Source organism: Camelina sativa, chromosome 2 (assembly GCF_030686135.1).
Source record: "Camelina sativa cultivar CO46 ecotype springtype chromosome 2, ASM3068613v1".
Classification (NCBI taxonomy): domain Eukaryota; kingdom Viridiplantae; phylum Streptophyta; class Magnoliopsida; order Brassicales; family Brassicaceae; genus Camelina; species Camelina sativa.
Window position 1 is genome coordinate 23527772 of NC_141881.1, and position 124258 is coordinate 23652029.

The following is a 124258-nucleotide window of genomic DNA, read 5'->3' on the forward strand; positions in this document are numbered from 1 at the left end:
ACAGCTAACTTAACAAATCCATATCAACCCTTGAGCTTTTTTATTATTATTTTATTTTATAGAGACTTCTCAAGAAAGAAACAACCCTGAAATAATATTTAGGGAATAAACAAGAAAAAGCCTTCGAATATTCATTCATGCAGCAGCACACACAATAATATTAACTTCCAACAAAATGATTTGATTTATAATCTTTATCTCTCAAAGTAACATCTTAATTTCAATATTAATCTCAAAGAATAACCTCTTAAATTTGAAAACCAACTGCACAAAGGCAATTAGAGTAGTACACAAGCAAAATATAACAAAACAAAGCAACATTTTTAGTCAATAACTTGTCACACACACACTCACACACTCAATCATCAGTGAGTCTACTCAAGGCTTGGAGGATTCATAACTGTGGGTGCATAACTCATACTCATTTCTAAACTCCTAGTTTATATTTTGAGGTGGAATATGAAAAGGGGCCGAGAGCTTACCAATTTTACTAAAGATGGGGTTGAAACCACCCAGATCGACCAATGAGATTCCATCCACATCCCAGATGAAAACAGTGTTAGAGTGCATGCCAGGAAAGGAAGAAGCAGGGACACAGAAAGGGAAGAAGCAGGGACACAGAAAGGTTCAGACTTTGAGATGAAAATGCAGAGATCTCCAATGTCTTTAGTGTAAACCGCGTTCCCTTCTTCGTCAAGCTTGAAAACCAATACATCTTTTGTTTTCATTTTGGCAATACCGTCGACAATCTCAGCACTCTTCTGGTACCACTTAACCAAGAAAGTTTCACCAGTGGATTCTGACTCCACAAAGTGTTAGCTTGTGCAGTACGAAACCAGAATCTCTCGTTTCGTCTCTATCAGCTCGGAAAGGTTTTGATAACGCAGCTTCTGAAGCATGGGTTTGCGCTTGTGTTTACGGACATGTCGTCTTTCTTCGAATACATTACACGGGAGGAGGAAAACAGGGGTTTTCGATCTTGATGTTGTGCCACTTGAAGTTACTTTGACTTAGAGAGGGTTTGTAAAAGCTGAGTTGAGGTCCAAAGAACTTGACAGCCACAATACAGTCTTTATCCTCTGGAGAGAAGACCTGGACATTGACACGTTTGTAATGATTTGGGTTTGGCAATGAGGCAGAGTAACAAGATAAGGCAAGGGAATACGTTTGGGATCTGTATCCGATGCAACAGGGTTTAGATCGTCTTGGAGTCGCAGAACTTCGTCTTCCCTATTGAATGTTGCTATCCAGCCATGAGATGCTCCGATAGTCCGATGGTTACCATCTCATCGTTAACACCATCGTTCACCAACTCCAGAGGCACCTTCTTTTCCAAACTAGTGCTTGTAAATTCATTAGCGTAGCTAATAATGAGTCTTCCGAGATCCCCTCCACAATGAGTACCGCCGACGATGGAACAAGGTGGGGTTTGAAGCAAGGAAGTTGAGAAGCTATTAGACAGAATAAGAGAGGATCTTATCAGCGCAGGTTTCCCAAGGCGGAGCCTCGAGAGCCCAGTGAGAAGCAGAGGCATGAGATAGCTAGGAATACGTTTTTGGAAATGATCTCCGGCAAAAGAAAACCCTAATGGCCTTGCTCACCAAGTTTTGGTATGACACAAATTTTATATATTCTTTCGTATTTGGATTTGACGAGTTTATTTGTGTAGTGGAGAATAAGGAAACAAATTTTGGTAAGAAAATTTGACAGCAAACGGAAATTGGTATGTGAAATATAATGTTTGATTGATGTGTTTGTCAATTTGCGTATAAAAAAAAAAAAAAGAGTAAAAATTTGGTTTATACTTTGTAGAAGTCACTTTTTAAACCGAAAAAAAATGAAGAGGAGCGGAGTTAAGCGTCAATTTCTAAACCGAGTGACATTTCATTACGGTAATGGGACAAGTTAATACGACGCTCATTCTCTCTTTAATTTAAACCAGCCTGCGACTACGACTAACCGAACCGAAATGAGCCAAAATTATTCAGTTATTGGTTGAACGAAATAGTTCGGTTAAAGTTGTGTATTGATTATAAGTGATTTCATTTTGATTTTAATCGGTATATTTTGGTATGGTCTGGATATTAAAAAAAACAATTACATGAGAAACCAATCGGTTCGACACGAACCGAACCAAAATGCCCGGGTAACTGAACCTAAATTGATGCATTATCTATGTTGAGAATCCTTTGATTTTGAAGGTTTCTTGAAGCTTTTGCAAGAAATGTTTGATCATTTGCCTTTTGCAAGAAATGTTTGATCACTCGCGGAATCAATGTTTTTCGTTGTGTTTAACTTTGAAAAACAAGAACTGAAAGTAAAAAACCTACAAAACACACTGTCGTTGGTCTTTCTGATCTAAATGACGAGTCTTCCGAGATCTGCTCCGAGAGCATCAGCGCCGATGATGATCTTATCAACGCAGGCTTCCGAAGGGGTAGCCTTGAGAGCCGGATGAGAAACAGAGGCATGAATAGAAAGTTCTAAATGTAAAGCAATTAACAAAACCCTAATTAAAGAGTTGGTAATCTTCTCCACCTTAAACCCTACATTAGTAGTAAAGAGGAATGGTCTTGCCTCTCAAGTTTTTTTTTCATCTCCATATTAATTAATTGTGATATTTTTCGAGGTTTTATTTTTATTTTTTAAAGACTCAAGTATCATTAGCTTCCCTTTTCCTTTTTATCTTTAATGCTAATTAACAAAAATCTTAATTAAAGGGTCCGTAAATACGTTTTTAATGATCATGAAAAAATGTGGTATGACCTCTGTACCACCATGGTGCGTTTAAGGGCAAAGAGAGACGATAGATAGCGCGTTATGTGTCTACTTTAGTATTTTTGATAATAGCAATGTCTTTTTGTTTTGCAAGATCTTATGTTTCTGCTTCTTAATATATTTTTTTAGTTTCCTCGTCTGGTTTGTTTTAAAATCTTTAAAAATGTTTCCGATGTGTATTCTACTACAGTAAAACCTCTATAAATTAATACTCTATAAATTAATAAACACTATAAATTAATAAATTTTGTTGGTTCCAAGTGGGGCCAGTGTAAAAATTAACAAAATTCGATATAATAAAATAATAATTTTTTTGAAATTCCCATGTAAAATATGGTCCCAATAATATTATAAATTAATAATCATGTAAATTTATATATAGTGATATAATAATGTATATTTCTCCTAAAGCTCATTTCTATAATAATGTATTTTCAAACTATAATTATATCTCTAAAATATTCTATAACATGTCATAAAAATAGTTAAATTTTTTAAGTTTTCAATTTTTATATATGCATCATTTACAATTTGATAATTTGGCAGACTCTTAAAATAGGAAAATTGATACTATTCATAAATTTGAATTTATGTATGTCATGTGTATAAGTCAATTTGTCTATAGTATTTGTAATTAATTGTCAATAATGTTTTCGAAATATTACAAGTTCAATTCCTAAACCATAAAATTTACAACATTCAAAAATCTAATCTTATTTTGCTAAAATTGTCTCAATTCATAATTTTTAAAAATTTAAACAATTAAAAATATATCTATAAATTAATAATTATTATTTTATAGTGTAAATTAATAATTAATAATTTATAGATAAATTAATATCACTATAAATTAATAAAATGTCTTGGTCCCAACATTATTAATTTATAGAGGTTTTACTGTAATATTAATTGAGAAGTACAAATATGAAACTAACCTTAAAATGTGTAAAAATTACATTCAATTGCCATTAGAAAAATTAATTAAGTTTAATTAACTAATTTAAATAAATATAATTAATTAAAAATAAAAAAACACTCACAGATCAAATATTAAAAAATCTAAAAAAATATATTTTCTCTCTCTAATAAATTATAGACGAAATTACTAATTATTTTTTAAAAAATTATATAAACCAATCAGAATTTTAAAAACTAAAATTTTATATCCAAGTATACAATACAATTATTTTTAATAACTATATTCAAAGATTTTGTTAAGATTTCAAATTATGATTCTCCTATCATCTTTATTTTATTTTATTTACAATTTTTTTGGAAGTTTCATATAATACTTATAATTAATAAAATGCATATTTTTTTCTGCATATGTTGTGATTTGAATTTTTTAAAACGGAGATATAATACTCAATGTATGAAAATGTGTGTTTAATTTCCACATTGGCAGGTTGGTAAAACTAAATTTATATAGATGATAAATTAATAATTTTTATTTGCTCACAATTATAATATCAAAATTACTATTTTATATTTCACAAAACAATGATGCAAATACAACAAACAAACAATATAAAACTGTAATAATACGTCAAAAAATAAAATACTATAATATTTTAAAATAATTAGTATTCAAATAGACTAATAGATTTACATAACAATTAAAAATAAATATTATCTCAAAAAAAATAATTTTTTTAAAAAACAAATAATTTTTATTATTATATTATATTTTTTTTAAATGTTGACGTGCTTTAAGCACGGGATATATCCTAGTTTTACTAGATTAAGACCCGTGATAGAGCACGAGTGGTTGAAATTCATTTTATTTATTGTAATTTTTATATGAAATATAATTTATGTAATTGTTTTTTAAACAAAATTTGGATGAAAGATTATGCAATAAAATCATATGACTTGAAAAAGACACTTATTTTGTAAGTTTTATAACACTGGTAAATTTTATTTTATACAAAATTTTGTATATTTTCTATTTTAAAATAAAATTTTAATATATTGTATTAGTTTATGTACTTGAAGTTATTTCAACAATGTATATTCTATCTCATGACTTGAATGTCATTATAAGACATAATTTTGTGAATTTGATTTTTAAAAAGCGAGTTATTATATTATGAGTAATTTAATATATTTTTATACTTTTTGTTTTAATATACTTGGTTTTTTGAAATTATTTCATATTATAGTGACATATTATTGACATTGCTATAACAAACCAATTTAGAGTGTTTATAGTTTCTAACTTTAATATCAAGTTTTAATATTTTCAAAATATTTCAAAATAAATTATGTAAAGTTTATTATATTATATAAAATTATAAAATTCAACAAAAAAGTATAAAATTGAATTCAAATACTCAATTTTTGACCCGTTACTCAGTAAAATTTTTAATTCAATAGATATTATTTTTAAAGAATAATATTAACAAAATTTGAATATTTTATAGATTGAATCATTTATATTTGTTTTTAAAAATTCAACTTATGCTATACCCGGAAAAAAACTATTTTTAATTATAATACATAATATGATAATTTATTTTTTTCACAAATAGACTCATATATATAAATGTGAGGTGAAGTATTATGGTAATTAATAAATTAATATGTTAAGTTAGATATCAAAGGATTTTATTTGATGAATAATTTAATAAAGGAAATTAATATGATAAGTTAGATGATATCAAATGATTTTTTAGAATATTCTCTTTAAGATTTTTGGAAACAATAAATTCAGACTATACAAATAATATAAAACTTAATTTATAACCTACTTGTAACCAACTTATTAAAAACTATATAGTCTACAAAACAATGTTGGGTACTTCCATTTTATTATATAGGAGATTAAATTTGTACTCTAAAAACAAAAAAGCCTCATGATCGAATTAATACAATTAAAAAATTTCCGATATTCAATCATGGAGCAACAAAATATTTTTTTTATCTTTGTTAAAAGTGTCAACAAAATTATGATCTCAATTTCGATGTAACAAAGGAACAAATGCAGTATCATCTCAAAAAGAATTACTCTTAAACGAGAACAACAAGACAACTGCACGAAGGTTTTCCTAGGCATGAGCAGAACCTCAGACTCAGACGGAGAGACATGAATTAAGATGTTCTTATAGTTATAGAAAAGCATGAAAACCGCAAAAATAAAACCCTAATGGCCTTCTTGCTCACCAAGTTTTGGTTTGAGACAAGTTTTTTATATTTGGTTTGTGTAGTTGGAATACGGAACAAATTAATCATGCTAAGAAAATTTGACAGCAAACCGTTATAGAGAAACAAACTGGATTGTCTAAATAAATCTAATATTAATATAAGCACTGATAATTGGGAATGAAGGTATCCATCTCAATTATTTTATTTAAAATAATCACATCCATCTACAAGTATTGTTCACATCTATCGGAGCTGGAACAGTTTATAAAACCAAAACATGACAGCACTTCGATGAGAAAACTAAAGGCAAAAGACGTAAAAGACAAGTGGGCCTTGTGGGAGTAAGGGCATCCAAGCTTGCTCAATCTAGTAAAGGGGCTTGGAGATAGAGGGTTTTCTGGAGAAAAAGATAGAAGAATCATATGAGGATGAAGTAAAGGAATTACAACTCAACATCCCCTAAGCAGAAGCAGAAACAGAATGCTTATTTGAAGCCACATGTACTAAGAAAATGGATCGCTTATTACAGTTACAATGATTATCATTTATGAGGAGAATGAGTTTTATGTGATTTCATTTCTAAGTCCAAGGTCCAGTTTTGTTTGTTTCTACTATGTTTTCTTTGCACATTTAATTTTTATATATATATATAATAAATTATTTGATACAAAGATAAAAAGCTTTGAATGAAAAGTTTGCTACGAGTGTCTCCATGATTCAGAAAAGCAGTAGCGGATCTCGATGTTGCTTACACAAATCTAATTATTGGTCAAGATTCTTGTTTTTTAACCTTTTGATGATTCCGATAGAGATTGACTGTCTCTTCAACCGCATATTTTGACAGCTACAAATAACATGCTAGATGTAAAAATAAATAAAATATTTATTTGGAATGCCAAAACTATTGTAGAGAAAATGATGACTCGTCACACTGCTAACTTTTCAAAATATATTTTGGATTCAACTAATTCAGGTTATATCCAAAAACTATTAATATAGGATACAATTTTTTTTTTGTAAGAATATTTTAAAAGCTATGATCCTTTCTTAACTATTGGTAAAATACCCTATCTATTTTTATAAGTTTCAATGGTGTACCGAGTCTGGGTGTACCGTACCCTAAATTTGGTTAGAAACTTGAAATCTACTTATTATAAATTTGAAATCTACACAAAAGTTTTAAGAATTTGTAATATACCTTATAATTTATTTTTAGTGACACTTATCCTTAACTATATATATTGATATTTTAGCCCAAACTTATACTATTTGTTTTTTTTCAGAAAAAAGTCCAAATTAATGCTTGCTTGTATTTACGTCTCCCATGTAAAGAATGCCATCATTAAAACCCACAACGATTCTAATTAATTTTGCCGTTGTGTGTCTAGTTAAAATTCATATGTTGTAACCTTGAAGTAAAACAAACGAGGATCACATAATTTAAACCCTTTACACACATTTGGACTTTAGTAGATGTGGACTTCATTGTAAAAAATAAACTGACTAATTAAAATGGTTATTGCATGTGGCATGTAGGGTAAATATTGTAGCCACATGTACTGATTCATTTCTGAGGAGGATTTTTATGGTGATTTTCATTTATAATGCCGCAAATAAAATGTAGAGAAAATCGGCAAGTCAGAGTAATAAAGATATTACGTAGTAGGATCCGATGCTCTTATTCATTCCATTATCGGACCCGACCCCTATTCTTCAAAAGAAAAATAGGCACTTAACTAAGCCCATTATCCAATTTTGTTAGTTACAATTTTATTTATGTTGGCGATTCACATTTATTGGTCTAACATCTTATTTTTTTATGTATTAATGATAATTAATTTTTTTGATGAACATCCAGTTTGACATTAGCCAAAAATGATTCTGGTTTTTAATCGGTGATCAAAGTTTTAGTAAGAAAACGTACTATAGGCCAATCAATTACAATTAGCCTTGGTGGAAGAAATAAAAGGGGTTTAGAATTAGAAAATTATTAAATGAAAAGTTTGGGAAGTTACGTTGAGAGAAAAAAAAACGAAAAGAAGTTTGGGAACGTTAGTGAGATTCATCCACATAAATAATGGTATTAGTTATTGATCATTGTATCATCTATATATATATATATATAGTACTAAAATAGATAAATGAAAACTAATTTATAGGACATTAAGTTGAAGACTGGGATCATATTATTCTGTATGAGTGAACAAATTTTTGGATAGATACAGATATTATATATATAATAAAACTATTAAGTTCATAGAGTTTTTTTGTTTTTTTGACTTTTAGTCCATTTTATACAAAAGTGATGTTGAGAAACACGTATCATGCAGATTACTTATGTCCCATTGACATTTAAAAGTAACTAACATTTTGTGTGTTTACTACAGATTAATTTTATGTTGTTATTGGGTACATAAAAGTTAATAGCTCTCTTGTATTCAAAACAATTTTACTTGGCTATAAAGTTCAATATATGGTTTTCCACCAAAAAAAGGGTTCGGTATATGGTATATTATTTATTAACTGTGGAACATGATATCATAACATATTTTTCAAAAAACTGTGGAAAATTTGTTATAGTCAAAATTTATGGTCAAATTTTGTATTTTTCACCTTTTAATGATTCTCATAGAATTTACTGCATCTGCAATAACAGATTTTACAGCTATATACTATGACAGCTTTATCATGTACACCATGCTATAGTTATTGCAGATGGCGATTAAGTTATTAACTACGTACGGCATGTTTTGATATACATGAATCTATAATGGCGATTAAGTTATTAACTATATCATAATTCTAATTATTTTTATGTGTAATCCTATATTTGTCAAGAACCAATAAAAACATGGTAGAGTATATATATACTATATGAACGAAACTATGTTAGAAAAAATAAATATCGTTTACTCTCAACTACAGACATGCATGTTATAAACATATAATATGTCTATAAATATTTTCGATAAAGGATATACACCACATATATTCTTAAGCATGGAGTTTATTTTCAGGATATAAAACCGTACCAATTTTATATAATAGAAAATGTGGAAGATGGCTCTGATTGGTAACCACATTTAAAAGAGGCGGTTAAAACTTTTATAGCGGTTGTAAAAGAGATTGTTAAAAAGAAAGCGGTTTAAGTTAGCGGATGGAAAAGATGGTAGAGTAAAAGAAAGCGGTTGAGTATTTAGCTTGATTGGTAACATTACAGCGGTTGAATAGTATAAGTTATAATAAATTTTTAAACAATTAAATTAATTTAATTAAAAATAAAAAATAAATGAAATGATAAATTATTATCTAATTCATAATATAAAATATCAATATATTTAAATGATATTAACTAAATGATCAAATGTGATATTAATGAAATTATCAAATGTATATTTTAAAATCTTACTATTCAAATCATAATCTTAAATTACTAATTTTTTTGGCTTACTAACCTTTTCCTAAAAACATTAAAAAGAATAACAACACATATTAAATCAAGATTATGATTTGAATAGTGAATAAAGGAACAAAAACTATGCAATATTTTGCCAAAAAAATAAAATGAACCATGCAACCTCTTTATAAATGTCAAACGCTGGTTTTTGTTAGTGATTAGGATTAGTGTTTGCAACCACCAAAAATAGGTTCTAACCACCATCTTCAATCGCTTTCTCCAACCTTGATATCCAACCGCCTTCTCCAAAAGACTTGTTGATTGGTGGTTATTACAGCAGTTCGTTTGCAAACAATGCGTTTGGGTGCTTCCAATCAAAGCCGATATGTCTTTGGACATGAGTCACATGTTTGCTCTCTACACATTTGCTGACGACAAATGTTGTATTTCTCTTTCATTATTACATTTATATAATTTACATCTTGGGTGAGATACATCTTGGTTGCAAATTATTAATAGACTAGATTTTGTATCCAAAATGAATATAAATAGGTGGCTAGCTAAGTACAACGTACATGAATAAAGAAAGCCATGATGACCCGGGTCACATCTAACTATGGCCACTTGACCAGAAAATATTAAAGACAGTGTAAGGTTTGACATAGCGTGCCCACCAAGTTATGTATATATTATATATAGTTATGCAATCTATCGATCTTTTACACTCACTCTCTCTTTCTCTCGATCACACGCAGTGGCGGATCCAAGACAATATTTGGTATGAGGCACTTAAATAATATAATTAATAATAATATTTTTTGTTTATGTTAAAATATATATTTTGCATTTTTGAATATATTTTAATATCTGAACTATGAAGTGCAAAAAATGAGCCAAATTTTTCAAAAGTATTGTTTATATTGGTTTATGATTATGCTTAATTAGATACATACTTAATTTATTAATTAGAAAATACACAATTACAAACTTATAATTCATTATAAAACATAAATATTTGTTATATATTTAAAATCATTTATCTTATCATATCACACAAAATTTAAAACCTAAAAATAATAAATTAACTACAAAAGAGATAATATTTTTTAATAGTTCATTACTTATATTTCAAAAAATTAAGATATATGTCTAATTGGTAATAAAAGAAATGTGAATAAAGTGAAAATAGAAATAATTGTATATAGTTTTATTAAAGAAAAAATGGAATAAGAAAATGTCATAGGTAAACAAAAGCCTCCAACAAATATAAAACTGACCTCTTATACCTAAAATTTATTATTGGGAACAATTACCAACTGAGTTAAAGATTCTAATGACAAAATGTTAATAGCAGAACTTTAGAAAGGAGTATAGGGCACGTGCCCCACCTCTTTATAATGTAGATCCGCCCCTGATCACACGTATATTCTCTCTCTTCAAAAAAAGTTTTCAAGAAGTTTAACATTGAGGAGCGTCTCATCCCGGTTCTCTTCTCGCGGGCTTACCTCCGGCTCCGGCTCCGGCAATGGAGACGACAAAAACAGAGGACGAGGGCCCTTTGCTCTAAGAACAAAGAACTTGAAAATATAAGAACACCTCTCTTATTATTGATTTAGAAAACTCTCTCAAAAACTAAATCTCTCTCTCAAGTCTTATGGAACACCTCTCCATAGACTCCTATATTTATAGGTTTTAACTTTTCCTAAACCTATTAGAATTAACATATTACAACTTATTTATCTTAGGAACTTTTTCTTTTTCCTATTCTATCTCTTTTGGCAACTTCCTAAGAGATAGCTTCTTCCACAAGTTGGAATTATCCAACATTCTCCCCCTTAATTCCAACTTGAACTCTGGGTGCTTCAATCTCTTGTACTCCGATCAGATTCCTCATTTCTCTGAACTTGATTCTCGCTAGTGGCTTAGTAAGGATGTCTGCCTTCTGTGCCTCACCAGGAACATGCTCCACTTCTATCTGATCATTCTCCACACTCTCACGAATGAAATGGTACTTTGTGAGTATGTGCTTACTCCTTCCATGAAACACTGGATTCTTACTTAGAGATATGGCTGACTTGTTGTCAATCCTTAGTAAGATCTTCTCATCTAGACTAAGTATTTCTCTTAGCAACTCTTTCAACCATATGGCTTGCTTTGCTGCTTCTGTCGCTGCCATAAACTCAGCTTCAGATGATGACATCGCCACTGTGTGTTGTTTTTGTGAAGTCCAAGTGATTAATGATGAACCAAGATAGAACACATGACCTCCAGTACATCTTCCATCATCGATATCAGCTTTGTAACTACTGTCGCTGTATCCAACAACCTTACTCAACCCATCTCGCTTGTAGAACAAGCCAAAGTTGGTGGTTCCTTTCACATACCTTAACAAGTGTTTGAGAGCTTATCCGTGTACCACTCTTGGACTCTGCATATACCGGCTTAAGACTCCTACAGCAAAAATCAAATCGGGTCGTGTGTGAAGCAGATACCTTAAACACCCAATCGTTCTTCTATATCTTGTGGCATCAATTTCAGGTTGTTTCTCAACCTTTGATATCTCCATACCAGGCTCCAATGGTATGTGCGCTGAGTTACACGAATCCATCTTAGTATCAATAAGAATACCTTGAGCATAACCTTCTTGTTTTATTCTTATCCCATCTACTCCTTGTACTACTTCAATACCAAGATAATATGTCAACTTGCCGAGATCTGACATCTCAAACTCTCTTGACATATCCCTTTTGAACTGATCAATGACTCTTTGTGAAGTTCCTGTCACAAACAAGTCATCAACATAGATTGCCACTACCAGTCTTTCTTTCTTGTCACTCTTGAGATACACAGTAGGCTCCTTTATGCATCTTTTAAAGTTCATCTTCTTCAGAACATGATCAAGCTTCACGTTCCAAGCTCTAGGAGCTTAACGTAGACCATACAACGCCATATGTAGTCTAAACACTCGATCCTCTTGTCCTCTTTTAACAAAGCCTTCGGGTTGGCTCACATAAACCAGCTCGTTTAAGTCACCATTCAAGAATGCGGTTTTCACATCAAGGTGATGAATCTCCCATCCCTTTGAAGCTGCGATAGCAATGAGTAGTCGAATAGTTTCAATTTGTGCTACAGGTGCAAATGCTTCTTCAAAGTCTACTCCTTGTTGTTGTACATAACCTTTTGCTACAAGTCTCGCTTTGAACTTGTTCAATGATCCATCCGCTTTCTTTTTGATTTTATACACCCACTTCAATCCTATTGGTTTGACACCATTCGGCTTCTCAACTAGCTCCCAGGTTTTATTTCTAGCAATAGACTCCAGCTCAGCCTTCATCACTTTAACCCATTCTTGTAAACTTAATGCTTCAGAAACAGACTCTGGTTCACCATCTATGGTAAGTAGAAGTCACTCACTCTCTATTTCAGCTAGTAGAACATAATCATTGAGGTATCGAGGTTTGTTGATAACACGTCCATATCTTGTGACAGCTTGCTGATTTTCACCTACTTGATCCACATTTTGTTCATCTTCTATCTCTTCTTCTTGGTTTGCAGGTTCTTGATCCAGTTCATGATGCTCGACATTATCATCCTGATTGTTCTCATCTTCGTTTCCTTCTTCTACAAACCCATTATGAGATAGTTTAAACCTTCCTGGTTCTCCATTGGTTTGGTTTTCTGCAGTCGACCAATCCCAAACTTTTGTCTCATCAAACACAACATCTCTGCTTACAAACACCTTTCTTGTAACTGGATCATATAGCCTATAAGCTTTCGAACCCGGTTCTGTCCCTAAATTGATCAAAGTTCTCGACCTGTCATCCAACTTCTTAAGATGTGGTCCAATGATCTTAGCATAAGCAACACAGCCAAACACTCGTAGATGCTCGATGTTAGGCTTTCTCGTCGTGAAACTTTCATATGGAGTCTGACCTGCTAAAGCTTTGGTAGGAACTCGATTAATCAGATATGTTGAATGACGTACGGCCTCTCCCCATAGTTCATTCGGCAGTCTCATAGCCTTAAGCAAACTTCTTGTCACCTCCATTAATGTGCAGTTTCTTCTTTCAACTACACCATTCTGTTGAGGAGTATATGGTGCAGTTAAATGTCTAGTGACTCCACTTCCTTCACAGAACTGGTTAAACTCAAGAGAGGTAAACTCTCCTCCCCTATCGGTGCGAAAGGTTTTGATAGACAGTCCAGTCTGCTTCTCAATTCCTTCTTTAAACCTTTTAAACCGATCGAAAGCCTCGCTTTTCTCCTTCAATAGCATTGTCCACATATATCTCGAAAAATCATCAAGAAGGACAAAGACATATCGATTGTTAGCTGGTGTTGGTGGAGAGATCGGTCCACACAAATCATCGTGAATCAGCTCCAAAGCTTGAGCTGCTCGAAAAGATGTTGCAGTAGGAAACACATCTCTGGTCTGTTTTCCGACTAAACACGCAGTGCACACATTCTTCTCATGAACAGATTGTGGCACTCCAACAACCATACCTTGTCTTACCATGTTTTTCATTACTCCGAAGCTTACATGTCACAGCCGTGCATGCCATGTTAGAGTAGTGTCGTTATCTTGGATATAAAGACACTTAGGATACTCAACCTCCATTGGTGTCTTGTACAAGTGGTTTGATGATCTCGTGACTCTTACCAACAACCGCCCAGCAGGATCGCTTAAAGTTAACATGTTTCCCTTCATGTTCACTTCACATCCAAATTCAGTCGCTTGTCCTAAACTGATAATGTTGTGCTTCAGGTCCGAAATGTAGTAAATCTCCTTGAGTGATCGCCTCTCACCCGTTTTTCCCACAAATACAATCGATCCCTTCCCAACAATGTTAACAAACGAGCCATCACCAAGCTTGACCTTCCCTCTGATGCTCGTGTCTAGGCTTGAGAAGAATTCTTTGTTTCCCGTCATGTGGTTGCTAGCACCATTGTCAAGATACCATATACTTTCATTGTTAGTATCATAGTTCTTGGGAAACACCTTATCCTCATTCAAGAACACCACCTCATGAACGTAAAGTGCATCAGCTTCATGAGTTTCATTCAGATTTGTCTCTTGATGTGCAACTTCTTTCGCTTGACATGAGGATGCGTAGTGACCTGGTTTATCACATCTCCAACAAATTATTTTAGATAGATCTTTCTTCTGATTTTGATTCTGGTTTTGATTCTGGTTTTGTTCTTGATCTGTAGTGTCTCCTCCACGATTCTGGCCATTGAACCTTCCTCGTCCCCTGCCTCTGCCAGAACTATCTCCACTGTAGTTACCACGACCAAAACCACCTCGACCATATCCACCACGACCATATCCTCCTCGACTGCTTCCTCTTCGACCATAACCTCCTCTGTTATAGCCTCCTCTGTTTCTTTGATATCCACCATAGTTTCCTTGATTGTTTGAATTTGAAAACATAAGTTTTGCTTGGTCTTCACTCCGGGTCTCCTCCCCTACACGTTTTTCATAGGCTTTTATTCTACCAACTATGTCTCCAAATCCGGTTTTTAAGTCTAAGACTTGTTCCAACGATGCAACGATATGAATGTATTTGTGTCTTGGAAGTCCTTGTAAGAACTTCTTTACCAACTTTGATTCGTCAATGATCTCTCCCAAAGAAGCTGACTGCAATGCTAGGCCTGAGATCTTGCCAGCAAAATCATCAACAGAGTCGGTATCGTTCATCGTTACCCGATCAAGATCTGCAAGTAGGGTTTGAAGTATCGCTTCCTTCCCACGTTCCGCACCTTGGTGACGTGCTCGTATGGCTTCCCATAGGGTTTTAGCCGAACCTTGATCTCCAACTTGCAGGATGAGTGACTCGGGGATGGATTGAAACAGAAGAGCAGTCGCCACGTCGTTCATCTTCTGATCGGTGGATCCAGGATCAATAGTCTCCCACACCTCGCTAACTCGAAGCGTGACTCTCATACGTATCGACCAAACTGTATAGTTTATCGAAGTTAACATCGGACATTGGATGGACGGTGATCCAAGGTCCTTGGTTCGTGGCGGTGGATTTGATTCGTCCCCCATACTTGGTTATGAACAACTTCTCCTTCACAACCTTTGATCGGAGCTACAACCTTAGCTCTGATACCAAATCTAAGAACAAAGAAATTGAAAATATAAGAACACCACTCTTATTATTGATTTAGAAAACTCTCTCAAAAACTAAATCTCTCTCTCAAGTCTTATGGAACACCTCTCTATAGACTCCTATGTTTATAGGTTTTAACTTTCCTAAACCTATTAAAATTAACATATTACAACTTATTAATCTTAGGAACTTTTCCTTTTTCCTATTCTATCTCTTTTGGCAACTTCCTAGGAGATAGCTTCTTCCATAAGTTGGAATTATCCAGCATTTGCAACCCAGGACCAACCATGGCCTCAACCACCACCATCAGTGGAGAGCCCTCCAGAACCAACAAAACTCGAGAAGGAGATTGAAAAAATGAAGATCCGTATTGACGACTTAAACAATATCGACATTGGTCTTTCTGAGAAGATCACCAAACTGGACGAGCAGATGATGATGAGGCTCAAAGAGATTTGCAAGAAAAGATTATCTCGTTGATGGGGAAAAAGGAAGACAATGAGATGGAACTCACCAAAGCTAATGATCTGCTCGCCATACTCACGGCAAACCAGGACTAATGCGGTGAAAATTTTAATCTATTTGCTGATGTCAGTTCTCTTAACAAAAAAAAATTTAAGATTATGTTAACCCTTTAAGTTCCACTATGTCAGTTCTCATGGAACCATTATCATCTATCTATGCTTTGTAATCTTGTTAACCCTTTAAATTTCTCTTTGATTCTCCTCTTTTGAGACTTTAAATTTTAATGCAAAACTTGTTTGACAAAAAAGAAAATAAAAAATAAAAAAATTATGTTAGTAATGATAACAAAAAATATAGAACCTACAACTCAAACTATAAGCCCTAAAACCAATATATCCTTAAAACAAATTCTTGTAATGATAATTTTATATCCATTATGTTAAAATAATGATTAAAAAGAAAAAATTAAGAAGTATCGGAAAGCAATAATAATTCTGACAAAAGAAAATATAATAAAGTATATAATTTTAATGAATTTGGTCTAATCGGGTTGGTTTTGTTAATTTGAATGGATTGGTTCCGGTTCGATTTATATGTTGGATTTTAAAAATGATGAAAACCAAAGCGGTTTACAACAACTCGGTTTTCTTTTGGTTTAAAATTTCGGTTATGTTTTTTTTTTCCTTTTCCCAATCTTACAAGACTTCCCTCGAGCTTCAAAATGGACTCACTGCATCGGTTCATAAAGGCCATCAATTTTTACAATAAACATTTCTTTCCTTTTTGCTTTGTAACCGACGCAGTAAGTCCATGTAACGGCCCAAAAATGGCATCATGTTTGTCAAAACATGGGATCCCAAATATTAACCAATCTTGAATGTGCAAACGATTCAACAATTTTTACGGTAAAAGGGTGAAAAAAAAAAATGAAAAAAGAGGTGACTAACTAATAGATACAATCTACTCCATGCAGATTGCAGAGACGAGTACACTCTACATAGACGACTAATCGACTATAACCATTACATAATACGTACTATGATCAAAAATTTTACCCACATTAACAAAATGAATTATCATATTATTTCTATTATTTAATGGTAATTATATATCCCCTATATTCTCGTATAGAGAAATATTTTGTTGAAAATGCTAATGTGTCGTCGTCATAACGATTTAGAGATTTAATTACAATTTAGCATCTCAAGATAAACATATTTACAAAAATAAGTCTTTTGATTTATTAAATGTGCCACTAAAATATAAGGAAATCTTTATTTCATTATTATTTACATAAATGTGTGTCGTTATAATATATAAGGTAATGTTTTTTTCTATTAGTTTTTAAAATGAAAGACTACATCAACTATTAATATATATATAGTTAATAATTTAATTATCATTTTCATAACATATTTAATGATTTAAAGTAAATTACATTTCATAAACTATTAAAAAACTTATTTATCTATTTAACTTTTTGAAATACAAAACTTATTCTCCGATTTTAAAAATCCTCTATATATTAATAGAGAAGCATTTTGTTTAAAATGCTGATGTGTCATCGCCAGAGCGATTTAGAGTTTTAATTACAATTAAGCATCTCAAGATAAATATATTTACAAAAATAAGTCTTTTGATTTATTAAATATGCCATTAAAATATATAAAGAAATCTTTATTTCATTATTATTTACATAAATGTGTGTCATTAGAATATATAAGGTAATGTTTCTTTCTATTTGTTTTTAAAAATGAAAGACTTCATCAACTATTAATATATATACTATTAATAGCTCCCATGTCGTGAATCCAAGGGCGTCCCATAATAGCGTTATAAGCCGAAGCACAATCTACTACTAAAAATTTAGTGTGTTTGTTAACTCCCTCTGCAAACACTGGAAGCGTCACTTCGCCAATACTATGCTTGACCTCACCGCTGAACCCAACTAATGGAATAGATTTTTGTGTCAGTCCTCCTTCATCGAGACCCAACTCCTTATATGCTTGCATATAAAGGATGTTAGTTGAGCTTCCATTGTTGATTAATATCCTTTTCATCAAACAGTTAGCCACAGTCAGTTGTATGACTAAAGCAACGTGATGCAGGGTTGGTACACTACTCTCATCAGTCGTAAAAGTTATGGTGTATGACGGTGTATCGCCTTTCGTAGCGTGTCCTCTACTTTGAGAATTCTTGACAGCTCTAGTGTTTCTTTTCGCAGCTGAGTGAGTTATGCCACTTATCTCTCATCCTCCAAATATAACATTGATGACTCGATCATGTTTTGGAGGCAAAACTGTGGCGTTTTCAATTGCTATTTGCTTGTTTCTCTCGCCATCGATGCGATTGTGGGTTCTATCTGACAAGTATTCCCTCAAGTGACCTTTTTTAAGCAGCTCATTCACTTCCATCTTCAATGAGATGCAATCTTCTGTTTTGTGGCCGTGATAGTCGTGGAACTCACACCACTTCGAGGTGTCACGCCTATTGTCAAGTGCTTTCATCTTTGGAGGCCATCTCACGGTTCCACCCATCTCTTTCAATACACCGACTAAATGTGTATGAGAGATTGAGAGGTTACTAATATCTGGCCATGTTATCGATTTAGGCCTCCTTTCGTCAGCTTTGCTCAATGATCGATGCGTGTTCCTTCTTTCACTCATGGTGTTTTCGTCACGAGGTCTTTGGTAAGGTTTATCATCCCTACTTGTTCTTTCGTTTCTCACTACACGAGAATCAGATCGTGGTGAACATCGCTGGCGATAAGCCGAGTCTTCCTCCCACTTTATTTGCGCCCACGCACGTGAGAGCACGTCTTCCATTGTTCTGCACTGGTACTTCGTAAGTTCCTTGTACAAGTCACCGTCTGGAAGCAAGCCTCTTTTAAATGCGGAGATGGCGGTTGACGTGTTGCAACTGGGTATCGATACTTTTTCCTTGTTGAAGCGTCCCACATAGACACGCAACGACTCGTCTCTCTTTTGTTGTACCTCGTAAAGGTCATCCGCTATCTTCTCCAGGTTCCTGCTGCTTGCGAATTGCTCAACGAAGAGATCTGTCAACGATGCAAACGAGCTGATCGAGCCGTTTGGCAGGTTGATAAACCTTTGAAGTGATGCACCTGTTAGGCTTGAGCCAAAACCTTTGCACATAGCAGCTTCCCTGCACTCTTTTTGGATGGCTGTCGTGAACATTCGTTGTTTGTATTGTGCTATGTGGTCATCCAGGTCGGATGTTCCATCATACATCTTCATTGTTGGTAATGTGAATTTTCTCGGCATCTCCATGAGTGCAATTTCATCAGAAAAAAGTGTATCAACATACGAGTGTAAGTTGCTTTTTCGGATTGGTGGAGCCACTCCTGGCAGTCGTCCGATCATGGTTTCTACTGCACCCAAACGTTTTGTAAGCATAGCTTCCAAGTAAGCGGCTTCTGCTGACATGGTGTGTGGTTCATGTTCGACTCCTGTAACGGGCGGTGCGTTAACAGTTCATTGTCGATCGGTGTTTTCCGCTTCTCCAAGGTTCTCACAGGTTTGCCTTATACTAGGGTCTTCTCCATTATTCTACACCCGTGGAGTTTCTAGTCGTCCATCTTCAGTCGCGGACGTCGTCCGAGTAGTTCTAGGAGTTGTGTTGAGATCTTGCATCCGATTCACTTGCACGCCATGAAATCTAGAGCTTGCTTCGGTAAAAACTCTCCCTGCTGTCACCAGTGAAGCGTTCTCCTCCCGTAGTCTAGCGTTATCGGCCTCGATTTGCGTCAGCTTCTGCACCGTCTCGTTCATTTTGGCAGTCAGGGCTTCCAGTTGAGCGGCGACAGTCGCTTCGACATTGGTCGTGTCACTTCCGTTTCCCATCATCTCACATAGATTACTTTGCCCCTCCTTCTAGCGCTAATTGTTTGGGCAAAACTAATCGATTCGTTTAAAGACTACGGAAACAAAAAACAGATGTTGAATAGTTGCTTTTATTAATCAAAGTCTCGAGCTCAAATACAAGAATTCAAGGTACAGCGAATCAATCTATAAACCCTAGCTGCGTTCTAGAGTCGAGTCGTGTGTCTTGTGTTTTTGGTCTCTTGCTTTGTTCTCGATCCTGTCTCTCGTAGAGGCCGCTCTCCTTATATAGAGATTCCTTTACCCTAATCCCTTAGGACTTGTCTTGGGCTTGCCGACTCTATGCATGATAGGGTCGGTCGCGGGACTCTTGGCCCATTAGTAAAGTCGGTCGCTAGACTCTTGGTCCCTTAACAGATCTAGTCACGTGAATTTTGGTCCATCGACGAAGTCAGTCGCGAGATTCTCGGTCCATCGACGAAGTTAGTCACGAGATTCTCGGTCTCGTGACAGAGTCAGTCACGAGATTCTCGGTCTCTTGACAGAGTGAGTCACGAGATTCTCGGTTCATTGAACCAATCAAGAAGATTTTCCTTTTATAAGATAAACTCTTATTTACGCTGATTTTATCCAGCAAAATATGCATTGACTAAATAAATTATATTTATTTATTTATGATGATAAAATTATGCCCAACAGACCTCAATAAATTATGAATCCAATAATCCTTAAACTTTAAAATATTTTAGAATATTTGTTACAAATGTCTAAATTAACTAATAACACCAAAATTTTGATCAAGTTTTGAAAATCACAATTGAATAACAGAAATGAAAACAATCTGAATGTCTACAACTCGACCAAATACAATAACTAATAACACACCCCTTCTGTTTATTTATAAAAAAAAATATTCGAAGCATGAGTTATTTTTCAAAAAGAAAGAAAAAAGTAAAAACAAAAAAAAAACCTTAAATAAAGAACAAAAGAAATATGGATAAAAAAAAAAAGAGATGGAGTTAGAGATACTTCAAAATCCAAAGCTGATTTCTGATTGGCTAATCCCAACATCTCACTCTCTATCTATATCCCATCTCTGATTCTCCCACCTATCTTCTCATCCACAAGACACTAACATAAAAGTCAAAGTCCCTGAGACCCAATATTTTCACCAAACAGCAAAAGCAGAAGAAGAAGAACAACACTAAGCAAAAGAGAAAGCTCAAGCCGAGAGAGAGAGACAATGGCATCAACATTCACGAGCTCAAGCAGTGTTCTGACCCCAACAACATTCCTTGGCCAGACTAAAGGCTCAAGCTTTAACCCTCTTCGTGATGTTGTCTCTCTCGGATCTCCCAAATACACTATGGTATGTTTACTTTTGGTCTTAATCTCATCATATGAAAAGGTTTCATCTTTCTTTTTGGGTTTGTGTCTGACTTTTTCATGTAAATGTTTATGTGAAGGGAAATGATCTTTGGTACGGACCAGACAGAGTTAAGTACTTAGGACCCTTCTCCGTCCAAACTCCATCTTACCTCACCGGAGAATTCCCCGGCGATTACGGTTGGGACACCGCTGGTTTATCTGCAGACCCTGAGGCCTTTGCCAAAAACAGAGCTCTTGAGGTTAGTCTCTAAATCTCGCTCACTCAATACAAAGAGACACATTGATGAAAGAGTAAATCACTAATCATCATTTTGCAGGTGATCCATGGGAGATGGGCAATGTTGGGAGCTTTTGGTTGCATAACCCCTGAAGTTCTTCAAAAGTGGGTACGTGTGGACTTCAAAGAACCAGTCTGGTTCAAGGCCGGTTCACAGATCTTCTCTGAAGGTGGCTTGGACTACTTAGGCAACCCAAACCTAGTCCATGCTCAGAGCATTTTAGCCGTCCTTGGCTTCCAAGTCATCCTTATGGGCTTGGTTGAAGGTTTCCGCATCAACGGTCTTGATGGTGTTGGTGAAGGCAACGACTTGTACCCCGGTGGCCAATACTTTGACCCGTTGGGTCTTGCTGATGATCCAGTTACTTTTGCTGAGCTCAAGGTGAAAGAGATCAAGAATGGAAGATTGGCTATGTTCTCAATGTTTGGCTTCTTTGTTCAAGCCATTGTTACGGGAAAAGGTCCTTTGGAGAATCTCCTTGACCATCTTGACAACCCTGTAGCTAACAATGCTTGGGCTTTCGCAACTAAGTTTGCACCTGGAGCTTAAATTTTAAGTCTTGATGTGATTCTTGTAATGATATGAACATAACCTTTCTTGTTCCTCTCAAATTACAAATCTCTATCTGCTATGCACAATAGTAGTGGAAAATTACATGTCTCGCAGCTAAATCTACATTGCTCTCAATCTAACATTTTGAATCCGACATACTAATAGTCTAATACAAAGCTAACTGGAAGATTCCACACACACTAATAAACAACCCTAGCCTCTTTTTCCCCACCATTTCCGGTGACGACCTTTATCACCATCTACTCTATGGAGTCTTGCTTTGGTATCTCTTAATCTAGCTTTGTAATCTTTCTTCCATGTCTCAAATCTTTGCTTCAGTCTCCTAAATTCATCTTCTGGATGTTGCTGTTGCTGCCCGTTTGGAGTTGCCTGCGGTCCAACTCCAAGCTTCACCTCCACAATAGCTCTTGCATCTTCATCGAAATTGAGTCTCCTTTGATCAAACTCTCTTGCCAGATGATTAACAGCGTTCAAACTTCCGTTAAGCTCTCTGATTCTGAGCTCAGGAGTGTTTCCGTTAGTGAACTTAGTAGTGGGAGTTCTTATTCCCGGAGTTCCAGTAGACATTGTGTCCTCTGATTCATAACCAAAAGGTGATATTGATGTGTCTTGGCGTCCTCCTGCTTGACCAGTGATGCTCTCTGTAGCTAGACTCTTTCTAGCTGCGGCAAGACTCATCTGCAAAAAGACATGATGCAAAACTAGAACATTTCAGAAAACTTTGGTGTGTTGAGTGTTTGAATGGACTTTCATAACCAGTTAAACATTAGACCTGCAATGACGACATTTGCTTTTGCCATGTGTCCTCCATTGACTTCATCTTTACTTCATACTCTGACCATCTCTCCTCAAATTGCCTCAACTGCTCTCTCAATGCTGTGTTTTCTTCTTCCTTCTGCGCTAAAGCTGCTTCAGATTTCAAAACTCGCTTTTGGAGATCAGACATAGTCGTTGGTTGCACTTGGAACTGCTCCAGAGGAATATCCTAAACCGCAAACGAGAGAAAGTTATAGCGTAGTAATATATAATTCAGAAGTGAACAACCTTCCTGTTGATAGCAAGTAGCTATACCTTGTCTTCTGAAATCCTCCTGCCCGCTTTTTTCTTTGATTTCGTCGTCACATTGAGTAATTCTTTCTGTCTTTGCATACTATTAAAACTTTTGCGAGCCAACCATCCACGAACCACTGCAACAGAGAAAAATGATAATGAGCCTTAAAAACACTATCCAAATTTGAGAACCAAATACTTTAGTATACCAAAGAAGATAGTGTGGCTTTACCAGATTGCAAGTGTATGACTGCAGTCAACTCATCTGTGCTTGCTTCAGAAACAGAATCCGCATGGATTTTTGCTTCAGCGTCAAACATTCTTCGGGCATTTTCACCTCGTACGTATGACTGAAGTACCAATGCTACAGCCCTCATATTTTGGAAGTATTCACGAGTCAAGTGACCACGGAAATGCTTTTGTAAGCCCACTATGCCTTGAAGAACTTTTTTCCTCCTATCTTCAAAGATACCAATCTAAAAACATTTGAAGATGAGTGCGTAAGAAAGAAATGTATCAACAAGATCAGGAAACAGCCTCTATATATCTGAGTGAAGAAGAATCACTTACTTGCCCAGTTCGAAGGTAGAATTTTGTATAACCAACTTGATACATTTTAGGATGAACGTTATATTGTTTAAGAACAGCGATTGATACGCTCAGAGGATCCTCAGAGACATTTTTGTCTGACAATAAGAACCCATATCTTCCTGCAAACTCTTGATGTGTCAAACGAGTAGGATATCCAGATCTTGATATTCTAACGACTTCCAACACGCCACAACATCTAAGCTGTTGTAAGACGAGATCCTCTTCATAAACTCTGGGACGCTGCTTCGAATTCGGCTTTATGCATCGAATGAAGTGAGGACTTGTGTTCTCTAACGTGTTCATCAACTTGAAAAGTTGACCCTGTACGAGATAATTAAACATGAGAGTGCGTCGAGGTAGATCACAGTTGAACAAATCTGCAGGATTTTTTATGCTTCTTTACCTTGAACTTTGTTCCAACAGTTTGGTTCGTGGAGTCCGATAACATGAGTGGCTTCTGAGATTTGTCACGCATTTTGGTAGAAAACAATTTCAACAACTGGCAGTCGCATGATGATAAAAGATTGATAAGATCAGCAGGCAACGGATCCCTGTTCTTCTCCAAAAACCCATTTGTATCATAGAGAACCTGTAAACAAAATCGCAATTCACATAAATAAACCATAAATACAAGAAAAGCTACACACACAGAGATCCATATAAACTTTTTCAGCATACATAGTCTGGTTTTTGGACTAAGGACAACAACTGACCTCTCCGGCATAATGATTAACTCTGAAGGCTCGACCTCTCTCTCCTTTGAAGCAAGAGTTGGTCTTCAAGTGTTGCTTGAGCTTGTTGGCAAAGGTCAAATCAGATGCTTTTGGAAAATTCGATTCCTCGTCTAGTAGAGACAACAAACCAATGGGTTTCTACACAAGCAAACATATTCAAAAGATTACTTTAAAGAACATGACAAAAATAATCTTCTCAATTAGATCTAATCAATTAATTACCTTCTCAATTAGATCTAAGCACTCTTGATTGTCAACAAACTCGACCTTAGTCCAATCAATTCCATCCTCTTCATATTCCTGACCAGAGAAAATTATACTTTAATGGAGCAGTAACGCAGAAACTACACAATATAGTATTTAGAGGAAAATAAAAATTCACCTCTTGTTCAAGTTTAAATAAATGCCGGTTGAAGTGTTGTTGCAATCTCTCATTTGCATAGTTTATACAGAATTGTTCGAAGCTATTATTCTGAAACAAAAGAGAAACAGATCATCATTGCAAGATTCAAAAAGAATAGAGAGAGATAATAAAATCTAGGGCATGTATGAGTACTACAAACCTTAAATGATTCAAAACCATATATATCAAGGATGCTTATAGATCTTCCCGTACGTGATTTACCGACTTCAAGTGCAATGTTTATTTGCTCAACAAGCCAGCCGAAGAGGTTTGCATAAATAAATTTTGCTATTCCATCCCTCATGTCAGTTGCCTGAAGGTAAAAACAGTACAGCAACTCAAACATCACCTAATGATCGATGTGTATGAAAACAAGAATGATGGAAACGTTACCTGCCGCAGCGTCAGTTTTTTGGCAATGCAATCCGTACCAGCTTGTAGTTTACGGGTAGACAAAACCACCATAAGCTCTTCTGAATTGCAGCCCATTAACATTGCAGCATTGGTAACAGCTGTAAGAAATAACAGCCAAATGATAAGCAAGTAGCAAGTATCACCAAGTTGCATTTTTTAATGAATTAAGACAGTAGATTGTACCTTCATCTGCTACCACCTCCACATGACTTTCATTGTCAGTAACTCGGAACGATACATTCCCTAGCCATAACACTGCAGCAAGCAATGCAAATGCACGCTCTTGATGCTCTTTAGGGATTTGAACAATGTCAAATGCTTCCTGCAGAAATATAGATGCGGTTGTGAGGAAAATAGAGAAAAAAAAAAAAACAAAATCAGATAATGCGAACGGCAAGCACTGTAGATGAAAAAACAAAGTACCAGTAGTTTGTGAAATTTCTGAGCATCATCAACACCGTCAATGGTCAAGCAATCACTCTGGCTCAGGTAGGTATACTCACTTGCGGTTTTAAGCTTCAGTCTCTCTACACATAAAACCATAGAAATAGTTGTTTAGCCAAAATAGATACTACTCAGTAGTTTATGCTAGTCAAATAATATAGATGGCGGTATTGAATCTTGGAAACTTCAGTATGAAATGTTACCTTTTAGAATCGGCGAAGCACCTGCACACAACTCATAAAATATATGGTAGGATCGTTCGCCATTGAACAGCTGAACCACTCTTGACTGGTCAAAGGAGATTACCAATTAGTTACCAAATGGCTAAGTAGTGAAAGTCTGATGAAAAAGCTTGTCAATGGAAAGAAAATTACCTTCTCTAGCAGAACTATGGGCAATCAGCAAGAGTAGTTATGCAAAACATGGGAAGAAGACAATAGAAACCAGTGAGTTCCAAATCTAAAAAATATGACAAACAACCATATTAATACTCAAAATCATACTCACAAGTTTCAAGTTTGGCTCCACATATCTTTCCCATTGCACTAAAATGAATTTCAGTGAGCTTACCCTGTGCCAGTTAAAATATAGTATTAAATTAAAATAGACTAACTTCTAAATCCACAAATATGGTGGTCAAGCAGATCAATTAACACAATTCTAATAACTTGACAGAACAGGGAAGGGAAAAAATCGGACAACAAAAACTTGTGCAAACAACTCACAAATCGACTAGAGTTAGCATTTCTTGATGTTTTGGCATTCCCAAAAGCTTCGAGTATGCAGGTTGTCTTTAGAATTTCATACTCTACTCCACAGCTACCTCCACCAAGAGCTGCCAAGTACTGCATTGCAAATTTTGCAGTCTCAGTTTTCCCAGCTCCACTTTCTCCACTACAGAACCATAATAATCAATTTGTATCAGTGATCACAGATCAATCTGTAAAAAAAGCATTCAGAAGTCTACAAAATTCAGAAGGCAACGACTCGTACCTTATAATAATAGACTGATTCTTCTCTTCTGCATGTAGAAAAATTCAAAATGTAAGTGCCAGATACTCACTTGAACACCAATTAGGACCTCCCGAATCATGTAAATACGAAAAAGTGTGAATATAAATTTGTCCCCTCACCTCTCATCATTTCATCATAAGCTGCATCAGCCACAGCATAAACATGAGGAGCATCCACAGCCTTCTTCTGATAAGCTGAGATGAAATCATTTCCGTAAATCTCGACATTCTTGAAGGGGTTCACTGCAATCAGTACTGGCCCTGCTTTACTCTATAGAAAATAAGAAGAATGAAAGTTAGTTAAGACCAAGGCAAAAGAAAGGTGACAAACTATTCAGAAGAGTTCAAAAAAGTTTCAGTAAACTCACATAGATCACATCTTGTGAATATCTGACACGAAGGTTATAAAGAACTGATGGTTCATTTAAATAACTAAGCTGTATAAGGTCTTCAACACCTTCCAAAATATCTGGGTTTGCAGGAAAAAGCTCTTCAGTAGACACTTTCACAACCTTTAATAACACAACATCAAAGAAACCTGACAGTGAGACCACAGACACTCTTCAATATCACAGATGGAGAGTACAACATTCTAAAGAAAACTTACATTTGCAGTGGACAACATAACAAGTGACGAATCAGCGGAAGTAGACTGTATCTTCCCCAGTTGCCACTGCCCATTAGCAACCCGACACCAAACTCGAAGCTTCTGCAATACAATACAAACACAGTAACCACAAGTTCCCAAAAGAATCACCCTTTCTGTAATCAAAGAAGATAAAAAGCCGAACTCTAGATCTTAATTCTTCATAAGTAGAAAACTAAACACAACTGTAAAACCTCCAAGCATGTGATCTACCAAGTACAAACATATATATTCCTTCCACAAAAACACTCCCAGATCAGACTTTTTTTGCACAAAGTTCAAACTCTCACTGCTCAATCACCACTAATAGATTCATTCCTGATCTCAATTTCACCATCAATAATTCAACTTCACTAGAAAACAAAAGGAAAACAAAAGAGTTACCTTCTTAATGAAGTACTCAACGTTATTGTTCCACTCAGGTTTATGCTCCTCCGTGTTCTCCACAGGAACAGTACTAACCTTCACACCTACCTCGTCTTCCTTCTCAGCTACATAAGGAGACTCTGACTTAAGACCAGTCCTCCTCATCTTCTTGCTTCCAAAACTATTCCTCTTAACTCCCAAATCCTTCTCTTTCCTCTTCCCACCTTCCTCTTTCCTTTCCGAATCAGTTTCCGCCGCAGAAGCAGCAACACTCCCGTTCTGATCTTCCACGACACTAGAAACATTAAACTTGGCAGGAAGCGAACGACGAGCAGAAGGAAGACGCGCTCTTGAATTAGGACGAGAAGGAAGCGCTGGTGGCATATCTTTAGGAAGACGATCACACTCATCTTTTTGACGAAGAGACTCAAGCATCTCCTCTAACGAGCTTTTCGCTAGTGTGTTCGGCGATGCCGATAACATCATTTTTTCTTCTCTTCAATCACAAACCTCAAAATTGAATCCAAAGTTGAAACCTTTCCAAAAATCAGAAATCTCCTTGTTGTGGTTGAGTGTCTTAATTGACAAGCATTTTTCACGAAATCCAAGCTTCCATAAACCCTAATTTCTCAATCTCAAATCACACGCCTCGTTAACCATGCATACTTCCCTCGAAACCAGAGCAGAGCTTCTTGGGACCAAACAATAAAAAACCTAAAAAAATAACCAAAAAAAAAAAAAAAAATCAGAAATTCAGCGAAGAATCTCTCAACATTTTTGTAAACTCAACCTCATTTCTCCAATTCTCATTTATGGATTTGAAAAAGAACAAAAAAATTGAAAATTTCGAATGAAGAAAAACTCTGACTTTAATGGGGAAATCAACAAAACCTGATCTTTACACAAACCCAGAAACGAATTGAAAAGAAAAAGAAAAACAAAAGAGAGAGAGAGAGAGAGAGAGAGAGAGAGAGAGAGAGAGAGAGAGAGAGAGAGAGAGAGAGCGAAACTTACGAGGTCAATGGAAGAGACAAAAGACAGAGAGAGAGACTCTTCTCTCTTTCTCTCTCTTTTTAGGTTAGTTTTTTTGTTAGAGGAGAGAAACAGATTTTGGTTACCTGAGAAACAAAATTTTTAAACCCTAAGATTTGCTTGTTTCTGAGAAGAAGAAAAATTGAGGATTTGTTTTGTTTTCTCCAAAAGGATGCAACTTTTTTGGGGAAGAAGAAGAAGATAAAAAAAGAGTAATGAAATGAATAAAAATCTCCTCTGTTCTTCTCCTCTTTCTCTTCGACCAACAACAACAACAAACAAAAAAATTCAAATTTTTTTGTCTTTTTTTTTTCTTCTTTAATTTGTTCAGACAAAAAAGGGTCCGAATCTGAATTATATTAATGTCTCAAAATTTTCAAAATTTAATTACATACTCCTATTGTAATATAACGTTGCTATCATTTGCATCATTAACATTTATTTGGATGTGCCCCTGTGTATTGAAAAAATTTACAATTAAGGTACTGAATCCTTTTAAAAAGAAACATTAAAATCCACTTTATCATAAATTGTAGAAATGTTAAAAATTACAAAACAAGATAAATGTTCACATCTAATATTAAAATCACTTTATAATATTATTTCTTTTTACGATTTAGTAGAAATTTTGAAATGTAGAAATGTTATCATTTCATTTTTAGTTATTCTAATCATTATCAAAGAACATCAACTATTTTTTTTCCTTATTTTGTTTTTTTGTTTAAAGAAACTAACATTTAGATAGCTATTTTAGTTTTAATTTATTTTGCAGTTAGTAAAAAAAAAAAAAACCATTCATTTCTCTTTTGTTTTCATTGTTCCTCTATAGGTTGATCAGTTGATGATATAGATAGACAAACCAATCTACCCAATAATGAACTAAGAGGTGGGTTGTTGTTAAGAAAACGATTAACTTAATTTAAAACAGTAATCAACTAATTATATAATGACCGGAAAAAAAATGTATCGTGGTTCTTGTGTTGGCTTAATCTATTTTATTTTTAGGTCAAAAAAAAAAAAATTCTATTTTATTTTCCGAATACTAATCTCCTGATTTTGCTCAAAATAATCAAAATAATCATGAGCTTTATGTTAATATGTGTCTCCACTTACTTTGTATTATATTCTAAAAGCCGTTATTATATCTTTTAATTTAATTTTTTTGTCAACAAAGCTCAAACAAACTAGCTCCAAGGTTATTTAAAATTTGAAGAAAAACAAATACACTAATTTTAGTGAACATGAATAGACGTTTGTTGCCGTAATATTAAAATAGATCCACACAAATGGACAAAAGTCAGAAGTATTTATGTTTTTTTTTTTTTGGAGTAGTTGTGTAGAACGTGACACGTTGGAGGAGGGAAGAATGGTCGTAAAGGCTTCGGTTGATCAGAACCTGACGATCATATCATACCACTCAATTCAAGGCGCTCACGTTAGCAAACTCTACAAGTGATGAAGTCTCAAACTCCAACTACCCACCCTTTCGATTCCTCTCCACAAACTTACTTACCCGTTTCTTGGTAGTATAGCCAGTAGGGTTTGGACAATGATATTCGTTATCCGTCTTCTATCTGTTGTTAACTTGTTATCCAATTCGTATTTTGTCTCTAAAAGGGATTAATATAAAGACTTTTATTATTAATGAATAAGAATCGGATATTAACGGATATATATTATTTCGGTATCATTTTTCCAAATCAAACATAGATATTGAAACTTTTATTCATATTTTATACTTCGATATTTCGCAATATCAATTTTAAAATAGAAATAAAGATACAGGTTTATGCACGCCCGAAAAACTTGTTGCTATGTGAAAATCCATCAGTCTCACTATATTTACCAATCTTGCGTCGAAATATAACGGCTCCATCATTCTTTACTTCGACGACGACCGAATAAAGACCGTATAAATCTCAAAATTCAACAGTAGAAATATATAATACTATATAAATCTATGAAACGGCCTGATACACGAATTTTTCACATTGTGTTTTTTTTGTTCCTTAAGTAAACGTGGCTTCCGCTAATCTAGCAAATAAAAAGAGCACTTAATTAGCCAAAAAACGTAAGAACGAGTCAACAATCCGGCTGAACAAATAAGGTGTCGCAGTCTTTTTCCCTTTGGAGCTTAAAAATGTTAAGAACCATCAATAACAGTAACACATTAATTAATGATTCAGACAATTATTTTTTCATTAACTGGTCTGGTCACCCTTTTAATTTGATCATGCCAAGAATTGTTTGTTTTAATGTGCTTGACATTTAAAACCAAACTATAGTAGGAGTGGTAGTAATGATTTTCCTTTAACAGAAAAAGGCAGTGCCAAATTAATTTTGTAACGACAGAATTTTAAAACATTTATAGCTTCTAATTTAGATACTATATTTTTATGGAAAAATGCATTGTGGAACTGTGAAATACATGATCCGGAAACAAATTAGAATGTTGATACTTATGGTCATCACACAATAACAACACCATATAGCTAGTCGGAGCATATTTTAAGTATTCTGATCAATTTTATCTAGACGTACTTTTAATTGCAAGTGACATAATTTTGATCGTTGTTATATTTTAACCAGACAACTTCAAGTCAAAATATAGTTACCAAAAGAAAAGATACGTCTAGTTGAAAATCACTTTAGGACCTACATCCACGTACGTGTAGGATGCTAACTAGCTACACTAAGACTATTTGATTTTTTTATAAATTTCTTGTAAATGATTAGTTATCCAAAAGTTCAACATTTCATGTATCACAAACTTTTATTCCGCTTGGTGAGTCTACTCACTCTAATCAAACACATATGTAGACTATAGTATAGTTGATTGTTAATACACTATATAAGTGAAAATTAACAATGATTAGTTCACGTCAACACTCGCCGATCTCCATGTAGTGTACAAACCAATATAGCTCCAAGTCCAACTAGTAATATAAAATTATCTCGGCGCATGTAATAATTATATACACACACCGTAAGTATATTGTAATAAGATCATTTTCCCTTTAGAAACACAGTTAACGTTAAACACACACACACACAAACAAAAACAAAAAACCCCTGCAAATTCATAATAACAGAAAAAGAACAATTGAAAGTATAATTTTCACGTAAGTCTGATTATTGGGGCTGAGAGAAAAATACAGAAGAAAAAACATACTCTTCTGTTTTACAATATTGACGTAATTATATGAGTCTGTTAATCTGTCCACATAAATCAATTTATGTATTATGTCAAATTTATTTCAGATCAAATGTATATAGACGTGTTTAAAAAGTGAATTATTGAAATACTAGACTACTACTATTATGATAGTTTTCTTTTGTTCTGAGTTAAAGTAGACCACTTTAGATATTTGCGGTCCAATTCATAAATGATATGATGAGATGTGTTCGCTTAAGGTACGTAATTAATAATTTACATAATACTCGTGATTTTCAATGTGGCATGTTACATGATGATGTACTAATAGTATTTTCGTAGTCGAAACACATTAAATCTAAGGCTGGTGTATGCATTTAATAGTTATCGATTTATACCAGCATCAACAACCTTCATATAAACGGGCAATTGGGTTACCACCACTTCACTTAACTTATTGTTTTTTTGTACATGATAACTGTTCTCATTTGCATTTTTTTTTTTCAAAAATTTCTTACTCCGAAAATTTATAAACCACAACATGTGTTACCAACTCTCGATGGCAACAAGTCGATATATATACATCTTTTTATAATTGCATTTTCGATATTTTATGCGAGACAAGTCAAAGTTTAAATCCTTTAACTAAAAAAGGTCAACTTTAAAAATTTCTGTATCAACTTCTACCCCACTAAAAATCTATGTAATCCTATATATTTACTTTAGGGATTGGTTAGACTTAAGGGCCATAGATAATACAAAATTATTAGCGAAAATAAAACTGTTTTTATCTTCTAACATTGTAAGATTTCTCTGGTTCTAACCTTCTAACTATAGACAGTATTTTACTTTTTGCTCATTCTCCTTAATAAATCTAGAAATGCGATGCGACGAGTTAATTGCCTAGCATCATTGAGCATGATGGAGAGAAGGTGTGAGAGCAATACCTTAATTTATTAATTTTTCTGACATGTGCACAAGGGAATGTCCTCATTTACACTCATGTCTACCCCAATCTTTTTGTCCTAAAGTATCTGACATTCTTCTTCTTTTTTCTTTCTCACAAAACAACTGCTTCTTTATTCTTGTTTTGTTGTCGTTGTGTGCTTGTGTTCGAAGTATGAGGGGACGTAACTCCTCTAATTATTAAGTACTTTTGTTTTTAAACAAAGTCTTGATTGTTTGTTTGTATTTGTAATTTTTTATAGTTATGTCCATTGACAAAAATGGTTGGTTCAATAATTTCAATCCTATATATATCAGATCAGATCAGACAGTGATTTACTACAAAATTCATATGACTGATCGATTGCATTGTTTATTGTGATAAGAGTTTCCTCTAAGTATAGATTAGAAAACAGAGTGTAATTGAACTCTATATGTTAGTAACGCAAGATTTAAGAAATTACTAGTGTGTATCCGTACATGTACAACACTTCAGACAGATTCGAGTTCGTCAGGTACGTAATACTATATTATTCGCCTACCATGGTCTTCAACGTATTTCTCGAGAGTGGCTGAGTGGGTATACAAATAAATATATCCCCCAAACTTTGAAACATATATATAATTAATCTATATGAATGATTTAGTATCGAATGATACTTCTATTTGTTGTAACGTCACACTTTTTATTGCTTTAATAAATTTTACCAAACGCAAAACCCCAAATTGCCCACTATTTTATGTTCCTTGCTATATTTCCCCTTACAGCTCGATCCCATGCATAATTCACAATACAAAAGTTACAGGACAAGCGAATAATTGGTTCGTGCATCAATGCATGTATAGTTAAATTGAAGTATGTATGAACATTAAAACATGTAAATATGAATTGACGTCTTAAAATTTGATCTACTATGTTTTAACAAATAATAAATAAAATTGATTTACTATGCTAAAACACCAAGCGACCAAAAATGTTTGAGACGATAAGAAATGTTTCTAAGAAGCAGATCAATAATTTCAAAGAATGAATACATTCCAATGTAAGATCATGTTCTCAAAGGAAACTCTGAATTAAGTTATACGCATCATATGCTCATTATATAATTGGTGTATCTATAATTATGATCACATGCTACATGTGAGTTCAAGATTATAACGTTGTTTCTATAGTAGCTATCTTGACAAAAAAAAAAAAAAAAGAAGGTAATATCGTTTGATCTTTAGATCAAATGAATCACAATTATTGAAACTTTATGAGTCGAAGCGACGTTTGAATCAGGAACAAACATGTAATTGTTATGTATACTCCACTTATATAAAATTAAAAGATTGGATAAGTCTTCTCCCAAATCCATGCATATCTATCTTAAAAACAAAATTGTCCCCACGAATTGGTGTCGACCACAACTTTTGATTTTAATACTTATGATATGAGTGTGATATGGCTACAAAAGTATAAACCTAAAGTGGGCCAAAGTGTCTTTTTGATTTATAAAATTGGTTTTGTTGGAAAGTTTGGTAAAATCAGCTAAATATAAGATGACAATTGTGTTTATTATTATTATGCTTTTAAAACTTCACACTACTCACTAGCTAGCCCACTCATTGCGCGATGTGATTATTAACTACAAATCGTAAAGTTTAATATCTATACGCGTTTTGTAAATGCTAGTTAGTTGTTTGTTTGGTAATTTAATGAGCTTGTAAACTTAATAATCAAGCTTTAACCTTATAATCAAGGTTAATATGTAATTATGATGCAAGCTTTCTCGAGTACTGATGGCATAACACGTTATTGGTTGGTGCGTATGGAGTTGATCCGATCCACTATATACAAGTTTGGTCTACAAGATTTGAAACTACATGCTTCTGTTGGGTACGTACGAAGAACTGCTGTTGAGTATTATTATTATTACTTCCTAATTCCTACTATACCACCAATTTGGTTATTTTGGATCACTAGTTACTTTTGTTGTAAGAAAAAGAAGAAAAAAAAGAAAGTGAGAGCAGAGGGATTAATAGTATAATGGGCCTGTTGGATCAAAAGATTAAGCCCATTAGTAAATATCACCGTAAGCGAAAATTAGAAAAGACTGAAGAGACGAGAGAGGACCGTTAAACGACGACGGAGGCTTATCTGGGAGCGGGAGAGCGCCATGAATCTGAGTGTGAACCGATGCATCACCGGTGGTTTCGTCGGTGGATTCACCAGCTGTAGACTCAATCATGGTGGTGGTGAGTTTTTTTTTTTTTTTTTTTAAAGTTAAGATTCAATCAAAACTTAAAAGGAGGGTAGAGTAATCTGGATTTTTATAATTTGGGAATTTGATTGAAGATGATGTATCGTTCTTCGTTGTTTGTATCAGTGTTGGAAATTTTTGTGTGTTATGAATTCGGATGGTGATGAGAGTATGAATAATCACACAAGTCTTGTTGTCATTTCAGCTACCACATGTTATGTTATCTTCTTCTTCTTCGCCATTCTTCGTATTCTTAGTATTATATTTGCAATTCGACTAAGACTAGTTTGTTTAAATCAGTAATTTTGAGCTATTGGGTCATTATTGACTTTGTTTTCCCTGTGGACTACAGAGAAAAAGTGGGTTCGTGCTGCCAAGAAGAACTATGAGCTTCAGAGAGAGAGAAGTTTACTGTCTGATGCCGTTTCTTTACAGAAGAAAGAGAGCAAAAGTATTAAACTTGCGATGCTTACTAGTGGTTTAGGAGGTAATGTGTAATCTCTTAATCTTTGATCATTAATAGTAGTTTAGTAGAAAGCACTTTTAATGATGCTGGTATTGAATCATTTGATGATGATGAGCACCTTAATTTTTGTCTTGGTTTTTCAGTGGCAAACTTGGTAACTCTTAGCTCAGCTAAAGCCGCCGACTTGCAGATGATTGTCTTGGTAAGGTGTTATCACAGATTGTGATCTTTTCAGATTGTTTTCATACTTCTGTGATCTCTTCATTGGTTTCTGTTAGTGGAGGCTAGTTCAATTATGTTCCTCATCTTAACCTGAATAGTTTATTGAGAATATCTAAAGTAGTGTTTTTATTAAGTCTTCACCTTGGACTTTGTTTACGGGTTAGACTTCAGTAACTTTGTTTGGAACGAATTTGTGCCTATGCTTTTTCTGCCTTGAGAAACTTCTACTTTCGACCATTATCTATATGCTATTTGCTTGTAGAATCAGAAACTAATTTCCCCTTAAGACAGGATCAAGCCACTTCCCTTTACATCTTGGCTGAAGGAAGCCTTGGAGACTCGGTTGGAAACTTCTTGTATTCAGCTAACCAACAGGCTAACGAAGCTGTTCAAGATCAGCTATCAGCTCTCAGTGTAACAAGGTTTGTTCCTCGGGTTCTCTCTCAATGCACGCGTTTCTGAGATTTTGACCATTGGGTTCTCTGGCTCTTCTACTAATTTATCCCTTTTTGTAGTTTGGCAGTAATATTTGGGGCAGGCCTTGTGACAAGTTTGTCTCCATGTACACTCAGTGTTCTGCCTTTGACACTTGGTTACATTGGTATGATAACTATCTCAAGATTATTGCATTTCTCACACAGTTTATTTTAAATTCTTAGTTTGATGTTCTAGTTCTTTACTCACCTGTCCTTCATATGGCTGTGACTTATAGGTGCATTTGGGTCTGGGAAAAGCAGGGGTCAGGTTAGTCACTCTTCAGATCAGATTTCTAGATTAAAGCTGTCGCGTTAGGAGTTTACTTATTGGATCATTGTCTTTCCCGTATAACAAAATGTAGAAGAAGTTAAAGTCGAGTTCTTTTAAACAAAACAATGCTCCCTCAGTCCCAACTCAAATGCATCACGTTTTTATTTACAATTATAGTAGTCTTGAGTGACCTTCAGTTCTCCATGTATTTAGGTTATTGGAGATACAGTTGCTTTCGCACTGGGATTAGCAACTACCTTAGCACTTCTTGGGATAGTAGCTTCTTTCGCCGGAAAAGCCTATGGACAAATAGGACAAGGATTACCTGTAGCTGCATCCGGTCTGGCTATTGTAATGGGTCTTAATCTCCTTGAGGTAATTTTGTTACAGTAACTTTCCTTTTTCGTATTGCATCAATTAGAATGGCCATGTCTAACAATATGTATCTCCTCTCTTCTTACAGATAATTGAACTTCAGCTTCCATCTTTCTTTAACAACTTTGATCCTCGTGCTGCAGCAGCAAACTTCCCATCTAGTAAACCTCCTTAGATATCATACCATCCAATACTTTTTTTTCGGCGGTTTCTTATACTTTGGAAACAAAATGTTCTGTTAGGTGTACAAGCGTATCTAGCTGGTCTCACATTTGCACTTGCTGCCTCACCTTGTAGTACTCCAGTTCTAGCCACCCTTCTTGGCTACGTGGCTACTTCCAGGGTAACTCCGTTTTTTCTACTTCCATTTAAAATCTTATTACCTCAAGCATGAATATGAGAGAGCTACTTAAATTTTCAGCTTTGTTGCAAACGTTTAAGGAAACGGTTCAAATTTAGCAAAATGGATAATAATATAATGGTTGTGTTAAAACAGGATCCATTCATTGGTGGAAGCTTACTCTTAACCTATACAACAGGTTACGTTGCTCCACTCATCGTCGCTGCTTCTTTTGCCGGAGCTTTACAGGTAGTTTATCTTTATTCACCAAATAGTAAAACGCAACTTTCTTAGTTAATTTTATTATAGTAATATGATGTTACTCTTATCTTGAATTGCTTCAGAGCTTACTTTCGTTGCGAAAGGTCTCTGCATGGATCAATCCCATAAGGTAATATTAAAGTAAAGGCATCGTACAGCTATAAATGAATCATAGTCCTAATTCACTAAATTTGGTTCCATTTTTCTATATGTTGTTGCTACAGTGGTTCTCTTCTACTTGGAGGAGGTTTGTATACTTTCTTAGATAGGCTATTTCCTGCTGCTACCATGGTCATGTAAGTATTTTACATATATATAAAAAAAAACATTAAGTATATAAAGTATTGTGTATAATGTAATATTACAATGATTAGAAAAACAATAGATTCGATCACTACACTAGTCACTACTGTTCACATTTCATTTTCGACGCCAAGATACATTAACAATCACATAAATAACACATCTTTTGCATTATTTTTGAAAATTTTGTTCCCTCGACGAAAATCATAAACCCCTAAAAAAGCAAGTCAAGTCAACTTTTGCGACTGTACCGTACCGTCATTTTCTCCTTCACCGACGACAGCTAAACCAAAAAAAAAAAAAAAAAAAAAAAAAAGAGAAAATTTACAAACGAGTCCCTCCATTTACCATTTCGTTGTATTTAGCCAAAGATTCTAGTCTTTGCAATCTCATCTCTTCGTTAAACTTCTTGATAAACGCTTCAACACGCCGATTCAGCTCCTCCTGCCCCGGCGACGGCTCACGTTTCAACAACACCGTCTTCTCCTCATTCACGTCGTTTAAATTATCGGACTTGGTCATCTTCTCCTTCTTCTTCTTCTTCTTATTCTCCTCCTCTGGTGAGCTTTGTTTTGGCGCGTGACCTCTTTCTTGCCACGTGTCGGATTTAGTCAGGTGCTTCGTTAACGGCGTCGAACGTCCTTCCGTTATCTTCTTCCACGTCGTCTCCAGCGTGTCTTCCCTCTTCAGTGGCTTTGTCACTCCCAACGCCGCTGCTGACTTTTTATTCCCACCTGCAGAAAATATATTAATTTACGATTTTGCCCTCACCCGGATTTCGAACCGGAACTTAAAACCCAAAATTCAAAAATTATACCTTCAGAACCAGATTTAATCGGTTTTTGCTGGTTAAATCTCGGCGGTTTTCTCGTACTATGCTTCGGAATCGAAACCTCCGACGGCGAAACATTCTTTGGTTTTACCTTCTCCGGCTCCGGTTCCGGGGAGTCACTACTCGGTTTTGACATCTCCGTATGCTGAATCTCACGAACGACTTCTGGAAACTTCAGATTATCTTCTCCAACCGTCTGATTAACCGGGGCATCATCATCGGTTTTCTCAACAAATCCGGTATAACCAGAAACAACATGATCAACCACGTTTAAATAACCGGTATCGATATCAGAACTAGAAGGTAGTACCTGAACCGGTACCAGTACCACCGGCGTCACAACTTCCAAAATCTCATCTACGGAGGAGGAGGATGATTTATAATGAGTGAGCTTAGAAGTAGCGACGATGGAAACGATGATACAGTTGATAACTAAGTAAAGGTACGGTGGTTTCAAGAGGAAGACAGTGTTATCGTATACGATCGGAAAAGAAGAAACCACGAAATGCGAAACTGGAGGAACCGTGAAAATCACCGCCGCCGCGATGGATAAAACGCCGGCGATTACGACGGTGGCGGTAGATTTAAAGAAAGAGGTAAGGAGAAGAAGAGGCATTGAATTGAATTTGGCTTTGGGAATTTCAAAATTGTGTGTTTACTGTTTAGTTCGGTGGTTTGGTTCTTATCTACAAAACAAAAGTAAAATAAAGCTTTGTGAGAGATGTGTATTTATATAGAGGATTTAAAAAATGTGGTCAGTGTTGTATGGGCCTTTTAAAACAGAATCATACATGGGCCCATTATGGTGATGGAGGCTTTACATATGAGTGACACGTGGTGTGTTTGGGGTTTTGATGCTTCTGTTCTAAGTTTGATGTGTATAATGTAATAAAATAATAAATGAAGCTTGCCTAACATTTGCAACAATATATTTTTTGATGACAATATTTTATGAATTGAGAGATACGAGAATCTACCACGTACGTTACCAAGTCGTACCGTTGATTTTTGGATTTATATTTTCTAATGCAAGGATATTGGCTTTTTAATTATTTCGAAGTGTTTACAAGAATTTATATGGTTTTGAATGATTTCATTTAATATTATTAAATTTCTTTGTTTAACCCTCAAATCATTCAACTTGTTTAAGTTACAATCATTGTGTTAGGAAAAGAAACAAATAAAAAAGATGTAGTAGTTACTGTTGAGCTAGGATTTGTAGGTAGTGTAGGCCAATTTTTCATTGACATTGTAAAAATTGATAGTTGAAAAATCAGAGTGAGAATGCGAATTATGATGTATGTGAATAATGCTTTAGATAAGGACATGCGCAAATCTTAAATGAAAATAATTGAGCTGGATGCATATATAGACGTAAACATCATTCTCAAATTCCAAACGTTCAATTTTGTTTGCAATATCAGTGCTTATATTAATAGTAGATTTTGATTTGACAATTCAAACTCTCATGATAGATATGTATCGCGTTACGGGTCAAGAAGCACAACAAAACTCTACCGACCATTTTGGATTTTTGTGATATCGTCTATTCTTTTTAGTTCTTATGCATAAAATATTGGCTTTATCCTCTATATGGTGTAGAACTTTTTAACTTCAAACTTCTGCCCTAAGGTCGGTACAAGCCCGACATGGTATTTCTCTTTTAATAACCAAATAAGTAAGGTTAAAGTCCACCGTGGTTTCATGTGTTGTATAGTTTATGTTTGTACTAGCAATTGACCCGCACTACGCGCGGGAGTTAAATGAAGGTATATTTTAGATTTTTTTGTGTATATTAATTTTTGATTATGTAAATTCATGTTTTTGTATTTGATTTGGGTGTTTATGTTGTTTGTTGGATATTTTTTTAAAAAACTATTCATGTTCGATTAGAAAATAATTCTCTTTGCACTTGTTTGATTAGAGTGTTTTTAGATTGGTTTTGTAGATTATTTTTTTGTTTAACAGATCAATTGGTGGCAACTTGTCCTGTGGTAAGGTTGTTAAAGGGTGGGGACCAGGGTTCGAGGAACGCCTGGCGCACCGATAACCTACTGTGGATTTGGATGAATAGTTCCATTTGCCCAGTGAGAGGTAAGGATCGATGCCCTGCATGACCAGCTTCGGACCTATAGGGGCAAGCTAGCGGGAGGCTAGTGGGGTCAACGGGACGGGTTGTTACATAAAAATCGAACTATTCATCCAAATCCACAGTAGTTTATTGGTGCACCAGACGTTTCTTGAATCCTGGTCTCCACTCTTTAACAACCTTCCCACAAGACAAGTTGCCACCAATTGACTTGACCTACTGTGGATTTGGATGAATAGTTTCATTTGCCTAGTGAGGGGTTAGGATCGATGTCCTGCAGGGCCAGCTTCGGGTCTATGGGGACAAGCTAGCGGTGGGCTAGTGGGGTCAACGGGACGGGTTGCCACAATCACAACAACTTTTTTGAAAAGACCATCATCATCATCATAATCTTCGCGTTTGCCACCGAGTTGAAAAATTGACTGAATAAACATCAATATACAGTAAAACCTCTATAAATTAATAATGTTGGGACCAACAGTGTACTAATTTATAGTGATATTAATATTATTTATTTTATAGTGTAAATTAATAATTATTAATTTTTAGATATATTTTTTAATTGTTTAAATTTTTAAAAATTATGAATTGAGACAGTTTTAGCAAAATATAAGATTAGACTTTCCAATGTATCAATTTAGAATTGAATTTATGATATTTAGAAAACATTACTACAATAAATTACAAATAATCTATAAAAATATCAAGATGAAAATGATGCATATGTAGAAATTGAAATTTTTTTAAAAAAAAACTTTGCTATTTTTATGACATGTTATAGAGTATAATCTATCATTATAATTTAAAAATATAACATAACAAATTTTTTTATAGATATGAGCTCTATGAGAAAATTCAAAATTCTAAAAAGTACATATACGAACATATATATTTGTAAATTTACATGATTATTAATTTACGATATTATTGAGACCATATTTTACATGAGAATTTTAAAAAAGTATTATCTTATTATCTTATCAAATTTTGTTATCTTATTATCTTATCAAATTTTGTTATCTTATCAGACTTGGGAACATCAAAATTTTTAAGTTACAATATTCATTAATTTATAGAGTATTAATTATTAGAGGTTTTACTGTATAATAGTAAACCTATTTTTGAGGGTCTGATAGATCATATTTCTAATCCAATGGTTGAGATTAGTTTTATTTATTGTCAAAAATTGACTAAACCAAAAGATGTGACTTTTCAGTTGCAACCTTTTTGTTCACGTTCTTTTGTGAATCATCATGTCGTTTTATGTGTTCTCCCATATCTACGATACCAACCTATGCAATTTTTGCCCTCTCGCATCCATGGCTTATATATATAATACAAATTAATTCGGTATGGTTTGGGGTGGAATTTGATTATCTGGTTTTGTTAGATACTAAACGCCGTGTTTTAAACGTTACTGGTCTACAGTGGAATTTGCTTTCTCAACTTTCAACATTTTGCACGAAAACACATAGTAAGGAACCATCTCATATCAATTACAATAACACCAGTTAGTAATCCGGTTTAAATCACAATACCTTTAAGTCTACAAAATCAAAACTAAAAGAGTAGTTAATCTCACATCCAGGCCAGTCAATTTATACGAAACAAAACCCTACAAGAAACCATTTCTTAATGATCCCTTCACTACTACTCTACTACCCTTGCGAACCGGTGACTGTTTCTGAGCAAGCTCTGTTACCTGCAACATAATCTGTGTAGGAATGGCCATTGACCCCTGCTTCTTTGGACCTCCCTGCAAAAACACGACTATTCACTGATTGAGTCTAACACCAAATATAATTATACATTAACTTGACTCTGTTTTATATTTAAAAAATCATCTCGGTAAGTGCTAACCATCTTGTTTGACGGAGTTTGAGAAAAGCATGCTCTTCGTAAATTTCGCCATTTGTCCTATCATGAGAGACATGTGTAGTGTTAGCGAACAAAATAAACATGAGGACTAATAATATTGAGTAGAGGCAGTTTATGTTGAACCAACCTTGAGATCCACAGGGGTACGGTACACGAATGATGAAAATGAAACCTTTTATCTCAGACCATTTCCCTACTCCATATTTCGTCACACCTTCGACAAGTTTTTTTAACTTCAGTGACAGTCCAAGCTCGATGATGCTTCCTTCTCATTGCACTGTGTGGAAGATCAACGCGATTATTTTCGTCTGAGCTATCTCCAGATGAGTCTAAGTTCTCTGACTCCATGTAGTCTTGATCCACCTCATTGAAAATCGGTTTTAAATGGTCCTTGCTGCTGTGATAACCAAAATAGAAAAAGCAGTGAGCAACTGTGTCATACCAGAAATCCAAGTAATTCGGCATATAAAATTGCAAATTGAGAATGAGAATGAGACCATTTTCCTCAAAGTTTAATGAAAACTTTCAAAAGATAAAATTGCAAAAATATGGATTATGTATCGAAAAAGTTGTATCCACTATAATAGAAATGGTTAAGTCATATAGAATGACTAAGTGATCTTACTTCTTTCTTGAAAGGTCCTGAAGCAGATTTGACACCTGAAACTCGGTTCACATCATTGTTCCACTGAGAGAGATTTGAATTCAGGTTACTCTTGTTTGGAGTAGCTTTCACCTCCCATGACTTGGAATGAAATTCCTATAAAATGTTCAGGTAAACTACATTATCCTTAATTACATTGACATCTGCTAGCACAGTAAAAGATAAATTCTTCTTTATTCTTTTTCCAGTGTGTAACAATAGAAATTGATCATCTAGAACGGGCCAGATATATGGAAAGATTTTCATAGCTCATATGAAAAGGAATGGGGTCAATTAAGATATTGAAGGGCATGAGCAACAGAGACATACCCCAAGTGTCATTATGTTTGATTGTTTTCCCTTGGACGGCTTCTTTTTACATGAGAAACATAGGAAACCTGAATTCTAGAACCAGCAAGGGATACCATCCCGGTAACAACAACTCTCCCTCCTGAAGAAACAACTTGAATAGAGCTCTGATCTTTTGAAGGGATCATTGACTCATCACTTTGCTTTTTTCATTGGGTTTTGAAAATTTTTCAATGTATCTTCTAGTTTCTAATAAAAGAAAAATAGAGTTGAAACGATGGAGACATATGCTCACTAATAAAGTGATTAGAAAAGATGGAGAATATGTACTAACTTACAATTCAAAGTTGAAACGATGTTTCAGACCAAGAACTGAGGTGTCGCACCCGCAAACGAAATTAGAAGTTCCATCAAGAGGATAAACAATCCAAGTTTTTTTTGTCACACCGAATGCAGCAGCAGTTTTTTCTCCAATAAGCTAATTCCATAGCCAAACTCTCATGATAAGGCGGAGCTAACAAAAGGGGAATTCAACAAAAAAAGGAATAATAAATCACCTTGTGGTTGGGAAAAGCTGCTTGAGATGATTAAAGACGAATCTTCAAATCCTTATCGGTCTCCGTCACCAAATCCGCCTAAAAACAACAATTTCATGAACCAATGAAGATTAATTTAAAACAAAATTGACACTCAATGATTAGAAGTAGTCATTCCAACTATGTATGATTTGTATGAGATGAAAGAAAGATGCAAACTTGCAAAAAAGTTATAAGAGCAGAGAGAAAAAATTAGAAAAAAAACCTGGCCTTTGTGTTCAACATGTTTGGTCTTGTAAAACCCTTTACGAATGACCTGCAGAATGAAACAAAATAAGACAAATTAAATCATGATTACGCAGAAGATCGACCAAAACCCAAGGAGATCGATTAAGAGAGAGAGACCTGTCCAGCTTTTTCAATAGCATCAATGGCGGCAGCTAAGAACTGATCTAGAGAATCACATAAAATCAATGTCGTCCAACAAAACGCAAATGGAAAAACACTACAGAGGAATTAAAAAGAAAGGTGAATTAAAAGAAGTTACCTGAGATTTGAAGAACCGAGAAGCCCTCACGGCTCATCGCTGATATTGGTTTTCGCAAATTAATGTCGATCCTTTGATGAAACTCGCGAATTGGAATACTGATTCAATCCGCTGATTTCAACAACAACATTCGGTTCCGACGACACACATAGATTATTTACTCATTCCCCATGCCTGGATAATCAAAGAAGATCAAAGAAGGAGGGGAGAAACCGATGAAGATGGAGCGTCGTCTTTGACAGTGCGGAGGAGAGGCATTAATAGGTTTAGTCGATAGGATTGGAAAAATGGTTTGGGCCTGAAAACTTTGGGCTAAGGAAATCCGAAAATCCATCAAAATATTTAAGAAAAGTGGATGAGGTGGCTGCACCAGAAGAGAGGAAAATGTAACTTTATATATAGATTAGATATTTAGATCAAGACCATCGACGTGTAAAAGAAAACAAAAATACAAAGAAAATAGTAATAACAAATGAAATGTACAACTTCATTTGAAGATTTAACTTTGCTATCAAGCGAGGATTTATCACCGTTGCATATTGCGTCTTGAAGATTTGTTTTTTTTTTTTTGACGATCTATTGCGTCTTGAAGATTTTATAGTTTACAATTTACATTAAACATTTATCAAGATTTTAGAATATCATAAAAGTACTTACGGTATACGGATTGCTTGCATAATAAAAAACTCATTGTAACGCTTATCTAGAATTGAATTGGTTCACGAATTCTTTCTAATAAAACATCTTAGCTTGTAACCGAAAAAGGTAAACAAAGGTTAGCGGCGAGTGGGAGGTACTACACAAAAATTGTGGTGGAGGATGAGCTTTTAAGCCATTTGACTAAAGAGCCCGACAATGAGCCAAACTCAAACCTTTATAAAGGCTAAATCAGCCGTCCATACCATAACAAGAAACAAGTTCAATATCAACACGTCGCCTTTATTGATCTTACCAATAAAGGTTGATTAATTTGTTTTCTTGTCTTAAAGGCTTTTCGAACCGTTTCTTTGTTTTGCTTAATTCCAAAAAATTGGTATGTCACAACTTACAAACTTCATGTTCCAAAGCAATGACTATATTATATATATGGTTTGGCTTAACTAATTTATATTGTGAATGTAACGTTTATATGCATGTGTGGGTTTTTTTTTCGGTTCAAACATTAAAAATACTAATTAGTTATAGAAAAAAAAAGTGAACAGTGAACACACACGAAATATGGTGAAAACGGAAAAAATAAACACTTCTTGCGTTTACAAACAGTCCCAAAATAAAGCTATGTTTATTTTCGAAACTGATTTATTTCTTAAACACAAAGGATATGACTAAAACAATCGAAAAATGTTATGTAATACATCTACAAATAAGTGGATAGATTTTGGGCATTAACACATTTAGAAACATCAAATATATAAACTCCGTCTAGATAATACGTATATATAAACTATTATTTGTTTATAAAATTTTATAAGAAATATTGACGAAATTTTGAAACTGTTACCAAAAACAAAAATAGATAAAACACAAAAAAGCAGTATGTGGTGTAGAACAATCCAGGATTTGTGGCGGTCACACCCATAATGACATTCAACATCACATGGATAAATCTCATTTTTTTCTTTCTTTTCAAGAATTACATCTATTAATCTTTCAGCAATCGAGTAAAAATCATAAATCAAATCCCGGCTGCTACAACATACAGTTCCAAAGAAAGAAACAACAAAAAAAAAAAAATGTTTAACAGAGAAACTGTCCAGGGATGATTGTATATATATATTCTTTTGGTTCTTCAAATTTAGAACAAAGATGCATGAAAAGGCAAATTCAGAATAGTCTCTCTCTCTTGATCAATGTTTTGTGAACATTCCATCCATCAAGGAAGAGAAATCAAAGTCTTTGCCTGATTGAGAAGATGGTGTGGTGTTTGTTGGTTGTGCCGCGGATGATGACTGAGGTTTACCGGTTGAGTTTGGGGTCGAACCGTTCACCGGATTAGCTTGTCCCATTGTGTAGAAGCTGCATCAGTAATAAACAACCAAAAGATCATGTGAGAGTTGGGTTAAGCAGTTTTGATAATCTATCACAAGGTGTCACAAATTGAACTTGACACAGTGGATTCATGAAAACAAGAAAGCACTCTTTCCCCAGTCGGGGCATGTTAATATAAGATTTGATTTAGTATAGTATAATCAGATGTGACACACAAATGGAATGAAAGGATACTGTTTCACAATTTGATGTTTTCAAACGAAACAGACAGAGAGATTCAGTATTGTGTACACACCTGGAAGACGGGTATTGTAGAGTGTTTTCTTGCGGTTGCGCAGGTCTCATGTTCATGTTTGCGTTCATGTTCATGTTCATGTTCTAAAGTTAAGGCGAGATAACAGAGAAGCAAGAAATGGTGAGTATTTTGCAAGAACTTGGTCAATGGTAATATAGAACTTGCTAAAAAAAGGCAAATGGGAGATCTTACTTGCATAAGTTTCTGGAGATCAGCTTGACCACCTGCTGGGTTAGTCATTCCGGGGATCTGGTATCCACCAGTGTTTGACCAATTTGCAGAAGCTAAGTTAAGAGCATTAGCAACAGCTTGTTGATTCACGCCGTTTGGAGTGCCTCCTGCTGCTTTTGCTGCAGCCATGTACAGGGCTTGCTGCTGAGCAAGCATAGCAACCTGTTGCTGATGCATGGCAAAAGGCGACACTATATTTGTCTGCAACAAATGGAACACACAGAGTTATATCACTTGACTTTGGTCTGGAATTCCAAATGTCCATCGTTGAAGGAATCTTAGTAAGTGAGAAAAGAGACAAATCAAAGAATCTGTGTTGAAAGAATCAGTCGATATCTTAGTAACTTGTAAGTTACATAACCATACAAAAAAATAGAAACTTGGAAGCTGATTATCAGTAGGAAGGTAGGTAGACCCAACAAAGACGTAATTAAGTAAATGTGAGGAGAGTATATAATTGACTAAGTATCTACCTTCTCAAATAGGCTCATGATATCGCCTTTCACATCTTTCTGTGGTTGGGCTGTCAAATTAGGTGTGTCTTTAAACAAATCCTCAATCCCAGTAGCTGGAGCTGGAGGAGAACTGCTCTCATCCGGCTTCGTTGTGACAACTTTCTCTGCTGTTTGACCACTTCCAGCGGCTACAATTATAAGGTTCAGAAATTAATATATTTATTACTCCAAAGCATTTTCTAGAGAAGAACGAACAATGTTAATTATGCACATGCTAGAGAGATACATACACTGAAAGCCAGCCCATGAATTATCATCGGCAGGAGTTGCCTCTGAGGTATTTGTAGTCGAATCATCCATTGATAGCATGTTGAAGAGATCAGTAGCAAAATCCACCTTTGGAGGATCTGATGCTGGTGCAACATTTACTGCTTGTTTCTTTGTCTCCACTGGAGCGGCTGCAGACTCTATTTTCTGCTGTGGCATAACCTGTTATTTTTTAGCATCATTTATCAGAAAAATCAGGCTTTGTATACTGTTAAAAAGTGGCAATAAAAGATTGTAAGGCCCTAAAAACAAAGCGAGTTAAATAATGATCTAACAGCTTCATATGCATTGCTTCATATGCATTGACAAATATAATGATCTCAAAGCTGATATCCTAAGATTATTAAATAAGATCAAGGAATACGAATTGTAATTAAAGGTATGGCTGTCTATACATATCAACAGCGATGTATGTTTGGTACCTGACCGGGTCCTTGGGGAGGTACGGGAAGATTTATCCTCGTTGCAGCAACATTATTTCTTGTTCTAGATACTGGAATAGTTTTCCTCTCCTCAAACAAATTTACAGGACTACTACTGTGCCCATGCTCATATCCAGGCCCACTTCTCTCCACAGATTTCCGCCGTTCCTGCTCGACTCTAGGGGGTGATCTAGCCTTTTCCCCTCTAGAAACCCATCTCTTCTCTTCATACCTAGAAAGGTCATATGTCACAAGAATGATTTCGGCGTCCATATGAATAGCAAGATAGACAATTCAATAAGGTAGAACTAACTGAAACGTTTGTACAATGAAAAGAGAGATACATACTTTGCCCGTATGAAATTCTCAATTCCAACTCTATCATAGTTTGGGGGCAGCTCTGCTTCCCAGTAACTATTTGCTTTCTCATTTCCCATTGCTGCATGCAAGTAAAAGATTATACACTTTACATGGCGTAACCAACCCATGAATTAGCCATAGAGCATCAAGTTTGAAAGACACTTACACTGTATAAATGCAACCTGCTCGGGGAGCCATGTGTCTAGAGTGGCAGATCGAACCTGTACCCATCAGCACACTCAGATGTTTTGGTAGAGAAGAGAGGTAGCTTGTGCTGCTAATGCTAAGGTTAACATCTAATTGACAAGAAGGACCCTTCTCATACAAAAGTCAGAGGGTGAAACCTAATCATGTAATTTTGCACAGAACTGCTTATGTTCGTGTGTAAACTGGATAGACGACAGTGATAGCACAAGAAGGTGAGGAGATTTAATGCATTCATGTCAAAAAATTTCAGCTCTTGTGATGGAAAATTCAAGATGAAAATGTAAATATAAAACCCCAGTAGAAAACCAAATTGAAAATTTGAGCCAAATGGAATGAGTTATTCATCATACTAGTATCTGAGCTTTCATATAATAACACAGTATCAAGAAAACAAATGTAGAAAGGAAACTGAGAAACTACCTTCGATATGTGTACCCCGAGACTCCTGTGAATCCCAGAACATTGCATGCAGATAAAGATACCTAAGTTAACACTAGCCCATCTTGGACCTCTGCAAAGCAAATGGAACAGTATTAGCCAAATATATAAATGAACAAGCACAACAATGCTGATATAATTCACATCAGCTACAAAAACCATACTTTGTTTTGCAGTCAGCACATTCTCTATTCTCTGGATGTTTAAGAAGCCCTTCAAGAATCTGCAAATAAGTAGCACCAAAAATCAAGTGAATACTCAAGCAATAGTCTAGATAAACGAAAATATTCAGACAAGGCAAAACATAAAGAAGAATATATACACAGAAATTATAGACTATATCAAAATTAATATGTTTCACAAACCAAAATGAATCAAAAGTTCTCATTGCAGCCACAAGTTTCGTCAATGAACACCGAAGTTGTCAAAGACTTGACATACATCATTCCTCCACATGTATGCATCAGCTATCCCAACTAAAACCAATAGTTTCAACACAGCAGATAACTCAACGACTACCAAACTAAAAATGAAAATCCCTAAGGGACACTAAGAGCTCCTTCGATCCCTTTATCCGATTCTTTCCAAGCAATCGAAAACGAATTTCTATAAGATCAAAAACTAGCTCCATGAAACTAGAACAACCATATAATTCAAAAACCCGATCGTGATCCGTTATAGACAACAAATCGAAATAGATACTCTGAGTTTCATTGCTGATATAAATCATAATCCTAAAGCTCAAAGAGATCGAGAGGATACAAAAACATCTCCTAAAATTGAAGAACAGTAGCTGCTAAAAAACACACACAGATCCAATCGAATTGAGACCGTATCAAAAATCCAGGATCGATCTCACCGATCATTAACAACCAAATTCAAATATATGACCACAAATCCACAAATCTCGGAGGCAAATTAAAAAAAAAAAAAGAGAGAGATTCGAGAAACCTTTCTATGGCGGGCATTAAGCTCCTTAGAGACGTTGGCTTTCTCGTTCATATCGGAATAGATTATAAAAAAAAAAAAAAAAATCGAAGAATCGGCAAACGAAGAGGAGGGAGGAAGAAGAAGAGCTGAAGAAAAAAAAATGATCTACGGAGACGACAAGGTCAAAACAGTCTTTTCCGTCTTCAGCGCTCTTCAATATCTCTCTCTCTCTCTCTTCTTCTTCTTCCTCTCGATGGAAAAACAAAAAAAATTTCCTTTTTCTTTGGCCTTTCGTAACGAGCGACCAAGAGAGAGAGATGGTGGGTCAATACTTTTTGGACCGTTCAGATTATGGTATCGGTTTTGCTTTTCAATTTCAAAATTGAATTTGGTTCGGTTTAGTTTCGTTTCGGTTTAATTTTAAAATAACTCGGTTGCCTAGTCAATCCAAGGTTTAAGTATAAAGAGAAGAAAATAACTATTGTACCAAGATTTATAGACCGGTTCATCTGATGGTTAAGTGGTTAATTAAAATTTAAGATCGGTTTATATGATGGTTTAGTGGTTTTGTTTTGATTGGTCATCATATATATAACATAGAGAGGGTTGTGGGTGGAAAAATATATCACATGGCCATCTCACCTGTTATGTTTGTTTCCACTTTGGAGTTGTTGTTGTATATTGATTCCAATTTCATTGTTTATTTATGTGATGTTTATAGGACACAAACATATTTTATTTACTAAGACTTTTATTTGATGTGATTAGTCTACCAACCAAAACAATATTTCTTGATAATATTTATTATACTATTATGATCTTGGGTTCCTATTTAGGTATCCCGGAGAGTTTGGGTGGGGCAAAGACGAAGATTTTCTCCTTTGTTCAAGATAGGTTACAGACACGGGTGGGTGGGTGGCCGGCCAGACTTTTATCAAAGGGTGGTAAGGAGGTTATGATAAAGTCTGTTGCTACAGCTGTCCCAACTTTTGTAATGTCGTGTTTCCGGATCCCAAAGACGGTCACGAAGAAGTTGACGAGTGCAATTTCTAATTTCTGGTGGAGTTCCTCTGGCACATCTAGTGGGTTGCATTGGATGGCATGGGATAAGCTCTGTCGTGGGAAGGATGCCGGAGGTTTGGATTTTCGGTGTTTGGATGATTATAATACAGCCCTGTTGGCTAAACAGCTCTGGCGTTTGATAACGGTCCCGGATTCTTTATTTGCACGTGTTTTTAAAGGCCGGTATTACAGACATTCTGATCCTCTGGATCCGATCAAATCTTACTCTCCATCTTATGGATGGCGGAGTATAATCTCTGCTCGCTCTCTGGTTAATAAATGACTCATTAAACGGGTAGGTTCTAGCGCCTCCATCTCAGTATGGAAGGACCCCTGGATCCCTGCTCAACTCTCGAGACCAGCACTAGGCATAGGGTCGCCTGTTGACCCTTTGCTTCACGTTCAAAATCTTATTGACATGACTTCTAATTCCTGGGATTTAGCTCAGCTGACGGCTACATTCGTACCGGAAGATGCAGCTATCATTTCTGCCTTACCGTTGCGACAACCGGATAAACCGGATTTGTTGGGTTGGCATTTTACCAAGTCTGGTAAATATTCAGTGAAATCCGGGTATCATGTACTTCAATCCATGCCTTCAGAGGCAGCAATGCCGGTTCCTGGTCCGGATATCACACCTTTGCAGAAGCATGTTTGGCAGGTTCGTTGCCCGCCGAAGATTCGTCACTTTATGTGGCAGGTCCTATCAGGTTGTGTAGCGGTCACAGCGAGTTTACGGAAACGGGGACTGAGTTGTGATTCTGTGTGTGGTGTTTGTGGGGATCACGATGAGACGATTAATCATACTCTTTTCGAGTGTCCACCAGCGGTGCAGGTTTGGGCCTTATCCCAGTTTCCGACAGCCATGGGAACTTTCCCGGCGGAGTCAGTCTTTACAAACATGGATTTCCTTTTTTCAAGGTGCCCTACGGTTACTAACCAAGAGGTGTTTCCCTGGATTCTATGGTATATTTGGAAGGCCCGTAATGATAAACTCTTTGGTAATTTGGACTCCAATCCTCTAGCGCTTTTGCGTATAGCGGAGGACGAAGCAAAAGCCTGGCTATCGGCTCAAGGGGAGGATAGATTACATGACTTGGGTTCTGACTCTCCGTCAGTTCCTAGGGGAGGAAGGAATGAGGTTCCTACGGCCACATTCTGTCATGTGTGTTATATAGATGGTTCTTGGAAAGAAACGGATCGGTATGCTGGTCGAGGATGGTTTTGCATTTCACCTTCCGGGGAAGGCCCTACTATGGGTGCAGCGAATCATCGGCGCAGTTTATCGCCTCTTCATGCAGAGCTCGAAGCCCTCATTTGGGCAATGCGTTGTATGATTGGAGCGGATAACCAATCTGTCATTTTCCTTACTGACTGCTCAAATCTGGTGAAGATGGTGTCATCACCTGCTGCGTGGCCTGCTTTTACGCCTTATCTGGATATACAGGCGGACAAAGAGGAGTTTGCTTCATTCTCATTGAAATACATTCCTCGCTCTCAGAATGGTAAAGCGGATAATTTGGCGAGACGAGTTCGCAAGGAACCGCACTTAGTTACCTATGTAAACAATTTCCCTTCGCATTGGCTCGTTTGAGTCAATCTTGTATGTTGTTGTCAAAAAAAAAAAAAAAGATCTTGGGTTCGTTATTTTCTAAATTCATATTTGTTTGTCATTGCGAACTAATTAATCCCAAAATTCGACAAACTCTAAATTTAATGAGGGTGTTATAGGTACTATTATGCGTTGTATATGTGTGTGAATAATAAACCTAAAAGAAATTGTATATATTCCAATATGAAGTGGTCTCTCGCCAGCTCTAAACCAAGTGATTTCATAATCGGTTTGGTCTTCTAATAATTGGAATCATTTATTGTTTGTGAAGTTTGAATTCGCACTACACTTATCTGTTTGTGGAATCTCAATATCTCATCGAGAGTTACCACACAACTCCTAACCCGATGCCTTAATAAGTTTTTAACTCGATCAACATATGCTTTTCCATTTTGATCCACATATGTGCATGCCAATATACAATATGCTTTTTAGGGGCTGAGACGTCGCGATTATGATGGGATGAGATTGGAACTATAGACTACAGTTATCGCTTTCTCTATTTGTTATCACTGCGAGGGGTTTACATGAGGATAGATTCTACATCTACAGTAGAAAAGACCACTAACTTTTGCTTCTCGAACTAACACCTAAGTCACAACGTGGGCTAAAACTACCTAAGGTTTGGCCAACAAAGAATGGTTAGCCAAATAATGTATGTTGGAAATATTTGTCCAATAGTTTTTTCATAGGGCCACTAAAGTGGCGTTCATGGTATTCATGTTAATATCTTTCTAATTATATGACTGAAAAAAACGTTCTAGGAATAATTAAAGCTGCTCTTTTTAAAAGTTCGTGCACCATTATTTTAAATTGTCGTTGTATGTATTTTTTTTTCCCCTAATAAGTATATCGACAAAAGAAAGACAAAAATAATAATAAGAAACAAAAGGAAACATAGAAAGTAAGAAACTGAAATAGTGAAATATATACAAATGTCCAAAAAACAAAAAAAAAAAGGGAAACATATACAATGACAACTTTACTACAATTTGCTTACTACATTTGACTAGACATAGCTGGAGTGTGTAGTTACAATATTTTTTTTTCAATCAAACATTAAATTAGATGATAACACTAAGGTTGGTTGCCTAAACCGTAAAATAAAAATTTATAAAATATATTTTTTAAACTAAAGATCTCAACGAACGAGCAAGACATTCTGCTCTCACATTTGACGTAATTACAATATAAACTAAAATTTTAATGTTTAAGCAATGTAAATTTAAATTTCTATACAGTATGTTTATGTTTCTTTGTATTTGCAATTATTCAATTTACATATACAGAAAATAAGTGAAAAATAACATCACTCCCTAAAATTGAAAATATATTGTGATTACTATACTTGCTTTGTTATTATTTTTTTATTTATTTTAGTAACATATAAATAGTATATTCGATTTAAAATTATATTCGATTTTTTAAAGAGTTAGTAGTTTACAACGGTCAATTTAACAAACTAAAAGATACCATTTTCAAAAAGTATATTTTAAAGAGGTAGTTTTAAAATTTATTTTATAGTTTAACGATAACTACGTCTAATGTAACATTCATAGATGGTTATATTTGAAATGAGTAAAGAAATTTCAGACTATGAAAAGCATACTGATACATAGTTCTCACAAAAATATTATTTTTGGAAGACACAACAAGTAAAAATTGGATTATTTTCCACAGCAAAAAAAAAAAGTGAACTGTAGTTGATAAAAAAAAAAAAAAAAGTGAACTGTAAATTAGTCAGATACACACCCATATATCCTTTAAAAGAAAACTATGAATTCAAAGTTGGTTTATGGTTTCAATTAAATATTATTTGGCCTTGGAGATTTTATACCTTTTAATGTGTGAAACACACTAATAAATAGTGTTATTTCCCATTAATCCTCTCAACAAATAGGTCTCCTTCTCTCCCAAACCACAAAAGAGATAAGAGGACATCGCTTCTAATTCTCAGCAAAGTTTTTTTACAATATGAAGAACCAATTATCATCTATGCCTTCTTCAACCTCCTCACCACACAAACATGATAAAAAACTCAGAAGTGTTGTTTTGGCCGTGAAAAATCCGCCCAAGTATAACAGTAAGCTCTACCTCTGTAATTTGTGCAACAGAGTGTTCCTAACCCCTCATCCTCATACCCTTGGCGGTCACCGAACTACCACCCCCAAGGAGGACCAAGATTCGGAGAAGCAGCAGAAGAACCACAAAAAAGATCATGACTCCAGTAAGTTGCCGTCCTCGTGTGTCTAAATACCATTTTGTTGCTAGAAACTGGCTTGATTCATCTTTTTATTGCTACTAATCTTTCTCATGATTTGTTTTCTTTACAAGAAAATGGTACAGGCACTAGTCACTCGAAAAGTCCCATCTCGAAGGGAAAGAACAAAGCTGCTGTGGTGGCTGAAGACTTGACAATATAGGGATGATAAAGAGGGTCCTCAAAAGAAAGAGATCTTGATTAGCATCAGCTAGAAGAAGATTTGGGGCCCCGTGATTATCGTTTATGTCTCTTTGAGATTTTCAGTTTAGAGGTATCTTATAGCTGTTGCGGCTTTTGTTCACCTCATGTAATTTTCCATTCTTAATTTCAAATCATCTGTTTTGTGATTTTGGTTAATGTAATTCATGAATCCTTTGATTATCAGTGCCTATATATCTTATGATTATATTGTTCTAATGATTCTGGGTTTTGCTTTAATTTTATTCTTCATAAGTTAGAGAGAGAATCTGGGTCTTAGCTTGCTTGAGATCCTTTGTTAAAGAGACATTTGTAGAATTTCTACCGTTTTACCTTTGATATATGTATTTATGTAACTTATAATACTATATACACCACATATATTATAGATTATATTTTCTATATCGTGTACATACATAATGAAGAACACTTCTGATTGTTTGTCCCCATCTTGCCAAACCCTAAAAAATCTCTTGATAACTACTGATACAAAACCGAACAATTCAGGGATGGAATTGACTACAAAGTTCCCCATACTCAATGTCCTGGAGAATTCCTTGCAACTATCGTCTATGTCTAGAAAGGAATGGATTTCACTTCATTGTCTAGGGTTACTCTTCCCAACCGAACTTTCTTTTGATTTGGTTTGCGAGATGTCTCCACATAAAGTATGATGGAATATGATCAATGATAGAGTCTTATTTACGGTCTTGGAAACTCTTAAATTTTTAGGAATTGAAGTTGCAAGAAATTGAACGGGAATATATACTTATGTCCAATGCAATTATGCGTGTGATATCATATCAGATACTGGATTGCTAGGGAAAAAAAAAAAACCTTTTATGTCTTGACGGTAAAATATATATATTTTATATTGCTTTGATCTCTTGTCATAATTTACTTTTATGGTCTTGTTGGATCACGGTATACCCGGGGGATCTCCTAGTCCTAGATATCTCAGACAAGCTTTTGATAGGACATATAGTTTCATTTTAAACCTTTGAATGTTTGGAAGCACTTGTTAATTTATAAAAAATAATTATGTAGTTGTTTTATAAAATTTTAAACAGAAAAAATAAAATTGAAAGTGAAATATTAGCTTATAACATGATTAAAAAAGAAAAATAAAATTGATATTTTTATAAATTGAATCAAATGCTTTTAATCCAAATTTGAGTACTCAAAGATAGTAATTAAATAAAAAATAGTTAAAATATATCTTGAAAATCAATTGACAATCTAATATGTGTTATATTTCAGCCAATAAAAGGTTAAAAGAAATTAAATGTTGAAAGACAATGAATGCATCATAGATAATGACACAAAATTGTAGTTATAAGTGTTTAAAAATAAATTACTAAAACTTAAACAAATAGTAATGTACATGACTAAATTAAAATCTTTGACATCTCATTCATTGTGTGAAACAAATGAGTTTGCAGAAAAATAAATGACATACATTATTAAATAGATTATTAGATTTCAATTCGTGCTTAACCCATTTGGTCATATAATCATGAAAAGTGAGATAAGATAGACATATTCATGAATTGGTCGAGAATTCTTTTATTGTATGTTGTATTTGCTTTGATGGGTAAAACAAGCTCGTTAAAGATCTTATAACGATATGATATTATATATATATATATATATACCTTTATACTAAGTAATATTCATGAGATATGATATATTCAGATTTTATATAGAATAGTGTTATGTTAGTATCAACATCTAATCATAAATGATATATACAATTAGGTCAACAATCGATAATCAACATCAAAACCTTTAAAGAATATTTTCATATAATATGAATAAGAAGAATTTTTCTTAAAGATAAAAGATCATGAGGTAGTCATCAATGCCGTTTATTTTTCCTATGAATTTTTGAGATGATCTTAGTTACCACATAATATATATATCAAACTATTTATTTGTCAAGGAAATATTATCGTCAACAATATATGTTTTATCTCTAGGGGTGTTAATCGGGCTGGTCTGGCCCAGTTCGGCCTGAAACTCGTAAAATCCACATATGTTTGAGTCCGGGCTGGCCCGTCTTGAAATATTTCTGAGCCTGTATTTTAAAGTCTGAGCCAAGTCCTAACAGGGCAAAAGGGCTTTTCGGGCTTTTCTGGACTTATTTTACGAATCGAAAATTCAAACTTATAAGTCTTGAAAAGAAATGTCTAAAGGTGTACTATAAAACAAATCAATCAAAATTTAAATAACTCATCTATCTTCAGTAAAGCCAACTTAATTTTAAAAGAAAAAAAATAAAACTAAATAAAATTTTATACTTTAAACAAATAAAATAATATATAATTCATATAAAATATCACAGATAAAAATTTTAAAAGTATTAAGTAAGATTATTAAGTAAATAGAAAAACTACGATTATAGTTTTAAACTTTATTTCCAATAAATCGTTAATCAAATATTGCAATCAAACAAAAATGTTAACAAAAAAAATATAAATGTGTTTGTTTAAGGGCTTTTCGGGCCGGTCCGAGTTCGATCGAGCTAAGCCCAAAAATACCTATAGTCCAAATGGGCTAAGCTCAAAATGCCCATTTTTTTTGGACACATATATTTAAGTCTGAGTTTGGGGTTTTTCATGACTGGACCGGATTAGCCCGCAGACTTTAACCCTAATTGACATGTTTCTTTATATCACTTAGTAAAGTAATTAGTTTAGTGTTTTATATAAATTGATACTCAAAAATTTGAACTCTATAATTTATATTGATAGAAAATATTTTAAGTAAAAAGTCTGCACATGCGCGGGTACAAGTTCTAATCGTTTTAATATTGTAGTAAACATAAAATTATTCATAATATATCCGTTCATGCACCATGAGCCTAGGACTAAATAATATATCCATAATATAGTTTTTATATACTTTAGTCTGGAATTTTGGTAATCTGAGAATCTGGATAACTTTATTTTTTTAGACCAAACTAAGATTATCTCCAATATATTACTTTACTTTTAGTTTAAAATTAATAGAGTAAAATAACTTTTCAATGTATCATTTTATTTTATACTAAATAATAGTAAATAAATAATGTACTTTAAATAGAATGGGCCAAGGAAATTGTTGGCCTCCTTGAAATGAATTCTACCATAAGAATATTGTGGATCAAATCCTCAATGCAGATTATACCATGCTTCCCCAGAGCCTGTTTTTGTTTTGCATGAAAAAAGAAATCGTGAGTATATAATTTCGTATCAGAGCAACATTTAAGAAGCTAGTGTCACATAGGAAGGTTTCGAACCTGTTTTACCATAAAGCCACCCGTTGGTTGTTTAGCTTTCTATATCATCTCTTGTAGATCAGTTTCTTGACATTTTTCAAGGTATGGAATCTCAAGGAATGAGAGAGATCCAACACGTCTTTAAAATACATTTAATGCAAAGCCAAACAACAAAATATGTACTCTCTCCATCACGGCTTTATAATTTGGATGAAATATCAATTTTCACCACCCGCATTACACCAGGTTCAAGGCAGCCGTGCTATCAACTAAGAACACCACATGAGATTGTTAGGTTTAAATAATAATCTTAACTTTTACTCTATATTAGAGAAAAATATAGAGAGAGATAGGAGAAGACTTTACTTTAAGATAAAGTAGAGTTTGAGATGCCATAACTACTAAATTCAATATTCATTTGTATATCTATATTGCTCCATAATATCAAGACATGCACAAACGTATATTATATAATATATAGAGACATTAATATATGTTATATCATATCAATTAATTTGGGTTTCAAAATTATGAGACTTCTACATACTAAGAAACAAAAACTAAAAATGGTGAGAAACACAAGATATATAAAAGTCGAATATTGATCCGTTCTAGTTTTTAAAACATCGTCAATATGTCGATCTAAAGAAAATAACAATATCACATATACAATTATATAAAATGAATAATCGTGTTAAAGAAATTTCCAAATAATCGTGTTATATTCCATAAGAAAGATTAGACTACATAATAAATACGATCTAAATGGTCTAAAAGAAAATTAACAAGAAACACAGTCTCCACTCCAATCCCTAATATGTTATGACTTATGAAGGAAAAAAATTCCAAAGTATAAAATCTAGTCGAATTAATATCCGAAGAACCAGAGATTGTATCCAACTAGCTTAGAAGTAACGATGGAGCAATGAGGGTATACCACAAGAGTATCTGGCACGGGGCGGTTAGAAAGCATTTTTATTTTTGGAAACTAATAAGCAATGTGAAAAATAGGCCCAATTGAAATGATGATATTCTTGACTAATCCGAGTCGAGTCATACATCATACAGAGAATTAGGAGATAAGCTTTGTTGTTTTCTCTTATGATTAACTTTTGTTGCTTTGTTAGTTTTGTAATTTTATGAACGATATCACAAACTTATTGCATTTGCAAATTCACTATTAAAAAGGATTATCACCAATAAGGACGATCTCTTGTGTAGATTAAAAAATACGTTCATTCAAAGACAAAAGAAACATATGTATAAACAAAATATTCAAAAGGCAAACAAACGTGACAACGTAATAAACAAATGAATACTATTATACATATTCTATCACGATTTATATAAACCATGAATCTGGATTTAAAACTATATATGTAATCAGCTTCGTTATTTCTCTCTTCCAATCGATGATGATCTCTCATCTTAACCATTCATTCATATAAAATCTCAGAATCATGATCAATCATGATGATCATATGGTAATCTTTCTTTTTTCTTCTATTAATCCTTGATCTCTCAAATTCTCAAAAACTCCAATTCCTTCGCACTCCAGTGCTCCTCACAAGCTTTGGTTGTTCGGGCCGGGTTGGTCCATTGCTAGGGTTGGAACCAACAGGACCACTTAGCCTAAGGTGAAGAATCTTTTTCACCTTCTTCATCTTCTGCGCTAAAGAAGATCCTGACCGTCCAATCTTCTCGTGGATCCTAGGGTTCAAACTCCCTGACCAATAGGATCTAGAACACAACATGTTTTACCCAGAACATGATTGATCTCAACCGTTGGTGGTCAAGGACCGGAGAGATCAATCTATTTGTTGGAATCGGTTCGTGGAAGGGCTTGACATGTTAGACAATTTAGGCTCATGGCTCTTTTCGATCACTACACTTATCTGTTTGTGGAATCTCATCGAGAGTTATCACACAACTCCCAACCCGATGGCTTAATAAGTTTTTTAACTCGATCAACATATGCTTTTCCATTTTTGATCCACATATATGCATGTTAATGTACAATATGCTTTTTAGGGGCTGAGACGCCGCGATTATGATGGGATGAGCTTGGAATTATATTCATAGCTTTCTCTATTTGTTATCACTGCGAGGGTTTACATGAGGATTGATTCTACATCTACAGTAGAAAAGACCACTAACTTTTGCTTCTCGAACTAACACCTAAGTCACAACGTGGGCTAAAACTACCTAAGGTTTGCCCAACAAAGAATGGTTTAGCCAAATAATGTACTTTGGAAATATTTGTCCAATAGTTTTCATAGGGCCACTAAAGAGAAACGTAGCGTTCATGGTATTCATGTTCATATCTTTCTAATTATATGACTGAAAAAAATATTTTAGGAATAATTAAAACTGCTCTTTATAAAAGTTCGTGCACCATTATTTTAAATTGTCGTTGTATGTATTTTTTTCCCCCTAATAAGTATATCGACAAAAGAAAGAAAATAATAATAATAAGAAACAAAAGGAAACATAGAAAGTAAGAAACTGAAATAGTGAAATATATACAAATGTCCAAAAAAACAAAAAAAAACGGAAATATATACAATGACAGCTTTGCTACAATTTGCTTACTACATTTGACTAGACATAGCTGGAGTCTGTAATTACAATGCTTAAGCGATGTAAATTTAAATTTCTATACAGTACGTTTATGTTTTTTTGTATTTGCAATTATTCAATATATATATACATAAAATAAAATAAGTGAAAAATAACATCACTCCCTAAAACTGAAAATATAATATATATGTGATTACTGTACTTGCTTTATTATTATTTTTTATTTTATTAACATATATCAGTTAATATCTATTATATATATAAATAGTATCAAGAAAAAATTGTATTCGATTTCTTAAAGAGTTAGTAGTTTATAACGGTCGATTTACCAAATTAACAGATACCATTTTCAAAAAATATATTTTAAAATGTATTTTATAGTTTAACGATAACCACCTCTAATGTAACATTAATTGATGTAAACGAACTAAAAGAGTTAATAATTTATTTTATAATTTAACGATAACCACTTCTACTTACATTGGATTTTTTAAAGAGTTAATAGTTTACAACGGTCGATTTAACGAACTAAAAGATACAATTTTTAAAAACTGTATTTAAAAGAGGTAATTTTATAGTTTAACGATAGCCATGTCTAATGTAACATATATAGATGGTTATATTTGAAATGAGTAAAGAAATTTCAGATTATGAAAAGCATATTGGTACATAGTTCTCACAAAAACATTATTTTTGGAAGACAGAACAAGTTAAAATTGGATTATATAACTTCAAATGGTTTATTTTTCACAGGAAAAAAAAAGTAAACTGTAAATTAGTCAGATACACACCAATATATCCTTTAAAAGAAAACTATGAATTCAAAGCCGGTTTTTTTTTTTTTTTTTTTTTTTTGGACAACCAGCCGGTTTATGGTTTCAATTAAATATTATTTGCTCCTTGGAGATTTTATACCTTGTAATGAGTGAAACACACTAATAAATAGCGTTATTTCCCATTAATCCTCTCAACAAAATAGCGTCTCCTTCTCTCTGAAACCACAAAACTCTCAGCAACGTGTTTTTTACAATATGAAGAGCCAATTATCATCTATGCCTTCTTCAACCTCCTCACCACACAAAGATGATGAAAAACCCAGAAGTGTTGTTTTGGCCGTGAAAAATCCGCCCAAGTATAACAGTAAGCTCTACATCTGTCGTTTGTGCAACAGAGTGTTCTTAACCCCTCATGCCCTTGGCGGTCACCAAACTACCACCCCCAAGGAGGTCCAAGAATCGAAGAAGCAGCAGAAGAACCACAAAAAAAATCATGACTCCAGTACGTCCGTTCTAGTGTGTCTAAATACCATTTTGTTGCTAGAAACTGGCTTGATTCGTCTTTTTTATTGCTACTAATCTTTCTCATGATTTGTTTTCTTTACAAGAAAATGGTACAGGCACTAGTCACTCGAAAAGTCCCATCTCGAAGGGAAAGAACAAAGCTGCTGTGGTGGCTGAAGACTTGACAATATAGGGATGATAAAGAGGGTCCTCAAAAGAAAGAGATCTTGATTAGCATCAGCTAGAAGAAGATTTGGGGCCCCGTGATTATCGTTTATGTCTCTTTGAGATTTTCAGTTTAGAGGTATCTTATAGCTGTTGCGGCTTTTGTTCACCTCATGTAATTTTCCATTCTTAATTTCAAATCATCTGTTTTGTGATTTTGGTTAATGTAATTCATGAATCCTTTGATTATCAGTGCCTATATATCTCATGATTATATTGTTCTAATGATTCTGGGTTTTGCTTTACTTTTATTCTTCATAAGTTAGAGAGAGAATCTGGATCTTGCTTGAGATCCTTTGTTAAAGAGACATTTGTAGAATTTCTACCGTTTTACCTTTGATATATGTATTTATGTAACTTATAATACTATATACACCACATATATTGTAGATTATATGGTATAGTATATCGTGTAATGAAGAACACTTCTGATTGTTTGTCTCCATTTTTCGAAACCCTAAATTTTTTCTTGATAAACTACTGATACAAAACCGATCGATTTAGGGATGGAATTGACTACAAAGTTCCGCATACTCAATGTCCTTGCAGCCATCGTCTGTCTAGAAAGGAATGGATTTCACTTCATTGTCTAGGGTTACTCTTCCCAACCGAACTTTATTTTGATTTTTTTTGCGAGATGCCTCCACATAAAGTAAGATGGAACATGATCAATGATGGAGTCTTATTTACGGTCTTGGAAACTCTTAAAATTTTTAGGAATTGAAGTTGCAAGAAATTGAACAGGAATATACTTATGTCCAACGCAAGTCTGCGTGTGATATCATATCAGATACTGGATTGCTAGGGGAAAAAAAAACCTTTATTATTCCATACTGCTTTGATCTCTTGTCATAATTTATGTCTATGGTCTTGTTGGGTCACGGTATACCCGGAGAATCTCCTATAAGATATCTCAGACAAGCTTTTGATAGGACATATATTTTCATTTGAAACCTCCGAATGTTTGGAAGCACTTGTCTAAATGCTTGATGTGGACTTAGTTGTTAATGTTTTTGATATCAACATTAACAACTTATCACAGTAGATGTGGTACAAAAGTTTATTATGTATTTTTTGAACAAAAGGTTTTATTTCGTATGACTAAGTTTAATTGAAAACTACTTTGTTATTCTATATGATAGAATTTCGAAAAAATTGTAATGTTGGGAGCATCAAGTTCAAGATGATTTTCATAAAGGTATTATATTATGTGGTGATAAAATAAAATATTTAGTAAAACCGTATTATGTGGTGATAAACCATTACTTATGGATAGCTAATGTATGATATGGAGATATTTGTCCAATAGTTTCACAGAGCCCACTAATGATAAACTGCAATGATGGTATAAAACTGGCAATCGTACGTATTTTACCCAAAAAAAATTGGCAATCGTAAAATTTCATGCACCCCTATTTTAAATTGTCAATTTGTCGTTGTAGGTATCTTTTTCCTAACAGGTATTTCGAAAGTTAATAAAATATAACATAGAAAGTAAAAAATAAAATAAAAACTTAATTAAAGAAAAAACACATATTATATTTGTCAATATTAAGGCAGGATAAGAAAGAAGAACCAAATGTAGTAAAGCTGACATAGTGACATAGCTGACGTGTGTTTGCTTCAAATTTAATTGTCTATATATTGCTTTTCATTTTCATTGTATTTGCAATTATGCAAATATATACATATAAAATAAATAAAAATAACATCACTCCATTAAATATAAAATCTAATATTTTGTTTACAATTGGTTTAGTAATCCTACTATATTAATTGAGAAGTACAAATATGAAACTAACCTCATAAAATGTAAAATATTACATTTTCATGTCATTGATATAATGCAAATGTTTAATTTTTAAATAAAGTAAAAATAGAATTTTAATATTAGATTAATAAAATCTTTTAAATAATTATTAGTTCCAAAAAAATATTTCTCTCTCTAATTAATTATGGACGAAAATTACTAATTAATTTTTAAAAATTATAAACCAATCAGAATTTTAAAAAGTAAGATTTTTTATCTAAGTATCCAAATTATTATTTTAATAACTATATTTAGAAGATTTTGTTAAAATTTTAAAATTTGATTCTCCTATTATCTATTTTCTTTTTAATTTCATTTCCAAAATGTTTTGAATTATCATATGATACATATGATAAATAAATATGTAGATATTTTCTGCATATATTGTGATTTAAATTTTTAAAGACGAAGATATATTACTCAATTTATGAAGAATAAAATGTGTGTTGTAATGTTCCAATTAGGATATAATAATTAATACTTTTATATATTTCACAAAATAATAATTCAAATACAGCAAACAATATAAAATGGTAATATACATTAAACAAATTAAATACTATAATATTCTAAAATAATTAGTTCATAAAAATATATATGTAGATTTATCAAACAATTGGAATATTAAAAGTAAATACTGTCTCAAACAAATTAATTTTTAAAAATAAATATAATAATAGTTATTATTATTATGTTATATTTTTCTTGAAAAAAATATTGATTTGTGCTTTATAGCATGGGATATACCCTAGTTGTTATTTATTTAAATAGATCAATTAATACTTTTTTAATCTAAATACTTACGATAACTGACTTTAGATTTATTGAAGAGTCGGTAGTTTGCAACGGTCGATGTAACGAACTTACGAGTGCCATTTTTTAAAAAGTATATGAAAAGAGATAGTTTCTAAATATTTTTTATACTTCCACGTCTATAGGTGTAAGAATTATTGATGGTAGTATTTGAAATGAGCTGTAAAGAAAATCAGATTACAAAAAGCCATTTGGAAGAACAAAACTAGTAAAAATTGGATTATGTAAACTTTATATGATTTATTTTCTGCAGAAAAAAAAAAGTGAACTGTAAATTAGTCAGATAGAAAGCAATATATCTTTTAAAAGAAAACTATAAATTTAAAGTTGATTTATGGTGTCAATTAATTATTGTTTGCCCTTGGGAGATTTTATACTTTAAAAAGCTAAACCTCTCATCAATAAAATGGATCTATGGCTCTCTTCTCTGAAGAATCACAACACCAAAGAGACAAAATTTTCACCAAACAAGCTATGGAGAACCAATCGCCTGCGTCTTCAACAAACTCCTCCTCCCCACCCAAACATGATCAGAAACTCAAAAGTGTCGTTGTGTCCGAGGAGGAGGAGGTGACGATGAAACCAAAGTCTTCTCAAGAGGTTGTGTCTGAACGGACTATCCTTGAGAAGCCTCGTTTCATTTTAGAGACAGTGCGAACAGCAAGCGATGACGAAACCTACCTCTGTGATCTCTGCAGTAGGGAGTTCCCAAGCCGGAGGTCACTTTCCGCTCACCAGAAATTCCACAGAAATGAGGAAGAATTGAAGAGGCAGCGTCTATTGTTCGGGTCAAGGCTTTCTGATGATGCTTATCTTGGTCCTTTCGACAGCCGTGAAGGGTTGTCATTTTCGCGTTTTAGGTATGGAGGAGGCGATAGCAGCAGCAGCAGGCCTTACTTGTTCTCCACTGGCGAAGGAGTCAAACAAATGGAGACGACCATGTTTCCTCCTCAGGCTCTAGACCGCTCCCTCACCGGAAACCCTAGCTATAGCACTTCACATGCTTTTTCAAATGATGAGGATCGTATTAATCTTGATCTCACTCTTGGTCCATCTAAGCCCATAGGAGGCAGCAGCAATAACATTAGAAACAAATACTTGGATATGGAAGCCACTAGGAGAACAACGAATTTGTTCGGTCCCGTGTATCCTCGTGTGCCTCCATTCAATTATGTTGCTGGAAACCCATATGATTCATTCCCAGGAAGATATGTTCCTCTTTTTGGAAACACCAATCCTTGTCATGATTTGTTTTCTTTGCAAGGGAATGGAATGGGCTCGAGTCACCCGCAAAGACTTTTCTCAACGGGAGTGGATTCCAAAGCCATGGTGCCTCCTTTTGCTCCTCCTTATCCAACTTCCACCAATATTTGTCATGATTTGTTTTCTTTGCAAGGGAATGAAATGGGCTCAAGTCACCCGAATAGACTCTTCTCAACGGGAGTTCCTCCTTTTGCTCCTCCTTATCCAACGTCCACCAATCTTTGTCATGATTTGTTTTCTTTGCAAGGGAATGGAATGGGCTCATCAAGTCACCCGAAAATACCCTTCTCAATGGGAGTTCCTCCTTTTGCTCCTCCTTATCCAACGTCCACCAATCTTTGTCGTGATTTGTTTTCTTTGCAAGAGAATGGAATGGGCTCATCAAGTCACTCGAGACTTCTCCCCTCAATGGAAATGAACAAAGTCAAGGTGCCTCCTAACCCAACGTCCACAAATCTTTGTAATAATTTGTTTCCTTTACAAGAGAATGGTTTAGATGTTCAATCAAAAAGTCTCATCTCAAAGGGGAAAAACAAAGTCATGGTGCCTGAAGATGATGATGGTGATGATGATGATGATGATGATGATGATGAGGATGACGATGATGACGATGCTGATGATGTTAAGGATATCAAGCTAAGGTGGCTGACCAAGAAAAAAAGATCAAGACCAGCCTAGTCTTGATCTTTGAGTTTTCAGTTTGCTATCGATCAAGACCAGCCTAGCCTAGTCCCTTTGACTTTTCAGTTTGCTATCGATCGAGCGAGGCTTCTGTTTCACCTCCTTTGTTTCGTCATGCAATTTTTTTTTCTCTCTTTGTTTCTTCATTGTCTTCTTAAGTGTTCTCTTTGGGTTTAGTTGATGTAATTTCGATTCATTAATCAAATCCTTTTTCTATTTTTCTAATTTCTATATCTCTTGATTGGTCTATAGTTCCAAAACATCTCATGTCTCTCTATGACTCTATTTATGATGATGATGACGAAGCCTCTGACCAAACTTCAAAAATATTGATATCATTGCGGGGATAGCTCAGTTGGGAGAGCGTTAGACTGAAGATCTGAAGTTTGCGTGTTCGATCCACGCTCACCGCATTTATTATTTATTATTTTTTAAATTTGTAGTTAACAACAAAACATCACAGCCCTAAACATATCAAGTTGCAAATTGATTAAGAACATCGTCTCTTCATTTGAGGTATTGGGTTGCCTCTTTTTTTTACTCTTAATTCATTTAATTTAAGTTTCTTATATCTTGGTTTATACCACTTTATATCTGATTGTATTTTCAAATTTATATTTTAAGAGAAACGTAATCGTGAATGTTAAAAATTTCAATCATTTATGATGTTTAGATCTATGAATGGAATTATAATAGTTTGATTTGTTTAATTTTATAATGACTGTTCATAAGTCGTAAATTCTTGTAATTAAGATTAAGTTTATCCAAAGTCGCTTTCATATAATTTCATTATAATATATATATATATATATATATATATATATGTATAATTTCATTAGTTGAATAACCGGGTACAAAATATTTGAAATTGCAAGTATAATACTCCATTTTGTTTTGGACAAACAGTATAATACTCCTATGTTTCATTTTAATAGATTTTCTTTGGCAATAAACTATTAAACTAATAGAAACTAGGGATTGGATCCGCACGTACGTGCGGGATTAGTTTAAAAGAAAGTAAATTTGCAATTAGGTTCTATTTTACGTATATGTGGAGTTACATTTGTTAACATATTAACATTCATAATCCAACTTTGTATCAATTTAATTTTCAATTTATTTTCAGTTTGGTTTAGAAAAGAGGATGATTAGATTTAAGTACATTAAAAAATAGTAAGAGAAAGATAATATGTTTATTTCGAGAACCGTCTCATCCCATCTACGGTATGTTCTTTTTTATCTTATAATCATAGTTTTAATAATATTTTTATCAATTTTTAATTGTATATTTTAGTCCAACAAATAAGGAAGTAGATAAAAGATTTGGATCCACATAAATTTTTTTTGCCCGATCTTCCCTATAAATTAGATTTTTAATTAATTATTTATTAGTAAAACTCAAATTATTTGGTGTTAATTTTTATAAACTAAACCTATGGATCGACCCGCACTTTTCGTGTAGGGTTTTTAATTCTTTTTTTTTTAAAAAATTTTCGTCGAGTAATTTGGATGTTCAGACGATAATACCCAAATTTATATCCGTCTTTGATAGGACCAAATCCATGCTACAACATGGGAGAACATTTACAGATACATACGACTCATGACAGATTGGAATATGTTATATAATGTATTTAAATAAAATAATATAAGAAAAAGTAATTATAGTAAATAGTAATAGAATGAGTTTTGATATAATAAATTAAATAATCAGCACGGCAATATTAATATATACAGATACTATATATAATATAATAGTTTAATTTGTTTAATTTTATAATAACTGTAATTAAGATTAATTTTATCCAAATTCACTTTAATATAATTTCATTATTATAATATATATATGTATAATTATAATATATATATATATATATTATATATATATGTATAATCTTATTAGTTGAATAACCTGGTACAAAATATTTGAAATTGCAAGTATAATACTCCCTTTTGTTTTGGACAAACAGTACAATACTCCAATGTTTCATTTTAACAGATTTTCTTTGGCAATAAACTATTAAATTAATAGAAATTGTGCATAAAAAATTTGAAAAATATCTAATCAATAAAAAATCCTTAAAAGAAAACTTAAATTGGAAACATAGAGAATATTTCATGATAAAAGTAAACCCATACATAAATGCTACCATTTTATACGGGAGTGCATTGAGAAAAGAACAATACTTAGGTTCACCCCTAGGGGTGAACCTAATCTTTTACCCCCTCTAGTGTTAACCAATAAAAACATGACATGTAAGACTAAATTTAAACTAAATATTGAATTAAAACAAAAATCAAAAATAAACAAAAAAAGTCAATACGTGTTTGCTGTCGTTAACGTCGTTGACGTCAATAGACGTCCACATCTTTTATTTATTAACCCTCCCCATCTTTTCTTATATATATATTTATTATTTCACAATAGTTTTAGACTATTACTAGGTGATTTACCCGCACGCTTGTGCGGGTAAGAACTGAATAGAAAAAAGAAAAAAAAAAAATTTAATTCTTTAATATATATCATCAAAATCCTCGAATCAAAAGTAATTCTTTGGACTCAATTGTTGGACCAACGTCATAGTAGTATCGTCCGTGAATTTAATTTGATAAGGATGATGAGTATTCCTCTCATTCAGAGTTGGATTGATTACTTTGAAAGTTCTAATATCATATCAGTCACCATCGTCGATATATTTTTGAAGTTTAGCGAGTGTATTTGGTAAAAATGTAGCTTCAATTGTGTTACCCTTCACAGTTTAATAACAATTGTGTAAGAATTCATATATATATATATAAGAACTGTTAAATTTTGAAATTTAAGTAAGAATGATGTTAAATTTTGAAATTTAAGTAAGAATGATGTTCAATTAACAACGCTAACCTCTATATCCACAAGAAGCAGTACTTTTTTAGTAAAAAACTCGCTGATACTCCAAGAATGTAAGACCTTGGCGTTTATACGCCAATTAGTTCTTCCGGGAAGAAGATCAGCAATTTTATCGAATCTCATGATTTTCCCAAATTAGGGTTTTCACCTTTTTGTTTCACACCTCTTTGTTTTCACACTTTTTTGTTTTATATATATACAGAATTTTATGGACTTTGAAAGAAAAAAATTTGTTCTTTGAGTATTATTAATGATCTCACCCTTTGTTAATGATCTCAAAATATGCAAAGTTTCGATCCAAAAATTATGTTTCTTTGTCGCACCCCCAGCTTTCCATGTTGGCACCGTTAGTTTTCACAAATTTTTGTTTTACACCTCTTTGTTTATTACTTTGTTTATATAAAGTTGCAATGTTTTGATCCAAAAATTGGGTTTCTTCTCGTACCCATAGCTTTCAATGTTTGCACTTGTTAGTTTTCACACCTTTTTATTTCACACTTATTTGTTTTCACACCTTTTTGTTTTTATGTATATACAAATTTTTATGGAATTTGAAAAGAGTTTTTGTTCTTTGAGTATTATTAATGATCTCACCCTTTGTTAATGATCTCAGAAGTTGCAAAGTTTTGATCTAACAGTTGTGTTTCTTTGTCGCACCCAAACTTTCCTTGTAGGCACCAGTTAGTTTTCACACCTTTTTTGTTTTGCACCTATTTGTTTATATATAGTTGTAATGTTTTGATCCAACAATTTTTTTTTTCGTCGTAACCCTAGCTTGCAATATTTGCATTTGTTAGTTTTTTCACCTTTTTGTTTTACACCTTTTTGTTTCACACCTTTTTGTTTCATACCTTTTTGTTTCACACCTCTTTGTTTTCACACATTTTTGTCTTTATATATATACAGATTTTTATGGACTTTGAAAAAACTTTTTGCTCTTTAAGTATCATTAATGATCTCATCCTTTGTTAATGATCTCAAAATTTGCAAAGTTGTGATCCAACAATTTTGTTCTTTGAATATCATTATTGATCTCACCCTTTGTTAATGATCTCAAAATTTGCAAAGTTTTGATCCAACAATTGTGTTTCTTCATCGCACCCCCAACTTTTCATGTTGGCACCCGTTAGTTTTCATACTTTTTGTTTTACACATCTTTTTTATATAAAGTTGCAATGTTTTGATCCACCAATTGTGTTACTTCGTCATACCCTTACCTTTCAATGTTTGCACTTGTTAGTTTTCGCATTTTTTTGTTTCACACCTATTTGTCTTCACACGTCTTTGTTTTTATATATACATATCTTTATGTACTTTGAAAAGAGTTTATGTTCTTTGAGTATTATTAATTATCTCACCTTTTGTTAATGATCTCAAAAGTTGCAAAGTTTCGATCCAACAATTGTGTTTCTTCATCGCATTCCCAGTTTTCCATGTTGGCACCCGTTAGGTTTCACACCTTTTTGTTAATATAAAGTTGCAAAGTTTTAGTCCAACAATTGTGTTTCTACGTCATACCCTAACCTTTCAATGTTTGTACTTGTTAGTTTTCGCACTTGTTAGTATTTACATATTTTTGTTTCACACCTTTTTGTTTCAGACCTCTTTGTTTTCACACTTTTTTATTTTTATATATATACAGAATTTTATGGACTTTGAAAGAAAAAAAATTGTTCTTTGAGTATTATTAATGATCTCACCCTTTGTAAATGATCTCAAAATTTGCAAAGTTTCGATCCAAAAATTATGTTTCTTTGTCGCACCCCCAGCTTTCCATGTTGGCACCGTTAGTTTTCATAAATTTTTGTTTTACACCTCTTTGTTTATATAAAGTTGCAATGTTTTGATCCAAAAATTAAGTTTCTTCTCGCACCCCTAGCTTTCAATGTTTGCAATTGTTAGTTTTCATACCTTTTTGTTTCACACTTCTTTGTTTTCACACCCTTTTGTTTTTATGTATATACAAATTTTTATGGAATTTGAAAAGAGTTTTTGTTCTTTGAGTATTATTAATGATATCACCCTTTGTTAATGATCTCAAAAGTTGCAACGTTTTGATCCAACAATTGTGTTTCTTTGATGCACCCCAACTTTCCATGTAGGCACATGTTAGTTTTCACACCTTTTTGTTTTGCACATATTTGTTTATATATAGTTGTAATGTTTTGATCCAACAATTGTGTTTCTTCGTCGTACCCCTAGTTTGCAATGTTTGCAATTGATAGTTTTTACACATTTTTATTTCACACCTTTTTGTTTCACATCTCTTTGTTTTCACACATTTTTGTTTTTATATATATACAGATTTTTATGGACCTTGAAAAAAGTTTTTGATCTTTGAGTATCATTAATGATCTAACCCTTTGTTAATGATCTCAAAATATGTAAAGTTGTGATCCAACAATTGCGATCCAACAATTTTGTTGTTTGAGTATCATTATCGATCTCACCCTTTGTTAATGATCTCAAAATTTGCAAAGTTTTGATCCAACAATTGTGTTTCTTCGTCGCACCCCCAACTTTTCATGTTGGCACCTGTTAGTTTTCACACTTTTTTGTTGTACACCTCTTTGTTTATATAAAGTTGCAATGTTTTGATCCAACAATTGTGTTACTTCGTCATTCCCTTACCTTTCAATGTTTGCACTTGTTAGTTTTCACATCTTTTTGTTTCACAACTTTTTGTTTCTCACCTATTTGTCTTCACACGTCTTTGTTTTTATATATACATATCTTTATGGAATTTGAAAAGAGTTTTTATTTTTGGAGTATTATTAATTATCTCACCTTTTGTTAATGATCTCAAAAGTTGCAAAGTTTCGATCCAACAATTGTGTTTCTTCGTCGCATTCCCAGTTTTTCATGTTGGCACCCGTTAGGTTTCACACCTTTTTGTTTTACATCTTTATGTTTATATAAAGTTACAATGTTTTAATCCAACAATTGTGTTTCTACGTCGTACCCCTACCTTTCAATGTTTGTACACTTTAGTTTTCGCACTTGTTAGTATTCACATCTTTTTGTTTCACACCTTTTTGTTTCACACCTCTTTGTTTTTACACTTTTTTTGTTTTTATATATATACAGAATTTAATGGACTTTGAAAGAAAAACAAACTGTTCTTTGAGTATCATTAATGATCTCACCCTTTGTTAATGATCTCAAAATTTGCAAAGTTTAGATCCAAAAATTATGTTTCTTTGTTGCACCTCCAGCTTTCCATGTTGGCACCCATTAGTTTTCACAAATTTTTGTTTTACACCTCTTTGTTTATAATTTTGTTTATATAAAGTTGCAATGTTTTGATCCAAAAATTGGGTTTCTTCTCGTACCCTTAGCTTTCAATGTTTGCACTTGTTAGTTTTCACACCTTTTTGTTTCACACTTCTTTTTTTTCACACCTTTTTGTTTTTATGTATATTTTATGGAATTTGAAAAGAGTTTTTGTTCTTTGAGTATTATTAATGATCTCACCCTTTGTTAATGATCTCAAAAGTTGCAACGTTTTGATCCAACAATTGTGTTTCTTTGTCGCACCCCAACTTTCCATGTAGGTACATGTTAGTTTTCACACCTTTTTGTTTTGCACATATTTGTTTATATATAGTTGTAATGTTTTGATCCAACAATTGTGTTTCTTCGTCGTACCCCTAGCTTGCAATGTTTGCACTTGATAGTTTTTGCACATTTTTGTTTCACACCTTTTTGTTTCACATCTCTTTGTTTTCACACATTTTTGTTTATATATATATACAGATTTTTATGGACTTTGAAAAAACTTTTTGCTCTTTGAGTATCATTAATGATCTCACCCTTTGTTAATGATCTCAAAATTTGTAAAGTTGTGATCCAACAATTGTGATCCAACAATTTTGTTGTTTGAGTATCATTATTGATCTCACCCTTTGTTAATGTTCTCAAAATTTGCAAAGTTTTGATCCAACAATTGTGTTTCTTCGTCACACCCCCAAATTTTCAGGGGTATTTTTCATTAAGGGCAAGAGAGGTCAAATTTTGTGAGATTGGCTGTGAGCCCTCTCGACTTCTCCTTTAATATATTAGATTATTAGTGATTAGGGTTTCGTCATATTGACGTCGATAGCTTTACTTCATCGATAGATTGTTGGGCTATCTCGTAACACCCCTAATAAGAAGTTTTTCACAAATTTACAGAGGAAGATTCATTGTTTCACAAACGTCAACTTGTCAGGTAAACCTACAAATTCTGTTTTTTTTTTTATTTGGGTACTGTAATTGATACATATGTATGAGTTTCTGTATTAAAAATATCTATGGATTATGTTTTTCAGATCATCTATTTCTCTATTGTGTATTGATCTGGATATATTGAAGTCTGGATTCGGTGGAAGTTAACAGAGACGTATAAATACCTACTGCAAGGTAAGATGCAAGCATCAATTTAACGATATTTTTTTTAAGTATATTTACTAGGAGATATCAAAACCTAGACGTTTTTTTCTTCTAAAAATTAAATTATAGTATTAAATGTTTTAGTTGTATTTTTTTTGAGACAGTTTTTGTTTGTAAATTTATTAAAAACGGTAAAGAAATAAAAATTATTAATTTATTAACCCTTAAAAGAAATAGATTGAGTAACATATATTTATTTTTAAAAATACATATTTATTGTATTATAATATCATTTAAAATAATTTGTAAAATAACATCAAACAAAGTGAATGGAGAATCATAAAATTAAATCTTAACAAAATCTTCTATATATAATAATTAGAAAGAAATAATATGGTATAATATCAAATCTTAGTTTTCAAGTATGATTAGTAAACAATTTTTTTAAAAATTAATTTGTTATTTTCGTCCATAATTAATTGAGAGAAATTGAATATTTTTTTTGGAAAGTAATAATTATTTAAAAGATTTTCTTAGTTTAAAATTTAATTTACAATTGTTTTACCCTTGTATGCTGTTGTCAAAAAAAAAAAATTGTTTTACCCTTAATAAGAAATTTTATAAAGTGGCTTTTCAAATAATAGAATAGATATATTAATATTAAATGGTTAATGCAGATTAATTGCAATGGAGAATAATTATATAAATGAAGATTTTTTACCCAAGGAAGATGATGATTCAATAAGTGAATACACAGCTTCAGTTAGTGAATTTGAAGAAGAAGAAGATAATATAGCCAACAATGAGAATGATGGCCAAGCTGAAGAGGTTGTTGTTTTAGAAGCAAACAAAAAAAACGAGCTGAAGGATGAGCTATGTATTGGCATGGAGTTTAGCTCTGATGAGTCTGCACATATAGCTTACACAAAGTATGGAGGCAATCATGGGTTTGACGTAAGAAAACAACGAAGGTCGATAAAAAAAAATAAGTTAGTAAGGCTTCATTATGTTTGCTCAAAAGAGGGGTATAGGAAAGAAGAATCTAAGGTCGAAAAATCTTTTTCAAAACCAATCACACGGTGTGGTTGTAATGCTCATATGACTTGCTTCCTTCAGAAGAACGAAAGATATAAAATTGTGTCTTTCGAGCAGAACCATAACCATGATTTAGTGGGGACACCTATGAAGCATTTGTTGAAGGGCAATCGTGCATTATCTATCTCTCAAAAACAACATGCTGACGATGCTGAGATGTCAGGAATTTCAGCAAAAGCAACTATTGAAATGATGAGCAGAGAAGTTGGGGAACGAGCAAATCTGGGATTTTTGGCGAAAGACTATCAAAATTACATATACCGAAAGTGAATGGCAAAAATGGAAAAGGGAGATGCTGGAGCAGTTTTGGAATATTTTCAAAAAAAGAAAGAGGGTAATTCATCATTTTTTTATTCAATGCAGCTTGATGAAGATGATATGATCACTAATATCTTTTGGGCAGATGATCGGGCTATAAGTGATTACAGTCTTTTTGGAGATGTTGTTTGCTTTGACACAACTTATAAGACTAATGAGTATGATAGACCCTTTGCTCCATTTGTCGGAGTTAATCATCACAAGCAAACTATAGTGTTTGGTGCTGCTCTCTTATATGATGAAACTACTGAGTCATACAAGTGGCTTTTCGAGACTTTTCTTGGAGCAATGTCTGGAAAACAACCAAAAACAATTCTGACTGACCAGGTGTGCAGCAATGGCGAATGCAATAGTGAAGGTTTTCCCAGAAACAAAACATAGGTTATGTGTTTGGCATATTTATCAAAATACTGCAAAGAAGTTGAGTCATGTATTTCATGGAGCAGAACAATTTGCCATGGACTTCAGTAAGTGTGTATATGAACATGAGGAAGAAGAAGAATGGTTATTGGCATGGAATGATATGCTCCAGAAGCATAAATTGACAGAGGATAAATGGTTGAAGAATTTGTTTGAGCTCAAAGAAAAATGGGCAATGGTTTATGGACGTCATACTTTTACAGCGGATATGGTGAGCACACAACGTAATGAAAGTATGAATAATATATTGAAAAAATATTTGAAGCATAGTTATAACTTGTTGTGCTTCTTTGAACACTATGAGAGAGTGTTGGAGGATCGACGATATAAAGAATTAATTGCTGACTTCAATATGATGCATACCTCGCCGGTTTTATGTGCTACTGTAGAGATGTTGCAACATGCACAAGAAGTGTATACACCCAAAGTTTTTAGCTTGTTCCAGAAGCAATACATAGTTATCGGTGATTATGTCGCCAAAAAGGTCAGTAAGTCTGAGATGGTGTATGAATACAACGTATCTTATCGTGGTGTAGCACGAGAGCATTTGGTTAATTATGATGCTAGAAGCGAAATAATACATTGTGGTTGCATGAAATTTACTTTTGCTGGGATCTTATGCCGTCATGCATTGAAAGTGTTGGACAAGAAAAATGTTAGAAGAATTCCATCTACCTACATCCTAACTCGATGGAGCAAAGAGGCAAAAGCACGAAGTATATCTTATTATCATCCACAGACACCTAATGAAATAGTGAAGCAATCCATTGGAAGGCGATACAGCCATATATGTCGTACTTTCCGTGAGATTGCATCTGTTGCTGCTGACCATATAGAGTTGACGTTGTGTGCAAATGAAGATGCCATTCAATTGCTTAGAAAATTGGAGGAAAAGAAAAAAGAACTTGTAAAAGCTAATGCATGGATACCCCAAACCTCAGATGTTGAACTTGTGGAAGAAGAAGTAGAAGAAGAAGAAGAAGAAGAACAAGAAGAAGAAGAAGAAGAAGACAAGGAAGTTCCCAATGCACGTGGAATAAAAAGAAAAGCTTCTGTTGGACGACCAAGGAACAAAAAAGTTGGACCCCATGGTCGATTTTTGAATGTTCTTGAAAAAAAAAATGAGCGTACATCAAAATCAAGTAATGCTACGGCAAAGAAAAAGTTATCATTTCAGGTACATTTTTCTTCTTAGTTTATGTCTAATTTTCATTAACATGTGAATTAATATATATATATATATATATATATGTGTGTGTATATATTAATTTTTTTTAATAAAATGATAAATGCTATAGGACTCTACTCTTACTCCAGATACCCAATTATCTGTTACTACCACTAATCCGACCTTACATAATGAGTCATTTATCTCACAAGTGTTCAAGGTAAACATTTCATTCTTACTATTTCTATTTGAGTTATTTGTCATTTTTTTTATTAATTTGAAGTTTTATATTTGTAGGAATACGAAAAGAGTTATGGTGGTTCATCGTAATGCTCTATTATTACATTTTTATTTATTATTTATTTTTATTTTTTCCATAATCATATTCTTAGCAAGAAAAGTGTTAAAGCTAGATTATTTTTCATTTTTTTTATGAAATCACATGTTTACAAAAGTACATTAGTATTATTTTTATTCTAGATTGATTTCTTTTTTTATTATTATTTCTTTTTATTTTCTTCTAAGTTCACATTTGTTTGACTTAGGCATACATGTTTACACTGACAAGAAAAAAAAAAGCTCAAAATTAATGATATAATATAAATTCTTAATCATTAACTACTGTGTTTTTCTGCATCAAAAACAAATATATTTTTATGCTGTTGACAAAAAATATATATATATATATTGGCATATTACTCGTCGAACAAAACAAATGGTTTTAAACCTTCCGTTTAGCATCATAGCTTTCTTAGAAAATTAAATAAACATAGGTACTTTATAGAATTAAAACAATTAAAGATGGGGAGGGTTAATAAATAAAAAATGCGGATGTCTATTGACGTCAACGACGTTAACGACAGCAAACACATATTGACTTTTTTTTGTTTATTTTTGATTTTTGTTTTAATTCAATATTTGGTTTAAATTTAGTCTTACATGTCATGTTGTTATTGGTTAACACTAGAGGGGGTGAAAGATTAGGTTCACCCCTAGGGGTGAACCTAAGTATTGTTCGAAAAGAAAAACCCTCTTGTGTAGGGTTTAAGAACCTCTAAAATAATTTCTTAGGAATTGAAGTTGCAAAGAACTCCACAGGAATCTCCTATTGTCCAATAGGATGTCTCCGACAAGCATTTGGTTGGGCTTATATAGTTTCTTTTTAAACCTACGAATGTTTGGGAACACTTGTCTAAATGCTTGATGTGGGGAACCACCTCAAATGATTTGACGACTATATCTTATATAATAAGGGAAGGTTTTTCTCAACTTCTGCTTAGAACATGACACCTGGTTTATTATATAACTGACACATGTTCTCTCTTAGTTTTAAAGGTCATTGTTTTTAAGTTTTCATATTAGGATTGACAAAATAAGACCAATTACAAGCCCAACAAATATAATTAAAAGCTCTTACACCCATCAGGAGTATACGAACCAAACGATGTCGAATTCACCTGTACTCACCTTCTCACAACCATCGTTCCCAGCAGCTACCACTCATAATCATTGGGTTTCTTTGGTTTAATTCTCCTACTCCACCTCCAAATTCTAAATCATTTCTGGTTTAATGTCTGTGTCAAGATCCCGAACACCTATTTGAAGTTCTGAACAGTATGGAACATTAATCCTGTCCAAAATCGTTTTCAAATTGTTTGGAATCAAATTTAAAAATTTTTTAAAAGGGGTTTAGATCTGCACTACCAATTAAAATCATATGAACCATTATTATGATTACATTATTAGTATTACTTATTACAATCTTTAAAGTAATTAAAGACAGTATGTAACATTAATCTTGTCCAAAATCGTTTTCAAATTGTTTGGAATCAAATTTTTTTTTTTTAAAAAGGGGTTTAGATCCGCACTACCAATTAGAGTCATATGAACCATTATTATGATTACGTTATTTGTATTACTCATTACAATCTTTAAGGTAATTAAAGAATTCCATTGAAGTATATCCTTCATTTTCATCTTTACGTTGACCACCCAATTATAATGTAATGAAACTAATACCAAACACCTATGATTTCATGGTCATTAACATTTCATTCCAATCCCTGATTACTCTCCCTCAACCATTGAATTAAGTTTTCTTTTTAAATAACAACCTTTGACGACACTAACTTTCTCTCTCTCACAGCATGGGTAAAACTAAAACAATATCATTCTACTCTACCCTTTATTCAACCTCCAACGAAATACACAACACTGGTATCAATAGGATTGTTGTTCGGGTCATCCATATTTGGGAAGTTCGAGACTTTTGAAGAAACAATATCTTACTTATTGTTCCTGATGGAAATGTCTCCTTCCTGATGAAAATGTATATTATCTCTATTATTGTTCCTCTTGACCCCTGATTTACCTCCATTTTAAAAAATTCATTTTGCCTTTGTTTCAGATTGTGCTATACAAGCTTCAGTCCTTCCTAATCGTGTGCCTAAGTTTCAAGATCAATTGGTTAAAGGCCAACTGTACAGCATCAATGATTTGATGTTGTCGCATCCTCCAACCGTTATCGTCGCACCAACCACAAGTGGAGAATTGTTTTCACGGAGAAAACGTCTTTGGAGACTGTTAAAAAACGACAATGCTCTATTGGTTTTGATTATTTTAGGTTCTCAACTTTTCCAGACTTGCTTAGACAAGGGTGAGGAGCTTCCAGGTAACAACCTATTTTGCACTGTTCGTATTTCTGGTATCCTAGCTTCCACTTTGTTCTTTATTATATGATTTATATCTACATTTACCCATTCACCAGATGTTGTTGACAAAATATCCTCATCTCAAACATCTGAAAACAAATATCAAAACCACCCTTCGAAGATAACTTTCAATTTAACACTGACTTGCATTCTAGAAAGGTTAGCTTACATTTCTATCAAAATATCAGTTTCAATGTTTATTCATAAATTTATATTTCAATCTCTTATTTCTCTTCATCTAAAATTCTATATTGTCCCATAAATTTTTAAACGCCAAATTCTGCTACTATAATGGCTGACTGGCTGGTTCCTTAATATGTATATTTCATGTGTTTGTATTCTTACTCAAATTATTGTTATGATTCGAGGAAAGTTCTAATGTCTCTGAAGCATTTTTCCTTTAGATCACGTAAATGATTTGCTCATTGCACAATTTATTTTTAAATCCCATTATCGCCTTTAAAATCCCAATAAATTAGCTTACATTTATATCAAAAAAATCAAATTCAATGTATAGTCATAAATTTATATTCCAATCTCTTATTTCTCTTTATATAAAATTCTAAATTATCCTAATTTTAAACGGCCAAATTCTGCTACTGTAATGGTTGACTGGTTGGTTCCTTAATATGTATATTTCATGTGATTTTATTCTATTTTGTACTCAAATTATTGTTATGATTCGAGGAAAGTTCTAATGTCTCTGAAGCATTTTTTATTTAGATCACGTAAATGATTTGCTCATTGCACAATTCATTTTTAAATGAAAATGAAGGATTTAAGATCTCAGACAAGGAACTGAAGTTTATGCAAAAATGTAAAGTAGTAGTCTGGACTGGAGGTTAGGTGGAGGAGAAAACCTTTACGGAATGACCAAACAATCAAATAAAAAATTTAGTTACTCTTATTTTCTCCTTTAAGCTTTTTTCCTATTGCCATATTGAGTAAGCTGTAATAACATTTTCTGTTTTATCTCAACGAGTTTAAAAGGTTAATTATGGTATGGAGACATCATGAGCCTACATGCATGTACACTACGACGTATTCATAAAGTCAAAACAATGTAACTTAGCCTAAGATATATATCACACAACGGTATAATTGTGTTAGAAAATGATTTTTTTGAGTTTAAAATTTAATTATACATTGTTTGATTTATATATTATTCTAACTTGGATATTTGTTAAAATTACTATGGATAGGGAGACCTAAAGCTTAAAATAGATGATCAGATCTCTATTATATATATGTCAAAGGAAGACATTAGAGAAACAATGTTAGATGAGGTCATTTGTAATTGATTTTAGTTAACTTGTGATATGGGACTTAAATTTCAACTTTCGCTTATGTATTTACGTAACAATTAAATAAAGATGATGAGAATTTGCCTTAAACAATGTCAAAGTGAATAAAATCACCAAAATGTACTCTTTATTTTATTTTGTTTTTGGTTTAAAGCCACTAAATAGGCTCTGAAGTTTGAAGGATTCATATCATTTTCCGTCTTTGTGTTGTCAGGACAAAATAGGTGTTTTTATGTTAGGGGTTACCAACAATTAAAAGGGAAATAAACTACACATTATCTGAATCTGAGGATGAAAAATGTGCAACATTAAGAAATAGAATATTTATTTTATATCTCCAAACTTCATCATCTTTAATAAAAGATTACTCATGGGATAAATTCAAAACTCAGAAATGATGGTAGATCTCGGCTATTTCTGTAAGGCCACAACGAAAACAGCGTCCAAACAAGTTATTAAGTGACATGTATTAATATGACTATTTGAGTCTATCTTCTATAATTTTTAGTTGACAAATTACGTCTTGACCCAAAAGAAAATACAAAGTCGATGATCATTTGCCCATACAGCTTACATCAAACATGTTACTATTCTCAAAGTTGTTTAAATATTGATTGACCATTTTAATGTTAAATATCATTTCAATGTTTACAAATACATTGCATAAATCATATATTTTGTAATCACAAAATTCGCCAAGAATGTATTGCAATGTGGTTACATCGCAAAACAACATGTCCTAGAAGAGAATCAGTCTAAGCTTTTAAACATTTCGTTATTCAAAAAAGTAAACATGATTAATAAAATCCAATATACATGAGGGTGTAGTTTAATAACTTTTTTTTTCTCGCCAACTGTTTTTATTAAATATCTTAAAAGGATTACATGGTAAATAGGAGCCTAATTACAAGATATAAAAGCCCAATTGACCCAAAAATATTATAAGCAGAGAAACAAAATGAATGGGTCAATAAGGGACACGTGTATAACACGTGTTTGCGTGCACGTTGAAGGGGAATTGCGACGACCGACTCATGTCACTGCCATCGCCTTTCCGCCGGAGCTGAAACTCCGACCACAGCCAAATTTCCGGCAAGTATAGCACTTTGTCCACAATATGGTCTGTCAAATTTCAGCTTGTAACTCCGAAATTCACCAAATCTTTTTGCAGCTTTCTCTGAGTATGAAAGAAACAGAGAAACTTGAATTTTCAGATTTGTTAAGCCCTGGAATATGCGAGAAGGTGAGATGTCAGATCAGTTGCAAAACACGCTCTCCTAATCCGTTCTTCACTAGCCACCGAATTTCTTTCTTCATGATTCACAAACCCAAGGAGAAACCGTCATCCATAGCCGATCTAACAGACCCAATAAGTTATGAGGATTTACACCCCTCATGAATGGAATCAAGCAATCCGACGATCCAGAAGCTCCGTCCACTACTCGGCTTTGCCTCCTTAAACCATAAGGAGATCTATGAGGTTCTGCAAAAAGAAGAGAAAATTAAATAAATAGCCACCAAAGCTATGATACACTCGCACTTAGGCAAGAAATATAACCGGACTTAGCCGGAGACAAAAAGCCGACGATAAGTTTCGTCGGGAAATGAGAACGAAAGCTTTCTCTCTCTGAAAGATTTGAGAGAGAGAAGAGAGAGAAAGCGTTCCAAAGAGGGGATGTAGTTTTCCCCAAAAATTAAGATACATACTTTTCCCCAAAAATTAATATCATTTTTATCAATAAAAAAAAAACCAATTAAGAAAACAAAATACAGAAAAATGAAAATCTAACAGTAAAAAAAATTGCCAATAGAACAAATATGAAGATAAGCTCGTGCGTAGCACGGGACAACTCCTAGTTGTCTATATGTTCATCATTAAACATGTTATTCACACATCTCTTATAGATGGCTCCCACATTATTCTCCCTATATAATGACATCAACATTAACAACTGATCACAATGGATGTGATGAAAATGGTTTTCCTTGGTTTTAGATTTCAACTGGATCTGTTCGTACTTCGTATGTAAGAAGACATCCATACTTATGACTTATGAGTAGTTCGTTTTATGTGGCCGTGACATCCGCCATTTTTGTAATGTGGAACAAGCGAGATTGGCATTTTGTACATGTCTGATTTAATTAAGCATTGTGGTACAAAAGTTTTTTTTTTTTTTTTTGGTTGAACATCGGGTGGCCTTAGCCTCCCGAGAATTTATTAACTTATTAAAAGAAACTACAAACAGACTCTTCTAGAGTGTGAAAGCCCCGAGAGATCGTCCCGTTACAAATGTGCAACAACATCTGGAACAACAATAAAAGTATGTAAACCTAAATTTTACTTTTTCATAAGTTAGAGAGAGATTCTGGGTTTTGTATATGGTATAGTATATCGTGTACATACATAATGAAGAACACTTCTTATTGTTTGTCTACAGAAACGATCGATTTAGGGATGGAATTGACGAGAAAGTTTCCCATACTCATAAACACTCAATGTCTTGAAGTAGTCCTTGCAACTATCTACTAAAAAGGAATGGATTTCACTTTATTGTCTACGGCTACGCTTCCCAACCGAACTTTATTTTGATTTGGTTTGCGAGATGATAGAAAATGAGTCTTATTTACGGTCTTGGAACCTCTAAATTGAAGTTGCAAGAAATTTAACGGGACTATACTTACATGTCCAACGCAAGTATTCGTGTGCAATCATATCAGAAACCTTTATGTTTGACGGTAAAACATATATTTCATATTCCTTTGATCTTGTCATAACTATGGTCTTGTTGGGTCACGGTATACCGGGGGAATCTCCTATAAGATGTCTCAGACAAGCTTTTGATAGGACATATAGTTTCATTTTAAACCTTCGAATGTTTGGAAGCACTTATCTAAATGCTTGATGTGGATTTAGTTGTTAATGTTTTTGACATCAACATTAACAACTTATCACAATTAATGTGGTACAAAAGTTTATAATGTATTTTTTGAACAAAAGGTTTGTATGAATAAGTTTAATTGAAAACTACTTTGTTATTTACTATGTGACAGATTTCGAAAAAATTGTATTGGTTGCAGCATGAAAATGATTTTCATAAAGCTATTATATTATGTGGTGATAAAATAAATTATCTAGTAAAACCGTATTTTGTGGTGATAAACCATTACATATGGATAACTAAAGTATGATATGGAGATATCTGTCCAATAGTTTCAGAGGGCCACTAATGATAAACTGCAATGATGGTATAAAACTGGCAATCGTATTTTACCAAAAAACAAAATATTGGCAATCGTAAAAGTTCATGCACACCTATTTTAAATTGTCAATTTGTCATTGTAGGTATGTTTTTCCTAATAAGTATTTCGAAAGTTAATAAAATTAAACATAGAAAGTATAAAATAAAATAAAAACATAATTAAAGAAAATGCACATTTTACATTTGTCAATATTAAGGCAGGATAAGAAAGAAGAACCAAATGTAGTAAAGCTGACTAAGACATAGCTATTAGCTAGCGTGTGTAAGTACTGAAAAGCTTCAAATTTAATTGTCTATATATTGCTTTTCATTTCATTGTATTCGAAATTATGCAAATATATACATAAAAAATAAATGAAAATAACATCACCCCATTAAACATTTATATATATAAAGTTACCTTTTACTCATTTTTGGTGTTGCCACGTCAGTCACTATTTCTGTTTATTAAACCCAATTTTCGACATTACCCACTAAACAGTTTCTATTTGTGTGGCCCATATCTCTTTAAAAGCCCAATCTATTATTAATACATGTTTTATTTGCCGACGAAATAAAACCTCATTCCACGAAACTTCGCTCGGCCGTCTCCGTTGTGCGACCTTAAGCGTTGTCCTCCCTTCTTTATTCTTTCATCCTGGTTCACCTAATGGATTTGCCAGGATGAAATAAAACCTCATTCCACGAAACTTCGCTCGGCCGTCTCCGTTGTGCGACCTGAAGCGTTGTTCCTCCCTTCACACCCTTTCACTGTCTTCCATGTTTGTTGTAACGTCTTCCTGTGTAACGGTAATTCAAGATGTTCAATGCTCCCTCTTTCAATTCAAGCCCCACTACTCTTTCTTCAATTGGCGTAAGTTTAAGTCCTATATAATGTCATCTCCTCCAATTTCATGCTTTATATAATTTTCTTTGTCTCTGAAATTTTCTTTGATGATGCATGTTGCTATAGAATTAGTTTGGCTTCAATCTCCTCTATCTTGGTGGTGGTGAATTTAATTAAAAATTAGCCAACTTTTACTTTCCCTAAATTGTTTATGCCACGAAATCATTGGGGTTTTTTTTTATAAATTAAATCATTGATTCAAATGCAGGATTGTAGGGATGGCAAAGCGTCGGGAATTGCTCACATATGGAGAAGGCGTCCTTGTCCAAAATCTCTTTTGATGGTACTTGAACATCTTCTCTGTTTTGTTGGAAACAATTGACTTGCTGACTTTATATAGGGTTATAGAAATTGAGAAGCCATGTTATCTGCTGTGACTTATTTGCTTCCAGTGATTCAGTTTAACAGATGTGTAGCCGGTTGTAGATCCTACACAATATTATAATTGATCTATATTTTTTCTTGCTAATAATTTATATTGTTCTTCTTCATCCAGATACCTCTGGTACTGTGAAAAAGCTGGAGGAATGTTCAAGGAGAAACTGCAAAAACTTGGAGGGCTTGATGCAGTCTATGGATTTTCATGTTGTAATGGAGGTGTGGACCTGTTTGTTTCATTTTTATCATTAGCTTCTTTTAGTAAGATAAGAACGACTATCTTTGTTTGGCTAGGACGTCAATAATTTTTGTATAGTATCGTAGATTGCTAGCTTTATAATTGTTCAATTATCTTTAGGATCATATTTTATCTTAATTTCACGATGTCCTTAAATCGTTTATAATATATACCCCCTGAAAACTTTTGAGTTCCTATGATAGCTATGATTAGCTTGTCAGATATCAAGTCCAGCACAAGAGACAGGCTTTGCAAAGTAAAAGAAATTTACGGTTGGTGGTATTGCTTATATATTCGTATTATATACTTTTGTTAAATATATTGCACATTGATGGTTTTGGTTGATGAATTGGAATCTCTGAGTTCGAAGTTGGAGCTTTGAAGGGTCTTTTTTTGAAGACTGTTCTTATTTTGCTGAATCCTTTTTTTAATTTTGAAACTTATTATCAGGTAACCCAGGAATGGTCTCTCCTTCCAATCGAATAAGGTAAAAGCTCGATTTTGATCAGTTAGCATCATTTTTTATTCACTAATTTACCAAAACATGGATGCAAAATCCATTTTTTTGAGCTGTATTGACTCTGATGTTTTACCATACTTCTCCAGAAAGCACAACACCATTGGTAATCCTGGCGTGCTAACTGGTTCATTTCATCATCTTCTAAGGGTACGTTTCCACTTGTGATATGTTTCCAAGGAGAAAGGAAGGCACTATAATTAGCCTGAGATAAACAAGTTTCAGTGACTTTGAATCTGTTCATGAGAAGAATGGCCTCAGACTCAAGCAGTGGTTGTAACCTTAGAAGTTTGAGAGTTTCTGGCAAGGAGAATCTAACAGACTGGAAAGCTGTGGCATCTACTAGGATGCATCGGATATTAAGTTGCAGAGACTGCAAGCATCACAAGAATATAAACCTCAAATTCAATTTTCACACTTTCTGGCTTCTTCTGACCAACGCCTCAGCAAGCTTTTAACAAATTACCTCCAGATAAGGACACCTGTTAAGCATCTGCGTCAAGTTAGACTGAAACAGAGCGGGAGAATCCAAGTCTGCCATTATCATTAGTAGATTACACAATAGACAATCTAACAGGGAGGGAAAAAAACTAAAATAATTTCTCCATTACGTTTAACTAAATAAAACGCTCTTTCAAATAATAATAAAAATTCATAGGAGTGGCTATTTTCCCTACTATACTACTATATGGCTCGATTCATTGAAATAAAGAGAGTTTAATTTCAACAGCGAATATAACTAAATTAAAGTTCTTTTCCGGAAAATAATATACTCTAAATTTCAAGTCCAACCACTACTTAAAAGGAAAAATAAATATTTCCAACACAACTTAAGCCAAAAAAAAAAAACTAAAAAAATCCATAATGTTATGAAATAAGTATGATTATCCATCACAAGACACATGGCATTACACTTGTCTATGTAATGTTTGAAGTGTTAACATTTGTCACTACATCTCTCCACTTGTCATTACTAAAACTAAAGGGTAGTGACTCATGTGTTTTGTTGTGTCCTATAAATAAGGGGTTGTGTAAGAGTGTAAAAAATATAGTTTTTGTCTTTGATCAAAAGAAAAAGACTTCCCAATCTCTCTCTCTCTCGTCCCTACATCTCTCTCTCTCTCTCTTGATTATTTCTTGTTCATTTTACAAAATATTACAAACACATATAAATGTATTTGTAGTTATAATTCACAACACGTTATCAGCACGATGTCTTTACCGCTGGAGCTTTTACGAGGTAAGTAAGTTTCAATTATGTTTATAGAACATAAATAGTATAGACATCGTAAAATTATGCCTTTTTCCGGATTGATCGTCATAACTTGTAGGCGTTGCCTCCTTTATGATCAAATATATAGCTAAATCATATTTTGGACCGATCGTGAGATATATGGTAGGCTCTGCCTCCTTCATGATCAAATAAAAGATTGTCTTTTCCGGATTGATCGTTATATATGGTAGGCTCTGCCTCCTTCACGATTAATAAAAAGCTATGTCTTCTCTGAAAAATTTATTTTATATAACAGGCTCTGCCTCATATACGATCAAATATAAAGCTATATAAGATCCGGATTGATCATTATACATATATAGGCTCTGCCTCTTTCACGATTAATAAAAAGGCTTTGTCGTTGCCTCACTAAAATGAAAATGAGGCCTCTTGAATCCTTACATGGGAAGCTATGATTTCTATTTTATTTTTTTATAAATTTTTCCATCTATTTATTTTATTTGCTAAATGATAAATATATTTTATATGAGATTTAATAAGATGTCTTTAAGATCAAAAATATATTTTTCTTGTGAGAATATATGAAGCATATGTCAATATATTATAGACAGTGCAAAAATAATTGGAAGATCTAGATGAGCTAGTCTCTCGATTTCCAAAGACATCAGATTCATAATTATCGATGTCTAGTGTTCTCCAAAGTCTCAAATAAACTCATAGAGTTTCAAAGAAATTTTGTCTGCGTAAAATTATTATATTGAGACTATAAATAAATATGGTATCGCATGTTTGACCATATTGGAGACATGCATGTATATATAATTATATCATGCAAAAACAAAGATGGCAAAATGATAATAAATATGAAATTCTCTAATGCTTCAAGCATAGTGTTACCGGTCAAGCCATCCCGGTCAATCAGTGATATTAAAAATCATTGAGAATTTTGTTTTGAGAATGGAAAACTGTTTTAAAAGTATTGCATGCCACTATGAAGTTGTACGCACATGACTTCATTCATATTTCAGGTAACATCTAATTTACGTTAAATTTCTATTTGTTTATATTTATGGAGTCGATGGTTGTATACCTCCTCCTTAATTCTGTGGTAGGCTATGCCTCCAGAATCATATAATGTTGGCTTAGTCACCATCCTTTTGGATTAACAAGCTCATTGTATATATATGATGGTTTGATTTCTTTAATAAATCCCCAAATCAAACCCCAAATATAACCGATCTAAAAATAAGATTCGGTCAAAGGTGAATAGACATAAAAGTCATCATCTTGAGAGGGGATAATACTAATCTCACATCTTATAAGGATCTAAGATAATAGACATAACCAAAATTGGTATGTTATTGATCCTTAAGTGGGATTCAATACGAGATGAATGAACTCCAAGAGTTATCATCTCGAGGGGGAGAATTAAAGGAATCCCACATCGACAATAAGTCGATAAAATTTGGTGAATTTGACACCCATAGCGATATAACTATGGTGAAGTCATATCCTATAGTTTATCACATATATATGTCGCATGTAATAAAGTGGAACATCTATGATGTTCACTCTTGAAATGAGTTATAATGAATCGTTCATAGCGCAACTCAAAGAGATTGCAAAACGGTTCTTGGTGATTTAATCTCTATGTCAAAACATGGAACATGCAGTTTTTCATGTAGTCAATATTATATATGAGGCCAACATTTTATAAAGAAATATTTCTCCCATATTATATATTCATGGTTGGAGATTAAATATTTCTCATTTTGAATCTTATGGGTGTGTAATATATATTTTAAAATGCTCCTCCACACCGCATATAAATATCATCCACAGAGGATATAATATAGAGATGCAAGAGATGAGTCTCTGCTCTAATAATGTTAAAGCCATCTTATGAGAGATGTGCCTACTGCAAGATTTGCATATCATCATGTTGGATGATAAAAGTTCCCCTTATTTATGGGAGAATCATTGAATAGTTTTGGATCTTTGAACAAATGAATCTAATGAATATGAACTTGAAAGTTCAAAAGTTCAACAGATCACTATTCAAAACATATATTGCAAATCAAATGCAATAAGCTGGTGGATGAGATTTCATATAATTATTGATCCTCACATAAATGAATATGAACTTGTAGTTCTGAGAAATCTCACATCCCAGCTAAAAATACTCCAATAAAATATGTCTCTGACGGATGACATACTAAATCTATGACACATAAGAAACGTGATAGACTACTTTGGTTCCTAAGATAAATAAAATCCTCGAAAAGAAAAAGGAGCAAATTAAAAAGAGGATTATACTCTCAAAAGAGGAGCAAATGAACTCCTAAAGAGGAGTAGATAGACTCTTAAAGAAGAGCTAATAGACTCCTAGAGAGGAGCACATAAACTCCTAAAGAAGAGCAAGATACTTCTCAAGAGGAGTAAAGAAACCGATTGATATGGTTAATAACGAAATCAGGTACCAGAATAAAATCTTATATATAATGATTAAAGAGATCTCGATTAACCATGTCATTACGGGAAATATGGAACCAAAGACAAACATGTCGACAATAAAAATGATCTAGCGCGCATTGTGACTAATGAGGATCATAAATCTCCGCTCTGTGAGCGTATAAAGATATATATTGGCCAATAAAAGAGGTATTCAAGTTTATATTAAACTCTTATGAAAAACGAGTAATTTTTGGACTTGTGGTCCAAGCATCAAAAGGGTATAATGATATATAACAAAATGGTGTGTCGCGCCATGTTTTGTTAAAATACCTTATCAAACAAAATGGATGCTATATGAATGACTTCAAATATGCCTCATGGGATGCTTGAAGAGCTAACCCCGAAAGATATATGATATGATAATTATGTTCTCGAGAACTCGTTGATGATCATCAAACCCTTAAAGGGTTATTTTGAATAAAAGATCTTGTAAACATCTTTCAAAATAGATGTTATACTAATCACTTCTAAAGGAAGTCAAATATATATATATATATATAGTCATATAAAATCATATATAAATGCTGACGAACATTTATATATTTTATGAATTGTGAATAGCATTTTCTACTAATCTCTTTGCAGCATATAACTCATTTTCTATAAGTAGATTTTGAGATGAGTTAAAGCGTATCTTCTATTGCAAAGGTATGATTAACTTGGACTTACTATCTTTTAGAAGCCTCGATTTTGGCCTTGTTTTTGTAGATGGAAGATTTATATCAGATGTATATAAAGATATATCGCAAAACAGCGACTTCGGGACGTTTTAGTGATAGACTTCGGTCGTCGTTTATTCAATTCATGCCAAAATAATTGTGCTTCATATGCCATCGAGAATCCATAATGGCTCAGATGATGCTCGAACGTCAACCAATAGTTACCCGCCAAAGATGGGAGCCTCATAACATGTTGGCGAAGAACTTTGCACTGAGGGTTTGATCAGCATCAACTAGTTAATGCTTGTTGAGACTCATTAGCAAGAAGAAACTAAAAGGCAACAACTCTGTTTGAAGACTCTGTTATGTCCCCCAAATCAAAGGAAGCTACACCAAGAGCGACAAAAGAAGACATATTCCTCTCTTACACTCAAGAATTCGAGAAGAATAAAGAAGATAGACAGTCCATCAACTCAAGTAATAATGTAACAGAGTTACTTAAATAATGGAGAGAATATGATGATTCGCGTGGCTGCACTCTTTTTCCCTTATCATGGTTTTTATCTCAATGGGTTTTTCCATGACAAGGTTTTTAACGAGGCAGCAGATAACACGCAAAAGATCGACCTCGACGGAGAATGCCAATGAAGGGAGAGATTGCATCACTATTCGTTGGGAACTATAAAGCATGTTTACAAAGGTGTTTCCTACTTTAACATTCCGAAAGCATACTCAGAGTATTGGAATGGGGCATCTACGAGACCTATGAAGTTTTTTCGAGGGGGAGTTTACACTACTGTACTCTTTTTCCTTTGTCATGGTTTTTATCCCACTGGGTTTTTCCATGATAAGGTTTTTAATGAGGCAGTGTGTAATTCATTGCTGGTGATGGATACTCAAGGGGGAGTGTTATGAAATAAGTGTGATTATCCATCACAAGACACATGGCATTACACTTGTCTATGTAATGTTTGAAGTGTTAACATTTGTCACTACATCTCTCAACTTGTCATTACTAAAACTAAAGGGTAGTGACTCATGTGTTTTGTTGTGTCCTATAAATAAGGGGTTGTGTAAGAGTGTAAAAAATATAGTTTTTGTCTTTGATCAAAAGAAAAAGACTTCCCAATCTCTCTCTCTCTCTCTCGTCCCTACATCACATCTCTCTCTCTCTTGATTATTTCTTGTTCATTTTACAAAATATTACAAACACATATAAATGTATTTGTAGTTATAATTCACAACACATAACATACATTAAACAAATAAAGGAAAAAAAGTTTAAAAAAAAAGAGGGGTCGGACTCTCAAATAGAGGACATTAAACAAATAAAGGAAAATTTGTCAATATAATTTGACCTCATTTAAATGAGAGTCCTAAATATTTGTCATTATATTATGGACATTCAATCTAAATATATTTTTCGGGAAATTCTAAACGGACAGCAGAGGGAAACAAAGTATAGATTAAAAATTTAAATGAGGTCAAAAAATGTTTCTAACAATCTAGAAAAAAAATTCAACCACACTTCTTATTTATCATAAATATAAATAACAAATTATATTCCCGGTAGAGAACATATGTATTCCCATTGTAATTTCCTTTAAAAAGTTATAAATGTCCATAATTTAAAAACGTAAAAAAATATAAAAGGATCGAAAAATTAAAATCAAACCCCACTAAACCAAATAACTCATACAATGAAGTCCTAAATTAATGATTAAGAAGGTAACGAGCATAACTCATAACGACGTCAATATCAAAGGTCCAATTAAACTAAATAGTGGCAGCTCGACATTAATATTTTTAACACACACAAACGTAACTGCAACAAACGTCGATTCTATAAAGGACAGAAGAAAAATAGTAGAAAAATATACTCTCCAACTTCCAAAAAATGCAACAAAACACACTCTACTCACTTGACGTACTACAAAACGACATGCTCGGAGATATAATCTCAAGAGCTTCTTGGATTTCACGAAAAATGGTCAGGCATATTATGCTAGCATCACCAGACTTTGTAAAGGCAGCCCAAAATCATCGAGTTTACAAAAATATCAACCTAAGACCACTAGCAGCAATAAGCAAGTACCAAGATCTAATGGTAAAATGCATTGCAAGTGGAAATGTGGAGGCACACTATATCAAAGGAATCCAGGAGTATGTTCACAACAACAACACAAAAGAAGAGTTGGAACACTTGAAAAAGGCAGTAGAAGGTAATTATGCAAACAGTATTTATCTTTACGGGATTGTGAAGTTATGCAGGGGTGACACTAAGGAAGGCCAACAGTGGCTGGATAAACTAGGCTGGAAAGAAAACAAAGCAAAGGGTGATCAATGTTGGAAAATAACAAGAAGTCCTTACACAAAATCAATGTGCAAAAACTACAACGCTACTTCACTACATTGAGAGAAGTTCAACCAGCAATCATCTGTAGCCTCACTGATATAGAAAATAGATGCCCTCATTGCTACTACTACAAACAGATGATCAAATTTGTCTTCTTCTTTTAGCTAAACGATCGACAATATGATTTATGAATGTTATCATCCTTTAATGATGACCTATATTTCCAATGTAAGAGTTCTTTACAAGTTCTTTTATTCAAATATTATGTTGATGTGTCCAATCTCAAACAATTGAAAATACAACAAAAAAGGAAACAACTTATGAAAATCAATAGCACAGCATGCCAACATAAGTCACAGATATTACGAACAACTATGAACACGAGGATAAAGATATTAGCAAAATGGTGTTTACCTATAAGATATAAAATTGTTATGCACGAAGAACAACTTCAAAGGAAAATACAGCAAACAAAAACAAGGTCGCAAAAGTACAAAGGGAAGACCGATCAAAACAGGGGAATTAGGAAAAAAAAACAGGATGAAGGTAACGAAACTAAAACAGAGTAAACCTAATTTGGCACATGTTGAGACATCTATCACCAAACTAAAAAAAAAAGGTAAGAGATGCAGACACTAGCAAACCACAAAAGAGACGCTTAAAAAAGATTAGTAAATGCAATCGAGCCAAAACCAAGGCTCCCAAAAAGTAGCAAAAAACAGCAGAACCAGTAGTATTTCAGAATCAGTATATACGCAAACAGAAATCCACAAAAAACAAAAAAATTTCAAAAAGAGCAATAAGAAAACCGAGTAAATCTAGCCAAATACTGAGATGGTCCTAATGAAACTCAAATTACAACAAGCTTCTTAAAAGAGTCGATTACTTAATTAGAGAATGAAAGGTACACATGGGAGAACCAATTAGCACAGACGGTCAACGAACTAACCAGGGGAGCACCAATTATCCACCACCAATGCGAAGCCAAGACGAAACCTTCCCAAAGGCGCCAACAAAATTAAATTTTTCTGTATCAACACAATGAATGCTTAAAAACGAAGAACGCCCATCAAAATAAGATTTACAGGCTTACTACTATCCTTTTGATTGAAATATTGATACACACCATTCCGTCCAACAACCGATATACAACAAAGAAGAAAAAACACAACTACAAGACACAGGCTATTTCCCAAAAGGACAAATACATCCTCAAATCAATAAAACCCAATCTAGACCCAAAACACCACTACCTTTAAAGGCCTAAACGGATATTTGGACCCAATCAATGTAAGAAAAATATATATATATATATATATATATATAAACACCCAAATGTAAGTAAATTAAAAACCTTATAAAAAATTACTAACTTACAAACTTTGTAACACAATCACAAAAAAAAAAATTGACAAACATTATCACACATTTCATTTAATACATATTTTTTTTAAAAAAAGGAACTACAACCACATATAGAAACATACAAAAAAAGCAATCAAACGGATAACAGGTAAAAAAAACAATTCCAAAAAAAAACAATTACATCTAGAAATCAACTTATACATCATAATCTACAAATATGCAATTTAAATAACTGAAAAACAAAACCAAATTTTAAATTAAATAATACTAATGTAAAATAAAAATGTAAAGCTACACAGTAGATTGTACTTAATGAAAAAAAAAAGCAAACAAGAAAGCCAAAATGACCTCTATCTTTTTTGTTTGTCAAAAAAAAAAAGCCAAAATGACCATTTTTCAAAAAAGAAAAACACCCAAAAAATAGCAACCAAGATATAAAGAGAAAATAACAATAAAGAAAAAATAACAAACACTTTATAAATATCCACCAAAAAAACACATATCACACCCTAATCAAACTCTGTGCGCTAAGCACGGGCCAAATACTAGACAATGACAAAATAAAAAATAATAATAAATTAATCAGAACTAACAATTACAATAAAACAACAACTTTAAGTACACAATGTTAATTTCTCATCATAATTATTTTAAAAAACATAAAAAAAACACAGAAGATGATCTTAAATTTTGAAAAGTAAAAAGCATACTAAATTATACTGACTGCAAAACCTATTTTCTTAAAAGAGTATCCAACAAACAACATAATCACCCAAATCAAATACAAAACAGATATAAAGATGAATTTACATAACCAAAAAATAATACACACAAAAAAAAGTTCGAAATACACCTTCATTTAACTCCCGCGGGTAGCACGGATCAATTGCTAGTAAAATATAATATTTTGATTACAATTGGTTTAGTAATTGTTATTTATTTAAACAGATCAGTTAATATATTTTTAATCTAAATACTTACTATAAGTTGGCTTAGATTTATTAAAGAGTTGGTAGTTTGCAACGGTCGATTCAACGAACTTACGGGCGCCATTTTTTTTTTAAAGTATATGATAAGTGATAGTTTCTAAATATTTTTTAGACTTAGAGGCATAACCACGACTATAGGTGTAAGAATTATTGATGGTTTTATTTGAAATGAGCTGTAAAAGAAAATCAGATTACACAAAAGCCAATTGGAAGGACAAAACGAGTATGTAACTTCAAATGATTAATTTTCCACCAAAAAAAAAAGTGAACTGTAAATTAGTCATATATATATTCATTAATATATCTTTTAAAGAATACTATAAATTCAAAGTTGATTTATGGTGTCAATTAATTATTGTTTGCCCTTGGAAGATTTCATACCTTAAAGAGCTAAACCTCTCATCAATAAATTGAGCATCTCCGGCCCTTTTCTCTGAATCACAACACAAAAGAGATAAGAAAATTTTTTCACAAAACAAAATATGGAGAACCAATCACCTGTGTCTTCAACAAACTCCTCCTCCCCACCCAAACATGATCAGAAACTCAAAAGTGTTGTTGTGTTCGACGAGGAGGAGGTGACGATGAAACCAAAGTCTCCCCAAGAGGTTGTGTCTGAACGGACTATCCTTGAGAGGCCTCATTTCATTTTAGAGACTGTGCGAACAGTAAGTGATAACGAAACCCACCTCTGTGATGTTTGCAGGAGGGAGTTCCCAAGCCAGAGGTCACTTGCCGATCACCAGAAATTCCACATAACGGAGCAAGAATTGAAGAGGCAGCGGATATTTTTCGGGCCTTTCGACAGCTATGAAGGGTTGTCATTTTCGCGTTTTATGTATGGAGGAGGCGATAGCAGCAGCAGCAGCAGGCCTTATGCTCTAGACCGAGTCAAACAAATGGAGACAACCATGTTTCCTCCTCATGCTCTAGACCGCTCCCTCACCGGGAACCCTAGCTATAGCACTTCACATGCTTTATCAAATGATGAGGACCATATTAATCTTGATCTCACTCTTGGTCCATCTAAGCCCATAGGAGGCAGCAGCAATAGCATTAAAACCAACACTAACTCATTCTTAGACATGGAAGCCACTAGGAGAACAACGAATCTGTTCGGTCCCGTTTGTCCTCGTGTGCCTCCATTCAATTTAGTTGCTGAAAACCCGTTTGATTCATTTCCAGAAAGATATGTTCCTCTTTTTTGGAAACACCAATCCTTGTCATGATTTGTTGTCTTTGCAAGGGAATGGAATGGGCTCTAGTCACCCGGAAAGACTCTTCTCAACGGGAGTGGATTCCAAAGCCATAGTGCCTCCTTTTGCTCCTCCTTATCCAACTTCCACCAATCTTTGTCATGATTTGTTTTCTTTGCAAGAGAGTGGAATGGGCTCATCAAGTCACTCGAGACTTCTCCCCTCAATGGAAATGAACAAAGTCAAGGTGCCTCCTAATCCAACGTCCACAAATCTTTGTAATGATTTGTTTCCTTTACAAGAGAATGGTTTAGGCTCTGGTCAATCAAAAAGTCTCATCTCAAAGGGAAAAAACAAAGTCATGGTGCCTGATGATGATGATGATGATGATGATGATGATGATGATGATGATGATGATGATGATGATGATGATGATGATGATGAGGTTAAAATTATCGAGCTAAGGTGGCTGACCAAGAAAAAAAGATCAAGACAAGCTTAGTCTTAATTTATTCATGTCCCTTTGAGTTTTCAGTTTGCTATCGATCGAGGCTTCTGTTTCACCTCTTTTGTTTCGTCATGCAATTTTTTTTTCTCTCTTTGTTTCTTCATTGTCTTTCTTAAGTGTTCTCTTTGGGTTTAGTTGATGTAATTTCGATTCATTAATCAAATCCTTTTCTTTTTTCTTGGTTGTCAATTTCTATATCTCTTGATTGGTCTATAATTTGAAAACATCTCATGTTGTATCTCTACTCTATATATGATAACATCTGAATTTCACAAAAGATATGTAAATTGTTTCGGTTACATAAGATTTTGTTATATTTGGTCTATAATTTCTGTTATCATTGATGTCTTTGCGGGGATAGCTCAGTTGGGAGAGCGTCAGACTGAAGATCTGAAGGTCGCGTGTTCGATCCACGCTCACCGCATTTATTTTCATTTAGTTTATGTTTTCTTATATGTTCTTTTATACAACTTTACATCCGCTTGTATTTTCAAATTTCCATCGATATACTTTTGGAGCAACATAATCGTGAATGTTAGAAATTTCAGTCATCATGATGTTTAGGTCCGTGAATGGAATTATAATAGTTTCACTTAAATTAGTTTTATAATAACTGTTCAAAAGTTGTAATTAAGATAAAGCTTATCCTAAATCACTTTCATGTACAATAAAATTTCTATAAATTAATAAAATTCTGGTCCCGAATCAAGACAGTATAAAAAATAACAAAATTTGATAAGATAATAAGATAACAATTTTCTTGAAATCCTCCAGTAAAATATGTTCTTATTAATATCATAAATTAATAATCATTGAAACTTACATATATATATATATATATATATATATATATATATACTGATATAATAATGTATGTTTTATATTTTTGAATTTTCTTTATATCTATAAAACAATTGTTGTGTTGTATTTTTTAACTACAATGGTATAGAATACTCTATAACATACCATAAATCTAGCTAAAATATTTTAAAGTTTTAAATTTATAGATATGCATCATTTTCATTTTGATAGCTTTATAGGCTATTTAAATACTATAATAGATATTATTATTCATAAATTTGAATTTATGTATGTTATGTGTATAAGTGAATTTGTTTATAGTATTTGTAATTTATTGTCAATAATATTTTTTAAATATTAAAAATTTAATTCTAAACCACAAAATTTATAACATCCAAAAGTCTAATTTTATTTTGGTAAAAGTCTCAAATCTCACTACAAAAAATCAGTGGTATTAAATCATTTTTTTCTATTATTGCATCGGTTTTAAGTGATGCAAAAATAATTTGCATCACTTTAATGAATGATTTATATTCTGTTGATGCAAATAATTTGTATCAGTTTATATCAAAACGATGCTAATATTCAAATATTTACATCGATTATTATAACTAATGTCAATATATATCATTTTTTAAAAATTGATGTCAACGTTTATATCATTTTATTTAAGTGATGCTAGTGTTTATGTCATTTAGTTAAACTGATTTAAAATTAGTGTCAATTATCACAAATGATTGGAATAATTGCATCAATTTTAAAAACCGATTGTACTATTAATATCACTTGTACGTAATTGATGTTATTTTGGTGTCAATTTTTTGAAGTGATTTTAATTGTTGTATCATTGACAATAACTGATTCAAATATTTTAGAATCAGTTATATATAACTGAAGTAAAAAGTAGTATCAATTTTCTTAACTGATTTTAGTAAATGTATCATTTGCGTTAATCGATTTGAGATATTATTATCATTTGTACATAATTGATGGTAAGTTAATGTCACTTTTCATTAATGATTCTAATAATTAATTTTGGTAAAAAAATATTTTGAATATTATTATTTTCGTATTAATAATTGAATTTTAATTTCAGAATAGCTTATTTAATTGATTTATAAAAGATTACAAATTAAAATTTTAAAACCAAAAATAATTAAATAAAAATCCATATATTAAGCATAAATTAGAAAATAAATAACATAAAGCATCCATCTTGCAAATCCATAAAACATAAATAAAGCAAAGCAGCTAAAAAAACATTGTAAAACTAAGTCCATTGGCACCATTGTCCATTCCGTGATCATATATCTCTAATGTTGTTTCCATGATTTGAATATCTATTGGCACCATCGTCCATTTCCTGATTAAAAAAATATATATATAACATAAAATGTGGGATCTGAAATTTTTAATTAATATATGAATACTATTTACCTGATTAGGATTAGGCAAACTTGGTGTGTTTGTCGAAGGTGGATTTGGTATGTTCCTAAAAGCTCCAGCAAAAGTTGTAGCCCATGCTCTTGCCTAAATTAGTTTGATATATTAGTTTGATATATTAAATTATAAAGATACAAATTAAGGTAGAAAAACTAGCATTATATTAATACCTGATCAGGAGTGGAAGTACCAATTATTTGTTGGACGAATGTAGTCAGTCCACTAACTTGGTCGGATAGTTCATTCACTTGTGTCTTGAGCCCAATGACCATTTCAGAATTTTCTATCTCTGCTCTAGTTGTAGTTGAGCGTCTCACTAATTTTGAAGGTGTGGGTCCACGACCAACACAACGTACTCGTCCTGAACGATCTGGACCAAACACTTGAGCAAATTCATCATCCAAACTAGCTGCAACATTGTTTATCCTCTGTGGATTTTGACTCATCAAAGTTGTAAGTGATTCCTAGAAAAAACAACCAAATATTTAGAAATGTTACAATTAAATTGTGAACACTATAACTATAAAAGCACATTTTAATCTAATCCCATGTGGTTGACAGATAAAAAACTAACCGCATGTGTTTTTGCCTCCTCACTTACAAAGCTTCCATCAGGCTTCATGCGAGACTGAACGAAAAATTCTGCTTGACTTTGGAGTGTTTCCCGTCTTCATTTTCTTTGTTAAAAATACATGCATAAACTATACACTACATTAATATTAATATACTACACAAGTTTTACTAGACAAATAAGTTACTTACAATCTCATCTCTTTTCCTTGAAAAGCTCTTTCTTCCAAATACATGAGGCATGGTATTTTTCTTTTGGCTCTTTGTATTCCGCTCTTGCATTTTCTGAAAACTCACCATATTAAAAAAATTACTTGCATTTGATATAGACTCAATCAAGTACAACTAAATATGGAACGAATATATAATACCTTCCACTTTCGCTCAAACCTCGTGTGAACCAAATTATACCATTGTTCTTCAAGAACATTAATGGGTTTATTCGCCACTGTTTCATCCTCAGTATCTTTTTTGTGATCTCTCCAAAGACGTAGTTTCACATCCTTGCATCTACTACCTAGTGCACTCATCACATATTTTTTTCTCATAGTGGGATCATCAAACCAGAATCTAGACTGAAATAACAGCACATACAACGAATCAATAGAGATCAAACTTAAAAAATATCTCAAAACATTGTTTAATTAAAAAAGATTTAATAAAAATCACTAGATGGAAGAAGTTACATGAATTACATCCCACGCTTTATTTCTTGTGTGATGACTCACACACCTCCAATCATTGTAGTCGATGGGGAGCAAATTCAAATCACTGCTTAGTTGGCCTAACCATGATCCAAGTAAACCACCAGAGTCTCCGATTGGCTGTCCGTTTTCGTCGAAATGCACAATCACTTTGATGTTTTGAAATTTCCATACTTCTTTAGATGTCACCATTTTGCTGTCAATGTTTCCCTCTGTATCTTGTTCATGAACACATGTAACATAATTAATTTGATTAATATATAGTAAATGAAATTAACAATTAAGGTTACGGATGGAAAAATTTACAACTAAATATGATATAGACTCAATCAAGTCTACAACTAAATTAACTACACCTATCTCTCATCTACAAGTATTCCTAGGGATAATTCACCGTTCAAACAACAGATCCAAGAGCTATATATAAATGATTTAAAAAAAAATATTGTTCAGTGTTAATCAGATTTACCTATGACTTGTACTTTCCATTTGAAGCTTTTACATTCAGAAGCAAGTGGAGAAGGCATCATGTGATCAGTTTCCATCTGTGATAAATCTTCAGGTGCTTGTGTCTCTGAATCCATCATCAATCGTATACTAAAAATAAAAAATAAAACTTGTTAGACACTACAGAATATGTATCTAAGCGGGATCTAGAAAGAATAAAATACAAGTTAACTCTACCAGATTTACGAGTTCCTCTTTTGTTTTTCTGCTAGCAGTTTCTACCAAATAGATTTGCCTTAAAAACCCTAACTCTAATCATCTCAATATATACTAAAACATAATAGTTTGGCGCTTGACATAAAATTTAAGTGGGCGGGATCATGAAATTTTCTTTTTCGCCAAATAAATTTCAAGTTGAAGTTATAAGTTCGTGTTAAAGTTTTTTTTAAGGAAAAACTCAATTCTTGGTAAAGATAATGACAAAAAAAATCAATTACCTTACTTAATTAACGTGAGAGAATAACTAATTTAGTCCATGTTGATTCATTTGTCCTAGATTTAAGGAATAAGGTAGTTTGTTTAACAATTTGATAATAATCAAATCCTAAAATATTTTTGTATTAAATTCTCGACCATTGTATTTATATCTCAACTTTACTCTCAGTTCTTCTAACAACTCTATCTGCAAATTCTGAAAAAATTATGTAACTACTTCTATTTGATCAAAGGAACCACTAATGATTATGTTCTGTTTTTATATATTAGAGCAGGGTATGATTGCTATGTTTTTCTAGTATTTTTGATGTTTTGTATTGGTATTGACATATGGCCGTTTGATGTATATAGGAAAATGAAACAAGAAAATGTGGACGCAGTAGAAGTTGTTCAAGAATTGGAGGAAAAGAACAAAGTTATAATTGAATTTGATCTGAACAAAACGTTTTTCTATGAAGATGGAGGAGAGTTTCACCCCGGAGATGGACTTGTTAAAGAAGTGGAGAAAGTCCAACAAGAATTTGATTTAAACGAGAAGAGGATTTGTTTTGCAGATGGGCAGCTTCATCACAATAAAGAAACTAAAAAAGTGATAAGAGATATGCTAAGACTTCTCATGCCAAAATTTTTTTGATGAAAAATAAACTGTATTTCAAGATTGAATAATAACTAGCTTTTGCTTAATCATCTGTTGTAGCTCTCATGTCTATTTCAATAAATCATCTGTTGTAGCTCTCATGTCTATTTCTTCTAATATAACTACCCAGAATCTATAACTTGTTTACTTTTTAAAACAGCAAATCTTCTTTTTTTTCTTGCATATTGAAAAATGATGAGAACATTAGATGTGTTTTCTATCTAGATTTATAAATTGAGATACATCTAAGTTATCAAAGCTAGGGTCTCACTCACTTGTTTATTATATACTTAGGAAGTGTTTATGACAAAAATACTTACCTCGCTAACAAGTTCAGCAGCTAATTCATGATAACGCCTGGAAATTTCAGTGACAGTGCCAAGCAATAACTCCTCCCTTGTTTCGTGGGTCAAGTAATGTCTAGCCTTATCTCCCTCCAAGTAATGTTTATCACAAGAATTGTCATTGGTTTCCTTGCAATCCTAACAAGTCAGATTGAACTTCAGAAATTAATCGTTTAACTGACGTATAAAAACCTTGAAAGATTTGGTGAACAAAAAAAACCATGGCATATCTGTTCGGTGTATAAAAAATCCATCAACAGTGAAACTACAACAATAAAACAGAGGCAAAGGGCTACCTCTGCTTCAAAATCGCAAATCCATTGTATCATGAAGGAAAGAGATGTCCCCCACCACACAGACCACCTGATAAAGAGTGAAGAAGAGAAATTTAACTAGGAACCAAATTGAACCAATAGGCTTAAATTTTAGATAATCTGAAACCTGCAAGTTGACTGATCCATTGACGGATAGACGTATTGCTTGATGCGAAATCGAAGTCGGAGATTTGATCAAAAACCGGAGATTTCAAATTCATAATCGTCATTGCTATCGTGATCATAAGAAAGAGATTCGATACATACGGAAGTGCGATAGATAGGGCTTGATCTTGAAAGATTGATATTCACCTCGTCGCCGTCGCCATTGAAGCACCGAAGCTAAGCAGCGCAGTGGCTTTTTGTGGTTTTTAACGGCGGAATAAATGAAAACGGCAAGAAGTTCTCTCTAGTAATATATAAACAGCAAATCTTTAGTACAACGGCGAGTAGTTGGTTGCTGAGATTTTGAAACAGGATAAAGTGCAATTCAATTAAATTACAAAAAGCTTTAGAAGAGAACACACTGACTTAGCTTTTACAACTTCTTCTCTCTTGTCTTGTCACGGTGTTGGTATTAGAGAGAAAGCTTTAAACCCTAATTTCATCCGAGATTAAGATGTCGAAGAGAGGGGAGCTAGTTGATCTAGGTTTAAACCTGCTATCGATGCAAGCATCACTTGATCTAGTTTTTAGAACCCTCTTAATCGCTTCAGTCTCCAAGCAAGTCATCGAAGCCATCACAAATTAGCTTGGCAATAGAAGCTCTTAAACACTCTATGTACCAAACCCGGTTTATTCGACTATTGAACCAAAAAAAATTGAAAAAAATTATACCTTGTAATTAAAAAACGCTCAAAGGACAAAAACAGAGTCTAAGAGCAAAAAACTCAAAACAAATTTTCAGACTCAAAGTGCAGACAAATTTGACTTGAACAGGTCTAAGACCAAAAAAAACTCAAACAAATTTTCAGACTCTTTTCAAGGTGCAGACAAACCTGCAATGTCTCAAACTCAAACGAAATTATGCAAATTAATTCACAAAAACCGATACTCTATAGCTTAGACAAGAAAACCTGCAACTTAGACAACAAAAGTTTGCAAATACAAATTATTCATATAGACTTAAATCCCTGAAACTAAATGTCTTCTTATTGTTCTTGAACTCTTCCCTGTGGAACTATATATATATACACAAGAAAACCTCATTCACCAAAAATAAAACTTATAACTTAGTAAATCAAACCCTGCAATTTCACAAAGCAGCCTTAAACTTATAAACCAAAACAATTTAGACAACCAAATTATGCAAATCAATTAACCAAAATCTGCGGTCTGCAACTTAGATAGCAAAATTAAACAAATTAATTTATCAAAACAAGTAGTTTAGGCAACAAAAACCTTAAAAACAGAACAGCAGAATTAAAAAATTGTTCAAGAACAAAAATAAAAATTCAAACCAAACCATGACTCTCTCGTGGAGACTCTCTGTTTGTGAAAACCAAACCACGATTATGAAATGTTAGTGGAGATAGGATCAACTTCGCCATCCACCTCATCTGAATCGCCCATGTCATACATGTCTCGAGGTTGAATATGAACTGCAATTTTCCATTCTGTCTCAGAAGGATCTTGTACGTAATACACCATTCTTGCCTGTTTCCAATCAGACAATAAGAATTGCTTGCATCTTCAAACTTTTACTCAAGCTTAGAAAGAAACCACAAACTTATGCATAATGTTCTCCAAACTCCCAATTCGACCCAATTTCTACAGGTTTTAAATCACTGAGAAAAACCTAATCTCGAATCCAAATCAATTATGAACAACAACCAAAAAAATCCAGAGGATTAGAAATCGGTGACTACAAGGATTGGACTGTTTTTTTAAGCAAAAAAAAAAAAAAAAAATAGAGGACAAAGATTTACCAGTTCGCACCGAACCAAACTCCAATACAAGAGAGAAGCTTCCAATTTTTCTAAGATTTCTTCTTCTGATTGATTCTACAGTTCTGTTCTGTTTTTCTTCTTTCGGTATCGGAGATTATTTTTTTCAGCTCGGTATCAGGATAACGAGAGAGAAAGAGAAGGAAAAGAAAAAAAAAATTAACGGGCAAATATGTTATTAATTAGATTTATTAATTCTTTAAAAACCATTTTTTAACATCAATTTTAAATTGATGTAAATTTCAAATCATTTTTAAAAGTGATTTTATCCAAAAACAAAAAACACGTCAATTGTCTAAATGATATAAAAATATATTTTGTATCAATTAAAAAAAAAGTGATACAAACTAGTTGAAAATGAATCAATTATAAATAACTGATGTAAAATTAGATAATTATAACATCAAATAATCTAATTGATGCTAATCATTTTTATTTGTTTCACTTGAAAATAAGTAATTTAAATTTACTTCATTTTATTTTGTGATACAAAATAAATGATACAACACACATGATTTTTTGTAGTGTCTTAATTTTTAACAATTTAAACAACTAAAATATATATATCTACAAATTAATAATTATTTACACTATAAAATAATATATATTTGATAGATAAATTAATATCACTATAAATTAATAAAATTGCATGGTCTCATCATTATTAATTAATAGAGGTTTTATTGTAATTTCATTATTATAAAAAATACATGTATAACTTCATTATACATTCTCTTTAGTTGAATAACCGTGTATAAAATATTGATATTGCAAGTATAATACTCCCTATGTCTCTTTTAATAGTTTTTTTTGGTAATAAACTATTAAATCAATATAAAAAATATGCACAAAATTATGAAAAATATCTAATAAAATGGTACCAACAAAAAAAAACCTTCAAAAAGCGTAGATTCCAAACAGAGGGAATATTTTATGGTAAGAGTAAACACATACGTAAATGCTACCATTTTATGTGGGAGTGCATCGAGAAAATCACTCTTGTTTAGGGTCTTGGAACCTCTAAAATATTTTTTTAGGTATTGAAGTTGCAAAGAATTCAATGGAAATCTTCTATTGTCCAATAGGATGTTTCCGACAAGCATTTGATAGGACTTATATAGTCTCATTTTAAACCTGCGACTGTTTGGGAGCACTTGTCTAAATGCTTGATGTGGGCAACCACCTCAAATGATATGACGACTATATCGTCTATATGTTCATCATGTCCCGTTTTAAAACAGTTATACACACATCTCCTATAGATGGCTCCCACATTATTCTCCCTATATAATGACATCAACATTAACAACTGATCACAATGGATGTGATGAAAATGGTTTTCCTTGGTTTTAGATTTCAACTGGATCTGTTCGTATGTAAGAAGACATGATACTTATGACTTATGAGTAGTTCGTTTTATGTGGCCGTGGCATCCGCCATTTTTGTAATGTGGAACAATAGAGATTGACATTTTGTATTGTTTGAATTAATTAAGCATTGTGGTACAAAAGTTAATTGTGAACAAAATTTTTTATTTTGTATGAATAAGTTTTATTGAAATTTACTTATATAATTATTATCGGGAAAAAAGCTTAAAAATATCTCATCTTTTTTTTATTTGGAAGTTTAATACCTTATCTTTTTTGGTTGGAAGAAAAATACCTCATTTAATTGAAACGTGTGATATACTCAAATTAATAAATTTTGTTAGTTTACTTACAATTTTTTGACAAAAATAAAATTCCGTTTTTACACTTACTATGTCAGTTAATAATTAATTTTAAATGACATGGTATTAATTTATGGACAATTCTTGGGTTCACCTCCACTTAATTAAGGAAACAAATTATTAATTAAAAAAACAAAATATGTATATCATTCAATTTTAAAGTTATTAATTCTAAATATTATATTATAGTTTTAATTATAATATGTAAATCTAAATTACTTTTTTATAAATCCAAACCGACATATAATTTTGTTTAATTGTGTAATTTAAACCCTAATCATTTTTTTATAAACCCAAATTGAAATACAATTTTGTAATTGTAAAATCTAAACCTAACCACTCTTTTATAAACCCAAACCGACATATAATTTTTTTTAATTTTAAAATCTAAATCCTAACCACTTTTTTATAAACCCAAACCGACATATAAATTTGTTTGATTGTAAAATCTAAACCCTAACCACTCATTTGTAAACCCAAACCGACATATAATTTTGTTTAATTATAAAATCTAAACTCTAACCACTATTTTGTAAACCCAAACCGACATATAATTTCGTTTAACTGTAAAATCTAAACCCTAATCACTCTTTTGTAAACCCAAGAATTTTTTTAATTTATAGGTTTATTTGAATTAAAATTAAAAATAAATTTATTTAATATTTCTTTTTATTAATTTTAATTCAAATAAAATTATAAATTAATACCATAACATTTAAAATTAATTATTAATTGACATAGTAAGGGTAAAAACGGGATTTTATTTTGGCAAAAAAATCGTAAGTATGAAACTAACAAAATTTATTAGTTTGAGTATTATATCACACGTTTTAATTAAATGAGATATTTTTTTCCAACCAAAAAAGACGAGGTATTAAATTTCCAAATAAAAAATATATGAGGTATTTTTAAGCTTTTTTCCCAATTATTATCAGTAATAGAATTTCGAGAAAAATTGTAATGTTGGCCGCAACAAAATGATTTTCATAAAGCTATTATATTCATGTGGTGATACCTAGTAAACCCCGTATTATGTGATGATGAACCATTAATTATGGATAGCTAATGTATGTTGGACATATTTGTCAAAAAAATTTCATAGGGCCATATAATTGTATAAAACTGTCATTCCACATATAGTTCATGAACCATTACTTTAAATTGTCATTGTGGGGATTTTTTTCTAAACAAAGTATTTCGAAAGTTACAAAATAAAACATAGAAAGTAAGAAGTAAAAAACAACATAATTAAAGAAAATACACAATTCATATATGTCAATATTAAGCAGGCCCGGCCCTTCACCCATTCAAATGAAACATTCGTATTGGGCCTCAAAATTTCGAAGCCCATTTTGCAAGAATTTTTTACAAAAAAAAAAACTAATAAGGCTTCAAACCTCCCAAAACTAATAAAAAGGCCTCATAATTTTTAAAAATGTCCACTAATAAGCTCCAAAAAAGTCTAAGAATTAGTTAAAAAGCCATATAATTTGAAAATATTCCATAACTAATAAAATAGGTTTTAAAATTAGAAAAAATCCTCAAAATTAGCAAAAAAAAGTCCATAATTAGCAAAAAAAATCTCAAAATCAAAAGAGTTAATAAATAAAAATTTGTGAAAGCCCCAGTATAGTTAGCAAAACAAATTTCAGCTTTTCTTATTTTTTTTAAAAAAAAAACCTTAATTTTTTTTCTTTTTCGTATTGGGCCTCGGATTTCACCAGACCGGCAAGTCAGGATAAGAAAGAAGAACCAAATGTAGTAAAGCTGACTCAGACATAGCTGACATGTGTAAGTACAGTGTTTATGAAAAACTTGAAATTTAGGTGTCTATATATTGCTTTCCAATTTCGTTGTATCTGCAATTATTCAATTATTAAAAAAAAAAAAATATATATATATATATATATATATATATATATATATATATATAATAAGTAAAAAATAACATCACTCACTCCATTATAAAATTTTATATTGTGATTACTTGGTTTAGTAATTGTTATATATTTGAACACATTAGTTCAATACTTAAACAACCTTCGATTTATTGAAAAGTCGATTTAACGAATTCATTGGCACCATATTTTGGGAAAAAAATACATGAAAAAATATAGTTTTTAAATGATGTTCTTTATACTTATATGCACTATCTAATCTATGATGTAACATTGGTTGATGGTTATATTTGAAATGGTAAAGAAAATCAGATTACACAAAGACAATTGGAAGGCCAAAACGAGTAAAATTTTGGTTATATATATATATATATATCTTCAAATGGTTTATTTTACTCAGAAAAAGAAAAGTGAACTGTAAATTAGTAAGAGATACACCTTTACGGTTTCAATTAAATATTGTTTGCTCTTGGGAGATTTCATACCTTAAATGAGTAAAACCCTCTCACCAATAAATAGTGTGACTCCGGCCCTTTCCTCTAAATCACCAAAAAAAAAGAGATAAGGCAAATTTTTACAAAACAACCTATGGAGAACCAATCACCTGTGTCTTCAGCAAGATCCTCCTCCCCACCCAAACATGATCAAAAACTCAAAAGTGTCGTTGTGGCCGAGGAGGAGAAGGTGACGATGAACCTTCAGGAACAAAAGCCTCCTCAAGATATTGTGTCTGAAAGGACTATCCTTGAGAGGCCTCGTTCCGTTTTGGAGGTTGTGCAAAGAGAAATAGATAGCAAAATCTACTACTGTAGGTTCTGCATGAAAGGTTTCTCATGCTGGCAAGCTCTAGGCGGTCACCAGAACGCCCACAAAAAGGAACGAGAACTCCATAAGAAGCTGAAGTTCATCGAGGCAATGTTTTCAAAGGATACTTATCGTAGGCCTTTCGGCTGCAGCTATGGAGGGATGTCGTCTGGGCCCTTTCTGTACGGGGGTGGAGGTAGCAGCAGCACCAGCAGACCTTACCTGTCTTCTACTAGTCAAGGAGCCAAAAAAATGAAGACGACCATGTTTCCGCCTCATCACCATTCCCTCCTCAACTGGAGCAATACTGCTGGCGGCCATAGAAGTTCTTCAAGATATCCTTTAACCCGTAAAAAGTATACATCAAATGCTTTTTCAAATGATGAGGATATTAATCTTGATCTCACTCTTGGTCCATCTAAGCCAATAGGTGACAGCAGCGATAGCATCAATAACACCACTAACCCATCGTTGGATGGAGATGCTACTAGAGGAACAACGAATCTGATCACTCCATTCAATTTTGTTGCTGGAAACACCAATCTTTGTCATGATCAGTTTTCTTTGCAAGGGAATGGAATAGGCTCGAGTCACCCGAAAAGTCTCTTCTCAACGGGAGTGGATTCCAAAGCAATGGTGCCTCCTTTTGCTCCTCCTTATCCAGTGTTCACAAATCTTTGTAATGATTTGCTTCCTTTACAAGAGGATGGTTTGGGCTCTGGTCAATCAAACAGTCTCATCTCAAAGGGGGATAACAAAGCCATGGTGCCTGCAGATGATGATGGTAAGGATCTTGAAATAAGGTGGCTGACCAAGAAAAAGAGATCATGAAGAGGCCGCTCGTAATTTTTTTATGTCTCTTTGAGTTCTTCATTTTTCAGTTCGCTATCAATGCTTATGTTCACCTTCTCTTTTTTTTTTTTCTTTTTTCTTCATGCAATTGTTTTTCCCTTTTCTTTTTGTTTCTTCATTATCTTTCAGGCCTTGTTCTCTTTGCGTATTGATTAATGTAATTTCGATTAATTAATCAAAATCTCTATATTTCAATTCCTATATCTCATGATTGTTCTAAAATTTCTGCAATTTTCAATAGTCATGGTCCTATTAGTCGTAAGCGAAATTTATTTTTTTCAAAGGTTAAAGAGATTGTGCATTTTGCATAAAATATTTTGTTAAAACTTAAAAAGACATTATATTATCTCCACATATATTAGTTGTTAACTTGTAATATAAATAAAGCCCTTTAATTTACAGACAAAAAAAAACTCTTGTAATGTAGATTTTCAATTTGTTTGCCTTGGAAAATTGACCAAAAAATAACGAGACAAAAATATTAGGATCTTTCGATCAATTGTTATCATATTTTTAACAAAATATGATAACTATATATAATTAGTATAGCCTTGTAATCCCAGTCGCAATGTAAAATTTGAATTTATACTAAACTTTTGTGAACATGAGCTATTACTGGAAGGCGCATGATTATTTGGGAGAAGTTGTTCACGAATTAGATAACATACTGCGTAACATACTGCGTAACATACTGCGTAGAATTCAGGACTGGATTATTGACAACCCTAACGGAGGTCTGCTCCGAATCCAGTGGTGGTGAACGCGGAGAATCCCCTGGCGGCTCACGCGGCCTTTATAGACTGCGGTAATACACTTATGAACCGAATTACTGCTGATGTTAATCAGATCATTGGTGTCGTCCCTACCGTAGGACCCGGAGAGCTCCAAGAAATACTTGACTTAGTCTCGGAAGTCAATATTCCTGTCCTTGACATGATTGGGGAGATGATAAATTCAAGTTCTGAGCCATCTGAGTCCAGTTCAAGTTCAGCTGGGTCAGGTTAAGCTCAGGATCGATATATTTCATGAAGACTTCGTCTGTTTATTTTCTTCCCGTCGTTTATATTAGTGGATACGCTAGTAAAGTTCCACGTTTTATTTTTATTTTTCTAGGGTTTTTATCATCTTTGTTAATCCTCGACTCTGATTTCATATATATATATATATATAAACTAGTAATATTCAAAATCTCCGTGATATGTATTTTAGCCATACAACTCAAAATTTTCTTGCATTTAGAAAAACGAACAAGGGAATTTCTCTTCAACATTTTTCAATCAATGTATAAACTCTTCATGAGATAACATCAATCAACAGTGGCGGATCCAGGAACAAAAATAATATGGGGCACAAAATCTATATTTACCTAAATTTTTTTTTTCAACAATAAATAACATAGAAAAATAAAAATAAAACTGAAAAATAATTAACCAATCAGGGGTTCGAACCCTTGACATCCAAAGTAATATGTGGCACTCTTTCCAATTGTGCTAAGTAACTGATATAAATAAATTAACACTTAAATAAGTTTTATAGAGGTGTGTAGGGCACGTGCCCCACCTAGTGTACACGTAGATCCGCCCCTGTCAATCAACATGCTGCAAATAGATACGAGACGCTTTCTTAACTGATATGGTTACTAACTTACGGAAAGATGTGTTTGGAACCATGACGAAGGGTTAGAGATTAATCCTTCAAAACCCAAGCCAAGTTTATTCATTATCGTATGTGGTTAAACAAAGTTCTATCTCCTTATCTCCTTATTGCATTTTCCCTCTAGATTGATTGCAACTAGAGAAAATAGACATTACATAGATAATTGGACTTTAATTACTCTAAAGTCAAGCTAAGTCATTGGTTTTTTGACCAGCAAGTGCTTTAAGTTATTCCCACCACGTAACAACAAGTAAAAAAGCATGCAAACATCAATAGAGGCTTGGCAAATTTTAAAATTGTAGCCTTGTATATATATGTATATTTTTCTCAGAAAATATATATTTTAAATATATTAAAGAGGAAATATTACCATTTTTTCGTTATCAAAAAAAATATTACTATTTTTCAAATATTTTCATTAAAATGAGATTTAGTGAGTTAATATTATAGAAAGCAAAAATATTTTTTTATAAAAGTTAGTTTTGTGAATTTTTTTTCAAAGAAAAAGTCATAAAGCATTTAAGAGTAAATATTAAAGCTAATTTTGAAAAAATGTGGCCTTTTAATTCTTTTATATTTGTGTGGCTTAGGCCCTTAATCTCCCTTACTAAGTAGCCACTTCTCTTGGGTACGGTGCTTCTCAAAAATGTGATAGTGTGGAATATATAAAACAAATTGAATTGGATTTATCAATGCAAATAATGGAGTGAAAAGCTAAAAGGACAAATAGTTCAAAACAGTATCTTGGATTGAATCCTGCTGCCTTCATCCAAACTGATGAAACAGAGACTAATGAAGTAATGATCGCTTGTTCATACCATCCGTAACTTGAAATAGACTAAACACCATAGTTTCAAACCGTAGGTTAAAATAATATATCAACACACATAGTTTACAGAGCACTAAAAATACCAAATTTCATCAGTTAAGGGTTTGATACAAAGAAGAAAATCATGCTAATAACGAAAACACTTATAAGTAGTATACCCCACACCAACAGGAGAAATTATTCATAAAAAAGAGTGATCAGCTTGTCCCCTCCTAGAAGCCAAGGCCAACTCCTTAAGTCTCGCTCTCACTGCATCTGGCGGAAGATCAGGCTCAGGATGACCTCTCACAAAATCATCGCTACCATATTCCCAATGCTCAGATTCAATCTTCTTCTTAAAACCCATGTTGCCAAGTCGGCGGACGAATGGTGCCATCTCTTTATATTGTGAGAATTTCGGAAGAACACCTCTGCAAAACTCTGATTCATTCCAAACGATGAGACTCTTACCGTTCTCACTCCACGAAACTATAGAATCGGTTGTAGGATCGTCCACCATCTTATATAACTTTTTGCGGAAATGACGGCATCTATATTTGCTATTCTTATCACGATCCATCCCTAAACGCTTCAGATCCAAAAACGCCCTAAAATCAAAACACACCCAACCAATTTATAAACTAATCAAAATTATAGGTAACAAGACAGAAACAAACAGACTATAACAATATAAATTAGAGATCCAAACCTTGTTATTGTCTGTGCTTAACCCTAGGAGGGGAAAAAACTTCCAGCCCCACCCGATCACGGTCGACTGAAGGCCTAAGTACCGGCCCGTATCCATCTTGACCCCTTTTATTTCTGAAATTTATATTCTATATTATCTATATTATTTTTTTTGACCGCCTATTTTCTATATAAATTGCAAAATGGAATCTGGAATTTTGTATAATATAGGCCATGAATGGAATGAGTTTCTAAATTGGTTTTTAGTTTTTGGTTTTTAGATTTTAGTTTTTGGTTTCAAAATTTCGGTTTTTGGTTTTTGCTAAAAATTCTAAAAATTTTAAAATAATAATAATAAAAATTGAAAAATAAAAGAAAAACACTCACGGTTAGAAAACTAATATTAGATAACGCGGCTAGAAAAAAAAACTATTTTCTCCTCTCTCTCTCTCTGCGACGCTTAAGAAGAAGAAACCGTTTTTCGATCTCCTCAGTTTCCGGCCAGCGCTGGCTTCTCCGACGTCGGTCGGTCCTTTCTCTCTTTTCAGTTTCTTAATTTATCTTTCTTTACAGGTTTTAGTTAGTGATTTCTGCAAATCCAGTTTCCAAATCTCTATCCTTTGCTCCTTTGGAAAGATGGTGTGGTCAGATCTGAGTCCGTCAATTCTACTGACACCATTCTCAACTTGTGTGGCGTTTAATCACACCCAAAGTTCATCGGGAGTTCTGTTTTTGAGACGGAAAAGGATTGTGTCGGTTCGTCTCTGTCGCGGTTGGCATTCTATCCAAACACGCGTTTTCATTCTCTTCTTGTCGAAGAGTATATCTCTGACCTTACTCAAGCCTCAGCCCAAGAGTAATTGCGTCAGTTTATTTCCATCTCCGATTGATGGTTCTCACTTCGTCTCCTCTGTATGTCTGTTTCAATCTTATTTGTCTCTTCCCTACATGAAAAACAGAGGTGAGATTAGGATTTAGGATCCGGGAAGGATTGTTGGTGATGCCAGTGTTTGGGTCATGGATTTAAGACTGCATCGGTTTGGCTTTTGTTGTATTGGCATAGAGAATTTGAATGAGGGCTTGATCACATTAAGGCGACAAAATGAGGGTCAAAAGAAATTTGGTTTGATGATTTTCATGTCAAGATGTTGATCAAGTCTGTACAAGAGTTGGAGCCGATTTGGTTTATTCTCGTGGCAAGGATCTTATATTTGCATAGTCAAAAAATTATGACTCTGACTATTCACATATATCGTTTATTGGGTGCTGTTACTGATGATGGTGTCGAGCAAAGTGTGAGGTCAAACAAAGAATTGTGGTCTCCATTGAGTTTTAGAGTTTTGTTGAAGTTTATCAAGAAGATCTCTTCAAAGGAAGGTACGGTGGAGATTATTTTTATATTGAACCTATTTGTGAAGAATATTGCAAAATCTAGATATCTCAAAAAGACTTTGGTACGGAAGCTTTGGTGCCATTATGTCTATATTCCAGAATTATGTTTGGACGCATTGGGTTTACAGTTATGGTTCGCAAAAATAAAGTTCAGCCACAAGATGCTGCAAGCAAATCATAACAGAGAAAAATCAAATATGAAGTTGGACAATAACCGATCTTATGAACGGTTAGCGAGTAAGGCTACTCTTCGGAAAGCATCGTCAATCTCCCTTCTGCTGTATTTTTCTTAGTGTATGATGCATACATTTGTGTATGTAATAATTGTGTTACAATAATTCTGTATAATGTTTTGTAATTACATTTCTTTGAATTTAATGAAAGTTTGATTTGCGGAAAAAAAGAAAACTAATATTAGATGTTTTTTGGTTTTTCTTTGTAAATAGGTAAAATCTCCCAAAATCTACATTTTCTATTTTCCAGGAAAACCAAATTTGAAAAATCTTGAATGGCAATAAATTAGATTTTTAGAAAATCTAAAACCAAAATCTACTTAAAAACTTGCAACCATTTTATGATTTTTGATTTGAGAAGATTAAGAATATGCATTATTTTATTATTATTACTAGGTTTTGAACCCACACGTGTGTTTATTTAATATATTTCAATGAAAATAATATATGACTGTTGACAGTTATAAACTATTATCCTTTTAATTACTATTAAGGCAAAAAGTCTATTTCAGATACACAATGTCAAAAAATATAAAAATCAGTTGTTTAAAAAAATTAAATCTGATCAAAAGAATCATGAATTTAACCGGACGTCCAGCTGAGACCGATCGAACTGGTGACCTTGCATATCCTAAACCGTTTCTTTTACCGCCAGAGAAACAAAACATTTTTAGAATCATGAATTAATCTTGTTTTCTCAACTATAATTAACCGCCACCATCTATGTCTCCATGTTTTTTCTCATTGTTACTTTTACCATCCAATTCTTCGTTATACTCTTCTTCTTTTTCTTTCCCGTCAGCTTCCTCACATTCTTCCACTGAATAATTATTTGAAATCTATTTTTTTAGACTACCACACAACTTGTTAACCCGTCAAACTTCAAGACCAAAATTATTGCCTATTTTCTCATAAAATTTGAAAAATTTATGGACCAGCATAGTCACCATATGCACTCAATTGTTGATGCTTTCACCCGTATACTTACTCGGTTTTAGATTCCGACGTATTGAAACTTTTCAAACCAAAATCCTTGATACTATAAAATTGCAAATTACTTTCAGGGAAAGTAATATGAACACATGTATAGTTAATAAAACATGTGTGCTTTTCGTCGATTTTTTTTCTCAAACAATATCAAATCAAGGTCTTGCAACCTAGATCCTTCTTCTTTAGACCTAAAAATAAATATTTAAGAGTAAAATTTAACGATTCTTAAACTTTTGATAGAGTTTAATTATTTGTAATATTTTAAACTTTCTATGGGGATATTTATAATATTCTTAAACATATATAAAGTTTAAATATTACAAAACTAGTAAATAAGTAAAACATATTATCAGTTTTTAGTTAACCTACTATACATAGAATTTTAAGTTCTGTGTTTGAGGTTGGTTTTTGCTATATATGAAGTATCAAATAGATGAGTCATTAAGCTATTTTTAATTAAAATAAGTGAGCTAAGATGATAATGCATGGAAAAAAAAACCAAAAAACTAGAAGGAAAGGCATCGAACACCTCACCTAAGATGATGCATGGGGCTCTTCTCTACCAAATAAGCTAGGATAACTAATATAATTACTATGCATTAGATTATTTTTAACAATCAGTGTGGGCACGTGCCACACCCCAACACTATGTAGATCCGCCCACTAGTTCATGAATCCATTTCATTTTCAGTTCCTAGCTATGAATAAAAATTCCAGACCTGATATAAAAGCCTTTAAACCGTTAACCACTTGACCAAAGGATTTCCACATTATATTTTTATATTTATTCATTGGTTGTTAACTTATAATGTGTACTAAACTCGTGCTAGAGCACGAGTTGAAATTCTTTTTATATAATTTTTTAATATAATTTATATGATTGTTTTTAATAGTTTTTTGATAAAGTATTATGCAATAAAATCATATGCTAAATATGATTGCTTGAAAAAAACACCTATTTTGTAAGTTTTATATTATTAATTTTGTATTTTTTTTTCAACCAAACATTAAATTAAATTAAAAGATGACTCCAAGGTTGGTTGTCCAAACTGGAGGAAAAGAGTTTACAAAAGTAAGGTTGGTTGTATTTTTATGTATGAAAAATGGTTAAGTGTGATAAATTTAACTCGTGCTCTAGCACGGGTCCTAATCTAATAATGTAAACAATGTGCGATTCTTAATACTAACCCGCGGATTTACACTACAAGAAAACATGGATTTGGCGACGACAAAAATAGTCACTAAACAGTCGCTAACTTCTTAGTTACGACTGATTGGCGACTGACTTACGTAGTCGCTAAAAAGTGCGTCGCTAAAATAATCAGTCGCCAAATAGTCGACACGGAGCTACTAATTGGCGACTGATAATTGTGGTCGTTCTTCCCTCGCCAAACAGTCGCTAAATTTGCGACTGAATTTGCAACTCTTTAGCGACTGATCTGGTTACTCATTTGCGACTGTTTTGGTTACTGTTTTGTGTACGTTTTGGTTACTGTTTTACGACTGTTTAATTATCATGCTTTTTAAAAAATTCTAGTAAAAACGAATTATTTGATTTTGTAATAACAAAAAGGATTATGAAAACTATAACTAAAACATAACAAACATGAAATTAAACAAACACATAAGTTTAATTTTACATCCAAACATAACAAGAGTACAAGTCACAAAGATTACAAAAGTCACAAGATTACAAAAGTTTTCATAAAGGAAGGAGGGATAGTGAAGGAACCTAACTTAAACATTAAAGAGGTTTGGGTCATTGCTTTGAGACTCGAGGAAGGCAACATAGTTTGGGTTAGTCTTGAGGTAGCTCACCAAGCGTGAGATCTCTGCTTGTTGCTCAGATGCAACCCGTAGAGCCTCAGCTGCAACCCGTGAAGCCTCTGCTTTACGCTCTGCTTGTAGAGCTGCTTGTTGCTCTATTTTGCGGTTAGCTTCTTCAAGCTGTTGTTGCAGGCTTGTGAAAGTAGAAGACATTTCAGGGAACTTCCGCTTGCCCTTGATGAAACTCCCTAGGCTTCCAACCCCAAAGTATGCTCCTCTATCGTTTATGAAAGTAGACTGCATAACAAAACAGAGAAAAAGTTAACATCATTACTTACCAATGAAAGTTAATGATGCATATTAGAAAGAAGTAACATTACCTGAAGAAAGAGCTCATCATCCTCCTCGTGAGATAGCTCTGATCGACGTGATGTACCATCAGCTTGGTCGTCATTGTCTAGAGCAGCCAACTTAGCTTCCCTTTTTTGCTTATATGCCTCATGAACTGCTTGCGCCTTCTTATCCACAAAAGTCCCATCTTTTTTGGTATGAGTCCTAATGAAAACTTCAGGAATAGTTGGCGGTCTTCCCAATTCCACTTCCTGAAAAGTTAGACAATGAAAAGGTTAGATAATGAACCATCTGATGTAACTTATTAAACAATGAAAACTTATTAACTCACCATCTCTTGTTTGATTTGCAAGTAAGACTTCGGCCCTGATACATGCTTGTGAGGGCCAAGACCATTACGGTCAGACATTCGAGCTGCTGAAGTGGTTGCACTCTTTGCCATGGCTTCTTCTGTGTTCCAATAGTCACACGTTTCTTTCCAAAGAGTTTTCTCAATCCAACTCGGTTTTGCTTCATCTCGCTGAGCTGCTGCCTTGGAAACCATGTCTTTCATACGGTTTTGACAAATGGTATAAAACTTTTCTTGAACGACACCGGTTAGTGAGGGATCCCAGGTGTGTGTTTTCTACAAAAGATGACTAGTGTTAGTGATACAAACAATCCAAAAAAACAAACTATAAATACAGAAATCAAATTGAAAGGAGTAGAAGTTTACCGCGAATTCCAAGAAGTAGTTTTCTCTTCTTGCAGTAGGAACACAACCCCAACTGTAATATGGCCCATCAAACTTGTTTGTAAACACTTTTGTAATCTTTCGGGTAATCACTCCCTTGTCCTTACCAAACCTTATAACACAAACAAATCGAAAGTTAAATTATAATCAACAACAAACCTACTAATCTACTCAACAACAAATCGACAACAACAACAAACCTACTAATCTACTCAACAACAAACCTACTAATATAATCAACAACAAACCTTCTAAAAAAACCTTCTAATCCAATGAAACAAACCTACTAAAACAATAAAACAATCCTTTCAATTCTAATCACTCTAATCAATCTAATCTACACAAACAATCCTTACCAAGTAGTTCCACGCTCTAATGTGGGAGAGAGGACAGTGGTGTACAACTCACGGCCTGGCTGGACGAGCATGGCATGTAAAGAAGCGAGTACATCAGCTGGGAGTTGTGATTCCCTTGCACCGTCATCCTCAGAATCAGCTTGGTCTTCTTCTTCCTGATGCGAGTTCTGCGCTTGAGAACTGTGGTGCGATCCAGAGCCAGCTCGAGGTTGAGAAGACGGTGGACGATGATTTGAGACGTGAGGAGCCTGTCGAGGTAGCGGAGACTGTCGAGGTATAGTCGAGACCTGAGGAGACTGTCGAAGTGGACTCGAGAATTCTGGTGGATTCGTCGCAGAGGCAAGAGGCTGAGGAAAAGGACACCTGATTGGAGCTTCGCCATAAGGGGATGCTCCTGGAAAGCTCCTCGAGTTCTGGAAAAGGTTTGTCGGAGGTGGATAGTCTCTGTAATGAGGCATCGGTCTCGCTGGAGGCTGGGGGATTGGGACAGGAGTTCCCTGAGAATCAGTCTCTGGGTCTCGCTGGTTCGCCGGCGTGAAGGCATATTGGCTAGGAAGAGTCGCGGGTCTTTGATTCACCGGTTGTGAGGTTCCAGCGGTTCGATTTGAGGGGTTTCTTCTTCCTCCTCCTCTTTTCTTTGCTCCGGCCATCAACAACAAAAGAGAAACAAGAACGGTATGAAGATTTAGGGTTCTCGATTGAGATCAATTGAGATCTAGGGTTTTCTCGGGGAAGAAGAGAAATGAGGGATTAGGGTTTTCGCAGGATAAATATGAGATCGAGTTGGGTTTGGGCCGTTTTCTTACGGACCAAATTTGATTTAAGGCCCAAATTAAATAAATCGGTCGCTAAATAGTAGCTGCATAGTCGCAACTTTTGGCGACTGCAAAACCGGTCTCCAAATTAGTCGCAAATTGGCGACTAAAATGAGACATTATAAATTAGTATCCAATTAGCGTCTATTTGGCGACTGATTTGTTTTTGTAGCTATTAGGTAGCAAAACAATCGCAATTCAGTCGCTAAATTTAGCGACTGAGTTTTAAGTCGCAAATTGCAGTAGGGTTTCAGATGGTTTAACATTGTGAAATGAGAAACCCTCGTCATTTTTTTGTGTGTGTTTAGGTATATGAATATGAGAGAGGTATCTTTTGTGAGAGGTGATTTGTATTATTTATATTGGCAGTTTTGAAGATTCTTCGGTGATTTTAAATTTAATTGTAGATTAAGATATTAGGAATCATGATTAATTGTTATTATTTGTTTAGATTTTATTATTTGTTTAGATTTTATTTGGTTAGATTTTATTCTCATAAAATCTTCGGAAAATGAACAGTTACATGGGTTACACCTAACATATATCTTGTAACAAATTAATATCAATTTTTTTATAACCCATTTGTAACTTACTATTAAAATTATATAGTCTACAAATTTGAAGTCGTGTACTTCCGTTTTATTAAATAGGGGATATATATCGAAAACTTATACCGTTTGCCTCTGAAAATTGACAAAATATATATATATATATATATATATATTCGAATCTTTCCCATCTTTTTATTAGTGTTGTAACCTCCCAATATTTTTTACATAAGCTATCATCTTTCATGATATATTTAACAGAAAGGATCATTATTCATTAACTATCAGTATTTGTATGTTTATTGTTAATATAGTCTAGTTATTGAAGTGCTAATTAACTGATACAAAACCGATTTAGGAATGGAATATAGGCTACAACGTTTTGCATACGGGGTAGACAAACAAATAAGATGAAGTCAAAGGAAGTTTTCAACACTCAATGTCCTGAAAGTAATCCTTGCAACTATCGTCTATGTCTGGAAAGGAATGGATTTCACTTCATTATCTAGGGTTACGTTTCACAGCCAAACTTAGTTTTGATTTGGTTTGCGACTTACGAGATGTCTCCACATTAAAGTATGATATAACATTAATGATATAAAATGAGTCTTATTTAGTGTCTTGGAACCTCTAAAATACTTCTTTAGGAATTGAAGTTACAAGAAATTTAACGGGAATATACCTTTTTCCAACACAAGTATATAAGCGTTTGATATCATATCAGAAACTGGAATGATACCTTTATGTTTGACGGTAAATATTTTATATTGCTTTGATATTGTCATAATTTACTTCTACGGTCTTGTTGGCTCACGATAGACCCGAAGAATCCCCTATAAGATGTCTAGACAAGCATTTTTGGTAAGGAATTGGTTTCATTTAAAACCTTCGAATGTTTGGAAAGCACTTGTCTAAATTCTAGATGTGGAGTGAGTTGTTAATGTTTTTGACATCAATTGGATTTTAGTTCGTTTAGATATCAATTGGGTTGGGTGCACAAAAAAAAATATATATATATATATATATATCAATTGGATCTGTTTGTATACGAGAAGCAAGACATCCATAATTATGACTTATGAGTAGTTCGTCAAATACGGGTTACCCTCTCTCTAAAAAACCTAAAAACTCTCTGCTTTCTCTCTAACCTAAAATCGCCACCGCCGCTTAGTTTAACCGGCTCCGGTGGCTTCTTCAGCACCAGAGTTGGGTTTCTCCCTTTATTTTGTCTTTGCTTCCATCTTTTACGGCATATCCATCTTTTTCTTCCAACGGCAGTAGATCCAGATTTTCAGATCTAGAATTTTTTAAGCTTTGATCTTCCTAACCCTGAGTTTAGCTTCTTGGCTCTTGTTCTTTCCGTCAAGTTTAGCTTCAGATATGGCTGTTTTTATGGTTGAGGCAGTCTCCAACCGCTACTTCACTGCCTATGATGAAGATTCTTCACCAACGCAGATCGAGATCTCCTTCCTGTTTTTAAAGAGTCGTTCCTCCTAAATGGTCTCTAGGTTTTGGTAGTGTCTCTCCGCCCCCGGTAGCTCCTCTTTGAAGCAACATAAAGGGCCGCACGGCATGCTCATTCGGTTCTAACTAGTGTTAAAGGAGGTTCTTACAATTTAAATCGTTGTATGTTTTTTCTATTCTCAGATTTGTTTTAATTGTCTTTATAAGATCTAGGTTTTAATTTTTCTCTTTTTGGATCTCTTGATTATGTTCCGGGAAGTGAATGGATGTTGTGTAATTGTCTGTCTGGGTTGTTTCCCCTTAGTTCACCTTGTTTGGTCTTAGTCTCCGGGAGGGTTTTGTACTCGCTGGCTTAAGTCTCCGGAAGGATTAATTTCCTTGCCGGCCTTTGAAATTTACTCTGAAGTTATTATGAATATCAATAAATCATTCAGACGAAAAAAAAAAGAGTAGTTCGTTTCTTGTGGTGCGCATCCGGCATTTTGCTAATGTGGAACAATAGAAATTTATATTATGTATATGTTTGATTTTGATATGTGGTGTGGTACAAAAGTTTATTATGTATTTTTTGAACAACAGTTTTTATGTTGTATAAAATAAGTTTTATTGAAAACTAGTTAGTTATTTACAATAATAGAATTTGGAAAATATTGTAATATTGGCAGCATCAAAATGATTTTCATAAAGCTATTTTTTTATGTGGTGATGCTGTCAAAACGAAAAACGATGGGGAATCAAATAAAGGATAAAATACCTAGTAAACCGTATTACGTGGTGATATAAACCATTATGTTGGAGATATCTTTCCAATAGTTTCATAAGGTCACTAAAGATAAACTGACAATAATTCATGCACCACTATTTTAAATTGTCATTGTGGGCATTTTTCTCAAACAACTATTTCGGCAGTTACAAAATAAAACGTAGGCTCCAACTGGTGACCAGTTTTTAGAAAAAGAATGGATAGGAATGTGTTGTTCCTCCTTATTCCTTATTTTTGTTACCATTTACAAATAACACATTTTCCAAATTTTGAAACATAGACCCCACACTATTCCTATACGTTCCTTCTTTTTAGGAATCACTGAAGAAATCTGTTCCTCTCCAATTTTGATGTAGAACAAATAGGAAAGTAAAAAAATTATTATTTATAAAAAAAAATTAATTCATGCAAAAGTCTAATAAATTGTAAAACAACGTTGATGATAACGATCAAATTAAACCTAACTATAAAAGGTACATGATAACGTCAAAACTCTTCTAAACAATTCTTCTATTTTTTGATTCAACTAGTTCCATAATTTATCATAAACAATTCGTACATATCCAATATCAAATTCAAACTCATCTTGATCTATCTCATAATTATCTCATGAATTGTTTAATAATTTAAGTCTTATAAAATACAACTATAAATAGTCTTCAGCACAATAAGCCATCGACCATAGGAAAAAAATCCCTACGATCCATAGACGTAAAGGTGAAAAAAAAAATCATACAGTATTTTATAGCATAGGATTCTCTTTTTAATGTTTTGCTTACAGTCTTGTGTTTGGTTTTGTTAATTTATGTATCTGATTTTGATCTTTAGAAAATACTTGGAATATGGCAAGTTCACGAGAGACTGGTGGATCATCACGGTGTGGAGGTCTTTCGAGAAACAAAGGCAAATCGACCACTGGCACTGCATCAGGGGCTGACACCGAAGGAAAGGTATATATGTTTTGTATATACTTATTTATTGAATTTCAATGCATATAGGATGAACTGTAATACTGTATTTAAACGAAACATTGATGATTATAATATGTATTATATTATAGTATGTGTGGAAG

General features: G+C 33.3%; 12 protein-coding genes, 4 long non-coding RNA genes, 2 other non-coding genes and 5 pseudogenes across 28 annotated transcripts; 13 read left to right on the forward strand and 10 right to left on the reverse strand.

Annotated features, from left to right (window-relative positions):
- Positions 1-435: 435 nt before the first annotated feature.
- Positions 436-1534, reverse strand: LOC147949118 (uncharacterized; annotated as a pseudogene).
- Positions 1535-18146: 16612 nt separating this feature from the next.
- LOC104754077 (uncharacterized) lies at positions 18147-19760 on the reverse strand. The gene is made up of 2 exons (XM_010476238.2): positions 19568-19760; positions 18147-19366 (listed from the first exon to the last, which is right to left on the reverse strand). Exons 1-2 carry the CDS (start codon positions 19758-19760, stop codon positions 18147-18149), a joined length of 1413 nt encoding a protein of 470 aa, XP_010474540.2.
- A 1152-nt stretch (positions 19761-20912) lies between these two features.
- On the forward strand, positions 20913-22017 carry LOC104725951 (chlorophyll a-b binding protein 3, chloroplastic). Its single transcript, XM_010444702.3, has 3 exons — positions 20913-21108; positions 21206-21367; positions 21446-22017. Exons 1-3 carry the CDS (start codon positions 20983-20985, stop codon positions 21953-21955), a joined length of 798 nt encoding a protein of 265 aa, XP_010443004.1. The 5' UTR covers positions 20913-20982; the 3' UTR covers positions 21956-22017.
- Positions 21957-29041, reverse strand: LOC104729499 (myosin-2). The gene is made up of 23 exons (XM_010448443.3): positions 28655-29041; positions 27659-28354; positions 27236-27337; positions 26997-27140; positions 26749-26899; positions 26609-26636; positions 26341-26509; positions 26123-26186; positions 25990-26003; positions 25819-25903; positions 25595-25698; positions 25355-25493; positions 25151-25269; positions 24918-25070; positions 24737-24826; positions 24577-24654; positions 24334-24492; positions 24024-24209; positions 23600-23941; positions 23262-23505; positions 23051-23166; positions 22752-22964; positions 21957-22657 (listed from the first exon to the last, which is right to left on the reverse strand). Exons 2-23 carry the CDS (start codon positions 28124-28126, stop codon positions 22172-22174), a joined length of 3654 nt encoding a protein of 1217 aa, XP_010446745.2. The 5' UTR covers positions 28127-28354; positions 28655-29041; the 3' UTR covers positions 21957-22171.
- Positions 29042-34339: 5298 nt separating this feature from the next.
- LOC104729526 (cytochrome c-type biogenesis ccda-like chloroplastic protein) lies at positions 34340-37827 on the forward strand. Its single transcript, XM_087488173.1, has 12 exons — positions 34340-35009; positions 35367-35501; positions 35624-35682; positions 35994-36124; positions 36218-36303; positions 36415-36446; positions 36663-36824; positions 36913-36985; positions 37067-37167; positions 37321-37413; positions 37509-37555; positions 37650-37827. Exons 1-12 carry the CDS (start codon positions 34931-34933, stop codon positions 37723-37725), a joined length of 1074 nt encoding a protein of 357 aa, XP_087344299.1. The 5' UTR covers positions 34340-34930; the 3' UTR covers positions 37726-37827.
- LOC104729517 (uncharacterized) lies at positions 37742-39268 on the reverse strand. Its single transcript, XM_010448466.3, has 2 exons — positions 38546-39268; positions 37742-38462 (listed from the first exon to the last, which is right to left on the reverse strand). Exons 1-2 carry the CDS (start codon positions 39174-39176, stop codon positions 38053-38055), a joined length of 1041 nt encoding a protein of 346 aa, XP_010446768.1. The 5' UTR covers positions 39177-39268; the 3' UTR covers positions 37742-38052.
- Positions 39269-42121: 2853 nt separating this feature from the next.
- Positions 42122-43732, reverse strand: LOC104729535 (uncharacterized; annotated as a pseudogene). Its single transcript, XR_002035193.2, has 5 exons — positions 43501-43732; positions 43153-43287; positions 42655-42924; positions 42510-42566; positions 42122-42405 (listed from the first exon to the last, which is right to left on the reverse strand). The product of XR_002035193.2 is annotated as an uncharacterized LOC104729535 (transcript).
- Positions 43733-43818: 86 nt separating this feature from the next.
- Positions 43819-44802, reverse strand: LOC147949119 (uncharacterized). 2 transcript variants are annotated; one of them, XR_015582132.1, is made up of 4 exons: positions 44563-44796; positions 44281-44331; positions 44037-44114; positions 43819-43957 (listed from the first exon to the last, which is right to left on the reverse strand). It is a non-coding gene; the product is annotated as an uncharacterized LOC147949119 (long non-coding RNA). The 2 variants fall into 2 exon arrangements; XR_015582130.1 differs by lacking the exon at positions 43819-43957 and adding an exon at positions 44421-44467 and having other exon boundaries at positions 44031-44114; positions 44563-44802.
- A 1358-nt stretch (positions 44803-46160) lies between these two features.
- On the reverse strand, positions 46161-50558 carry LOC104729548 (ADP-ribosylation factor GTPase-activating protein AGD5). Of its 2 annotated transcripts, XM_010448503.2 has the most exons (11): positions 50238-50558; positions 49451-49509; positions 49269-49359; positions 48808-48862; positions 48630-48720; positions 48282-48513; positions 47823-48021; positions 47551-47720; positions 47039-47278; positions 46847-46929; positions 46161-46578 (listed from the first exon to the last, which is right to left on the reverse strand). In XM_010448503.2, exons 1-11 carry the CDS (start codon positions 50286-50288, stop codon positions 46410-46412), a joined length of 1440 nt encoding a protein of 479 aa, XP_010446805.1. In that variant the 5' UTR covers positions 50289-50558; the 3' UTR covers positions 46161-46409. The 2 variants fall into 2 exon arrangements, with proteins under 2 accessions (XP_010446805.1, XP_087344306.1); XM_087488180.1 differs by having other exon boundaries at positions 49269-49509; positions 50238-50479.
- A 4191-nt stretch (positions 50559-54749) lies between these two features.
- LOC147949120 (uncharacterized) lies at positions 54750-55570 on the forward strand. Its single transcript, XR_015582168.1, has 2 exons — positions 54750-55117; positions 55225-55570. It is a non-coding gene; the product is annotated as an uncharacterized LOC147949120 (long non-coding RNA).
- Positions 55571-60087: 4517 nt separating this feature from the next.
- LOC104754109 (uncharacterized) lies at positions 60088-60480 on the reverse strand (annotated as a pseudogene).
- Positions 60481-62157: 1677 nt separating this feature from the next.
- On the forward strand, positions 62158-62920 carry LOC147949121 (uncharacterized). The gene is made up of 2 exons (XR_015582133.1): positions 62158-62468; positions 62575-62920. It is a non-coding gene; the product is annotated as an uncharacterized LOC147949121 (long non-coding RNA).
- A 2771-nt stretch (positions 62921-65691) lies between these two features.
- Positions 65692-67487, forward strand: LOC147949122 (uncharacterized). Its single transcript, XM_087488138.1, has 2 exons — positions 65692-67010; positions 67107-67487. The coding sequence occupies exons 1-2, from the start codon at positions 65733-65735 to the stop codon at positions 67257-67259; spliced, it is 1431 nt and encodes a 476-aa protein (XP_087344264.1). The 5' UTR covers positions 65692-65732; the 3' UTR covers positions 67260-67487.
- Positions 67488-67602: 115 nt separating this feature from the next.
- TRNAF-GAA (transfer RNA phenylalanine (anticodon GAA)) lies at positions 67603-67675 on the forward strand. Its single transcript has one exon. It is a non-coding gene; the product is annotated as a tRNA-Phe (tRNA).
- Positions 67676-75210: 7535 nt separating this feature from the next.
- Positions 75211-75888, forward strand: LOC147949123 (protein FAR1-RELATED SEQUENCE 5-like). Its single transcript, XM_087470099.1, has one exon. It carries the CDS (start codon positions 75211-75213, stop codon positions 75886-75888), a length of 678 nt encoding a protein of 225 aa, XP_087326225.1.
- An 820-nt stretch (positions 75889-76708) lies between these two features.
- LOC147949124 (uncharacterized) lies at positions 76709-82938 on the forward strand. Its single transcript, XM_087470108.1, has 3 exons — positions 76709-77533; positions 77655-77783; positions 82711-82938. The coding sequence occupies exons 1-3, from the start codon at positions 76709-76711 to the stop codon at positions 82936-82938; spliced, it is 1182 nt and encodes a 393-aa protein (XP_087326234.1).
- A 2405-nt stretch (positions 82939-85343) lies between these two features.
- LOC104729558 (uncharacterized) lies at positions 85344-87497 on the forward strand. 7 transcript variants are annotated; one of them, XR_015582136.1, is made up of 6 exons: positions 85363-85652; positions 85894-85968; positions 86182-86282; positions 86505-86573; positions 86752-86788; positions 86908-87497. It is a non-coding gene; the product is annotated as an uncharacterized LOC104729558 (long non-coding RNA). The 7 variants fall into 7 exon arrangements; XR_015582140.1 differs by having other exon boundaries at positions 85386-85588; XR_015582143.1 differs by lacking the exon at positions 85363-85652 and adding an exon at positions 85699-85788.
- Positions 87498-93212: 5715 nt separating this feature from the next.
- LOC104754118 (F-box protein At2g35280-like) lies at positions 93213-93641 on the forward strand. Its single transcript, XM_010476271.1, has one exon. The coding sequence runs from the start codon at positions 93213-93215 to the stop codon at positions 93639-93641; it is 429 nt and encodes a 142-aa protein (XP_010474573.1).
- A 2684-nt stretch (positions 93642-96325) lies between these two features.
- On the forward strand, positions 96326-97768 carry LOC104754130 (uncharacterized; annotated as a pseudogene).
- Positions 97769-97990: 222 nt separating this feature from the next.
- Positions 97991-98063, forward strand: TRNAF-GAA (transfer RNA phenylalanine (anticodon GAA)). The gene has a single exon. It is a non-coding gene; the product is annotated as a tRNA-Phe (tRNA).
- Positions 98064-99596: 1533 nt separating this feature from the next.
- On the reverse strand, positions 99597-105514 carry LOC104729574 (uncharacterized; annotated as a pseudogene). Its single transcript, XR_015582169.1, has 13 exons — positions 105323-105514; positions 103926-105050; positions 103522-103803; positions 103377-103443; positions 103057-103218; positions 101627-101754; positions 101140-101375; positions 100825-101028; positions 100646-100738; positions 100458-100560; positions 100054-100347; positions 99878-99970; positions 99597-99803 (listed from the first exon to the last, which is right to left on the reverse strand). The product of XR_015582169.1 is annotated as an uncharacterized LOC104729574 (transcript).
- A 4026-nt stretch (positions 105515-109540) lies between these two features.
- On the forward strand, positions 109541-110795 carry LOC147949126 (uncharacterized). Its single transcript, XM_087477885.1, has one exon. It carries the CDS (start codon positions 109556-109558, stop codon positions 110600-110602), a length of 1047 nt encoding a protein of 348 aa, XP_087334011.1. The 5' UTR covers positions 109541-109555; the 3' UTR covers positions 110603-110795.
- A 7331-nt stretch (positions 110796-118126) lies between these two features.
- Positions 118127-120054, reverse strand: LOC147949127 (uncharacterized). The gene is made up of 5 exons (XM_087470124.1): positions 119597-120054; positions 119223-119352; positions 118839-119132; positions 118537-118758; positions 118127-118453 (listed from the first exon to the last, which is right to left on the reverse strand). Exons 1-5 carry the CDS (start codon positions 120052-120054, stop codon positions 118127-118129), a joined length of 1431 nt encoding a protein of 476 aa, XP_087326250.1.
- Positions 120055-124258: the final 4204 nt, after the last annotated feature.

What these genes read in the sequence shown, in the direction of transcription:
- LOC104754077 (XM_010476238.2), bottom strand. Translation starts at nt 19,760, where the DNA reads ATGGGAAACGGAAGTGACACGACCAATGTCGAAGCGACTGTCGCCGCT. An exon ending in AGCAAGCTCTAGATTTCATG is followed by an intron (nt 19,367 to 19,567) that starts GCGTGCAAGTGA and finishes CGCCCGTTACAG; the next exon opens with GAGTCGAACATGAACCACAC.
- LOC104725951 (XM_010444702.3), top strand. Translation starts at nt 20,983, where the DNA reads ATGGCATCAACATTCACGAGCTCAAGCAGTGTTCTGACCCCAACAACA. An exon ending in GATCTCCCAAATACACTATG is followed by an intron (nt 21,109 to 21,205) that starts GTATGTTTACTT and finishes GTTTATGTGAAG; the next exon opens with GGAAATGATCTTTGGTACGG. An exon ending in CCAAAAACAGAGCTCTTGAG is followed by an intron (nt 21,368 to 21,445) that starts GTTAGTCTCTAA and finishes ATCATTTTGCAG; the next exon opens with GTGATCCATGGGAGATGGGC.
- LOC104729499 (XM_010448443.3), bottom strand. Translation starts at nt 28,126, where the DNA reads ATGATGTTATCGGCATCGCCGAACACACTAGCGAAAAGCTCGTTAGAG. An exon ending in TTATGATGAAATGATGAGAG is followed by an intron (nt 26,637 to 26,748) that starts GTGAGGGGACAA and finishes TTCTACATGCAG; the next exon opens with AAGAGAAGAATCAGTCTATT. An exon ending in ATGCTAACTCTAGTCGATTT is followed by an intron (nt 26,187 to 26,340) that starts GTGAGTTGTTTG and finishes TAACTGGCACAG; the next exon opens with GGTAAGCTCACTGAAATTCA.
- LOC104729526 (XM_087488173.1), top strand. Translation starts at nt 34,931, where the DNA reads ATGAATCTGAGTGTGAACCGATGCATCACCGGTGGTTTCGTCGGTGGA. An exon ending in TTTGACACTTGGTTACATTG is followed by an intron (nt 36,304 to 36,414) that starts GTATGATAACTA and finishes TGTGACTTATAG; the next exon opens with GTGCATTTGGGTCTGGGAAA. An exon ending in CTTTTGCCGGAGCTTTACAG is followed by an intron (nt 37,414 to 37,508) that starts GTAGTTTATCTT and finishes GAATTGCTTCAG; the next exon opens with AGCTTACTTTCGTTGCGAAA.
- LOC104729517 (XM_010448466.3), bottom strand. Translation starts at nt 39,176, where the DNA reads ATGCCTCTTCTTCTCCTTACCTCTTTCTTTAAATCTACCGCCACCGTC. An exon ending in GATTAAATCTGGTTCTGAAG is followed by an intron (nt 38,463 to 38,545) that starts GTATAATTTTTG and finishes TATTTTCTGCAG; the next exon opens with GTGGGAATAAAAAGTCAGCA.
- LOC104729548 (XM_087488180.1), bottom strand. An exon ending in TCGGGGTACACATATCGAAG is followed by an intron (nt 48,863 to 49,268) that starts GTAGTTTCTCAG and finishes TGATGGGTACAG; the next exon opens with GTTCGATCTGCCACTCTAGA. An exon ending in CTCCCCAAGGACCCGGTCAG is followed by an intron (nt 48,022 to 48,281) that starts GTACCAAACATA and finishes AAAAAATAACAG; the next exon opens with GTTATGCCACAGCAGAAAAT.
- LOC147949122 (XM_087488138.1), top strand. Translation starts at nt 65,733, where the DNA reads ATGGCTCTCTTCTCTGAAGAATCACAACACCAAAGAGACAAAATTTTC. An exon ending in TGGAAATGAACAAAGTCAAG is followed by an intron (nt 67,011 to 67,106) that starts GTGCCTCCTAAC and finishes CTCATCTCAAAG; the next exon opens with GGGAAAAACAAAGTCATGGT.
- LOC147949123 (XM_087470099.1), top strand. Translation starts at nt 75,211, where the DNA reads ATGGAGAATAATTATATAAATGAAGATTTTTTACCCAAGGAAGATGAT.
- LOC147949124 (XM_087470108.1), top strand. Translation starts at nt 76,709, where the DNA reads ATGATGCATACCTCGCCGGTTTTATGTGCTACTGTAGAGATGTTGCAA. An exon ending in AGAAAAAGTTATCATTTCAG is followed by an intron (nt 77,534 to 77,654) that starts GTACATTTTTCT and finishes TAAATGCTATAG; the next exon opens with GACTCTACTCTTACTCCAGA. An exon ending in TATTTCTATTTGAGTTATTT is followed by an intron (nt 77,784 to 82,710) that starts GTCATTTTTTTT and finishes ATCTTTTTGCAG; the next exon opens with CTTTCTCTGAGTATGAAAGA.
- LOC104754118 (XM_010476271.1), top strand. Translation starts at nt 93,213, where the DNA reads ATGGTCAGGCATATTATGCTAGCATCACCAGACTTTGTAAAGGCAGCC.
- LOC147949126 (XM_087477885.1), top strand. Translation starts at nt 109,556, where the DNA reads ATGGAGAACCAATCACCTGTGTCTTCAGCAAGATCCTCCTCCCCACCC.
- LOC147949127 (XM_087470124.1), bottom strand. Translation starts at nt 120,054, where the DNA reads ATGCCTCATTACAGAGACTATCCACCTCCGACAAACCTTTTCCAGAAC. An exon ending in ACTACTTCTTGGAATTCGCG is followed by an intron (nt 119,133 to 119,222) that starts GTAAACTTCTAC and finishes CATCTTTTGTAG; the next exon opens with AAAACACACACCTGGGATCC. An exon ending in ATGATGAGCTCTTTCTTCAG is followed by an intron (nt 118,454 to 118,536) that starts GTAATGTTACTT and finishes TTTGTTATGCAG; the next exon opens with TCTACTTTCATAAACGATAG.